Raw genomic sequence first — 144,179 nt, 5'->3', positions numbered from 1 at the left:
CATAGTATCCCAACTCTTGGTAAATTCCCTTTTGTTTTGGGAGAATTTTGGCATTGCCCAGGGGAATTCCAAAACTATTCTACACATGTATGTCTAGAATATTGTTGCAATTTAAACTTTTACTTTGTGTGTTTTTTTTTTTTTTTCTGATGCTCTGATTCTAAGGTGTGCAGCAAATATGATTTCTTCCTCCCACTTAAAACTTTCTATCATGAACCAACAAAGAATATTAGTAAAACAACCAAATTATCCATATTTTCCAATATTCTTTGGTATGGATGTCAAAAAGCTTTACAGTTAAGTTCAGTTGCTCAGTTGTGTCCGACTCTTTGCGAACCTATGAATCGCAGATTGCCAGGCCTCCCTGTCCATCACCAACTCCCGTCCATAGTGTCGGTGATCCATCCAGCCATCTCATCCTTTGTCATCCCCTTCTCCTCCTGCCCCCAATTCCTCCCAGCATCAGAGTCTTTTCCAATGAGTCAACTCTTCGCATGAGGTGGCCAAAGGACTGGAGTTTCAGCTTTAGCATCATTCCTTCCAAAGAAATCCCAGGGCTGATCTCCTTCAGAATGGACTGGTTGGATCTCCTTGCCGTCCAAGGGACTCTCAAGAGTCTTCTCCAACACCACAGTTCAAAACATCAGTTCTTCAGTGCTCAGCTTTCTTCACAGTCCAACTCTCACATCCATACATGACTACTGGAAAAACCATAGCCTTGACTAGATGAACCTTTGTTGGCAAAGTAATGTCTCTGCCTTTGAATATGCTATAGGTCACACCTAATTCACATAGGTTCGTCATAACTTTCCTTCCAGGAGTAAGCGTCTTTTAATTTCATGGCTGCATCACCATCTGCAGTGATTTTGGAGCCTAAAAAAATAGTCTGACACTATTTCCACTGTTTCACCATCTATTTCCCACGAAGTGATGGGACCAGATGCCATGATCTTGGTTTGTTGAATGTTGAGCTTTAAGCCAACTTTTTCACTCTCCACTTTCACCCCATCAAGAGGCTTTTTAGTTCCTCTTCACTTTCTGCCATAAGGGTGGTGTTATCTGCATATCTGAGGTTATTGATATTTCTCCCGGCAATCTGGATTCTAGCTTGTGCTTCTTCCAGCCCAGCTTTTCTCATGATGTACTCTGCATATAAGTTAAATAAGCAGGGTGACAATATACAGCCTTGATGTACTCCTTTTCCTATTTGGAACCAGTCTGTTGTTCCATGTCCAGTTCTAACTGTTGCTTCCTGACCTGAATACAGGTTTCTCAAGAGGCCAGTCAGGTGGTCCTGTATTCCCATCTCTTTCAGAATTTTCCATGATTTTTTGTGATCCACACAGTCAAAGGGTTTGGCATAGTCAATAAAGCAGAGATAGATGTTTTTCTGGAACTCTCTTGCTTTTTCCATGATCCAGCGGATGTTGACAATTTGATCTCTGGATCCTCTGCCTTTTCTAAAACCAGCTTGAACATCTGGAATTCACGGTTCACATATTACTGAAGCCTGGCTTGGAGAATTTTGAGCATTACTTTACTAGTGTGTGAGATGAGTGCAATTGTGTGGTAGTTTGAACATTCTTTGGCATTGACGTTCTTTGGGATTGGAATGCAAACTGACCTTTTCCAGTCCTGTGGCCACTGCTGAGTTTTCTAGATTTGGTAGCATATTGAGGCCAGCACTTTCCCAGCATCATCTTTTAGGATTTGAAATAGCTCAACTGGAATTCCATCACCTCCACTCGCTTTGTTCATAGTGACGCTTCCTAAAGCCCTCTTGACTTTCCATTCCAGAATGTCTGGAAATGTATTTTAGACTATATATATATATATATATATATATATTAGACTCCAATTTATAATCTAATACTGTTTTATCTATTTTGTTGTTAAAATGTGTCCATTTTTGGCCATTTCAGTCAGCTCCAGTGTCCCACTTACATACTTCAATCACTGTATTTTTGTTTTCTGAACACTTCCTCACATGTTTTCACTAAGGTGCTCTGGCCTCATTGTATATATTTCCTATCCCTTTCCTAGAATCTGTCATTTCTCTAACAGCCTGGTTTCTTTTACTGGAGAATAGCAAAAGAAACCAAAATCTGAGAGTTGGCATATTTACCACTAAAGTTTTGTTGCTTCTGGATCCTTTGTGAAAAGAACAAGTAAATATATGTGCAAACAGTAACCCATGCAATATAAACACATCTAGAATCATTTCTTTATGGTATTACCTGTATTTATTTTACTTTAAACATGAGTTCATAATGATATCTCTAATTCAAATCCATTACCACATAGATAATTCTAACTTCCCTCTCATGCTTCTCTGTAAATCCCCACTTCAACAATGAGAAACATGGCTCCACAGCACCTGTCATCTATGCAGTTAATTGTTCAGTTCCAGTATATATAGATAGCAGTATCAGAAATAACCAGTACCCCATGGAAAACAACTTTGTCAATTTAAGTACACAGCTTATGTGCAGGTGTTGTTATGCTTTTAGTTTTATAGACTCCACTCAATGTCTCTTTTTCTTTGGTTTTGCAATTTGAATATGATATGCCTATACCTTTGGACTTCTTTTGGTTTGTTGGGGTTTATTTTCCCACTACTGTTCCAGCTGTGTTATTACTCTAAGATTCATCGTGTTTCTTTTCCAGTGTTGAACACCATGAGGGTAACCCATGGGCTCAGCTTTGGGCTGGCTGAGTTGATACTGGGCCTACTGAGGAAAGACGACAGCTGGAGCCCTCCTAGTTAATTCCACTGCCTGCCTCAAGTGTTGAGTGAGAAGTATTAGAGGAACTGCTGCAAGGGTAGCAAGAGGACAGGTCTGTATGAGCTATGTATGGACCACAGAGAAAAGAAGAAACAGGCCCCCGTCTCAGCTGACCCTTCTTACCAGACAAAACCCCACCTTGTGGGATCCCGAAAGCCGGGGCTCCTCCTCAGACGACAGGCCACAGGTCCACGGCACCAGGGCCACATGGATATGGCTCTTCGGAGTTTTCCCATAGCCTCGTGTCCTCAGAGGAGCAGTGCTGGGTCCCACTAGCCCCAAGAGAAGGCCAAGCCTAAAAGGCACGGACTGGTAGGGGACCAGTTTGGCGCAGGTGAGCCACAGGCGCCACGCCATTTGCATGTTCCAGGGTGCTTTAACCGGTCCTGGTGTCTGGGCTGTGTAGATACCTACCAGTTCACTACCTGGGGTCGCGGGAATTTCAGCGCCTCGGTCAAATTCCCGCACAAAGGAACAGCATCTACTGAAGCCAGATCTCGCGAGATCTCATAACTTACCAGCCCTGGCACACGGCCTGGTCAGAAGCGAGAATCCTGGGAACCTTGATTGTCGAAGAGTCTCCCCAAGTTCCTTACAACAGGGAGGCCGTATGGGATCTGACTCACAATCTTTATACGTCCTGGGAAAAGTATTTTGTCCTGGGCTAATAAAGCTCTGTGTTGAAAGCTATGTTTTCTATATGTTAAAAAAATAACTTAAATGACATTCTGTTATAACATATCCATAGGTTGTTTTCTTCAATAGAAAACCAAACTATGACTTAGTGCTGAACTCATTTTTGATGCTATTCCTAAGGATATTTTTCTTGCTGGAGCATGTAACCGTTCTTGCTTTTGGCAATGCAGCACAAATGCACGGAAACTTTATGTAAAGTGTGAAATAGGCGGTAATGCCCGGAGAATCCCAGGGACAGCGGAGCCTGGAAGGCTGCCGTCTATGGGGTCGAACAGAGTCGGACACAACTGACGCAACTTAGCAGCGGCAGCAGCAGCCTTCACAATGGTTCATAAACCATCTGGAACCCCCAAAGAATTATTGCTCTAGATACTTCATTGAATAAAGTTTATGAAACCTGGTAAACTTGCCTGTCTCTAGAGCACTTTTATAAGATGCTTTAAAAATTATTTGATTGCATTTAAAGCTGTATTTGAAGAATTAAAAAAAAAAATGTAGGAAGAAAAGAAAATGAATCAAACTGCTTTGAAAGCAAGTTGAAAATAGGAGCAGTATAATAGGAACAAAACTTGAGCTGCTATTGACTGAAAGCATTAAAAGAACACTTGCAGGTCAGGAAATAAATTATTTTTTCATTGTGATGGTTTGAGGGCTTTTTAATGATTACTAATTGAATCAAAGACATAGCAATCAGCAAATTAGGCCACCTGCAATATACAAAGTTCCCATAACGCATTGGTGAAAGATTTATGTACACACGCTCACACTGGCACATACATACACACAATAGTTTAGAGATACAAAAAGAAAAATATCAGATTAGATCACTCTTTGGGGTGCATTAAGAAATACTATCAAATGTGTAAAAAAGAAAAATAAGCAAAACTTATTTGATTGAATTTTATCTTCAGCATAAAGCAGAGGTTTAAGTTGAATATTTTCTGCCCCCCCCCCCTTTTTTTTTCCTGTGACAAATGAGTGAGATAGCTCTTGAGGGAAATCCATTTCCAAAATGCATTTATTAGGGCTTTACTCAGGTGCAAGGAAAGAAGATAAAGTGACAAGTAAAATTTAGTATAATGTGGGTTTGAAAGGATTTTTTTTCCACCGTGAGTATGTATGAGACTAATCTACCAATGCTCAATCTATTACAAGGCCTAGAAATTTTCTGATTACATATTAAAACAAAAGAACACTATTTTTAGGAGCACAACACTTGAAGGCCTAATTTTGAATTGAGGAACTTGATATTCATGTTCAAAGTCAAAATCTGATATATATTGAGAGAGAAACAGAGAGAAAACACATTCACTCATAACTGTGTTTCCACAAAACAATCACTTCAAATTTTCGGTCTTCAACAAAAACTAACTAAATTGTATTTAGAAACTTGTTCAATCCTGTCAGCCTATTCTCACATATGTAAAATGGGATTATTATTGTTTAGCTGGTCCAGTTGATATGATGTGTAAATAAAGTAAGTGCAGAGACTTAGCATCTATCAAAAAAATAGATACTCATTAAATATCATTCCTTCCCCTACTCCTTTTAGGAATTTAAAGAGTTAATGACAAGATATGTTGTTGTTGTTATTTGATTCAATTACTCGCAAATAAGGCCATTAACCCATTATCAAACAAAATATCTCTACTATAATTCCCAAAGGCTGTAATATCCCTTTGTGAACACAAAATTCTGTCCTTTCTGTATGTTTTGTTGCCACTGATTGTGTTTTTTAATCATACTTTGAATAACAATATTAAACATCAATTAGTATCATGCACTGGGCAGGTGTTGGCAGAAATATAAGAAAATTAAAAGAAATCAGTGCCTTAATTATTTGAGATCAGAGTTCATTTAAACATAAGCAAATTAAATACTTTATAAAGAGAATATAATATAAAATATTGTTAATTTTAATTTCCCCACTTTTATACCCACAGATACAACTGGTAATACACACACTAATTTTCTAGAACCTCAAATCTTTCAGGTCCTTCCTTCCAAAACATCCATTCTTCAGTCTCATTGAACCATTTTGTATCCTCACCTCTCTTCATTTTTCTAGTCATGAAATTTGCCCCCTATTTGTGTATTCCTTACAGGCATTCATATTAGTGGTACTCTGATTAGAACATTCAATCCCTTCATCCTTCTGAATAAGACTTGAAGTTCAAAAAGGTAATATCTATGAATGCCATGGATAGATTTAATTTACTTCACAGGCATCGAATGGCCACTCAAAAATAAGTATTTACTTGACATTTACTATATGTAGAACTTACTACATATATTGGGGATGTGAAGTAAACAATGCAGGTTGTTGTACTGGCTACTCTGTACTTATCATTTAACCTGTCAACAGTTAAGTTTTGTCAATCTTAAAATGGAACTATTAATACTTACATTCCTTGGCTTCCATGCAGATTAAATCAGGGAATAGATGTAAAACACCTACATACAATCAGATGTGATATTTTTATTATTCTTGTTATTATTAATGCTAATCTAAGTATTTCAGTCATAGTGGCAGCGCAACCATCTTGAAATACACGTACTAAGGAGAAAGCAAAGTAAGGCCAAGATTACCCTTAAATTTAAATGTTTCCTGTATACCTGTTCATCCTCTTTTCTTATCTATCTGTAAATCACTACATATATTACCACATATGGTATAATTACCTAACATTTTAACATTATTGTACATTTTCCAGAAGAACAATTTCTAGGATGAGAATGTAAAGTTGCAGGAATACTAATGCTCTAGGGTTTTGGCAGTTCTCCCAGAAGTGCTACAGATAAATACCTGAACACTTTCTCCTTCAGAATCAGTACATTTAAGTAGAATTCTGTTTAGACTTCTGAATTGTGACATATGTTAAGCCCACTGTGAGTTTCTGCATAAAAACAATGTTAGCACAATTTTAACATGGTATTATCAGGATAACTTGCCACTTTACAGTAAATATGCTATAAATATACTGACTTTGGGGAGCTTACACCTATAAAAAAGAATTCAATAAACCATAGTTTGATGACCTGTGTGTGTGTGCATGTGTATGTGTGTACACATTCAGTCATGTCCAGTTCTTTGAGACCCCATGGATTGTAGCCCAACCAGGCTCCTCTGTCCAGGGAATTTTCCAACCAAGAATACTGGAGTGGGTTGCCATTTCCTTCTCTGGGGTACCTTCCCAATGCACGGATCCTTTGTGTCTCCTGCATTGGCAGGCAGATTCTTTATCAGTTGTGCCATCTGGGAAGCCCTTGATGACCTGAGACCAACAATTATTCATTGAAGGGTCAATAATACCCTTAATATATATTTAAGTAATACCCTTAATATTTTTATAATTCATCTTCAAAATATAACATTATATATTATTATACAATAAAATTTTATATTAAAATATTTTAATTTACTATAAGTTTTACTTGAAAATGGTGTCAAATAGAAAAATTAATTCACAAGTTAATGTGGTCTAAGATGTATTTGAAATTAACATTTCCACTAATGACCAGTAAGTAGATTAAAGTTTTCTATATCCCTATCAAGAACCAGAGATCAAATTGCCAACATCCACTGCATCATGGAAAAAACAAGAGAGTTCCAGAAAAACATCTATTTCTGCTTTATTGACAATGCCAAAGCCTAAGACTGTGTGGATCACAATAAACTGTGTAAAATTCTTCAAGAGATGGGAATACCAGACCACCTGATCTGCCTCTTGAGATATTTGTATACAGATGAGGAAGCAACAGTTAGAACTGGACATGGAACAACAGACTGGTTCCAAATAGGAAAAGGAGTACGTCAAGGCTGTATATTGTCACCCTGCTTATTTAACTTATATGCAGAGTACATCATGAGAAACGCTGGACTGAAAGAAACACAAGCTGGAATCAAGATTGCCAGGAGAAATATCAATTACCTCAGATATGCAGATGACACCACCCTTACGGCAGAAAGTGAAGAGGAACTCAAAAGCCTCTTGATGAAAGTGAAAGTGGAGAGTGAATAAGTTGGCTGAAAGCTCAACATTCAGAAAACGAAGATCATGGCATCCGGTCCCACCACTTCATGGGAAATAGATGGGGAAACAGTGGAAACAGTGTCAGACTTTATTTTTCTGGGCTCCAAAATCACTACAGATGGTGACTGCAGCCATGAAATTAAAAGACGCTTACTCCTTGGAAGGAAAGTTATGACCAACCTAGATAGCATGTTCAAAAGCAGAGACATTACTTTGTCAACAAAGGTTCATCTAGTCAAGGCTATGGTTTTTCCTGTGGTCATGTATGGATGTGAGAGTTGGACTGTGAAGAAAACTGAGCGCCGAAGAATTGATGCTTTTGAACTGTGGTGTTGGAGAAGACTCTTGAGAGTCCCTTGGACTGCAAGGAGATCCAACCAGTCCATTCTGAAGGAGATCAGCCCTGGGATTTCTTTGGAAGGAATGATGCTAAAGCTGAAACTCCAGTCCTTTGGCCACCTCATGCGAAGAGTTGACTCATTGGAAAAGACTCTGATGCTGGGAGGCATTGGGGGCAAGAGGAGAAGGGGACGACAGAGGATGAGATGGCTGGATGGCATCACTGACTCGATGGACGTGAGTCTGGGCGAACTCTGGGAGCTGGTGATGGACAGGGAGGCCTGGCGTGGTGCGATTCATGGGGTTGCAAAGAGTTGGACACGACTGAGCGACCTGATCTGATCTGATCTGATCAAGTTTTTGCAATTAATTTTTATATTTGTTAAATACATTTCAAATATAGAGAATGATATAGAGAATTTTTTTTCCAACAAAAGTTTGTTAGGATTTCACTATTTAATAGGCATACCGATACTTTAATGTACAGAAACAGAATCAACAAGAAAGTCTAAAAACTGTCCCTGTATCGATGTGTAGCAAAGAGATGGCTTAGGCTCAGTGCTTTAGTCTTCAAATCATGGTTCCCGTTTCATAAAAAAAAAAAAAAGGAGAGAAAAAGAAGTAGGGAGAGAAAAGCAAGAACAAAGAAAGGGAGTGAGAAATTGAAAGAAATAGAAATTGGAAGAAAGGGAAGGAAGACAAACATTGAGAAAAACCCTGGTCAGCTACTTGGAAAGCATTCCCTTTGCCTAGCCACAGTTTTAAACAAGGGAAGAGACATAATTTCAAACATTGGTCTATTGAAAATTAAAGATGACCAGTCATACTCAAGATGCTATGTTTGATACTACTGCTATTTTTCCTTCCTTAATAGGAAAGCCCCTGATTTAAGTCTTCATGAAGAATTGGCTATTGAGCGTATGTAGGTACCTCCTCCCTCTCTCACGGGCATCACAGAGTCATGCCACTGCATTATAGGAATAGTTTCAATCAGACCAATGGTGTTAGTTCAAATGATATCTTGAGATCCCTTCAATATTACTATTATAACTTCTCTAAAAATAAAAAATAGCAAAAACAAGTTTTATAACTTGTGTGGTTTCATGTTATCAAAAGTGTGAGGTATTAACATACACAGGAGAGAAATAAGGACGTATGTGTTCATTTAAATAACTATAAGTTTTAACAAGTTCCTCTTACTAAAGTGGAGTACCTTTCACAGGATATGGAGACAGGCATCACTACTGTTACCAATATGGAGTTCCAGTTCCAGTTCAGTTGCTCAGTCGTGTCTGACTCTTTGCGACCCCATGAATCGCAGCACGCCAGGCGTCCCTGTCTATCAACAACTCCCGGAGTTCACCCAGACTCACGTCCATCGAGTCAGTGATGCCATCCAGCCATCTCATCCTCTGTCGTCCCCTTCTCCTCTTGCCCCCAATCCCTCCCAGCATCAGAGTCTTTTCCAATGAGTCAACTCTTCGCATGAGGTGGCCAAAGGACTGGAGTTTCAGCTTTAGCATCATTCCTTCCAAAGAAATCCCAGGGCTGATCTCCTTCACAATGGACTGGTTGGATCTCCTTGCAGTCCAAGGGACTCTCAAGAGTCTTCTCCAACACCACAGTTCAAAAGCATCAATTCTTCGGCGCTCAGCCTTCTTCACAGTCCAACTCTCACATCCATACATGACCACAGGAAAAACCATAGCCTTGACTAGATGAACCTTTGTTGACAAAGTAATGTCTCTGCTTTTGAACATGCTATCTAGGTTGGTCATAACTTTCCTTCCAAGGAGTAAGCGTCTTTTAATTTCATGGCTGCAGTCACCATCTGTAGTGATTTTGGAGCCCAGAAAAATAAAGTCTGACACTGTTTCCACTGTTTCCCCATCTATTTCCCATGAAGTGGTGGGACTGGATGCCATGATCTTCGTTTTCTGAGTGTTGAGCTTTCAGCCAACTTTTTCACTCTCCACTTTCACTTTCATCAAGAGGCTTTTGAGTTCCTCTTCACTTTCTGCCGTAAGGGTGGTGTCATCTGCATATCTGAGGTAATTGACATTTCTCCTGGCAATCTTGATTTCAGCTTGTGTTTCTTACAGTCCAGCGTTTCTCATGATGTACTCTGCATATAAGTTAAATAAACAGGGTGACAATATACAGCTGGATCATGGAAAAAGCAAGAGAGTTCCAGAAAAACATCTATTTCTGCTTTATCGACTATGCCAAAGCCTTTGACTGTGTGGATCACAATAAACTGTGGAAAATTCTTCAAGAGATGGGAATACCAGACCACCTGATCTGCCTCTTGAGAAATCTGTATGCAGGTCAGGAAGCAACAGTTAGAACTGGACATGGAACAACAGACTGGATCTAAATAAGAAAAGGAGTTCATCAAGGCTGTATATTGCCACCCTGTTTATTTAACTTATATGCAGAGTACATCATGAGAAATGCTGGACTGGTGTGTGTGTGTGTATATATATATATATATATATAATTTCACTTAAAAACAAGGATACTGAAGCATAAAACTTTTAGAGAGTAATTTTATTCTAATGATTGTGTGAACACCATGCATAAAAAGGGCTTCCCAGGTGGTTCAGTGGTAAAGAATCTTCCTGCCAATGCAGGAGATGTGGGTTTGATCCCTTTTTCAGGAAGATCCCCTGGAGAAGGAAATGGCAACCCACTCCAATATTTTTGCCTGGGAAATCTCATGAACAGAGTAGTCTGGTGAGCTACAGTTCATGAGGTTGCAAGGAGTTGGCCCTGGCTGAACACACATGTGGGCATGCCAGCACTCAGGGATAAAGAATTCTTTTGAAACACATAACCAGAAAAAGAAAAACATCTGAAGTTTAATTGTATATTATGACGATGGTGATGACTTACAGATTCTTGCTCTGATATTTTTATAAGTAGGAGAAATAGACCCTCTAGATTATTTCCTTTATATACAAAAAAATAGCCCTTGTGACAAATACAGTGCAGATAAACTGTATCTATAAAGGCAATTTAACTTAAGTTGAAGGAAGTAGGGAAAACCACTAGATCATTCAAGTATGACCTAAATCAAATACCTTATGATTATACAGTGGAAGTGAAAAATAGATTTAAGGGCCTAGATTTGATAGACAGAGTGCTTGATGAGCTATGGAATGAAGTTCGTGACATTGTACAGGAGACAGGGATCAAGACCATCCTCATGGAAAACAAATGCAAAAAGGCAAAATGGCTGTCTGGGGAGGCCTTACAAATAGCTGTGAAAAGAAGAGAAGCGAAAAGCAAAGGAGAAAAGGAAAGATATAAGCATCTGAATGCAGAGTTCCAAAGAATAGCAAGAAGACATAAAAAAGCCTTCCTCAATGATCAATGCAAAGAAATAGAGGAAAACAACAGAATGGGAAAGACTAGAGATCTCTTCAAGAAAATTAGAGCTACCAAGGGAACATTTCATGCAAAGATGGGCTCGATAAAGGACAGATATGGTATGGACCTAACAGAAGCAGAAGATATTAAGAAGAGATGGCAAGAATACACAGAAGGACTGTACAAAAAAGATTTTCATGACGCAGATAATCACGATGGTGTGATCACTCACCTAGAGCCAGACATCCTGGAATGTGAAGTCAAGTGGGCCTTAGAAAGCATCACTATGAACAAAGTCAGTGGAGGTGATGGAATTCCAGTTGAGCTATTTCAAATACTGAAAGATGATGCTGTGAAAGTGCTGCACTCAATATGCCAGCAAATTTAGAAAACTCAGCAGTGGCCACAGGACTGGAAAAGGTCAGTTTTCATTCCAATCCCAAAGAAAGGCAATGTCAAAGAATGCTCAAACTACTGCACAATTGCACTCATCTCACATGCTAGTAAAGTAATGCTCAAAATTCTCTAAGCCAGGCTTCAGCAATACGTGAACCGTGAACTTCCTGATGTTCAACCTGGTTTTAGAAAAGGCAGAGGATCCAGAGATCAAATTGCCAACATCCGCTCAGTCATGGAAAAAACAAGAGAGTTCCAGAAAAACATCTATTTCTGCTTTATTGACAATGCCAAAGCCTTTGACTGTGTGGATCACAAGAAACTGTGTAAAATTCTTCAAGAGATGGGAATACCAGACCACCTGATGTGCCTCTTGAGAAATCTGTATGCAGGTCAGGAAGCAACAGATAGAACTGGACATGGAACAACAGACTGGTTCCAAATAGGAAAAGGAGTACGTCAAGGCTGTATATTGTCACCCTGCTTATTTAACTTATATGCAGAGCACATCATGAGAAACGCTCAACTGGAAGAAGCACAAGCTGGAATCAAGATTGCCAGGAGAAATATCAATAACCTCAGATATATAGATGACACCACCCTTATGGCAGAAAGTGAAGAGGAACTCAAAAGCCTCTTGATGAAAGTGAAAGTGGAGAGTGAAAAAGTTGGCTGAAAGCTCAACATTCAGAAAACGAAGATCATGGCATCTGGTCCCATCACTTCATGGGAAATAGATGGGGAAACAGGGGAAACAATGTCAGACTTTATTTTTGGGGGGCTCCAAAATCACTGCAGATGGTGACTGCAGCCATGAAACTAAAAGACGCTTACTCCTTGGAAGGAAAGTTATAACCAACCTAGATAACATTTTCAAAAGCAGAGACATTACTTTGCCAACAAAGGTTCATCTAGTCAAGGCTATGGTTTTTCCAGTGGTCATGTATGGATGTGAGAGTTGGACTGTGAAGAAGGCTGAGCGCCGAAGAATTGATGCTTTTGAACTGTGGTGTTGGAGAACACTCTTGAGAGTCCCTTGGACTGCAAGGAGATCCAACCAGTCCATTGTGAAGGAGATCAGCCCTGGGATTTCTTTGGAAGGAATGATGCTAAAGCTGAAACTCCAGTCCTTTGGCCACCTCATGCAAAGAGTTGACTCATTGGAAAAGACTCTGATGCTGGGAGGGATTGGGGACAAGAGGAGAAGGGGACGACAGAGGATGAGATGGCTGGATGGCATCACTGACTCAATGGACATGAGTCTGGGTGAACTCTGGGAGCTGGTGATGGACAGGGAGGCCTGGTGTGCTGCGATTCATGGGGTTGCAAAGAGTCAGACACGACTGAGCAACTGAACTGAACTGAACTGATAAGGGCAATTGAACTTGTTTACTGAAAATATCTTTTGACAAAATTGAATTTATTCACCTAAGTTGTAAAGTGAATTCACTGACTAATTGTAAAGAAGTTTTCTCTAAACCAGAGCCACAATACCAGGTAAAATATGTATATCAATCAATGTTTATGTGGATATATTCGTTTATATATATGTTCCAAATACCCCCACTCTACCCTAAATACCTCATTCCAAGTACCACTCTTTATTTCAGTTTCTAAGTAGTAAATTTATTGAGCTAAATCCTATCCTGCTCATTTAGGCAAGGATAAATATACTCCTGATAAAGTTTGCCCAACTTTTAACCTGGCAACCCTCTCCAGTATTCTTGCCCAGGAAATTCCATGGATAGAGGAGGCTGTCAGGCTACAATCCATGGGGTCACAAAAGAGCAGACACAACTCAGTGACTAAACAACAACAACAACCTGTGCACAGATGTCATTGGGACATCCAGAGATTTGTGTGTGTTCCCAGAAAAGTGAATCCTCCCTTTGCCTCAAGATGGACTCTTTCAGACTGAAAGAATGAACACGGGGAAGGTTACCACTGTGTACTGTGCAACCCCAAGCTCCCCATCCAACCACTTTAAAGTATTTATTAGTTTTGATGTAGAAATTCTGATGCATAACTAAATGAATAAAAAAAGAAAGAATATGAGTAGCAAAATAACAGAAAGGAAAATAAATAGCTTTAATTGTTCACACATGAAGAACATTTTTCTTACATTCATTTTAATTTTTTTCACTGATTATTCTCCTTAGCCTTTGTAATTTAGTTTCCTCTATCAGTATGCTACCCAAAATGTTGTACCAAAGGTCACCGAAGACCTTCTGAATATTAACCTTTCCCTAGATCTCTAGATCTTTCTGAGGCTTTTAACTTTACAACTATACCTCTGTAATTTTTCCTCTCTGGACATTTGTTGCATAGGATTATCCTGCTCCTAATGAATTGTCCTTTTCTTTCTCTATTCTTTCACTCAGAAACCTGACTTATTTTTATGAATTTTACCAATCTTTGTCTATACTAATTTATTCCATACCATTATCTCCAGACCTAGATTATCTCCAAAAGGTCAGTCACAAACTGCAAATTTCAACTGGCTTCTGGTGTCAATATGTAAATGTGTTAGCATCATTTCACCCTTAATAAATTAAAAAAAAGGCAAAAAATAATTCTGTGCATAATGTATGTGTGTATGTGTGTGTGTGTGTGTTGTATAAATAGCTGCTGAATTTAGGTAAAGGGTATGTTAAAGTTCTTTGTAATGTTCTTGCAATTTGTCTGTGAGTTTCAAATTATATCAATTTAAAATTTTACCAAAACAAAAAAAAAATCAGTTGAATTTGTGCTTCTTTCTCTCACACATCTTGTACTCATTGTAAGCCAGGCATCTAACATTAGATTGCTTGCTTCAAATCCTGGTTGTTGCATTTACAATATGACTTTTGTCTATGTACTAAACCTCCCTAAACTGTATCATTTCTGTAAAATAAAAGCGATACTGGTACTTGTTCTATAGGATTATTGTGAAGATTAAGGGTGATAACCCATATAAAATGGTTAGTTTATAATAAGAACATAAGCATCAGTTTATACAGTTATTAAGACTGTTCTTTTCCCCTGTACCTTCTAATCAGTTCATACATTTGTGAATCCTATGTCTGCAATACCATTATTCCTTTCTTCAGTCTATCCACATTGTATGGTTTTACTCTGTATTATTACAAAGATTTTTATTACTCCCTGCCTCCAAACCATAATATTTATAGCTTCTAGATTAATGAACTTATAGTACAATTCAAATTGTGTGTTTTCTTTTGCTGATGAGCTCCTATTATTTCCCCATTGCCTCCCAAATTGTTCAAGGGTCTCAGCTTGGCATTTGAAGCCTTCTAAAATACTGCCCCAATCTATTTTATACTATCATTATCTCCCCTAGTCAGAACACCTGATACTCTACACATATGTCTCACACTTATGCCCTGTTCTCATGATGTGTTAAGCCACTCTTTCATCTTGACTCCTCTTTCTACTTAGAAGTTTCTTCTGTCCAAATCATTCTCACAGGTATTAAATAAGGTGACATTAAAGCAACTATTGTACAAGATAAACCCCCAAATGTCAGTAATTTGATAGACAGTAATTTACTTCTTGTTCATGGAAAGCCCCCAGTAGATACCCCTGCTTGGAAGGTTGCTTTCTTATACAAGGTAATTCAGGAATCTAGTCTCCTTCAATCACATGCTTCTGCCATTTTTAATTCATTACTTCCAAGGTTACTGTGCTCATCTGTATCAGATCAGTGGAGAGAAAAGGAATGTGAATGGTTTTATGGGCCACACCTGGCCCATATCATTTTTAAACTCATTCCATTGTCAACAACTGAGTCATGTGGTTACACTTCAACCTGGTTGTGTGCCCAGAAAGAAGAAACAGATCTTAGTAAATACTGTCTGCCACACTACATTCTGGGTACATTTCAAATATTCTCTTTCCTGTGAACTTCTTATACCGTCCAGGAAGATGTCATGTACAATTCATGATACATACATAGGAGCACAGCAATGCATTTACATTTCTAAATTTAACTTTAGTTATTACAAGATGTTAGTAGTAAAAATCTTGTTAAAATTGTTATTAAAGTAAATTGTGAAATGAGTTAATGCATCCTCTTTACAGAATCTGTATGGAATAAAACATATATTCATCTGTATAGAATAATATTCATATTGAATGGCAAAAAGATGAGTTACTCTATCTTTTATGGTCTCTTTTGACCCTCTACTTCTAATGATTAGAGACTTCCCTGGCTGTTCAGTGGTTATGACTCTGTACTCCCGGTGCAGGGAGCACAGGTTCTATCTCTGGTGCGGGAACCAGGAACTAAGGTCCCATCTGTCACATGCTGCTGCTGCTGCTGCTGCTGCTAAGTCGCGTCAGTCGTGTCCGACTCTGTGCGACCCCATAGACGGCAGCCCATCAGGCTCCCCTGTCCCTGTCACATGGCACAGCCAAAACTAAAGACATAAATAAATGCTTTTTAAAAGGTATTAACAGGTGTCATTCTATTGTGACAATGTATACAACTTGTATCAGGTTTTTAAGCTTTCCAAATGACAGTGCAAATGGTATTTCCATACAGTAGATGTTTTTGACCAATGTCCACATTATTTAACTAAATTAAAGCTAACTAAAGAATACTGAAGAGTGTAGTCTCCCTATCTTATTATGGAGAAGTAAACCTTATTGCAATTTAATAATCCAAATTGCATTGCCCAAATTTTGAAAGTATGCTATGAAAGCCAACTGTATTGCAAACTGAATCAGACAATGTAGAATGTAGTGGGCCTAACCAGATAATACTGTACTTGGTGTTTTCACTAGCTGCACAGATAGCTTTTTCCAGATGTTTCCAGGAAACATCAGCTCATATAAAGAGATTTTTTTGGTTCATAAAATAAACTTCAGTGCTAATACAATGAAACTCAGATTTTTACCATATTACAGGTGGAATTACAAGTAAAATGACTTCAGTTATAATCCCAAAGAAAAGAATGCATAATTTTTTTAAATCATCATTTTCTAAATCAATGCATAATTTTTCTTAAAATTATGATGGTGACCTTAGTAAAGAAATATATAATCAAAATGTTAATCCTCACATTAATCATATGCATGTTGTCTATATCAAGGAACAAAATGGGAAACTTCAGGAAGAGATTTTCAAATTAAATAAATAATATATTATATGAATAGAAAATTGCAAACATGCTAAGTCACTTCAGTCATGTCTGATTCTTTGCAATCCTGACCCTATGAACTGTGGCCTGCCAGGCTCCTCTGTGGGATGTTCCAGGCAAGAATACTGGAATGGGTTGCCATGCCATCCTCCAGGAGATCTTCCCAATCTAGGGATAGAACCCTCATCTCATATATCTCTTGCATTAGCCAGCAGATTCTTTACTAGTGCCACCTGGGAAGCCTGAGTAGGAAGTTAATCAGACCCAAATTGATGTAGTGGCTTTTGTGAAGAATTATCAGACTTACAGTTAAAATTGGAGTGACTGATACTAAAGAACAGATGGCACATAGAATTTTGCATTTGGAAAGACTGCAGTCACCTGAACACTGTAATGAAATACAGCTTGAAATATAGAAAAAGGGTTTATGGCTTTTCAATATTTTTGGATGATGGTACCCATGAATACTTAACCAATATATTTGGAGAATATTCTTCAAAATATTATTAATGGATTAAGCATTTTAAAAACTTGATCTCTAGCAATACTAAAATATAAACACTTCCTATTCTCCCTCTCTTTTTTCTATTTGTGTATATATATATGTATGTATGCACTTTGTTTGCATTCAATTTGTTCATAAGAAAATTTGAGTAGTTCATTTCTGTTATAGGAAAATGTCAGACTGTGAATCATTTGCATTTGCAACTGTGTTGAATAGGATTGTAGATACTGAAAAACTTTAAAAAATATTTACCATGGCTAATGGTTACTGTGTATTTAGGTTTTAAGATTCCTGATATTTTTATGCACTTTACACACAATATAATTTAGATACTGGTTTATTCATATCCTGCTTTCCATCTTTTCATACACACATAATTTCAAATACTGCTATCTTTGCCCCATGTCCACCCATAAACATACCTCTAAATTATAATCAGTTCCTATTATCTAGCTCATCAGGGAACTGTTATGCTCTCATTTTTCCAATTTTTTCTGGTTCTAATCTAAAACACATATGGATTACTAATTTTCAAAGTATAGTACTATAAACATTATGGCTTCCCTCGTGGCTCAGATGATAAAGCGTCTGCCTGCAATGCGGGAGACCCAGGTTCAATCCCCAGGTGGGGAAGATCCCATGGAGGAGGAAATGGCAACCCACTCCAGTATTCTTGCCTGGAAAATTCCATGGACGGAGGAGCCTGGTAGGCTACAGTCCATGGGGTTGCAAAGAGTTGGACACGACTGAGCGACTTCCCTTTCTAACATAAAAAGGATACTAAGTAAATGTATTACTTTTCATATGTATAGAGTTTTACAGTTTTATTAATTTGACCATTTATTAAAAGCTTAGAATGTGCATGACAATAATTTAGTGTGCTAAAAGTTATTGCCTTTGAATTTTAGTTTTATGTTGTATAATTTAAAAGAGTAAAAATTTCAAAGACAAAAACTATACATGCCCTTTGTAGTAAAAGATCTATTCTCCAAAGAGATATATCACAACAACATTTCTTACATTTTTGCAAAATAAAATCATATATTGGTCCTTGATGTCCTGAAGGTTTCATAAGATTTTATAGTATTGTGTTCTAAAGTTTCTGAGTTTTTTCCCCCATCTATTCACATATGTCTGAAAACAATGAGAAGTTTCATTTTATTGAGGTCGGTGTTTTAATTTAACAAATTTTGAAATGTCAGTATAACTTCAGTGAAGAGCCTAACTGTAAAACTAATCACCTAGCATTTATATCTCTGTGCTGCATGGCTGTTTTAGTTTAATACTGTAATCCTTGTAATCCACAGTGTCACCTAGTGAAGTGTCTATTATCATCTTCATTTTATAGCTGAATAAATTGGGGGAACATATTGTGAAAATTATGAATATTTTGTGAATATTGAGTATATTTGAGACTTCCACTTTCAGAATGAAGGGGTAAATGGTATTTGACTAACTCTCTGCTGAGAACAGCTGAAAAGCTGGACAAAATTCAGAAGGAGAGAGAGAAACAGAGAGAGATACAGAGGCAGGAAAAACTTGAGAAGCCAAGATCCTGAAGAGACTATGTGTGCATTTTCTATTGTTGCTCTAACAAATTACTACCAGTGTAGTAGCTTAAAACAACAAAAATACATTGTTACAATTCTGGTAAAGAATCCTCCTGCAATGCAGGAGACCTGGGTTTGATTCCTGGGTTGGGAAGATCCCCTGGAGAAGGGAAAGGCTACCCACTCCAGTATTCTGGCCTGGAGAATTCCATGGGGTCACAAAGAGTCAGACATGACGGAGAGACATTCACTTCACAGTTGTGGAGGCAAGAAGACTAGAATGAGTCTTAGGAAGCTCAAATCAAGGGGTTGGCAGAGCTGGAAGGTTTTTACATAATGAGCACATGTAAGGAAAATTGAATTAACATTTACTTTGCCTAAATGCCAAGGACTCTAGTAGTGAAACAATTTGAAGGAAGAAAAATAAGAAAATAATATTTGTCTCTAGCTCTATCCTTCAAGGAAGAGACTCATTTTATGGAGAAAATGTACATTCTGTGTATTTCTAGTTTGTTTCCAGCCCCCCTCCTTAACAAAACAACAATAAAATAAAAAAGAGATTATTTGGCTAATTGACAAAAAGACAGAATCCCAGGTACAAGGTAGAAAATTTGATTTCTAAATATTAGTCAAAGGTACTAGTATTTAGTTCTTGGTAATAATGATTAATTTAGTTGACAATACTGTTTATAAGTTTACATTACTACATTGATTATCAGCTGTTAGTATTTAAAGTCTTAATGTGCATTAAAAATATAAAAAAGAGTTAAGAAATAGGAAGCGTAAAGTGAGAAAATCTAACATATTTAATTGGAAAAAGAGGGTAGGCCAAAGGCAATATTTGAAGAGATAATGGCAGGAAAATTTCCAGAACTAATGGAAAGAAAATAAGCTAGAGATTCATCAAGATAAAAAATTTTCCATGCAGGATATCTGAGATGAAATCCATAATAGATGTTTCCCATTCAAATTGAAACCTCCAAAACAAATAAAAGATTTTAAAATCTCCCAGGGCAGTCAGATTTTCTTTAAATAAGTGGCAATTAGACTGATAGATGACTTTACAAAAGCAACAGTAGAACAAAGAAGTAGAATGTACTAAAAGAAATACAAAGCAATATAAAATGCCATATGCAACAAAGACACATTCATGAAATGAAATTAAAACATTTCACAGAAGGATGACATGAGAAAGTTTGAAGTAGGCTGACTGTCCCTAAAGGTAATTCTAATATAAATAATATATATCAACAGAAGAAAGTTGATTTCAGATCAAAAGTTTGAAACATATGTAGAAACAAAGATAATAGTTAAAGTAAATGTGTGGTAATAACTAAACAAGAATAAAGCCAATAATAATTTTTATGAAATAAAGAAATATAATGTAACTAGAATTCAAGTGTTCTAAAGAATCTATGTTTTTAAATACACTTTGTTTTTAGATAAGTTTTAGGTTTACAGAAAAATTGCAAAGATAGTACAAAGAGTTCTCATGCAAGGCACACTTCGTTTTCCCAGTAACTAAAATCTTACACTACACTAATGTGGCTCACTTGTTATATTTTCAATGTCCTTTTTGTTATGGAAGGTAACATGTAGGTAACAATCAGGTTCCAAGGAATAAGATGTAGACACCACTGGGCAACCACTATTCTATATCCAATATTGTTTCTTGTGACCTTGCTATAATTACCTTATTAGTCATAAGACAGTTGTGAGGTTTTTTTGGTCAGTCCTATGGAATTTTGTACATAGACATCATGTCATCTATGCAAAAAGACAATCTTATTTTTTCCTTCCCAATTTGTATACCATTTTTTTCTTTGCCTGTCTTACTGTACTAGCTGGTAAATACAGTACAATATTGAATAAAAGTAATGAGAGAAAACATCCTTGATGTGTGATATTCATGGTAGGTTTCTTATAAACGTTCTTTGTCAGGTTAAAGAAGTTGCCTGTTGTTACAAATTTACTGAGGAGAAAAAACTATGTTCCCATGCTGGCTTTGAAGATGAAGAAAGTGGCTCTGAGCCAAGAAATATAGGCTACTTCTGGATGCTGGAAAAGGCAGAAACAGACTCTACCAGAGGGTTTTTTCAATTATGTTGATGTAGTGGTAAGTAAGGTACGCTGTGCTGTGCTGTGCTTAGTTGCTCAGTTGTGTCCAACTTTTTGTGACCCCATGGACTGTAGCCCTGCCAGGCACCTCTGTAGCCCACCAGATACCTCTATCCATGGGGATTCTCCAGGCAGGAATACTGGAGTTGGTTGCCATGCCCTCCTTCAGGGGATCTTCTCAACCCTGGGATCAAACCCAAGTCTCCTACATTGCACGCAGATTCTTTATCTTCTAAGCTGCCAGGGAAGCCCAAGAACACTGGAAAGGGTAGCCTATCCCTTTTCCAGGGGATCTTCTCGACTCAGGTAACAAGCCAGGGTCTCTTGCATTGCAGACAGATTCTTTACCAGCTGAGCCACTGGGGAGCCCTGGTAAGATATGGTAGAGCAGAAAATTCTATAGTCTTATATGATTATGATTTCAGTCTTAAGGTGGGTCTGAATTCCTGGGATTTAACTTTTACAAGTGTTTCTTACCCTTCACCACCCTTAAATAAGATGGGAAGGCTAGAGGGTATTGGATAGAATAGGAAGAGATTCAGGTATATATGGAATCTGATGTTTGATAGCTGTCAATAAATATAAGAAAAGGTGAAGTTTTCAATAATGATGTTGGTGTATTTGGTATCCATGGGTTTCCTATGGCTGTCATAACCAATTACCACAAATTTGGTGGCTTAAAATAAGAGAACTGTCTCTCACAGAAGTATTTGCAGAGCCATTCTCATCTGCATGCTCAAGGGAACATTTTTTCCTTTCTTCTGCCATCTCCTATTGGTTCCAGGTGTTCTTTGGCCATGAGGGCATAACTCCAACCTCTGTCTCTATTTCCCTTGGCATTCCCCTCTGTGTGTCCACTCTCTCTCTATCTTTTTTTTTTCTCTTATAAAGACACATAATTGAATTTAGGGATCAAAGAAATCCAGAATGATCTCAAGATCCTTAACTGTATGTGCAAAGAATCTTTCTCAAAAAAAGGTCAGATTCACGGGTTTCAGGGATTAGAATTTTCACATATACTTTTAAGAGGCCATAATTCAACTTACTATTCTACCTATATAAAAAAGAAAATTCCAGGCAAATTAATAGCTTAAAGGCAAAAAAAGTATAAACTTAAAAAGGGATATTACAAAAGATTGTATTTAAAACTTCAAGATAGGATTTCCTAAACAATATAAAAAAGTATAAATTATACATAAAATATTGATAAATATGAGATAAGTATGCTTAAATTAATAATCATATTCATTAAAGAACAGTATAAAAAAGTGAAAAAGTAGATCTCCGTATCCATAATATATTGAGAAATATAGCACATCCATTAGAAAAAATTAAGCTACTAAAACCATTGATACATACAATTTGTGAAAGGATTTCTGACAGAGGAGGATATACAAATAAACCATAAAAATATTAGATGTATTCAAATTTATTAGTTTGCAGCAAGCAAAGTAAAAGTAATACTGGCTCAGTCATGTCCAGCTATTTATGACTTCATGGACTGTAGCCTGCCAGGCTCCTCTTTCCATGGAATTCTCCAAGGAGGAAAAATGGAGTGGGTAGTCATTTCCTTCTCCAGGCAATCTTCCCAACTCAGTTATCAAAACTGCATCTCCCACATTGCAGACAGACTCTTTACTGCCTAAGCCACCAAGTAAGCCCAAGAATACTGGAGTGGGTAGCCTATCTCTTCTCCAATGGACCTTTACAACTGAGGAATCGAACTGTGGTCTCCTACATTGCAGGTGGATTCTTTACTAGCTGAGCTACCAGGGAAGCCCCAGTAACCAGCGAAGTACATATTAATTCCACAATATGGTACCACTGAACACACACAGATTTGCAAAACAAAAATTCTGAAAATGCTGAATGTTTTTAGAATAAGGAGAAGGTAAATTCTCATATATTTTTAGTGAGAGTAGAAATTATACAATCTCTTTGGAGAACAATTTGTCATCACCTAAAAATGTGATATGGTATCCTTACATCTATTTTTTTTTCTTTCTAATCTAGCAGTAGCAAAAATTGACATGTGGAAGAAGACATAGTTTAAGAAAAAAATACAAAATTGACAACCTGGTAGAAAAAATAGTCTAAAGACCCTGTTTCTGAACACTGAAGTGAAGAGGTAATTCAAAATCCAGAGACATCTCATTGTGGGAACAGTATTCACACACTAGCTGAACAAAACCTAAGTATGATATATGTAACATTTCAGAAGAGATTAGAGATATTACTTTGCCAAAAAAGGTCCGTCTAGTCAAGGCTATGGTTTTTCCTGTGGTCATGTATGGATGTGAGAGTTGGCCTATAAAGAAAGCTGAGCACTGAAGAATTGATGCTTTTGAACTGTGGTGTTGGAGAAGACTCTTGAGAGTCCCTTGGACTGCAAGGAGATCCAACCAGTCCATCCTAAAGGAGATCAGTTCTGGGTGTTCATTGGAAGGACAGATGTTGAAGCTGAAACTCCCAATACTTTGGCCACCTGATGCGAAGAGCTGAGTCATTTGAAAAGACCCTGATGCTGGGAAAGATTGAGGGCAGGAGGAGAAGGGGATGACAGAGGATGAGATGGTTAGATGGCATCACCGACACAATGGACATGGGTTTGGGTGAACTCCGGGAGTTGGTGATGGACAGGGAGGCCTAGCGTGTTTCAGTTCATGGGGTCGCAAAGAGTCGCACACGACTGAACTGAACTGACTGATTACGGAATTTTGATCCTTCCCCTCCTCTTGTTCTTCCTCTACTTCCATATCCACCATTAGCTCTGATTAGAAACAAAGTGAATAAAATGACTGCTTATAGCCCTTATGGCTAGGTTGAAGGGAAGAGGAAAAACTGAAATCTTACTCAGTGAAAATAAAATCAACTCCTACACATATTAGATAGATGTAATGTCAAGATGAAGCCATTGAGAATGAAAAAAATTCAAAGACCTGTTTATACAACTCTGAACACATACTAGATTAAATGCACACTCACAATTAGTATGCAAAAGACAAAGTTCAAAATCTGTAAATCTGTGTATCTTGGAATAATAGAAAATTTGTCATAATTTGTTCATGTTGCAGAATAAATTAATGAATATTAAATTCAATATAGCAAGAAGCATAAAAACTTAAAGGAGAAATTAAAGGCCAAATGATATAAACTGAAAAAGTCATTTGTGTGCATGCTAAGTCACTTCAGTCATGTCTGACTCTGAGATACTGTGGACTGTAGCCTGCCAGTCTCCTCTGTTCATGGCATTCTCCAGGCAAGAGTATTGAAGTGCGTTGCCATGCCGTCCTCCATCTTTTTGACCCAGGGATTGAACCTGTGTCTCTTATGTCTCCTATATCGGCAGGCAAGTGTGGGTAGCTATTCCCTTCTCCAGGGAATCTTCCCAACCGAGGGATCAAACCCAGGTATTCTTTGGCTATGACAGCATAACTTCAACCTCTGTCTCTATTTCTCTCATTCTCCTCTGTGTGTCTCCCACATTGCAGGCAGATTCTTTACAGAATCTGTAAATGGTAAAGGGAAGTCCCTTTACCATTAGTGCCACCATTAATTAAAAAATCAGGAACAAACAGAACAGGCACCACTAAAAATCAAGTTATTAAAAAAAAAAAAAAGACTTAAGTATTCCTAATCAAAATGCTAGGAAAAGATGAAAAGGTTAGAGCAATGAGAAAGGTACAAAAGATGTGAAATTAAAAGTCATGTAACATGAATATTTGATATCTCTACATTTTAGAATAAAGAGAAGTACTAGAATCCAGCAGATTGGAAATATACAAATTCACTGTTGCAATTCTAGAAGCTTTCCCTTGCTGGAAAAAATAAATACTTCAGGGAATTTTGATTTAGAAAATTCTGAAAGAGATATATTATTTCATTAATCTATTCAACTTTAAAGAAATAATTCTTCCGTAATAGTTGCAGGAAAAAATCAGTGTCTTAATAGGGAAAAGGTTGGGACAATAGGGAAAAAGTTAACTTAAAAATTATCTAAATCATTATTAATGCCAGAAGACAGTGGAGCAAATATTAAGGCAACATGCAGACACTCTAACTTGAGAAAGATGGTATAGAAAAAACCTTTTGACATAATGGAATGTTTTCAAGTATATATTTCAAAATCTATATATTATCTGATTACTTAAAATTAAAAAATGAGGAATGGAAGTTATGATAACAAGCCCAATAGTGACTATTAATTAATTTAAAATATGGTATGAATATTAACCATCTAAAAGAATTATAGAGGACAGAATGCAAATATCAAAAAAGTCTGGATAATGTATATAAATAATAACCTAACTAGCAAGAAAATAATTGAGGATAAGGTCATAGGAGAAAAAGAACTGACTTTAAGCACTCAGATTTCATAGCAGAGAGTTTTGATTCTCCCTCAAAATATTTACTCTATTTTAATATTCTCTATATGTTTTTTATTCATATTTTCATCTTTTCTCTCCATCCATGCATTCTATAATAGATGCATCTTATATGTGCAAATAAAGATTTCTGCTCACATGCTTACCCAATATTGATGATGCTCAAGTGTGAATGACAGGATTTGTATTGTTTCTTTTTATGCTTCTCTGCCTTGTTTGAAAACTTCATTACTTGTATGAATTTTTAAAAACAGAGTGTTATAAAAAATAAAGACTGAAGGCAAAGATATTAAAAAAAAATTGGTAATGACTAAGTCTGTCTGGAGGAGATGGATCATTATTTCCTTCTCTCATTTTCCTGAATTTGCTTCTCTATGAATAAAAATAATAAAATATTATAAGAGGAAAGCTGAACAATGTCACTGAACTGAGTAGTATGTTCTACCTTCTTTTAAAACTCTGCTTTTTGCAAATCTCAGGTAGGTACATTAAAATCATTTGTCAGTGTCCCATGTGTGACCCATACATTTTAACAGGAGATAGAAAATGATTTTTTTTTTTTTTTCAGTTGCAGTGAGACTGTCTAGGGAAGCAGTCGTTTGGGAGCAAGCATACCTTTTTAGAGCAGCCGTGGTGGCTCAGAAGTTTAAGAATCTGCCTACAATGCAGGAGACCCAGGATCAGTCCCTGGGTTGAGCAGATAGCCTGAAAAAGGGAATTGCAACCTGCTCCAGTATTCTTGCCTGTAGAATCCCATGGACAGAGGAGCCTGGCAGGCTAGAGTCCAGGGGTCAAAAAGAGTCAGACATGATTGAGTGACTAATACATACATATACCTTTTTGTAATCCTTAAGCCAGGCTTCCCTGATAGCACAGTTGGAAAGAATCTGCCTGCAATGCAGGAGACCTGGGTTCAGTTCCTGGATTGGGAAAGTCCCCTGCAGAAGGGATAGGCTACCCACTCCAGTATTCTTGGGCTTCCCTTGGGGCTCACCTGGTAAAGAATCCACCTGCAATGAGGGAGACCTGGGTTCCATCTCTGGGTTGGGAAGATCCCGTAGAGAAAGGGACTCCAGTATTCTGGCCTGGAGAATTCCATGGACTTTATAGTCCATGGAGTCAAAGAGTAGTCAAACCTCATTGGTGACTATTCAAACATAAAGATGAGTTTTATCTCTCAAGTCCTATATACAGCACCATTTTTTTAATATGAAGGAAACAATCTCCTATTATGCAAATATACAATACATATTTGATCCCTTTATAAATTTCCCAGGATTCAAATTTGTTTTCACTTTATATCTTAAAATGTTTAAATATTTGACTACAATATTTTCAATTATTATAATTACATCAATTTGAACAATTGAATTCAGAGTGAAGAGAAGAATTCTCATTAATATCCTTTCATTAATTATTTGTTGACTTTTTTTTTTTTCAAATAAAGGCACTATACAGGGATAAAAACCCAGGAATGGGATATTTCCATGCCAGACATGAAAAACATTGTGAATTAGAAATTTAGAAAGATTTAAAATGTATTTTTAAACAGTGAATGTTGATATTCTGAACTATTTCCATTCTTTTAAAATCCAGATTCTTAACAGCCTGTAGCAGCATTTCAGAAGCACTACAATTTCTGCCAATAACATTTCACCAAAAAATAATTTCAGTCATCATTATCAGTCAATGGAACCAAGAAAAACCAGAAATCCACTTGAAATGTCCTTCAAATAGCTAAAGATGAATTCAAGGGGATACAACATGTAAAACCAGAAGATGAGGCCTGACTTTGATATTTACTTGGTCTGATAGAGTAATTTTGTCTCTATATAGATCTCACTATATAAGAAAAAGGAGGGGGAAAGGAAGCTGTAATGTGTCACCTTATCTAAATGAGGTACCTGTCATTTCTGGAATTTTGTTTAAACTTTGATAGATGTTCTTATTTAACAAAAGAATCTCTTTTCTTCCTAGAAAACTGGTCTTTTAAAGAGAAAATAGTACAACTAAACCACATTTCCTTCTCAGAAATGCTATGAAAAATGGAAAACTTACACCTTGATTAAAGATAGCCTAGAATTTAGAGGAAAAAAGTACAAACCATCCACAAGTGACCAAGGAGGGTGTTTCCTTTAATGAGAGTATTGTATTGACTTATTACTTTTTTTTTTCTTACATATTGGTTTAGCTTTAATGTTTTTTATTACATTTTTTATACATTTTATCTATGTGCTATTATAATTTAAAATAAATATATTGTTATATTTCATCTTTGTCCACATTTGTGACACTGAGCTTCTAAAACCCTTGGAATTTCCTAAGTGATAAAAGCAATGAAGGTGTCTTTTGTTATGTTGAATGAGATGACTTTTGGGAAGCACTTGAGGACTGAGGTCCAGTTGACAGGATAACCAACTGTGTGATCAGAGGATTAGAACCTCCATTTCCATTGCCCTGAGCTCACGGAAGGGAAGAGAGGCCTGAGACTGAGTTCAATCACTAATGACCAGTGATTTAATCAATTGCACCTGTGTAATGAAGCCTAATAAAAACTGAAAAGTGTAGGGTTTGGGGAGCTCCCAAGTGGGTAAACATGTGGAGGTACTGGGAAAGTGGCAGGCTCAGAGAGGGCATGGAAGTTCTTCTCCCTTTCCATATATCTTGTCCCATGCATCTCTTCCATCCTGCTTTTTATCCTTTTATAATAAACCAGTGATCCAGTAAGTAAAATGTTTCCTGAATTCTGTGAGCTGCTCTAGCAAATTAATCAAATATCAAGGAAGGCGGTGTGGTGGGGGAGGTGGTTGGGGGAACTTCTGATTTAGAGCCAGTTGGTTAGAAGTATAGGTAACAACTTGGAATTGTGACTGGTGTCTAAAGTGGAGCATTGGGGGCCAGGTGGCAGTCTTGTAGGACTGAACTATTAACCTATGAAATTTGATGCTAATTTCAACAGAGTGTTAGATTGAGTTGAATTCTGAGATAACCTGCTGATGTCTTATGGGAAGATCTACACATACACAATGAGTTGGAATTGGGTCTAGGAACCCAAAAAAAATATACTTCTTTTGTCTTCATGGAATTTGGAGGGTTTATTTTTTTACAGAAAAATATGCCAAGCAAGTTATACAATATAATTTTTCACCTGGCTAGAGCTGGAAAGAAATGCAGGAATTTTTGTTAAACAGCAGGTGAATAAAATGGGGAGATCTGCTTTATTCATTTTATTTCTTCTCCATCTACTATTCTTATTTTTGGAAACAGCATCCTATCCAAAGAGTGAGTTGATTAGGGATTCATTTCCCCAAACACATTTGTTTGTAGTGAAAATCAACGTATAGACCAGTGACCAACAATTTACAATCTTAGTTCACTGTCTTTCCTCTGTCATGGTTGAAGGTTTATGTACAAGTTACTGTGCTCAGTCACTTGGTCGTGTCTGACTCTTTGTAAATCCATGGACTGTAGCCCTCCAGGCTCCTCTGTCTGTGGGATGTTCCAGGTAAAAATACTAAAGTGGCTTGCCATTTCCTTCTTCAGGGGATCTTCCCAAACCAGGAATCCAGCCTGTGGCTCCTGCCCCATTTCCTGCATTGCAGGTGAGTTCTTTACTGCTGAGCCACTGGAAAAGCAAAATGAAAGTGTTAGTCACTCAGTCATGTTCAACTTTTTGGGACCCCCAGGCTTCTCTGTCCATGGAATTCTCCAGGCAAGAATACTGGAGTGGGTATACATTCCCTTCTCCAGATCTTGCGCAACCAGGGATTGAACCCAGATCTCCCAGCTTGCAGGCAGACTCTTCACTTTCTGAGCCATCAGAGAAGCACTAAGGTTCCCTTCAATGAAAGAGACCCAGGTTCAATCCTGCTTTGGGAAGATCCCCTGGAGAAGGGAATGGCAGCCCATGCCAGTATGCTTGCCTGAAAAGTCTGTGGGGCCGCAAAGAGTCAACCCAACTGAGCGACTAACACACACACATATCAAAAGTAAATAATTAATCTAAAATCTAGCCAGACTAATCACTTAAAAAGAAAGCAGACACAAACTATCAATATCAAGAATGAGGGAACGAGGAATTTAATACCGCTGCAGATTCTAAGCTAAAGAGGATGAAAGTGGAATATAATGAAAACTTTTGTCAATTGATTCTTCGATTTAGATGGAAAGCACAAACTACCAAAGCTCACTCAGGAAATAGCTTACCTAAATAGCTCAAATTGAATGCATAATTATTTAAATTAAAAAGTTCTTTCAACAAAGAAAACTCAGTGGTGAATTTTACAAAATATTTAAGGGTGAAATGACACCAGCGCTACACAAGTTATTTTAGGAAATTGAAGGCTAGTGACTACTTCCAAATTCATTCTATGAGGCCAGCATTAACATGATACTAACAGCAGACAAAGATACTATAAAATAAGAAAACTACACTCCAGTTTTGGCTCAGACGGTAAAGCGTCTGCCTGCAATGCGGGAGACCTGGGTTCAATTTCTGGGTCCGGAAGATCCCGTGGAGAAGGAAATGGCAATCCAGTCTAGCACTCTTGCCTGGAAAATCACATGGATGGAGGAGCCTGATAGGCTACAGTCCATGGGGTCGCAAAGAGTTGGACACGACTGAGCGACTTCACTTTCACTTTCACACTCCAGTTTTATTCATGAACAAAACCCCACTCTGCTACAAATATTTCAGAAAATGTAACTTTTTCATGCTGTTTGAATTTTCCAAATAAATAGAATTCAACAATCTAGATTCTGTTCATAAGCACACTTATAATTCAATAGGAGTTTCAGCACAATTTAAAGTTTGATCATTGGAAAAACTTAGTATCTTCTAATTTTGAGACACATTTAATTTTTTCTTCAGAGTGTGCTTTACTTTAAGGGGCACTCCATTAGTTTTCTTAGAACTTAAATTAAATAATTACCTTTAAAAAAACTTTCTAAGATGTTAATGAATTTTTGTTAGTTTTTATAATTGTCCCTTGGACTGCAAGGAGATCCAACTAGTCCATCCTCAAGGAAATCAGTCCTGAGTGTTCATTGGAAGGACTGATGTTGAAGCTGAAACTCCAATACTTTGGACACCTGATGAGAAGAGCTGACTCATTTGAAAAGACCCTGATGCTGGAAAAGAGTGAAAGCAGGAGGAGAAGACGACAACAGAGGATGAGATGGTTGGATGGCATCACCGACTCAATGGACATGAATTTGAGTAAACTCTGGGAGTTGGTGATGGACAGGGAGGCCTGTTACACTGCAATCCATGGGGTCATAAAGAGTCAGACACGACTGAGTGACTGAACTGAACTGATAATTGAACAAATGATCCCTTTTCTTCAACACATTAAATTCTAATATTTCACAATCTAACTTATTGGGAATGAAACATATTGAAAATGAATAGCCATAGCATATTCTTATATCACCAAGTTGAGATGTTGTGAAGTGAAATCATATTTTTAAAAGAATTGAAGAGATGATGTGTTGTTGTAAAGCTGTCTATAATGACATTGTTCAGTAGAAATTTAATGCAAGTAATATAATTTTTAAAAGTTAATTAAAATTAAAAGAAATGTGTGAAATTTAATTTAATAATGTATTTTATTACCCTAATATTTCTAAAGGAGTTTCATTTCAACATGTCATCAGTGCAAAAATAAAGATTTTTTTTTTGTGCATGGGGCCATGATATTAAACAGAATAAAGATTAATTTGTAAATATGAGTTCATGAATATGCTTCTAGTAGAAATAATTGTAAATAAAATACATATAATTATTTGTCATTTTGACATGTTGAGAAGCAGTACAGCTTGTTTGTTCTAATGGTTAAGGGCCTGATATCTAAAGCTAAATTACCTGGATTCAAATCTCACCTTCCAAGTTTACTAGCTGATGCCCCTAGGCCTCAGATTTCTTTCTTTAAAATCAAGATTAATAATAGTATGTAACTCTTAGGTCATTGTATGATATATGGATTAAACAAGTCAAGTTAATATATATATATATATTTATATATGTATATATATATATGCCATAGATTCATTCTTGACTCATAGTTTATGCCAGTATTAGTTATTATTATATTTATTATAAATACAAAATACTTTTCCACCGCGGACTCATAATGCAAACATTAATAACCAAAAAACCCTCAAAAACTAATTAAAAAACAACAAAACTGTCACTTCTTAAAATGTGACATATGAAGAAAATAAAATTGAAATACCTAGTACATAATGGAAGTGTTAGTCGCTCAGTCATGTCTGACTCCTGGAACCCCATGGACTATAGTCCACCAAGCTCCTCTGTGCATGGAATTCTCCAGGCAAGAATACTGGGTGTGTTGCCATTCCCTTGTCTAGGGGATTGTCTCGAACCAGGGATGGAACCTGAGTCTTCTGCATTGTAGGCAGATTCTTTACCACTTGAGCCACCAGGGAAGCCCCAGGGGTGTTATACATTTCTTTTATACATTTTTAGATTTTTCTAATCTTTCAAACAATTCCAAAGCATAATTTACCTATATGTTTTTAATATTTCTCTTTCTCCTCTTGGTTCTTCTTTCCTAAGACCACTAAAAATGTTACTTAAACAGTTTGTTTTTTTTCTGCCTTACTAAGTACAGAAAATTCTAACAAAACAGATCCTTGAAAATGCAAAGAATAATTAGTCATATCTTGTCTGGTCATTTTGGTTCTGGAAAAGAATGACATCAGTCTTATGGAAGATTTGTTCAGCCACTTTCTGTGCTAGACTAAAACATAACTATTATTTGTATTGTGTGAGATAGTTTGCTTTATTTCAAAGCCCAGGTGCCTTACCTTTTAAAATATATTCAAAGTCTTCTTATACTAACAAATAGAAGAGATAGATAAAAGTGAGGAAAATTTTCCTTACCTCTTTTCTTGACATTTTGAGTATTCTGAATTAGTGGCTTTTAGAATATGATGTTTTGATGTTCACTTAGCTATTTGAGGAGGCTTCGTTAGTGGTAAAGAATCTGCCCACAGTGCAGAAGACTGGGCTTGATCCCCGGGTTGAGAGGATCCCCTAGAGAAGGGAATGGCTACCTATTCCAGGTGGACATGAGTTTGGGTAAACTCTGGGAGTTGGTGATGGACAGGGAGGCCTGGTCTGCTACAGTTCATGGGGTCACAAAGAGTGAGACACGACTGAGTGACTGAACTGACTGACCCACTCCAGTATTCTCGGCTGGAGAATCCCATGGACCAGAGGAGCCGGTGGGCTACAGTTTGTAGTGTTGCAAAGAGTAAGACACAACTAAGTGATTAACACTTTCACTTTAGTTATTTAAAATGGCAATTAGGACATTAAAAGTTGTAGTAAATTATGTTATTTAACTTTACTAATAATACTCAGGCTCAACTGTTAACTAATTGGACTGAAATATTCCTTAAAATATAAAGAGGGAAATACATGTTATTCTGCTTTTCATATTCCCAACTTAGTCTTTGGGAGGTGGAATTATTTGTAAAAGAGTCAACTGAGTTAGGGACAGAAAAAAGCACTAGGAAAATTAAACTTTGAAAATATGATGATAACTAAGATGAGCAGAGCTAGAAGAATCATTTCATTTATTTCTTGCAAAGTAATTGTGTAAGTAAATCATTGCCTGTCAACAGAAAGATTAATTTTGTACTTAGTTATAATTCAGATTTATTCTCAAATATAAGGGTAATTGCCACCAATCAGGACTAAAATCAGAGATAAAAATGCTCAGAGTGGTGTTACTAGTTACTCCAGAAATACTTTTTAAAAGTAATGGGTTCTGCAAAAAATGAAAAGAAGAGCAAAATTTACTCTGCTAAAATTTTGCTGGACTCTCTCCAACATCCTTTTCTCTGGCACTAAGGTCTAATCTAATCCATAGAATTTTAGGACATATTTAAGAAACTGATAACCAACTTTTTAAGCAATAATGAATCTTGGATCATAAAAGGCGTTTTGAAAGATTGCTGCTGAACCATGAAAAGACGCCGGGATTCTTGGCCTCCAGAGGAGAAGAATTCAATCTGGGGCCAGAGACGAGGCTTGGTCACTCAGAGCTTTTGTGTAATAAAGTTTTATTGAAGTATAAAGGAGATAGAGAAAGCTTCTGACATAGGCATCAGAAGGGAGCAGAAAGAGTACCCCCTTGCTAGTCTTCAGCTGGATGTTACATAGTCACTAGCAGTCTGTTAAAGAAAGGAATGTCTTAAAACTCAAATGGCACCAGACCCCTCATCCATAAGATGTATTTTGGGATACTCTTTGGCACCAGATGATTCATCCCGGGCCATAAAATGATTGACTTGAATCTTGAAGGGCAGATTACCATACAAATAGTTTCGTTTACATAGATTAGGGGGACAATGTCTGAGTGTAACATAATGGTTTGTCAAGTAGGTTCTGAGCCATTAAGCTTTTTGAGAATCTTGTAATGCCTGTTGAGTAAAATTAGTCAAAGCAACCACTCATAGCATAACATCTGTAGTTCCCAAAGAGGGAACAACACTTGCAGCCTGTTTCCTCCATTTGGAGACCCCTGGCCTTCCTGCCTGTTACCCTCTCAATATCATCGCTGGAAAATAAATCTGCTTAATAATGAATAAAATCTGATTATATTCATTTAGTTACTCTCTAGAGAAAAGAAGAGATAATAAATGCAGATTATTTTTAATCATATTTTTAAAAATAGTTTGTTAATAGCTCTTAGTATATGGGATACTATTTACTCTTTGTTATAAAAGTGATAGTATCTATCAATATAAAAGAAAAGTCAATAGAAAGAAAATCTACCAATTAAATAAATGAGAAGCCAAATAAATTGGAACTATTCCCATGAAATTTTTATATACAGAGTCATTCTAATTCCTTTAAAAATTATGGCCCACTTTTGATTCTCTCCCCAGAAAAACTCACTTGGGCTTATGAATTCAAATTCTTGCATAAAATTTCAAGGGATTAACAATCCATCCATGAACTCTAGGGTGAAAATATTTGTTCTGTTAAAATGAGGTGAAGGTGTGTTTGCACATTTAAAGGGGAAGGTGAATGAGCCCCAATCTCTTCAGAGAGAGAATGTTGTGACTACATAAAGTTAAATTCACAGAAATCTGCAGTTTGTTATTTTCAGTTAAAATATAATACAGCAGTTAATATGTCAAGCTTCTAAGACCTTTTTGTGAGGGAGAAAATATTTAGACTCATCATAGAACTGCAGTGGTTAACAGTTGCTATAATTTGCCACAGGTTAGTGGGTATCTAGAAAAAACATCTTTATGACGGATTTTTAGGAGACCAATTCCTTTCAGACTGATATATATATATATATATATATATATATATATATATATAAAGTTTTTTACTTTAATTCATGTATATAATGCTATCTAGCATATCATTCAAAGGCAATGCTATTGCTACTATAAGGTTAGCTGCCTAGAAATTATATAAATAGAACTAAATGTGTGCTAATAGTAATACATTTGCTAGGTCTGCAGTCCATGGGGTTGCAAAGAGTCAGATATGACTGGGCAACTGGACAAGTTTTTCTATAGTCATCAGAAATTTTATTGTGTCATAATAATAAAAAAAAACTGAAGATTAAAATCAATTATGATAATTTTGCATGCAGTCTAGTCAGATAGTTTAATGTCTGATATACACTTTCTCCTCTGGGCTCAGGGTTCCAGCCATATAATACTCTTTATTATGTGTCCTGACAAGTTAATAGAGATTATACCTGTGACACAAAGTTGGGCCAGAGATAAATGGTATAATTTTTAATGTTTGTCCTCAAAATCCTCATAATCTTTTGCATCTTTTGTAACACCTTGTTCTCTGTTTCTCAATTCCTTCCTCATCCCTCTTGCTACTCCCTTTCTATGCAGTAGACAAGGAGCCCACTTATCAAACGCTGTCAATTTCTACCTGGATGAGTGTGGATATATTACTTCAACTCTGATATTCATCCTGTTCTATTGCAAAAAGGGTGAAATAATGCCAAGTTGTTATTAAGATAGAATGAGACATTTGGAAGAGAGTGCCTTGCCCATGTTGAGTTAGGACTATGTTTCTGTTGGAAGAAATTATCAGTTAATAAAACATGTGAGTTAAACCTCATATTGGGTTATTAATTTCTGTGAGTTTTCTTGTTTTTCTTAAAAAAAAATTGTAACACTGAATATTTATTAAGTACTTATTTTAATTTTTTTTTTTTTTTTGGCCACACTGTGCAGGCATGCAGGTTCTTAAGTTTCTGGATCAGTGGGCCACCAGGGAAGTCCCTGGGTAATTAACGTTTGAACAGAAGGCTTTTAAGACCAAAAGGATGAGGTTTCAGAAAGATATAGCTAAACTGCAGTCTACAAGGTTTGCTGAAAGGGACTTTTTCAGTGTATCTCAGGCTATATCTGTGTGATTCACTTTTCTAAAGGCCTTTTCCAGAGAAGAGTCTGACTAAATAATACATGAAATATTCATTAAAAATAGCTTAATAAAATATATTAAATTCTGAAAATTTTCTTAGGTTCAAATTATTTTTTTTGCCTATTTGTTGACAACATTCAAAATTTTATCCTTTGAGAAATTGAGGGAAATCATATTTTGCCAGAAACTCAACTTATAATCATCACAAGAATGGAATTCCCTGGTGGTCCAATGGTTAGGATTCAGCACTTTCTCTGCCAGAGAAAGGGGCAGAGAACCTGAGTCCAGGTTCAATCCCTGGACTAAGAGTGAGCTAAGATTCCACAAGCCACATGGCACAGCCAAAAATAAAAAACAAAAAACAAAACAAACACCAGAAAATGGAACATATATAACATACTGCATTAGGCTTGCAAAACAAAGTTTTCAAAGAAGAAAGAGAGAGGTAGCTTAATAGAAAGTAGTAAAAGTATATTATCATTGACAAAGTTCAGCTACTGCAACAATGGTCAACAACTATGTTCACTGGCCATAGCTGGATAAACTTTGCTTTTCAAAATGTAAGTTCTTACTTGTTTTATCTCAACAAAAATACCGATTGTTCTAAGTAGCTCTAAGAGATATATATGTTCATGTAATATATGGGAAAATGCATGTGAAGTTAGTTATCATCATAAATAAGCGATTAAGGGATCTCAGCAAGCCATGAAAATGTCCATGAATTTTTGGTGGAATATTAAACATAAAACTTCAACTAAGTGCCTGAGTATTTTAAATCTGTCATGGTATCAAAACCTGCAATACTATGTCATAGATGGTATTTATTTCAGGGTTTACTATAATGAGGATGATGTAAAGACATTAAAGAATGGAACATTGAAACAGAAAAATTATATAATACATATATATTTACTTGTGAAATCTCATTTCTAACACCTTTTCAGTAACTCTGACTGTGAAATAGAAAAGGCAACAGCTCATGAGGCATATTTTCCATCATCTTGAAATGCCCTTTACCCTAGTAATTTACTTTCTAGCTCTGCATGCATTTTAAATGACTACTTTGCTAAAATGTGAAAGATGTTAAAAAGTAAAATGAACATATCATGCAACGAAGAAGAATGTGGAGAGAAATTGAGGTCATTCAAATTATTGGTAAGAGGCTTATAACTCATAATGATGATCATGAAGATGAAAAGGTGGCATGGAAACTGGCAAGCAACTATGAGTAAGTTGATTGTATAAGAATGATGTCATTTCCTTCATTGGGCAGCACAGACACTGTGGAAGCACTTGTCACTGACCTAAATGACATTTCCCAATGTCAAGTCAGAACACAAACCAATCATAAATCCTCATAACAAGTGGCCAACAATGGCAAATTGAGCAATATTAATAACGTTTTTATTGTTCCAAGATTTTGATCTTTTTTGGCTTCATATTTACTCTCAAGTCACATTTTCAGTGTATTCTAATTGCTTAAATATGTTTTCTTGTACCTATTCAGATAAATTTATTATCTCTGTTCTAAATTATACTGAAATGACTACTTTCTCCCTCCTAAGTTCTGCTAATTCTACCTTTTCCCCAGTAGACTGACATGGTTTAATATTTATCACAGTGGTATTTGAGCTTAAAAGTTCCCTCTGCTCTTATTGTGGAAAATATATAATAAAAAGTATTGCATGGCACATTGCAAATAAGGATATTTTATTAACTGGGGTTAAAACAATTCTCACTGGAATTCAAGTTACAGCATCAAAGAACTACCCCAAAACATCTGTCTGAGATAAAATAACTCCAATAACTGTCATTGTATAGGCCAGTAAAATGAGGCTGAGAATGTTAACTAGTTTTCTTAAGGTGTTAGAATAAAGCACCAATATAAAATCAGAAACAGAAATGTAGGAAAGGCACAAGGAACTTTCTGAATTTTCTGACTTCATCATTATTTTATATATCTCTTCTGATGAATAGACTTGCTTCATCTAAGTACAAAGTTTATAACCTGGCATTTCTGAAATATTGTTTTAGATAACAAATCTCAGAGGTAAATTTAATGCTTAATCACAACAATTATATGTATCTTGCTTTGATATTGTATTTATAATTTATCTGGTTTTAATTTATATGAGTGCTCTAACATTTGATCACAAATCTTTTAGGAAGCAAACTGTGAAAATAAATACAGACAACAGCACCATCTACATAACTTATTTTCTGATTTAATCAAAATAATAAGCAATTGTTATTACCATCACTAGCCACTCCAAGTTATAATTTTAAATATATGATCTTTCTGTTCCAGTTTTTGGAACATATATAGTTTAACAGATTTTCTTTTTTTGTCATATATTATTTGGAATATAGAGAAAATTGCTTAATTTTTTATACAATATAATCTGGGTTGAAGTTTTCAAAGAATTCTCAATACTGAAATAAATAAGAAAATCCTTAAAAAACTATTCCTGTGCCTTTCATGGGTTTGAAGACTGTTTTCCTATTTTCATCCACTTACCTTTAGCCAAGATCTCTACACTTATATCCTTTAATCCTACTTCATAACTGAGTACCTCACTTCTTTAATCATATAATATTTAAGAAAATTTTCTAACTCCCTCCAAATTTGCCTGTTCCTAAATCTGTTTGAAATCAACATTAAAATCAAGCAGAAAAATTTCTCATACCAAAAATCCAGGTCAACTTTTCCATTTGTTGGACTGGTTTTCCATTGCTTTTGAAGAGTCTAATACACTGTTCACTGTGTTTTCCTGTCTTTTTTGGTATTTTTACTTATCAGTTATTTCCATTTACTACCTATCTGTATTTCCAAAAATGTGATTTTATTTCTGCCCTAAGTCTAATCATTTTAACTTCACTTTATCATGCTATCTGCCTATTTCTTAGTTCAGTAGTGTTGCAGATTTTTTACCCTGATTATTTGCTCTCATCTCTCTGCTCTTACAGTGGAAAGCAATTTTGAAAATCCTATACATGCTACTTTTTCAGTCAATTGGAAAATATTTTTTCTCAAAGCATATTGCCATTTTTTCCTAGGATTCTTTAAGTAATATTGCTGAGAAATATGATTTAAATTTGTCCAGGCATGGCTATGAGTGAAGGGACTACTGAAGGCAAGTCAAAATACTGAACGACTTTCAGAGAACTACATTGGTCCTCTGATTGTTACTGAATTCAATTCAATACCAAGGAAGTAAAGAAAAATAAAAGACTTCATCTGTATCATTTAGCTTTTGTTGCATAGAAAGTAATCCCAAAGCTAGTGGCTGAAAACAATAAACATTTATTAGATCATCATTCAGCAGACAGGAAATCTGATCTGGGCTCAACTGGGCATTCTTCAGAACAGGATTTGCTAAATAATATACAGAAGGTATAAAATATTGATAAATATGAGATATAAGTATGTTTAAATTAATAATTATATGTATTAAAGAACAGTATAAAAAAGTGAAAAAGGTGATCTCTATATCCATAATATTACAGTACTATATGATCAGTGGTTGGTTGAGTCTACAGATGGGGAGGAACTAAAGTTACAGGGAGCCAACTATAAATTTTAAAAAATTTGTTTAGCAAATTAACACCCCTCCTGTTCAATGGTCAACTGTGAACCATAGTCTATTAAACTTTCTTTGCTCCTAGCTTTCTCTTTTTCCCCTCTTATTTGTCCCCATCCATTTACGGGATGCCTTTCATTAGTGATTTAATGGAATTCTTTCTGAGATTTCTCCCTAAACATATAATATTTTCTAAATTTACAAGAAGTTAAGAGCATTCCTTAATTAAGTGTATATCAATTAAGAAATTCTTTGCATACACCAAAATTGCTCTACATCCAAAGATCATTTGTAACTGTGGCCCTGAAAGTGTTCTAAATATTTAATTTATAGTATCCCAATAAGATCACCAAGTTAGGGTACTGCTTTCTATTTTATTCACAAAGAGACTAAAATTAAAAATGCTTTTATTATTTAAATTTAATATTGACTCACAATTCTGGTATTATTCTTATATGTCTGATTAACTAGAGCTGACCTGAATTGTGAGATTAAAATCCAAAGGGAAGAAAAAGGAATAGTTTTCCTTTTCCTTTTTCTTTCCTAGATCTTGGAAGTTTCTATCAAATGTTTAAATTATATACTGGTACATTATCTGAGGGTCTGGTGTTAAGGTGTGTGGCACAGAAGCAAAAAGTCTGGAGAAAACCAGGCATCCAGTTTAGTGAGGCTCAAATAAATAATGTGGTTTTCAAGCTAAACTAAAATGTAATTTCTTCTTAAAGAAGTAACATGTAGAATAATTTTATCATGTTTTTAAAAACTTGTTTAGGAAATCCCCTGGCAGTCCAGTTTGCTGTATAGCAGAAACTAAAACAATGTTATAAAACAACTGTACTCCAATAAAAAACAACAAATAAATAAATGTTGAAAGCATTGTTATTAGTCTGTAAGACTTTTATTTTCTAATGAAAATCATGTCATTGACTTGTAATAATATGCAACAGGTATTCTAAAGTATGTAAATATATACATACAAAATAGGCTCTATGCAATAAATAGATAATAACAATAGCTATTGAGATAATCATTTGAAAAATTTTCACATGCTTTTATTGTCCCCAGTTAAATTATCTGTCATTTACTATTACCTCAGGAAGCAGAGAAAGAATATATTTACATCTTGGCATTATTTACCTCATGTGCTAGTCAGGGTTCTGTGGAGAAACAGAACCAATATGATATACATGTAAGAAGAAATTTATTGTAAGAAAAAGACTTACACAATTATGGAAACTGAGAAGCCCCATAATCTCCACTCTGTAAACTGGAGCCCCAGGAAAGCTGATTGGTGTACAATAGAGTCTGAAGGCCTGAGAACCATAGGAGGTGATGGTGTAGATTACAGTCTGAATCAGAAATCCTGAGAACCAGGAACTTGGAGAACAGTCAAAGATTAAAGTCCCTACTCAGGCAATCAGACAGGAAGAGTCAAATTCTTCCTTCCTTTGTCTCTTTGTTCCTTTTCAGGCCCTTTGTGAATTGGACTGTGTCCATTCACATTGGGGAGGGTAAACTGCTCTACTGAATTTGTGGATTAAAATGTGAATTTCATCTGAAAACATCCTCACAGACACTCTCAGAAATAATGTTTTGTCAAATATCTGGACACCCTGAGAGCCAATCAAATTGACCCCTAAAATTAACCATCCCACCTCACTTTACCAAAGTTCTCTTGGCAAGAATTCAAAGAGTGAGGGCAGATGTATTGTACAATTATTCATCTGTCAACATGCTTTTCAGTTCTATGCCTGTCTGACTTCCAGAAGACTGTTTCTCAGATTGCATAATACTTTTTTCAAAATAATTAATATCATGACAACACAAAAATAGGGTACAGGTAGTATTGTATTTCCTTATTCCCCCTGTGATATAAAATTATTTACATTATGATAGATGTGAATTATTTATGTAAAAATTTTGTAAAGTAACTTTAAAGTCATGTTTATCTCCATAATTTAGTGAATGTATGATTCTATTACTTAATGAAAAATACAATCAAATATACCCATTTTCAGGATGTTTAAATGACATATATTTCCTGATCTAAATAATTTTACAGTCCAGAGTGGTGACAGGATTATTGAAATAATCACTAATATACTTAGTTGCTGGACAAAGTACAAAATATTTTTTTCTTAATATTTATCAGTAGATACACTCTTATTCAATAAAATTGTATAAAAAGACATATTAAGTATAGAAAGAAAACTCTCACATATAACTCATAAATTAAAATGTGTGGATACATAATTATAAAAAGATTAAAATGAATATCAATAGTAAACCATGAAACATAATGAGTTTCATGCATTATTCTTGGACTACCACAAGCTCCTACTTTAGAAAGCCCTAGACAATAGTGGAAGTATGACTTTCCCATCAGAAGTGAAAACGATTACATTTGATGTGATGCATACTTTAGCAGGGATTCAAAATGATGTTTACCAAGATGTCTTTATATCCTTAAGTACTTTCATCCTTCTATGCTGTTCATTAAAAATGTATTTTGTATGACCAGAAACAATATTAAATAACCTCATAAGACTAAGTTTGTGTGGTTCAGTGGAATAATTTTAATTGCCTTAATTCAGAGATAAGTCCTATTTCCCAGGAGGGTACTTGTTTCTATTACTTGATAAAAATGATAAATCTATCAATTTGTATCATTGCAAACAGCAGTTTTATCAGATAGTATATCAACGTATTATATGTGGTGCAACAAAATCCTGGAGGCAAAACAAAGTGAAAACATTTATTTAGTAGATTTTGTTCTTGCCCTGACTTTTACATTAACATGCAACCTAAATAATCTTTTTCATCATCAAAACCCTTTGGCAAAACAGTAACTAATACTAGATACCTTCACAAAGATGGTTTTATCCATCATTTTAAAGAAAACAAGAATGAAGTCAGAGTAATATATTTGAAATATGGAACACTTGGCAGTGAAAGGAGATGCTTAGGAATGTAAGACTTTGGTATTGTTAAAAGCTATATTTGAAATCAGAGAGCATTGGGAAGATACATCTAAATATTCTATTTGAATCTTGTCTTTATAATTAAAATGTAAGTTCACATAAAAAGGAAAGAATGTAAATAAACCTAGAAAAATTTATACTTGGTCTAAGAAGAAAAAAAAAACTGGAATATGGAAAAATTCAAATATAAAATATTCTATTATCTTTTTAAACCCTGGGTGACATCTTATGACTTTCTGAAGTGAAAGCTATACCTTGAATACCAAGAAACCAGAGAAAAGGGTTGAATGAATGAATCCAGTCAGACATAAGATGGAACTTGGCAGCTGACTCAGAATCAGCACAACAAGGATTCGTGGGGAAAATAAAAAACTGGAAAAACACCCCCTCCCTTACTAAATGATAGGCATTCTTACATTGTAAAAACCTATGCCTGGGTTTTTTCCTACAAGGCAGTCAACAACAGGTAAAAAATTGCAATTCCTTGCAAACATCAGTAAGCAATACACTATTATCTGTGGTCATGATAGGGCATCACTTCAGTTCAGTTCAGTTTAGTCACTCAGTTGTGTCCAACTCTTTGTGACCCCATGAATCGCAGCACGCCACGCCTCCCTGTCCATCACCAACTCCCAGAGTTCACTCAAACTCATGTCCATCAAATCGGTGATGCCATCCAGCCATCTCATCCTCTGTCGTCCCCTTCTCCTCCTGCCCCCAGCCCTCCCAGCATCAGGGTCTTTTCCAATGAGTCAACTCTTCGAATGAGGTGGCCAAAGTATTGGAGTTTCAGCTTCAGCATCAATGCTTCCAATGAACACCCAGGACTGATCTTCTTTAGGATGGACTGGTTGGATCTCCTTGTAGTCCAAGAGACTCTCAAAGAGTCTTCTCCAACACCACAGTTCAAAAGCACCAATCCTTCGGGGCTCAGCATTCTTCACAGTCCAACTCTCACATGCACACATGATCAGCAAATTGCCAACATCCGCTGGATCATCAAAAAAGCAAGAAAGTTCCAGAAAAATATCTATTTCTGCTTTATTGACTATGCCAAAGCCTTTGACTGTGTGGATCACAAGAAACCGTGGAAAATTCTGAAAGAGATGGGAATACCAGACCACCTGACATGTCTCTTGAGAAACCTATATGCAGATCAGGAAGCAACAGTTAGAAATGGACATGGAACAACAGACTGATTCCAAACAGGAAAAGGAGTAAGTCAAGGCTGTATATTGTCACCCTGCTTATTTAACTTCTATGCAGAGTACATCCTGAGAAACACTGGGCTGGAAGAAGCACATGCTGGAATCAAGATTGCCAGGAGAAATATCAATAACCTCAGATATGCAGATGACATCACACTAATGGCAGAAAGTGAAGAGGAACTAAAAAGCCTCCTGATGAAGGTGAAACAGGAGAGTGAAAAAGTTGGCTTAAAGCTCAACATTCAGAAAACGAAGTTCATGGCATCTGGTCCCATCACTTCATGGGAAATAGATGGGGAAACAGTGGAAACAGTGTCAGACTTTATTTTTTGGGGCTCCAAAATCACTGCAGATGGTGACTGCAGCCATGAAATTAAAAACGCTTACTCTTTGGAAGAAAAGTTATGACCAACCTAGATAGCATATTGAAAAGCAGAGACATTACTTTGCCAACAAAGGTCCATCTAGTCAAGGCTATGGTTTTTCCAGTGGTCATATATGGATGTGAGAGTTGGACTGTGAAGAAGGCTGAGCACCGAAGAATTGATGCTTTTGAACTGTGGTGTTGGAGAACACTCTTGAGAGTCCCTTGGACTGCAAGGAGATCCAACCAGTCCATTCTGAAGGAGATCAGCCCTGGGATTTCTTTGGAAAGGAAGATGCTAGAGCTGAAACTTCAGTACTTGGCCACCTCATGTGAAGAGTTGACTCATTGGAAAAGACTCTGATGCTGGGAGGGATTGGGGGCAGGAGGAGAAGGGGACAACAGAGCATGAGATGGCTGCATGGCATCACCGACTCGATGGACGTGAGTCTGAGTGAACTCTGGGAGTTGGTGATGGAGAGGGAGGCGTGGCTGGCTGCGATTCATGGGGTCACAAAGAGTCGGACAAGACTGAGCAACTGAACTGACTGACTGACTGACTAGACGAACCTTTGTTGACAAAGTAATGTCTCTGTTTTCAATATGCTGTCTAAGTTGGTCGAAACTTTCCTTCCAAGGAGTAAGCGTCTTTTAATTTCATGGCTGAAATCACCATCTGCCATGGTTCTGGAGCCCCCAAAAATAAAGTCAGCCACTGTTTCCACTCTTTCCCCATCTATTTGCCATGAAATGATGGGACAAATTGCCATGATCTTTGTTTTCTGAATGTTGAGCTTTAAGCCAACTTTTTCACTCTCCTCTTTCACTTTCATCTAGAGGCTCTGTAGTTCTTCACTTTCTGCCATTAGCGTGATGTCATCTGCATATCTGAGGTTATTGATATTTCTCCTGGCAATCTTGTTTCCAGCTTGTACTTCTTCCCGTCCAGCATTTCTCAGGATGTACTCTGCATATAAGTTAAATAAGCAGGGTGACAATATACACGCATAATTGTGCTTAAAACAAGAAACTAGGCACAAGCTGATGATGCTTTTAGTTTCTTGGAATTAATACTCTAGAAAAGCTTGTCTGTAAACAACAATATACAATTTCCTAAACAAGAGGGCATTGTGTTTTTTTTTTGTCTATGAAACTCATATATATTTGTATTCCCACTCTCTTATTATTCAGGGGTTTGCTATATGTAAAGCCCATATTCAACTGAACATATTTGCACAAAGTGTAAGTGTGTGTTGTAGATGATATTCACTGAAACTGAAACTCCATCTCAGAAGAGATCTTTTTTTGTAAAGCTTTAGTTCCTGTGTCCTGACAGACTTACAAAGTCTTCTTACAGACACCCTGTAATGACACCTCAGTGTTGCTTCTTAATGAAAATAAAATTGATATTTATAGTGGATCCTTAATAGCACTGACTAATGAGATTGCACTACTGTATTTAACAGGATTTGAAGAAACACTTTTTAACATTTGTGTTACCCTTACCAGGGGATAGAAAGCTCCTGCCAACATATTATGTTTTGTTCATGCTTTATTCTATCAGTGACTACCCAGAACAGTGGCTGCAAGGTTGTGGTGTTCAGATGCGTGCAGAATGAACAGAGGAATGAACTCAAGGGAAGGAATAAGACAGCAGAGTACAGGGTATACCAATGCTCAATATTTTTAAATCATTTCAGATACCCCTGTCCTTTATCAGACTACCAGGTGTTATAGCCTGATGCTGTTTAGAGATTCTGCAGGAAGATATCATGATACAGCACAAAATGCTCTGAATGTAGTTCGGGTTTTGTCTGTCATAACAGTTCACATTTCCCTTGAAGAGGCACTTTGGTTTGTTCTTTTTTGTTGTTTTTTGTTTGTTTTGTTTTGTCATCAGCCAGGGAAACTCAGAAATTGAGTTATAGTTGGAAGGCCCATAATAGGAAGATAACTACATGAGTAAGGAACTATATGCCCATAGGTGAGACAGACTGAAACTCCCTAACTCCCTAACTCTCCTCTAGGTGCTAGGTCATGGCCACCTGAGTATTTGGGGGAAACAAAAGAAAAAAATTAAACAGGAGTGACAACAATAAAAATAAGACAAAAAATATATAAGAAGCTAACAATATATTGCAAACATGAATATTATATGTCAACTAAAAGCTCCATACCATTTTCAAGCATATTTAGTGGGAAAAATTATGTTTGTCATTAGTTACAAAAGTGATATTTGGAGATAAACCTATCTTTGACATAAATTAGGAAAGAAGAATTACAGAGGAACAATTTTCTACCAAAGACTAGTTAAACAATTTCAACCAAACCTTTGCTCCTGTGATTTTTATACCAACAGATCTGTCCTTGGAAAGGCCCGAGTGTGCATTCATGCTCTCTCATTTCAGTCATGTTTGACTCTTTGAACCCCTGTGAACTGGAGCTCTCTAGGCTCCTCTGGTCCATGCGATTCTCCAGGGAATAATACTGGAGAGGGTTGGCATGCTCTACTCCAGGGGATCTTCCCTACCCATGGATTGAACCTGCCTCTCCTGCATTGCAGGTGGATTCTTTACTGCTGAGCCCCTGGGGAAGTCCCTGGAAGGCCCTAGTCCCACTAATTTCACTCATTTAACTAATAACTCTAAATGTTAGAATGGTGGTTTAAAGAACTTTGTTTACCCAATTATCAAAATCCTTTCCTTTAAATTGGGGCTTTATTCTTACAAAAGTTCTCATAAATTGGGATGATTTTTTATTATTTTTGTAAGTTTTTTTCCTTTTCAGTAACTTCCATTCTAGACCTCCTTTCCTAAAGCCTTACAAGGCTATAGACTCATTGTTAGTTCCTAATTATAGCTGCCACAATTTATTCTCATGTATTGAGAAACCTGGAACAAGATGACATTTTGCTGTATTTATGGACCTGGTCACCAGACTGTGAGTCAACTGGAAAGAACTGCATGTAGAAAAGTGCTTCTGATGATACCTCCACATCCTTGTCACAATATCATGTAATAGCTGCATGGTGTGAATGGAATCACAACAGAGAAAACTGTATCTTTATATGTCCTAAAGTAGGATAAAAGCTTTTTTTTAACTTAAAAATCAATAACGCTACAGAGATTTATGGTGAATACAACAGAGGCAAGTCCTACATTCTTTCTGGCACCCTCTATGAATAGTAACAAAACCAGTTATCAAGTGAATTGTAGGTATCTGGAGATACCTAGGTATCAGGACCTAGAATAACATAGTTATTCTAATTTTTAAAATCACCAAAACTCCAGCTTTTTCCTTTCAAGCATTATCCTGAAGAAGCTAGGCACCTCAGTAAAGTACTTGTTTAAGCATTTGGGCTTAAATGGTGTTACTTGAAAAAGATTTTATCCTGCCTATAGAATTTCCTGTAGCCAACCTCAATGATAATGTACATGGGTCACATATTTATGTCATATCCTTTGAATTCTTAAACAAAGTGTCATTTGCCATGTACATTCTTAATGTTTAGATATTTCCATAAATAATACAGAATTGTATTTGTGTTTCAAGATCAAGTAAGGTAGAAGAAATGGCAACCCCACTCCAGGACTCTTGCCTGGAAAATTCCATGAACGGAGGAGCCTGGTAGGCTACAGTCCATGGGGTCGCAAAGAGTTGGACACGACTGAACTTCCACTTTCACTTTCACTTTCAAGACCAAACCATAATGGCTTCATTTTGAATTATTTGCCTTCTAGTTTCTATCCAAAGAAATAATGACAAATTAACAGTTAGAGAAAATTTTGTTGATTAATCACTCAATAGGTTTTCCAACACCCACCCTTAACCTGTTAACCTTGAATTGAAAAGAGATCATCTGAAAGCTACGTAAATTATATACCAGTCCATTACACTTAGAACTCTCTTCATGAAATAAAATGTGTATTTTGTCTTTGTCTTTATGAAGGGGTACCTTAAAAATAGCCATGTAAATTTTATCCCTGATCTTTTCTAAATGAACAGTTGAAGTTACCTTCTGATAAATTGTTTAATACCCCATATATAAAGATTCATCAAAGAAATGTCTTATGACTTGTTTTGGAAAACATTGCATTGTATTTCCCTGATCTACTTTCACAAATTAATAATGAGGTGACACAGCCTATCACAGTCCCTCATGTGCTTTAGGTTTAATTTATATTCAGACCAGTAGCTAATCTTGTTCTATTTTCTAATTCATTACCTGGCTCTTGCTCTTTTTTCTTGTTTCAATGATATGTAATGCATTTGTGACTCTTGGCATAACCTACTTTCAATTGTTAGGGGAAGAAAGCAACTGATAACTCTAATGTGCCCTAAAATGCACATGATTTCAAGATAAATATGAACACTGTACATGGGTGTGCCAATAGAAGGTAAAACTACATTCCAAAATATTTTAAGACTGAGTTTTCTTGAGTTATTCAGAATTTAAATGTAGTTAAATTCATCAGTCATTTACTGAATATTTATTTTGTGGAAATTACCATGTAAGACAGCTTCATAGGAGTCCCGAAATAGAAGTCAGGAAAAGTAGCTTCTGTTCTGGCCAGATCAGACTTTCTGGCTTTAGTGGAACAAATCCTCTGAGCTTTGGGTTAATTGGCTATAGAAGGCAGAGCCCTAAGCTCCCTGTCAGTTCAAAAAATTTACTGTTGACTTGGAAACATACTTTTCATTTCTGTAAGCTTATGATCTGATTGAGACACATGTGCTAATCACTTTTACATGAAGCAAAATATAAGTTTTAATTCTGACAATAAAAATTTCAAGTAAAAGTGATTTTAGCAGACAAAACACCTTACCTATTAATTTTGACTCAGGAGTACATGGAGTAAGGGGCTTATCTACATTTTCAAAGATGTCCATGGGGTCGCAAAGAGTGAGATACAGCTGAGCTATGGAACTGAACTGAATTCAAAGACGTTTAGAATCTCAATGAAAGAATACGAAGTGGAGGGCCTTAAATGAAGAATAAACAATATGAAAATCACAAGGGAGCAAAAGCCACTTGATAGATTTGCAGGACTCAAAAAGGAAATTCACTTTTTTTAGCATTGAACACATTAAATTTCATCCCACTTCTATTAAAAATAAAATATTAAGATTAAAAAATCTAAATATATCCAGAAAGTTTTGATATTACACCTGATGTTTCTTTTCAAGTATATAATTATAATCTTCTTATAATAGCATATAAACAAATGCTTAGTTTGAATATTTGATAATTCAGAACTGCATATTTGTGACATAATAATCAGCAGTGCGTGAACCATGAACTTCCAGATGTTCAAGCTGGTTTTAGAAAAGACAGAGGAACCAGAGATCAAATTGCCAACATCCGCTGGATCACGGAAAAAGCAAGAGAGTTCCAGAAAAACATCTATTTTTTATTTATTGACTATGCCAAAGCCTTTGACTGTGTGGATCATAAGAAACTGTGGAAAATTCTTCATGAAATGGGAATACCAGACCACCTGACCTGCCTCTTGAGAAACCTATATGCAGGTCAGGAAGCAACAGTTTGAACTGGACACAGAACAACAGACTAGTTCCAAATAGGAAAAGGAGTACGTCAAGGCTGTATATTTTCACCCTGCTTATTTAACTTCTATGCAGAGTACATCCTGAGAAACGCTGGGCTGGAAGAAGCACAAGCTGGAATCAAGATTGCCAGGAGAAATATCAATAACCTCAGATATGCAGATGACACCACCCTTATGGCAGAAAGTGAAGAGGAACTCAAAAGCCTCTTGATGAAAGTGAAAGTGGAGAGTGAAAAAGTTGGCTTAAAGCTCAACATTCAGAAAATGAAGATCATGGCATCTGGTCCCATCACTTCATGGGAAATAGATGGGGAAACAGTGTCAGACTTTAATTTTATGGGCTCCAAAATCACTGCAGATGGTGATTGCAGCCATGAAATTAAAAGACGCTTACTCTTTGGAAGGAAAGTTATGACCAACCTAGATAGCATATTGAAAAGCAAAGACATTATTTTGCCAACAAAAGTCTGTCTAGTCAAGGCTATGGTTTTTCCCATAGTCATGTATGGAGTTGTACTGTGAAGAAAGCTGAGTGCCGAAGAATTGATGCTTTTGAAAAGTGGTGTTGGAGAAGACTCTTGAGAGTCCCTTGGACTGCAAGGAGATCCAACCAGTCCATTCTAAAGGAGATCAGCCCTGGGATTTCTTTGGAAGGAATGATGCTAAAGCTGAAACTCCAATACTTTGGCCACCTCATGCAAAGAGTTGACTCATTGGAAAAGACTGTAATGCTGGGAGGGATTGGGGGCAGGAGGAGAAGGGGACGACAGAGGATGAGATGGCTGGATGGCTTCACTGACTCGATGGATGTGAGTTTGAGTGAACTCCGGGAGTTGGTGATGGACAGGGAGGCCTGGCGTGCTGTGATTCATGGGGTCGCAGATTCGGACACGACTGAGCGACTAAACTGAACTGAATCATATATGTGAAGTTTCTGGATAAGGATTATAAATACATATTATGGATTTTCTGTAGATAAGATTGTGTTTATTATTTCATGAATGTGGAGCAAAAGCTTCAGGGAAAGAAATGGATAAACAGAGTTAGCAACTGATGTTCAAAGCATCTATTACATCAGATGCATTCAACTAGCAGAAGCTATTAATTTATTTTTCAAAGTTCTGGTGGTTTAAAAGTGTCACTGTCTCTGAATTCACCCATTAAACCATTTCACATTTGAGTGTGTAAATGTACAATCTGAGTGAAAGGGAAAACTGGAAGAAATATGTACATTTAATTCAATAACTCATCCTTAATTTAATTTTATAACCAATCATTCTTTTATTAAAATGGTACTAATGTAAGACCCTAATAATGGCAAATGCATTATGTCACTAAAACAGAAATCCTGACTAAAAAGCTTCTGTCCAGCAGAAAAAAAACATCAACAAAATGAATAGGCAACCTGCATAATGGGAGAAAATATTTGTAAATCATATATCTGATAAGGGGTTGATATCCAAAATACATAAAGAACTCATACAATTCAAAAGCAAAAAGCAAACAAACAATCCAATTTAAGAAATGAGCAGAGTATTTGAATATACTTTTTTCCATGGGAGGTGTACAGATGGCCACAGGTACAAGAAAACATGCTCAACATCACTTATCATCAGGGACATGCAAATCAAAACTGCTATGAAAATTATCTCACACTGTTAGAACGGTTGTTATTAAAAAAGCAGAAATAGAAAATGTTAGCAAGTATGTGGAGAAAAGGGAACCCTTGTGCACTGTTGGTGGGACAGAATGGAAGTTCTTCAAAAAGTTAAAACTATCATGTGATCCAGCAATTCTACTTCTGGGTATTTTATCTGAAGAAAATAAAAAAACTAACTCAAAAAGATATATGCACCCATTGCAGCATTATTTACAATAGGCAAGATATGGAAACAATGTAAGTATACATGGATGAAGAAAATATGACATATACATATGAAATATTGTATATTCAGGTGTAAAAAATGAAATCTTGTCATTTGCAATTACATAGATAGACCTTAAGGGCATTATGCCAAGTGAAATGAGACAGAGAAAGATGAGTAATATATAATCTCACTTATGTATGAAATATAAAAAACAAGTAAAATCAAGCTGAAGATATAGAGAATAGATAGTTGCCAGAGACAAGGGCTGGGAGTGGGAAAAACGGGTGAAGGGTATAAAAAGGAACAATTTTCCAGTTATAAAATAAATAAATCATGGAGATTCATTTATCTATAGCAATGCAACTGTAGTTATTAATACTGTGTTGCATATTTCAAAGTTGTTAACAAAGATCTAAAAAGTTCTCATAACTGGAAAAAGCATTCTGTAACCATAAATGATGACAGATGTTAACAAGACTTATTCTGGTGATCATGTCATACTATCAAATCATTATGCTGCACACCAGAAATTAATATAATGTTGTATGTCAATGTAATTCATGTTTAGCTACAGTTGATTATTAATGCTACTGCAGCTGGCTTACACACTTAAGGGCTACCATCCTTCAATTCAATAAGAATTTCCTTGCTCCCTTTGAAAACAATAATGGCTCAAGAACTTCCTATTTTCCAGAAGTCCTCATGTGGTACCTTATTTCAAAGATAGATTCATGATGGGAATTAAAACATAGGATGACTCCCAAAAAAACCCACAATGCTTTATTACATTGAAAGCTGCATTTATTTGTTGACAGTTTTGATGAGCACTTCTTCAATGTTAATACCATTTACTTGAGCTATAAGATGAAAAAGGCAGAAACTGTGTCCACTCAAAGTTGATGATCAGTTGAGACAAAAGTGAAATTTTCATAAGATTTCATTCAGTATTTATTTAATATATCTCTGCTATTAGTACATAGTACTATGAGATTCAGTTAAAATTTGTTGAGTGAATACATAAATGACTGAATAATAATTTTTTGAGTAGATATTATGACCATGACATTGTGCTAAGCTTTGATGATATAAATGTGATTTAGCTGAGCCCTTCCTTTGAGATGTTTGCAGACTATTGAAGAGGGCAGAATCATAAGCAACAATTTGATGAATATTATAAATAAGTTAATATAGAGGCCCTGGGCCTTCCTAGCTCAGCTTAGAAGATTGAGCAGGGAGGACATATTGGAAAAGCAGAAAAATACCATTAAGTTGAATCTTGAAAAGTAACTGGAATAATAGAGAAGTAAAGGAAACGTGATCCTAAGAGAGGAAAAGGCAGGAACAAACTCAGGTAAGCAATTCACATTATTGGAAAGCACCAGCCATCTTAGTAATATGGGAGCTTAAGGAAGGTGGCTCTCATCTCACACGCTAGTAAAGTGATGCTTAAAATTCTCCAAGCCAGGCTTCAGCAATACGTGAACTGTGAACTTCCAGATGTTCAAGCTGGATTTAGAAAAGGCAGAGGAACCAAATATTGGGATCAAATTGCCAATATCCTCTGGACTATCAAAAAGCAAGAGAGTTCCAGAAAAGCATCTATTTCTGCTTTATTGACTATGACAAAGCCTTTGACTGTGTGAATCACAAGAAACTATGGAAAATTCTGAAAGAGATGGGAATATCAGAACACCTGACCTGCCTCTTGAGAAATCTGTATGCAAGTCAGGAAACAACAGTTAGAACTGGACATGGAACAACAGACTGGTTCCAAACAGGAAAAGGAGTAAGTCAAGGCTGTATATTGTCACCCTGCTTATTTAACTTCTATGCAGAGTACATCGTGAGAAACGCTGGGTTGGAGGAAACACAAGCTGGAATCAAGAATGCCAGGAGAAATATCAATAACCTCAGATATTGAGATGACACCACCCTTATGGCAGAAAGTGAAGAACTAAAGAGCTTCTTGTTGAAAGTGAAAGTGGAGAGTCAAAAAGTTGGCTTAAAACTCAACATTCAGAAAATGAAGATCGTGGCATCTAGTCCCATCTCTTCATGTCAAATTGATGGATAAACAGTGGAAACAGTGGCTGACTTTATTTTTCTGGGCTCCAAAATCACTGCAGATGGTGATTGCAGCCATGAAATTAAAAGACACTTACTCCTTGGAAGGAAAGTTATGACCAACCTAGATAGCATATTGAAAAGCAGAGACATTACTTTGTCAACAAAGGTCCATCTAGTCAAGGCTATGGTTTTTCCAGTGGTCATGTATGTATGTGAGAGTTGGACTTTAAAGAAAGCTGAGCATCGAAGAACTTATGTTTTTGTACTGTGGTGTTGGAGAAGACTCTTGAGAGTCTCTTGGACTGCAAGGAGATCCACCCAGTCCATCCTAATGGAGATCAGTGCTGGGTGTTCATTGGAAGGACTGATGCTGAAGCTGAAACTCCAATACTTTGGCCACCTGATGTGAAGAGCTGACTCGTTTGAAAAGACCCTGATGCTGGGAAAGATTGATGGAGGGAGGGGAAGAGGATGACAGAGGATGAGATGATTGGATGGCATCGCCGACTCAATGGACATGGTTTTGGGTGGACTCCTGTAGTTGGTGATGGACAGGGAGGCCTGACATGCTGTAGTTGATGGGATCGCAAAGAGTCGGACATGACTGAGGGACTGAACTGAACTGAAGGAAGGTGGATAAACTTTGGGGAGAATATAATGAGTCAGGTTTACCCAACTCTCCTGACTACAGTAAGGGACACCTTCTATTTTTGGTGATTTTAAGGAACTTATAAAATATTAGGAACATAGATAAAGCTGGTTTTAATTCCATAATCATAACGTGATAAAATAATATTTATTTAATTTTAGCATATTCAGTGCCTTATAATGTACATCTCTGTATTATATGAATGTATGTATAAAAGTACAGATGCCTATTTTTAACCTATTTTGAAACATACTATACATAATTTGGTGGCTTCCCTGGTAGCTCAGAGGTTAAAGCATCTGCCTGCAATGCAGGAGATCTGGGTTTGATTCCTGGGCCGAGAAGATTCCTGGAGAAGGAAGTGGCAACCCACTCCAGTACTCTTGCCTGGATAACCCCATGGACAGAGGAGCCTGGTGGGCTACAGTCCTTGGGGTCACAAAGAGTCGGACACGACTGAGCCACCTCACTCACTTCTATGTAATTTGGGCATCCCTGGTGGCTCAGATGGTAAAGAATGTACCTGCAATGGAGGAGACCTGGGCTTGATCCCTGGGTAAGGAAGATCCCCTGGAGGAGGAAATGGCAGTCCACTCCAGTATACTTGCCTGGAGAATCTCATGGATAGAAGAACCTGGCAGGCTATAGTCCACAGGGTCGCAAAGAGTCAGACACAACTGATCAACTAAGCACAGCATAGCATACATTATTTAATAGCTTCTTAGCTTACAACATGAAATCTCATTTCATTTTATTAAATATTATTAAAAATAAAGTTTTAATAGCTTTCTATTATATGTGAATATACAGATTTTGATAAATTTATTTTAAAAAAATAAAATTGTTTTATAGTTCAAAATATTGAAATAATAATATCTTACAGCAGTATGTGAACAGTCAACATTAAAACTTTCTGACTTTTTATCTAGAGTCTTCTTTAAGGTCTTCAGCATGAACCATCGAGCATAAAGTTAAGGTCACAGGGCTGTTATCATAATGATCCAGTGTGAGGTAAGGGAAGCCTGTGCTCCCACCTTTAATGGCACCGTTTATTTCAGAGAATATTGAGCATTCTCCAGAGCCAGAAATTGATTAAAAAAATTATACTTTGGCTTCTGGATCTGCTGAAATGATCTCACCTGTTATTTCTAAGCCTTCTGGTATGATCTGGAGATTTAATTTTTAAAATGTGTATCCTTGTCCATGAAAGATTATGCTAAGGCATCAGGGAAGAATGCTGTGTGTATCAGAGAGCAGAATTTAATATTAGTTTTGTTTTGTATATGTTGGTTCTCCTAGCTATTGGTTGTCATAGCTATTGGCTGAAATATTTTAAAGTTGTATGGTAAGAAGAAATGTTTTCTAAAACCCAGTTTATTTGTTGACTAATTTCTTACTATCATTCTCCAGTTTAATATATAAATAAGGAGATATCCCATTCTATTTAATTTTACTGAAGTCTGAAGTAAGTATAAGATATGTGGAATATTTTTTTCTGCTAGCTTTTTGAGAATGGAAGAATCGGATTCTTACTATTAATATAATTTCTAACTGTGAAAGCCTTACTTTAATATTGTGACCAGTTAAGCAAAACCACTTCAAAGAAAAGGAAGATGGTAGGCCCCATCCACTCTCTCTAAACTTTTGTCAGTTAACATTTGTTGTTTTAAAAATTACTCCAAAAACATAATGATTTAAATGACCAACTGCATCACTAGCTCCTGATGCTATGCGTCAACTGGGCAGTTCTTTTCTGGTACAGTTTTTCTTACTCTTGTATGTGCTGTTACTCTGAAGGAGGGAAAAGATTTGATGATCTTGGCTGAGCTCTATCTCATCTCTGGAGCCTCCACCAGGCAAATGTGATGACTCTACTTTCAACATAGTTTCTCAACCGACAACAATCTAACATGGGCTGAGAATAGACGATTCACAAGCCCAGACAAACTTTGAGGGATAGGAAATAGACTCTGCCTCTTCATGGGAGGAACTGCAAAGTAACATTGGAATAAGTATTGATAACTGGGTATCATTTTTGCTTTCTGCCAGTAGCAATGAATCATGTTTATATTTTATCTTAGTATCCTAATTAATTCTTATACCATTCCTGGGTGTTTAGTGGTGTCCGACTCTTTACCACTCTTTGGACTTTAGCCCCCCAGGCTCCTCAGCCCATGGGGTTTTCCAGCCAAGAATAATAGGGCAGGTTCCCGTTTCCTTTCCAGGGGATCTTCCCAACCCAGGGATTGAACCAATGTCTCCTGTGTCTCCTATGCTGTAGGTGGATTCTTTATCCCCTGAGCCATAGGGGAAGGATAAAAATTTTTTTTAACATTTCTCTTTTTTCCAATTACCATGATCAGTGGATATGCATACAGTGGGCATTCTTCTTAATGAAAACAATTTGATAAATTTTTACAGTTAATATATTTCCCTTTTTAAAAGATATTTTCGTAAACCATTTTTAGAGTCTTTATTGAATTTGTTACAACATTGTTTCTGTTTTATGTTTTTGGCCACAAGGCAAGTGTAATCTAAGCCCCCCGAAAAGAAATTGAACCTGCACCTCCTGTACTGCGAGGCAAAGTCTTGACAACTGGACTGCCATCAAGTAACCTCTGCCATCTTCCTTTTTTAAATGATTTTTTAAATGCAGATAATTTTTAGTCTTTATTGAGTTTGTTACAATATTTATTTCCCTTTCAAAAGAAAGAGTGGCAACCATTTGGACCATTATTTCCTAACCAGCAGCGTATATTGTATATCTTCTTTATGTAATGTACTAGGGATGATCACACATGTAACTGACCCATTGTTTCTACCTCTCAGGATAGAGACAATGACAGAAATATTATCCATAAGGAAGATAAGCAAGTTCCATACAACTAGAGGCCAGACTCGCACTCATTAAGCTTCTACCAATGATAATACTTTTACAAATGTGTCTGAAGATATTTTATTAATAGCTTTCCCCATTTCCTCTGTTCTAATTCTTGCTGTAGGTAAATCTATTTTTTCTCTGTAATATCATTTTATATCTTTTTTTTAATGCTATCTTTCCTATAGGGTTTCCCTGGTGGCTCAGATGGTAAAGAATCTGTCTGCAATACAGGAGACCCAGATTCAATCCCTGAGTCAGGAAGATCCCTTGGAGAAGAGAATGACAACCCACTCCAGTATTCTTTCCAGGAGAATTCCATGGACAGAGGAGCCTGGTGAGCTACAGTCCATGGAGTCACAAAGAGTCAGACACAATTGAGCAACTAACTCTTCCTATGTCCCCTTAATTTATTTCCTTTATTTTTACTTATTTTTTGTATTTTCATGGCTAATTATTTTTCAAATAAAAAATAAAACATGTTTAAGAAGTAAAACAAAGAGTTATGTCTGGAAATTAAACCATGCACACTGAAAACAAGTGACATAAACTCTAAAGCTTTTGAAATATCTGTATTCAGAAGCTCCAGAAAGTATCCAGTTAACTCTCCATTCTCAAGGATGAAGCCTGCTTTCTTCACAAAGAAAATCATTTGAACTGAATTAACATTTACTCTTCAATTTATCTTAAATGACTACAAGTGTTGTAGCATATTTTCCCATTTTTCATAGAAATAAATATAAATTTTTGGAAAGATTGGAAATATTCATAATATTCTTTCTAAAAGATTGTGTTCACATTTCCAATAATGATATCTACAGCTGAACATTTAATCCACAATTGGGTTTTTCATTCAGTGGCTTATGATAGCAAATACATCTATCGTTCTAAGTATTATTACGTTTTCCTTGGTATCACAGTCTATTTCATTCAAAGGTTAAATAATCACTGGCAAAAGGACATTGGACAAATGAGATGGTGAAAATCATTTTCCTTGACATTTAGACGTAACAAGCAAAATTCAGTTTCAGTAATCATGATCCATTTAATACCATATTTAGAAGACTGATACGTAATGATTTGTCAACTGGCATTTACGAGCAGAATAAAAGTTTTCTTTCCCTTTTTTAAGGTTCAGGTTGAAGAAATAAAATTTAATTGAGATTAAAAAATAATGCAAAACAGAAAAATAATTTACTGATAATTGAGAAAAATATGTTTCCAAGGGATAATTTGGATTTTTTCCTAGGCAGCTAAGTTTTATAATAAATAAATCAACTGAATTTATTACTGTTCTTAGATACAACATATAAGTTGTTATAATTATACAGAAATTCTTGAAATTTTTACAAACAAATATTATGGTAGTTTGCTTGGAATAGAATTTATTGTTGCTTTTGTTGTGATTCAATTCTACTGAACAGAACAAGATAATAGAAGAATAGTGACAATTAAGTACTACTTCTAACAGTGACATTAAATAGCCATGATTTTAGAGAAATTCTTATCACATCAAAATGTTCCAAGTTATGTGTGAAAATATCTATTACATATGATGAATTGTCAAAATATGTTGGAAATGATTTTAGGTTAGGTTCACAGTGTTCATCATCAATTACTTTTTCCCTTTCATTGAGTTTAGGGCAACTTTTTAAGTCTGGTCAATTGTCTCACATATGTGTCATTGGAGATTACAGGGAAAACACAAGAAATGATAGATTTATAGAAGACTGTCAATACCACAGGAGAAATACAAAGGGGGAAATATGAAAGGATTTGTGGTTGACAAACTGATACTACAGTTACTACATTAAAAAAATTTTCCCATATAATGCTTATATTTACAATCACAAATTCCAGCAGTATATCACTCCTGGATTTATATAATTAAATCCTTCTGCTCACATATGCATTTTTAGACAACTTCCACATTTTAAGGCAATATTATCATGGACATTATTATCTCTTAGTCATAATTTTTTTCTGTAAAATTTCTACAAAATGATCAGAATACCACAGTATTACTGCTATTACTTACCAGTATTTCATAGTTGTTTCCTATTTCTTTACTTGTGTAATTCTTACTCTGACAAAGACTTACAGGATCATCAACTAATACAAAGAAATTAAAATTCTCAGAAGCAAAATTTTGATTTTTGGTGGAATTTAACTGGAGATGTAGATTTGAAAAGACAAATGTATTATTAATTTTTAGGCATTGATTTGGAAACTTGAAAGTACACAATAATTTTGCTGCTACTCTAAAAACCTCCCATCACTTTAAGGAAGCCTGATTCAAGAGCAGTGATAAGAAAGTAAGAAAAAAAATGAAAGTCACATTTGAATTGGATAGATGGATAGTGTTATTCCAGACAGAAAGTCGTGTAAACAAAGGCACAGAGGCGTGAGCTTCTATGACATATCCAGAGAACAGGAATCATCAGGATGACTATAGTGCTGCATATAATTGACAGAAGAAAAACTATTCTAAATAGGTGTTTGGAATATAAGGCAGTATTTTAAAAGTGTACTTAAACATCAAAGTTTGGAGTTTGAGCTTATTTTATATTTAATGGAAAGCACAAAAATCTTGTAAACATGGGATTCAGTTCAGTTAAGTAGCTCAGTCATGTCTGACTCTTTCCAACCCCATGGACTACAGCATGCCAGGCTTCCCTGTCCATCACCAACTTCCAGAGCTTACTCAAACTCATGTCCATCCAGTTGGTGATGACATCCAACCATCTCATCCTCAGTGGGGTTAGACAAACATAATTCAGTTTAGAAAAAAATTTTAAGGGTTACCCTTATACAATACAGAAAAAATAAATTTTAAAGAGATGTAAGAGGTAAGAATGTCATTCAGGCATTTGAAATAGTCAAAATGGAATATTATTAGAATAGAGTCATCAATAGGTCTAATCCAGAACAATGGTACTTAAATCAGTGTGCTCATCAAATATCCTAAAAAGCTTTTTAAAATATGTCTAGTTCCTACTACAAACAGACTAAGTCAATGATAAGACTCCACAGTCTGCAGTGGTAAAAGCTGCCCTTATGGTTCTAATGCAACCAACCAGACACCAGTCTTTATCCCAGCAACTGAGAACCAGTCAACTAGTAACAAAGTAATCAAACAGCAATTTTGGTCTAGGCTGATAAATTGAGAAAGATTGTGAGGCTAAATCTGGGCTTTGTTGGATAAAGAGAGTCAATCAGTGTCACCAGCTGTAAACTCAAGACCATGCACTCTCCTTCTTTTGACCTAGATTAGGACAGCAACTGTGGGAATGGAGAGAGGTTGAATCTGAGAATTTTGAGATAAAATCAGCAAGTCTTAATCAGTAATCAGAAATGGAACCTCTGAAAAAGAGAAGTCAAGGGTGACTGACTCCTTGTTTCTTGTTTACTGGCTTAGACAACTAGTTGGATGATGATAACTAAAAAACAGAATGCATGGGGCATGTCTTGAGAATATCTGCAAGCAAAAACAGAGAGTGGTGTATAAATTAAGTTTGTAGATAGAAGAAGGTGGAGGTAGGCTGCTGTGAGAAAGGATTGATGGAGGAAAGTATTGGAGGAGCTGGAAAGAAATGGGATTAAGAGACCAGTGGAAGGGTTAGCCTTGAAAAGCACACAAATATGTCATCTGACACCAAAAGGAGTGTCAGATACAAAACAATATTATGTATATACATTCAGAGATAAACAGAAAGGAAACTGGGAGATTTCTTCAGAGATTTTGGTACTGAGGTAAACAATTGCTTTACTTAGGGAGATGGTTCTCAAACTTGAGTGTGCTCCAGAATCTCTAGGAGGACTTTTAAAACACATATACCGCCAGACCCCACCCACAGAAATTTTGTTTCAGTATGTCTGGAGCAGAGTATGGGAATTTTCATTTCTAAAATGTTCCTAGGTGAGCCTATTCTCTGCCACACTTGGAACCACTGGATTAGACTATGGGTCAATCAAAGCTTATGCTACTCCCCTCATATCTTTAGATCTTTCAAGTAGGACAAACATTTCAAAATTCACCCAAAAGATGTTCACAGACCTCCACTCTGAAGATACTGATTGCTAAAAATAATTGTTATGATAGTGATTTTGAGGAACACTAAAACAAAGGAGGATGCTAATTTTTTTTTCTCTAAAAGGCAGATAGCAAATATTTTTAACTTTATGGTCTGTGTTGCAACACTCACTTTGCCCTCAGGGAAAGTCCTAGAACGAAAGCTAACCAAGTAGGCATGGTTAGATCCATTAAATGTTTATTTACAAAACCAAGAAAGAAGCTAGTCTGACTTGTGGGATGTTGTTTTATATCCTTATGCTAGGGAATAAAAGGTTAAAAGATCTTTTAGATTCAGTTCAGTTCAGTCGCTCAGTCCTGTCCGACTTTTTGTGACCCCATGGACTGCAGCACGCCAGGCTTCCCTGTCCATCACCAACTCCCGGGGTTTACTCAAACTCATGTTCATTGAGTTGGTGATGCCATCCAACCATCTCATCCTCTGTCATCCCCTTCTCCTGCCTTCAATCTTTCCCAGAATCAGAGTCTTTTCAAATGAGTCAGTTCTTTGCATCAGGTTCCCAAAGTATTGGAGTTTCAGCTTCAGCATCAGTCCTTCTAATAAATATTCAGGACTGATCTCCTTTAGGATGGACTGGTTGGATCTCCTTGCAGTCCAAGGGACTTTCAAGAGTCTTCTCCAACATCACAGTTCAAAAGCATCAATTCTTCAGTGCTCAGCTTTCTTTATAGTCCAACTCTCACATCCACACATGACCAATGGAAAAACCATACCCTTCACTAGATGGATCTTTGTTGACAAGGTAATATCTCTGCTTTTTAATATGCTATCTAGGTTGGTCATAACTTTTCTTCCAAGGAGCAAGTATCTTTTAATTTCATGGATGCAGTCACCATCTGTAGTGATTTTGGAGCCCCCCAAAATAAAGTCTGACACTGTTTCCACTGTTTCCCCATCTATTTCCCATGAAGTGATGGGACCAGATGCCATGATCTTCGTTTTCTGAATGTTGAGCTTTAAGCCAACTTTTTCACTCTCCTCTTTCACTTTCATCAAGAGGCCTTTAGTTCTTCTTCACTTTCTGCCATAAGGCTGGTGCCATCTGCATATCTGAGGTTATTGATATTTCTCCTGGCAATCTTGATTCCAGCTTGTGCTTCATCTACCCCAGCGTTTCTCAGGATGTACTCTGCATATAAGTTAAATAAGCAGGGTGACAATATACAGCCTTGACGTACTCCTTTCCCTATTTGGAATCAGTCTGTTGTTCCACGTCCAGTTCTAACTATTGCTTCCTGACCTGCATACAGTTTTCTCAAGAGGCAGGCCAGGTGATCTGGTATTCCCAACTCTTTAAGAATTTTCCAGAGTTTGTTGTGGTCCACACAGTCAAAGGTTTTGGCATAATCAATAAAGCAGAAGTAGGTGTTTTTCTTGAACCCTCTTGCTTTTTCAATGATACAGCAGATGTTGGCAATTTGATTTCTGGTTCCTTTGCCTTTTTTAAATCCATCTTGAACATCTGGAAGTTCATGGACAATTGAAGCCTGCCTATTCTCCAGGCCAGAATACTGAAGTGGGTAGCCTTTCTGTTCTTCAGGGGATCTTCCCAACTCAGGGATCAAACCCAGGTCTCCCATATTGCAGGCAGATTCTTTACCAGCTGAGACACAAGGGAAGCTTTTTTGGTTAGTATGTTAGGTAAATTCTCAGTATGACATTCAAGTGGACATACTACTCTAACTTATGGAAGGTGGAGATCAGATGCTAAAGTAAGCCATGAGTACAGGTTAATACAAAATGAGAATGGAAATATAATCACAATTATATTTATCAGTTTCAACAGAAAAGAAACTTAAAAGTAACAAAGTAGAACCAAAAGAATGCCAATTCTGGCAAAACATTACCCAGGAGTAGATGAGGTGTAAAAGAAAATGTGTTATTTTAGGCAAGTTTTTGAGAATCAAGGTAAGAATATTTAGGAATCATTCTCCTTATGTAATTCATTGTGAGTTCTCATAACATAAGGAATGAGTTTAGAATGGAGATTAGCAAACATGGACAAAGGACCAGTGAGAAACAAATGTGCCTTGGATTGAAATGAGAAAGATGAGAGAGTGAAAAGCATAGCTGAAAACAAGGCTGCTTCTTTGGTGAGAGATTAATAATTCTGGAGTTTGTGGAATAGAGATTGAGAAACAGGCAGGATAGAGGATATTGAGAAACAACTTCGAATAGAACTCTATGAATAGAATTTGAGACACAAGCCTCAAATAATATGTTCATTGTTAGCTCTCTTTAAGGAATTTATTAACATTAGATATACTTAATTTTGTGAGCATTGGGTAACTAATCTGAGCAAGATTATGGAAAGTGTAATCTACTACATTTTGGTAGAGAAAGTATAACATCTCTAAATGAGAGACTAATCCAGGCAGAGAAAATCCAAACTTAATTTAGAAATTGAATATATCTAAAGTAGTTCAATTAAAGGGGTATTAATATTTTTGAGGAGCTGACACTGAGCATCTTTAATTTACTAACTAGATGTGACTATAGGATACCAACTAAAAAGCATCTAGATGCTTATTAAGGGAGTATGCCTAAAATAAAATGGTTTATTATACATTTAAAAATTTTATTTTGACTATAATAGCATTTACTCCACATTATATAGCTTTGTAATTATGAACATGCCAGTTTTATTGTATAAGCATAACTTCAAAAATTATTATTTTAGAGATTTTGCTTCCCAGACTAGACAATTCATTGGCTGCTAATTGACTACAATGTCAGGAAGATTCCCTGGAGAAGGAAATGGCTACCTTCTCCAATATTCTTGCCTGAAGAATTCCATGGACAGAGAAGCCTGGTGGGCTACAGTCCATTGGGTCACAAAGAGCTGGATACTACTGAGTGACCTAACACTTTCACTTCTCTTTTCCTTTCTTTTTCCAGTCACCTGAAAAATAGCAAAACGAAATAATAAAGTTATTAGTCTTTTCTGAGAGAATTTAATTATCAAGTTAAGAACTACCTTAAACCTTCAAGTTGTGATAGATAACAAAACTCTATTATACCAGCTAACTTTTCTGCATACTTTACTGTCAGAATATCTATTGCTATAGAACAAATGTTATACCTAAAAGACTTTTTATCCATGTATTGTTATTTTGTTTGAATAATAAAGTACACTTGAGTTGGCTGGTTAATTATTACAATTGAGATGTATCTAAGGATAATAAATATAATAATATCAAATAAATTGCATTCAGGGTTATGTGTGAGATTTTGTTTATATATACTCATAATTTGTTAGTTTGATTTTATTCATTTTAACCAAAAAGAAATCAATAGAGCTGTTGTTTTATTTTTGCCTTAGCTTTATGGACCAGTAATGATCAATTACATTTAATACATTCTTTGTAATACAGATTACATTGTTTGAAATGAACAAAAATCACTCAATTCCATAATATCCTATTGGCAATCTATTACAGATAAGTTTAGGAATGAAAATAATACTATGAAAGACATATCTTTGCTTACATGTCACCATCTGGTTTCCTTCATTTTGTCTGTTTTTATTCCTCTCTTCTTTCATTGTGCCATTTTTCTTGATTTTCCTCCTTATTTTTGGTATGCTTCTGCTACTGCTAAGTCACTTCAGTTGTGTCTGACTCTGTGTGACACCACAGACAGCAGCCCACCAGGCTCCCCCATTCCTGGGATTCTCCAGGCAAGAACACTGGTTTGGATTATAATAATCAGTAATAAAACCCTGAAGTGGTGTGGCATTGTTATAATATTTTTATGGAAATCAATTATGAACTCAGACACACAGAAGTAACACAGAAAGTAAGTTTGACTGCTCTTTTGTTTGTCAGGGTAGCTGAGTTAAGTTAAAGCAACCTTAGCTTGTTTGCTAAAAATTATCATTGCTCTCAGTGGAGCTAGAAATACAATTAATTTAAGATATGGAAAGCTGTGTTTCCAGAGACTATATAAGCTCTCCTAATACCCTGAATATTGAAAACATACACATTCATCCATATCAGAAGATTTCTCCCTCTCTGTTTATTAGTATACTAATAAGATACTATGATATTGAGAATTTTACAGTAGCTTTGCAAAGGTCATGTATGTACAATGAGTATACCTCAAATTGCTATCATATCCTTTAGTCATCTAAGCAGACAGATACAACTTCTGTTCATTTTTCTAATCTTTCTTTTAACTATTCAAAATTTACTTTTGCATTAGCATTCTGGCACTTGAGGGAAGGAGAAGAGAATACAAATAATGGTTCACTAGCATTTCACAGAGAAGCCTAAATATTTAGAGACAAAAAAACATTTCTTCAAGAGTAATTCATGATTTTATAAGAAAAAGATGCAGCTCCATTGTCAACGTTTTTATCTTCTTTTTAGAACAGTAATAAATATTTAAGCAATATATTTAAATATTTTATGTTGTGTTATTGGTATATTGTGTCAAGTATTATATAACCAACAGCATATACAGCCAAGACTCCTGAATGGCATAAGAAAGGAACCTACCAATTGTTTCACTGCCTGGTTGAAATAACATAGAACAAGAGGCATGCACAAAGCAGAGGTGTGTGTGGGGGGTGGATCTTGACAATATAAAATGAGGAATAATATATTTGCTCCATGCTTTCCTCACGACTTCTCTCCTCCTTCCTTGTGGTCCTTCTTCTTCCCTCTAAATGATTAAGTCCATGTCTTTGGTGATGGAAATAGAGGGCACAGTTAAGTATATCAGGTTAAGCTGAGTTGGAAAACATCCAAGACAGCCAGAGATAACAGATCAGGAGCATAAATCCTAGACAGTCAGAAGACACAGCATAGCGAGGTATGACAGAACCAGCATCAGTAACAATGCTCCATGCCAGTTGAAGCTTAAGGAAGTCTTCTAGCTTTTTCCAATAACTCCCTTTCATCCTCAGTCTTCCCAGACCAGAGACTGACTCAGGTGAAATTTGACCATCCCCTGAGGACTCTTCTTCCTGAGGTTCCTTTGTGGCTCAGATGGTAAAGAGTCTGCCCACAATGGAGGAAACCTGGTTTCCATCCCTGGGTTGGGAAGATCACCTGGAGAAGGAAATGGCAACCCACTCCAATACACTTGCCTGGAAAATCCCATGGATGGAGAAGCCTGGCTGGCTACAATCCATGGGGTTACAAAAAGTCAGACACGACTGAGCGATTTCACTTTCACTCTGAGGACACTAGGTTTCTGGTTCAGTCTTTTCCAAGAGAAAGATTCTCAAATACTCATGATGTATCAAGATTGGGCAGTAAGTTGATAATAGTCCCTGTACACTAATCAATGTAACTTACATTCCAAAATTACACCTCTCTTATTTTTATACATAAGATGAAAAACTAATTTTATTTTGAGGCTTATGGAGTCTGACTCCATTACCCTCTCCTATTCCATTTCTATTGATCTATTCTTGATGATTACCAAACTTTTAGACAGATCCCTCATATATTAATAACTTTAGAAAATGGATTTTGTTTTTCCACTCCTGTGAATCTATTGTGTCATTCACATTATGCCTACCATCCCCACACACGATCCATCCCTCTCCATGAGTAAGAAGTTGCTTCAGTTTATTTTCAATTACTTTTCTTAAATGTACTACTCTAGAGCCAAACCTAGAATTTGTTACTAGTGAAAACTATACCACCTATGAAATTATAGTTTTAAAACCCACCTGACTATGACTAACTTTTCTAGTTCATTGACTCAGTTAGTTCCACTGATGAATTTCTTCTCCCATTCATGTCCCTGACCTTACCACTTTTATATACCACCCATTAGTCTCTCCTTGGATTTACTTTCCTCTTAAAATAGCCTTGATTTTGTGTTATATCATACCTACTTTTGCAAATTCTTTTAATTCCTTGACTCTCTCTCCTTCCATTTTAACTGTACTAAACATATATCATTGTATACTTCTATACTCACATAAACATAATTGAACTTCCCTGAAGAAAATTATAGAATAACTATGTCTAATTTTATTTTTCTAAGTCACATTTGCTGAGCTGACTTAGATTTATATAAAATATATAATTACATAAAGTAAAATTCAGGAGTATTATTCTATGATTTTAACAAGCACATATGTATGTGGGCAACTACCCCAGAATCGAGATATGGAAAATTCCCTGTTGTTCCTTTGTTGTCAATCATCTTCTTTCACTACCATCTCTTGGCAAGCAACTGAGAGAGAGAGTATACCAACTGGCAATAGTCTGTGTGTATATATATATATATATACACACACACACACACATATATATCTGACCCATGAACTGCAGAAAACAGCCCAGGAAGCCAAACCCTTGTGGCTGCAAGTCCAGAACAGCCAAGACTCATCAATAATTACTAGACTCCCCAATTTTTGCCTTTTCATTCAATTTAGGGCTGAGCAGAGAAAGTCACACTTGTTCCTGTAATGAATCACATAGAATTCCAACTAGTAGTTAGCCTTCCTCTGGCTCCTGAATGCCAAAACCTCCAATCAAGGCATACCTGAATCCACCTCTTCCCACTGCACATATGTCCAACTTCTCCTCCTGCAATGCGGGAGACCGGAGTTCCATCCCTGGATTGGGAAGATCCCCTGGAGGAGAAAATGGCAACCAACTCCAGCATTCTTCCCTAGAGAATTCCATGGACAGAGGAGCCTGGCGGGCTATGGTCCATGGGACCATAGAGTTGGACACGATTGAGTGGCTAACACGCACATGCATATGTCCTCAGTTTGTCTGACTTTTTGTGACCCCATGGACTGTAGCCCACCAGGGTACTTACCCTAGAGAAATAGAAAATTAGTTCCCATAAAATTTTGAACACATATGTTCATGTCAGTTTAATTCACAGTGGCTGAAAAAGGAAAACAAGCTAAATGTCATTTATCTGTGATAACTCTGTATGATGTATTCAGCTCAGTTCAGTTACTCAGTCATGTCCGACTCTTTGCCACCCCATGAATCACAGCACGCCAACCTCCCTGTCCATCACCAACACCCGGAGTTCACTCAAACTCATGTCCATCGAGTCGGTGATGCCATCCAGCCATCTCATCCTCTGTCTTCCCCTTCTCCTCCTGCCCCCAATCCCTCCCAGCATCAGAGTCTTTTCCAATGAGTCAACTCTTCACATGAGGTGGCCAAAGTATTGGAGTTTCAGCTTCAGCATCAGTCCTTCCAATGAACACCCAGGACTGATCTCCTTTAGGATGGACTTGTTGGATCTCCCTGCAGTCCAACTTATGATGTATTACTACTCAGCAATAAAAGAAACAACAATTAGTACAGCTATTGATGTGATATCTTGTATAAATCTCAAAGACATCATATTGGATTAAGGGGAATGAGAGGAGAGGCCAATCTTGATGAGTTACATACAATATGGTTCCACTTTGTAATAATTCAAAGGTATCTGCTGTGAAAGATTAGTAGTAAACTAGTGATATCTGAATAAGTCAGTATATCATAGTATTGTACTACTGTCAATCTCCTGGTTTTGATTATAAGTGATGATTTTGTATATTTTCATTAATGGAGGCTAGATGGTTAGAATTTTCCGTACTTTCTATGTCTTCAACTCATTACTTATGTCTTCAATTATATAAAAATCAAAAGTTTTTTAAAAATATTATTGTATTGTTTAGATATTTATCATTCTCAATTTGTCCCCTATTTATAGTGTCAGGCAGTTCAGTCACTCAGTCATGTCTGACTCTTTGGGACCCCATGGATGCAGCATGCCAGGCCTCCCTGTCCATCACTAACTCTCGGAGTTTACTCAAATTCATGTCCATTGAGTCGGTGATGCCATCCAACCATCTCATCCTCTTCCATCACCTTCTCCTCCCACCTTCAATCATTTCTAGCATCAACGTTTTTAAAATGAGTCAGCTTTTCACATCAGGTGGCCAGAGTACTAGAGTTTCAGGTTCAGCATCAGTCCTTCCAATGAATATTCAAAGCTGATTTCCTTTATGATGGACTGGTTGGATATCCTTGCAGTCCAAGGGACTCTCAAGAGTCTTCTCCACCACCACAGTTCAAAAGCATCAATTCTTCGGTGCTCAGCTTTCTTTATAGTCCAACTTGCACATCCATAAATGACCACTGGAAAAACCATAGCCTTGATGACATGGACCTTTGTTGGCAAAGTAATCTCTCTGCTTTTTAATATGCTGTCTAGGTTGGTCATGACTTTTCTTCCAAGAAGAAAGCGTCTTTTAGTTTCATGGATGCAGTCACCATCTGCAGTGATTTTGGATACCCAAAAAATAAAGTCTCTCACTGTTTCCACTGTTTCCCTATCTATTTGCCATGAAGTGGTGAGACCAGTGCCACAATTTTAGTTTTCTGCAATTTGAGCTTTAAGCCAACTTTTTCACTCTCCTCTTTCACTTTCATCAAGAGGCCTTTAGTTCTTCTTTGCTTTCTGCCATAAGGGTGGTGTCATCTGCATATCTGAGGTTATTGATATTTCTCCCATCAATCTTGATTCCAGAATGTGATTCATCCATCCCAGTGTTTCTCTTTATGTACTCTGCATATAAGTTAAATAAGCAGGGTGACAATATACAGCCTTGACATAATCCTTTCCCTATTTGGAATCAATCTGTTGTCCCATGTCCAGTTCTAACTATTGCTTCCTGACATGCATACAAATTCTGAAGAAGCAGGTTAGGTGGTCTGATATTCCCATCTCTTTCACAATTTTCCACAGTTTGTTGTGATCCACACAGTCAAATAATTTGAAAAAGTCAATAAAGCAAAAATAGATGTTTCTCTGGAACTCTCTTGCTTTTTTGATAATCCAGCGGATGTTGGCAATTTTACTCTGGTTCCTCTGCCTTTTCTGAATCCAGTTTAAACATCTGGAAGTTCATGATTCATGTATTGTTGAAGGCTGGCTTGGAGAATTTTGAGCATTACTTTACTAGCATGTGAGATGGGTGCAATTGTGTGGTAGTTTGAGCATTCTTTGGCATTGCCTTTCTTTTGGATTGGAATGCAAATTGAACCTTTTCCAGTCCTGTGGCCACTGTTGAGTTTTCCAAATTTGCTGGCATATTGAGAGCAGCACTTTCACAGCACCACCTTTTAGGATTTGAAATAACTCAACTGGAATTCCATCACCTCCACTAGCTTTGTTCGCAGTGATGCTTCCTAAGGCCCACTTGACTTCACATTCCAGGATGTCTGGCTCTAGGTTAGTGATCACACCATCGTGATTATCCGGGTTGTGAAGATGTTTTTCGTACAGTTCTTCTGTGAGGTCTTGCCACCTCTTCTTAATATCTTCTACTTCTGTTAAGTCCATACCATTTCTGTCCTTTATTGAGCCCATCTTTGCATGAAAGATTCCCTTGGTATCTTTAATTTCCTTGAAGAGATCACTAGTCTTTCCCATTCTATTGCCTTTCTCTATTTTTTGCACTAATCATTGAGGAAGGCTTTCTTATCTCTCCTTGCTATTCTTTGGAACTCTGCATTCAAATGGATATATTTTTCTTTTTCTCCTTTGCCTCTTGCTTCTTTTCTTTTCTCAGCTATTTGTAAGGCCTCCCCAGACAGCCATTTTGCTTTTTTGCATTTCTTTTTCTTCAGGATGGTCTTGATCCCTGTCTCCTGTACATGTCATGAACCTCTGTCCATAGTTCATCAGGCACATTGTCTATCAGATCTAGTCCCTTAAATCTATTTCTCACTTCCACTGTATAATCAGAAAGGATTTGATTTATGTCATACCTGAATGGACTTAGTGCGGGCGGCTGCAACTGGTGCACTTAGAGTGACCGAGAGGAGCTACCCCACGTCCGAGGTCAGGGGCAGAAGCCAGGAGGACCCCATGCCTGAGGGGTGGTGGCCAAGAGGAGTTAACCCACGTCCGAGATCAGGGGCAGCAGCTGAGAGTGCCAGGCTGTGACGGCACAGGAACGGCAGAGAGGAGCTACCCCAGTCCGAGGTCAGAGGCGGCAGCTGAGAGGATCTACCCCGCGTCCAAGGTCAGGGGTGGAGATAGGGAGGAGCTACCCCACGCCCAAGGCCAGGGGTGGCGACCGGAAGGAGCTACACCACGCCCGAGGCCATGGATGGAGGCCAGGAGGAGCTATCCCAGGGCCGAGGCCAGGAGCAGCTGCAGAGAGGAGCAACCTCAAGTCCTAGGAGTGGGGCTGTATGGGCACCGGAGGGCCTAGAGGAGCTATTCCACATTCAAGGTCAGGACGGGCGGTGGTGAGGAGATATCCCTCGTCCAAGGTAAGGAGTAGTAGCTGCGCTTTGCTGGAGCAGCTGTGAAGAGATACCCCATGTGCAAGGTAAGAGAAACCCAAATAAGAAGGTGGGTGTTGCAAGAGGGCATCAGAGGGCAGACACACTGAAACCATACTCACAGAAAACTAGTCAAGCTAATCACACTAGGACCACAGGCTTGTCTAACTCAATGAAACTAAGTCATGCCCATGTGGCCACCCAAGACAGGTGGGTCATGGTGGAGAGGTCTGACAGAATGTGGTCAACTGCAGAAGGGAATGGCAAACCACTTTAGTATTCTTGCCTTGAGAATCCCATGAATAGTATGAAAAGGCAAAATGATAGGATACTGAAAGAGGAACTACCCAGGTCAGTAAGTGCCCAATATGCTACTGGAGATCAGTGGAGAAATAACTCCAGAAAGAATGAAGGGATAGAGCCAAAACAAAAACAATACCCAGCTGTGGATTTGACTGGTGATAGACACAAGGTCCGATGCTGTAAAGAGCAATATTGAATAGGAACCTGGAATGTCAGGTCCGTGAATCAAAGCAAATTGGAAGTGGTCAAATAGGAGATGGCAAGAGTGAACGTCAACATTCTAGGAATCAGCGAACTAAATTGGACTGAAATGCGTGAATTTAACTCAGATGACCATTATATCTACTACGGCGGACAGGAATCCCTCAGGAGAAATGGAGTAGCCATCATGGTCAACAAAAGAGTCCATAATGCAGTATTTGGATGCAATCTCAAAAATGAAAGAATGATCTCTGTTCATTTCCAAGGCAAACCATTCAATATCACAGTAATCCAAGTCTATGCCCCAACCAGTAACACTGAAGAAGCTGAAGTTGAACGGTTCTATGAAGACCTACAATACCTTTTAGAACTAACACCCAAAAAAGATGTCCTTTTCATTATAGGGGACTGGAATGCAAAACTAGGAAGTCAAGAAACACCTAGAGTAGCAGGCAAATTTGGCCTTGGAATATGGAATGAAGCAGGGCAAAAACTAATAGAGTTTTGCCAAGAAAACGCACTGGTCATAGCAAACACTCTCTTCCAACAATACAAGAGAAGACTCTACAAATGGAGATCACCAGATGGTCAACACCAAAATCAGATTGATTATATTCTTTGCAGCCAAAGATGGAGAAGCTCTATACAGTCAACAAAAACAAGACCAGGAGCTGACTGTGGCTCAGACAATGAACTCCTTATTGGCAAATTCAGACTGAAATTGAAGAAAGTAGGGAAAACCAGTAAACCATTCAGGTATCACCTAAATCAAATCCCTTATGATTAAACAGCGGAAGTGAGAAATAGATTTAAGGACCTAGATCTGATAGATAGAGTGCCTGATGAACTATGGACGGAGGTTTGTGACATTGTACAGGAGACAGGGATCAAGACCATCCACATGGAAAAGGAAGGCAAAAAAGCAAAATGGCTGTCTGGGGAGGCCTTACAAATAGCTGTGAAAAGAAGAGAAGCGAAAAGCAAAGGATAAAAGGAAAGATATAAGCATCTGAATGCAGAGTTCCAAAGAATAGCAAGAAGAGATAAGAAAGCCTTCCTCAGTGATCAATGCAAAGAAATAGAGGAAAACAACAGAATGGGAAAGCCTAGAGAATTCTTCAAGAAAATTAGAGCTACCAAGGGAACATTTCATGCAAAGATGAGCTCAATAAAGGACACATGGTATGGACCTAACAGAAGCAGAAGATATTAAGAAGAGATGGCAAGAATACACAGAAGAACTGTACAAAAAAGACCTTCACGACCCAGATAATCAAGATGGTGTGATTACTCTCCTAGAGCCCAACATCTTGGAATGTGAAGTCAAGTGGGCCTTAGAAAGCATCACTACGAACAAAGCTAGTGGAGGTGATGGAATTCCAGGTGAGCTATTTCAAATCCTGAAAGATGATGCTGTGAAAGTGCTGTATTCAATATGCCAACAAATTTGGAAAACTCAGCAGTGGCCACAGGACTGGAAAAGGTCAGTTTTCATTCCTATCCCAAAGAAAGGCAATGCCAAAGAATGCTCAAACTACTGCACAATTGCACTCATCTCACACGCGAGTAAGGTAATGCTCAAAATTCTCCAAGCCAGGCTTCAGCAATACGTGAACTGTGAACTTCAGGATGTTCAAGATGGTTTTAGGAAAGGCAGAGGAACCAGAGATCAAATTGCCAACATCCATTAGATCATGGAAAAAGCAAAAGAGTTCCAGAAAAACTTCTATTTCTGCTTTATTGACTATGCCAAAGCCTTTGACTGTGTGGTTCACAATAAACTGTGGAAAATTCTGAAAGAGATGGAATACCAGACCACCTGACCTGCCTCTTGAGAAATCTGTATGCAGGTCAGGAAGCAACAGTTAGAACTGGACATGGAACAACAGAATGGTTCCAAATAGGAAAAGGAGTACGTCAAGGCTGTATATTGTCACCCTGCTTATTTAACTTATATGCAGAGCACATCATGAGAAACGCTGGGCTGGAAGAAACACAAGCTGGAATCCAGATTGCCGGGAGAAATATCAATAACCTCAGATATGCAGATGACATCACGCTAATGGCAGAAAGTGAAGAGGAACTAAAAAGCCTCTTGATGAAAGTGAAAGTGGAGAGTGAAAAAGTTGGCCTAAAGCTCAACATTCAGAAAACGAAGATCATGGCACCTGGTCCCATCACTTCATGGGAAATAGATGGGGAAACAGTGGAAACAGTGTCAGACTTTATTTTGGGGGGCTCCAAAATCAATGCAGATGGTGACTGCAGCCATGAAATTAATAGAAGCTTACTCCTTGGAAGAAAAGTTGTAACCAACCTAGATAGCATATTGAAAGGCAGAGACATTACTTTGCCAACTAAGGTCCATCTAGTCAAGGCTATGGTTTTTCCTGTGGTCATGTATGGATGTGAGAGTTGGACTGTGAAGAAGGCTGAGCACCGAAGAATTGATGCTTTTGAACTGTGGTGTTGGAGAAGACTCTTGAGAGTTCCTTGGATTGCAAGGAGATCCAACCAGTCCATTGTGAAGGAGATCGGCCCTAGGATTTCTTTGGAGGGAATGATGCTAAAGCTGAAACTCCAGTACTTGGCCACCTCATGCAAAGAGTTGACTCATTGGAAAAGACTCTGATGCTGGGAGGGATTGGGGATAGGAGGAGAAGGGGACGACAGAGGATGAGATGGATGGATGGCATCACGGACTCGATGGACATGAGTCTGAGTGTACTCCGGGAGTTGGTGATGGACAGGGAGGCCTGGCGTGCTGCGATTCATGGGGTCACAAAGAGTCGGACATGTGAGTGACTGAACTGAACCTAATGGTCTAGTGGTTTCCCCTACTTTCATCAATTTCAGTCTGAATTTGGCATTACGGAGTTCATGATTTGAGCCATAGTTAGCTCTTGGTCTTGTTTTTGCTGACTGTATAGAGCTTCTCCATCTTTGGCTGCAAAGAATATAATCAATCTGATTTTGGTGTTGACCATCTGGTGATGTCTATGTGTAGTGTCTTCTCTTGCATTGTTGGAAGAAGGTGTTTGCTATGCCCAATATTTTCTCTTGGCAGAAGTCTATTAGCCTTTGCCCTGCTTCATTCTGTACTCCAAGGCCAAATTTGCTTGTTACTCCAGGTATCTCTTGACTTCCTCCTTTTGCATTCCAGTCCCCTATGATGAAAAAGACTTTTATTTTGGATGTTCATTGTAGACGGTCTTGTAGGTCCTCATAGAACTGTTCAAGTTAGTTCATCTCTTCAGCATTACTGATTGGGGCATACACTTATATTACAGTGATATTGAACAGTTTGCTTTGGAAACAGAGATCTTTCTGCAATTTTTGTGATTGCACCCAAGTACTGCATTCCAGAGTCTTTTGTTGACTATAATGTCTACTCCATTTCTTCTATGGAATCTTGCCCACAGTAGTGGATATAATGGTCATCTGATTTAAATTCACTGATTCCAGTTCATTTTAGTTCAATTATTCCTAAAATGTTGACGTTTACTCTTGCCGTCTCCTGTTTGACCACTTCCAATTTGCCTTGATTCATGGACCTCACATTCCAGGTTCCTATGCAATATTGCTCTTTACAGCATAGGACCTTACTTCCATCACCATCACATCACCAACTGGATGTTGCTTTTGCTTTGGCCCCATCTCTTCATTCTTTCTGGAGTTATTTCTCCACTGATCTCCAGTAGCATGTTAGGCACCTACCGACCTGGAGAGTTCATCTTTCAGTGTCCTATCTTTTTTCCTTTTCATGCTGTGCATGTGTTCTCAGGGCAAGAATACTGAAGTGGTTTGCCATTCCCTTCTCCAGTGGTGAGCGGCGGCTCTGCAGCTCTGGAGCTGCCAAGAAGAAATACCCCATGTGCAAGGTCAGGATCAGTGGCTGTGCTTTGCTGGAGCAGCCAATAAGAGATATCCTACATCCAAGGTCAGAGAAACCCCAGTAAGACCCCATTCCCAACAGAGATGCTCAGAGGGCTCAAACAAAGCTTTTATGCACCAGGACCCAAGGACCCCACAGAGACTGAGACAGAACTATGTTTGAGCATCTCCTGTGGAGGTATAGGTCAGCAGTGGGTTACCACAGGGAAAGAGGCTCTGGATGCAGAAGGCTTGGGTATGGCATAAGCCCCCACTGTAGAGCTGTCGGAACTTACACAGGACTGGGAAATAGACTCTTGGAGGGCACAAACAGAACCTTGTGCACCAGGACCCAGGTGAAAGGAGCAGTGACCCCACAAGAGACTGACCCAGACTTGCCCTTGAGTGTCCAGGAGTCTCCAGTGGAGGTGTGGGACGGTGGTGGCCTGCTGCAGGGTTGGGGGCACTGAGTGTAGCAGTATGTGCATGGGATCTTTTGAAGGAGGTCACCATTATCTTCATTACCTCCACCATAGTTTGGCCTCAGGTAAATAGCAGGGAGGGAATACAGCTCCACCCATCAACAGAAAATTGGGTTAAAGATTTACTGAGCATGGCCCCATCCATCAGAACAAGACCCATTTTCCCCCTCAGTCAGTCTCTCCCATCAGGAAGCTTCCATAAGCCTCTTATCCTTCTCCATCAGAGGGCCAACTGACTGAAAACCATAACCACAGAAAACTAACCAATCTAATCACATGGACCACAGCATTGTCTAATTCAATGAAACTGTGAGCCATGCCGTGTAGGGCCACCCAAGACGGGTCACGGTGGAGAGTTCTGACCCGGCCGTCTTGGGTGGCCCCACATGGCATGGCTCATAGTTTCATTGAGTTAGACAAGTTATCTAAGAAAGGATTCATAAATGTTTGCTTTCTTAAGTTTCTCCATGCTTGAAAAGGTCTTTCACCTTACTTTATATCAGATAGCAAATTTGGCTAAGCATAATATTTTGTTCTTGTTTAGTCACCAAGTCATGTCTTACTCTTTTGTAGTTCACCAGTCTCCTCTGTCCATAGGACTTCCCAGGCAAGAATCCTGGAGGGGATTGTCATTTCCTTCTCCAGGGGATCTTCCTAACACAAGGATTGAACCCTTGTCAGGGTTGGCAGGCAGATTCTTTATCACTGAGCCACCAGGGAAGCCCTAGGTCATAGTATATTTGCCATAGAGAACAATTAATATTTAGTTGTCTTCTATTATTGAGCATGGCCTCGGAAAGATCTGAGAATGAGATGGGATGGATTTTCCCCCTTAGAACCATTTATTTTTCTTCACCAAGATTTTAAAAATTAATGTTATTAAATGTAGTACTGCTTCTTTTATTTTGTATTCTAACTGTCAGAATACCAAATTTCCTTTTACTTTATTGCCTGTATCTTTAAGGTTTCTCCAATTATTTTAGTTTCTCTGGTATCTTTGTTTATCAAAAATCCATTTTCTGTAATAATTGCTTCTATTCTGTAACTCGTTGTTTTTAATTTATTTATTAATTCCAAAATGGAATGATTTCGGTCCTCAATATGTTTCAACATGTTTGAAAGCTCTCATGGAGTTTCATTTTGAGTGCCTCCTTAACTGGATTCTTGTTGTTTTAATTTAGTGTGAAAGAACTCAGTGAAATGTGTTTTTGTGTGTTTAGTTATATTTCCAACTTGTGTGGAATCGTTCTTGGTTTCATTTTAGTCAGTGATCTTTTCATAGAACTAAGACATCTATTGCTGTCTTTGGTAGACAAGGTCCAGGCCTTTCTCTAAGCTGCTGCTCAGCTGTGGGAGCACTGTTACCAGAGAGTTTCCACTTGTCAGTGGCTTCAGGATCTGACTCAGCTACAGAGAGCTGTCTCATTAGAGAACACACTCTCTGCATGGAGGCCACCATCAATAGCTGAGAGGAGTAGGAGAGTAAATGGATGGCTATTTGTGTACCATATAGGGGACAGGTCTAATGGACAAAATGTACTTCAGATATCCACACTGAAGGGATTATTTGCGAGATGCACCAGGGTTCAATTTCTCTGTTTTCCCGGTCCTAATTCCTCTTCCTTCCTTTCATATCTTACACCTCAAAAACCATCTTGGCATTTGCTTCCATGTACTCAACTTGTGACAGTAATTTTGGTTCATTTTTTAAATTTATCTCCACTAGTTTACTAACATAATTATATAATTTTATTAATTCAATATTTATTGCTTACATAATATCAGTCATGAAAATAAACATTAAGCTATGTAAGATGGTAAATTCATCTTTTTTTTTAGCTGCATCAGGTGTGTGTTATCTTCATTTTACCTGCTTAGTTTCCTATGTGCTAACCACTAATTCAGTCCAGACACTAAAGTATAATTATCCATTTCCATTTTAAACATGTTCAAATAAAAGAAATAATTATGATTTTTCTAAAATATGATCTATACTTATGTCTGGGTAATAATTTGAGTATAAAATGTTAGGTTGGAAACTGCATATTTCAGAACTTAGAAAGAATTTCTTCTTTTCTTCTAACCCCTGGAGGGACAGCTGATAAATGAATTCCATTCAGATCTATAATCCTGTACATATTCCAATTTGTTTTTTCTTTCAGGAAGATTTAAGCATCTTTCTATTTTTTGAAGAAATTTCACAATAATGTACTTTTGTATGAATGGGCCTTTTTAACTTATTATGTAGAGCATGCAGTAGATGCTTTCACTTTTTAAACAATTAGCTCATTAATGCTTTCCTTCTTCTAGTATTCCTTTTGTAAACTCCTTTTATTTATCTCCATGACCCATCTTTAATTCCTTTGTTTCTTCTACTTTTAGACGTTTTATAACCTTGTGTTTTCTGAGAATTTTTCCCAAATTTACTGTTTGATCTGTTAAAGTACTTTTTATTTCTACTGTCATGTTTTAGATTTCCAAGAGTATTGTTATATCTGAGTGTTATTTTTATAGTACTATAAATCTATGATACATTGCCTTCTATCTCCTAAGAGATATTGATTATAGTTGCTTTGAGGTTTTTCTCCTGATCTTGGCCTTATTTTTATTGTCTCTGAAATAATTTTTATTTCATTGTTATAATTTCTATATTTCATAAATGCTTTCCTTAATTGTGTTTTGATCCTATTTTTTTCAATTGAAATAGAGTGAACATACAATATTACATAAGTTTCAGTGCACAACATAGTGGTTTGACATTTAAATACATTACAAAATCATCACCCCAATAGGTCTAGTAACCATCTGTACCAATACAAAGTCATTACCATATTACAGACATATTTCTTATGCTATATATTTTATCTCTGTGATTTATTTATTTTATAGCTGGAATTTTAAACCTCTCAATACACTTCATTCCAGTGAAGGATCCCCAGGCCGGGGAGCCCAATGTGAGGCTTGGACTTCTAGCTTCTTGGGGAAGGACCTCTGCAATTGTTGTCCTTTCCAGGTGGTGCTAGTGGTAAAGCACCTGCTTGCCAATGCAGGAGGTATAAGAGATGTGGGTTTGACCTCTGGGTCAGGAAGATCCCCTGGAGGAGGGCATGACAACCCACTGCAGTATTCTTGCCTGGTAAATCGCATGGACAGAGGAGCCTGGGAGGTTACAGTCCATAGGGTCACAAAGAGTTGGACTCAACTAAGACAATCTAGCATGCATGCACACAGCCTATCTGCAATTGTGGTATCCCTTCAGTTTTTAGGTTGTCACCTTGAGGATGTGGGTCCTTACGAGACTGCCTCTCTGCTTTTCTGCCTATCTTGTATGGTTCCTTCTTTATATATTTAGTTATGGAAAATCTTTCCTGCTAGTCTTCAGGTTGCTCTCATGGACAGTTGGTCTGTAAGTACTTGTAATTTTGATGTGCTTTTGGAAGGAGGAGCATTCAGGGTCTTCCAACCCTGCCATCTTGACCCTGCTCCTTGATTACTGTATTTTTATCTCAATCTCATTTTTGCATTTGTAATTAAGAAGAAGGAACTAAGAAGCTATTTGAAATTTTTCAGTTCTTGGATGGAGTTTACTGAGGGCTAGGCTTCAAAGCAAATTGATAAGATGGTGAACCATAATTTTCACTGAGTAATGACTAATTTCCCACACAGAGAAACTATAAACACTTGCATAGTGAGAGGGATGAGGATGTATCTCCATGCCAGCCTTATGGGATCTATCAAGATGCAGGGTAGTCTTACTGGTGAATATGTAAACTTTAGTATCCTGAACCTGTGCTTATAATGGCATCTCAAGCATTCTCAGGGATACAAACCTCTTCTAGTTTCTATTAGGGGGTCAGTAGTCTTCTGTTGTGAGATTTGGGATGAAATTTATTCACTTAATACTTTAAAAAAATTCTGATTATATGTCAAACATTTTTATAGGGAACTGAGAAATAATAATGAGAATAACAGACAAGACACCCACCCTAAAGGTGCTTACATTCTAGAGATTAAGAGTTTCAAAATTTTTCAATCAATTTTGAGCTATTCTTCATATTTTGGGCCCTACTGTAAACCCCCACCTCTGGATATTTCTTTCCAAGTCATGAGTCTTTTTGGAGATTCCACACTGTAAATCCATTTGCTTTTCATCAGCTTCTCTTCCTGCAGGCTTAAATATCAGCATTCTCTTATCAGCTAAGACAGGCATCATTCTTCATTTAATGTCATCTTCATGATTCTGCTGAAAATCTTGCTGAAAATACATGCTTCTGTTGTTTGATTTTTAAATTAAAATGTCTTAAAATATTATTTGAACTAGCAATGTATATACAGTCATGATTTTGACATATATATTGGATTGTTCAAAAGGTTCATTCAGATTTTTCCATACTATCTTACAAAAAAACTAGAATGAAACTTTTGGCCAACCCAATATCTAGTGAATGCTTATTTTAGTATAATTTAAACAACATATGTAGTTTCAGTGTTTACATGGATGACATATTTTTCTGCAATTGAGTGATGATTTTTCCAAAGGGCTGATTATAAATTTTCTAGGTCTTCAATGTTGATAATTTTAAAAAGCAAGTTTTAACTTCATTTTATGATTGTATTAGTAGAATTTCTCAGTAGAGAGATAAATACTAAGCAGGAAAAATTAGAATTAGTTTTCAAAAGAAGAGGGTGGAGGCAATCTTACACTGTGATCTCATTTAGAATACAATTACAGAATTCATTCTTAGATTGATGATACCAGTTGCAACATTAATAACTTCACAATCAGCTAATGTAGATTTTTCTGTACATGATTTTATTTTTCTAAAATGCATTTTCACTGTAATGTATTATTCAGAGTGGACAATTTTAACTTCATGAAAAGAACAGTGACATCTGCCCTCTCAGAACTACAGTAAACCATCTTAGCTAAAGGAAAATATTTTTTTACTACTATCAGCAGATGCTTAAATTAGTAACATAGCAAATGGATAGTTATTATCATAATGGATTCTTTTCTTTTGGCATTAATTTATAAACAATAATTTTTAAATACAACTATATTATGATCAATTTCTAAGATTAACTAAATTATAAAGAAAAATCTTATGCTATAAGTATTATATTAGGCAATTGTTCAAACATTTCTTCCCTTCCCCCTCATTTCTAGAGAATGCAACAGTATCCCACACTGCAATATTAATATTTCCACCTTTAACTATTTACTAGACAGGAAGCACAAGTAACAATAGCAATATGAAAGGAGAAGGTAGAAGCAAACATGTATCGACATGTAGAAATGAGTGAACAGATTTGTAATTCATCAAGATGTATTTACTATCTCCTTTTGTACAAGATGGGCTTCCCTGGTGGTTGAGATGGTATAGAATCCACCTGCAATGTAGGAGATCTGGGTTCAATCCCTGGGTTGGGGATCCCCTGGAGGAGGACATGGCAACACACTCTAGTATTCCTGCCTGGAGAATCCCCATGGACAGAGGTGTCTGGCAGGCTACAGTCCATGGGGTTGCAAAGAGTTGGATATGACTGAGCGACTGACTAAGTACTTGTCCAAGATATTCCCAGACTACCTATCTAAACTGCAAGTTAACAACTTTCCATGAGTAGAATTTTATAGTACTTTTATAATACTGACATAATACTTTTATAATATCCATTGGTATAGTATATAATATATACTTTTATAATATATAATATTTATATAATGCTTTATAATACTTATAAAACTTTCCATGAGTTTTATACATGCTGTATAACATTTTTCTAGCTCTTTCATACAAATGAATTGGAAATCTAAGAGCTTTTTCCTAGGTTAAGTGGCAGACTTTTTTGGTAAATTTGTTAATTGAAAGGATTTTGCTAAATTCCAACAAACTAAGAAAGAAGATACATTACAGACATCAAGGAATTCACAGCTGATGTTAGAAACAGACATGAAAATAAATACAAGAAATATATTTAGGTGCTAGTATAAAAATAAGACACAAGGAAGAAATGCATTCTAACAGAGCTAGAAATTTTTTTAATAATAAGATGTTGAGGGTTAGGTCAAGTTTCTTAAAAGAAGCACAAATCCAACTTCCAGGACTAGTCATCATGTTCAAAATCTTGAATTTCTCTGAGTGCTTAGAGTTAATTCCTGAACTATTTCTTTTCACACATGTTCTATGTATCTCCACTTCAAGTTAGGTACCAAAGAACCTAATAAACCCAACATACTTGAAGATTTTGAGTTTATATTCAGTTTCTGAAACTCAAGGGAGAGAGAACAGCCTCTATTCAGTCAGGATTCAAATCATCATTCCCTAAATTCAATTACTCTTCGCTACATCTCCCATAAACAAAGTTAAATGATTTAATAATATGAGATGTATATAGCATAAAAATGATCATATCAAATTGTTTTACATATCTATTTTGAAATCTCAATAGAATGTTCAGGAGACTATAATTTATTTTATAAACATTAAGAAGATTTAGTTTTTAATTATTCCAAACTGTTTTTCAGTTTATATGGAATGCTTCAATAGATGATAAAATTGAAAGAAATATTCTTAGGGGATATAGCTAAACTATAATATTAAACCTTATTTTCTCACCTTCAGTTCAGTTCAGTCGTTCAGTTGTGTCCGACTCTTTGCGACCCCATGAATTGCAGCAAGCCAGGCCTCCCTGTCCATCACCAACTCCCGGAGTACACTCAGACTCACGTCCATCGAGTCAGTGATGCCATCCAGCCATCTCATCCTCTGTCATCCCCTTCTCCTCCTGCCCCCAATCCCTCCCAGCATCAGAGTCTTTTCCAATGAGTCAACTCGTCTCATGAGGTGGCCAAAGTACTGGAGTTTCAGCTTCAGCATCATTCCTTCCAAAGAAATCCCAGGGCTGATCTCCTTCACAATGGACTGGTTGGATCTCCTTGCAGTCCAAGGGACTCTCAAGAGTCTTCTCCAATACCACAGTTCAAAAGTATCAATTCTTCAGCATTCAGCTTTCTTAACTGTCCAACTCTCACATCCGTACATGACCACAGGAAAAACCATAGCCTTGACCAGGTGGACCTTTGTTGGCAAATAATGTCTCTGCTTTTCAATATGCTATCTAGGTTGGTCATAACTTTCCTTCCGAGAGTAAGCGTCTTTTAATTTCATGGCTGCAGTCACCATCTGTAGTGATTTTGGAGCCCAAAAAAATAAAGTCTGACACTGTTTCCACTGTTTCCCCATCTATTTCCCATGAAGTGATGGGACCAGATGCCATGATCTTCGTTTTCTGAATACTGAGCTTTAAGCCAACTTTTTCACTCTCCTCTTTGACTTTCATCAAGAGGCTTTTTAGTTCCTCTTCACTTTCTGCCATAGGGTGGTGTCATCTTAATATCTGAGGCTATTGATATTTCTCCCGGCAATCTGGATTCCAGCTTGTGTTTCCTCCAGCCCAGCGTTTCTCATGATGTACTCTGCATATAAGTTAAATAAGTAGGGTGACAATATACAGCCTTGACATACTCCTTTTCCTATTTGGAACCAGTCTGTTGTTCCATGTCCAGTTCTAACTGTTGCTTCCTGACCTGCATACAGATTTCTCAAGAGGCAGGTCAGGTGGTCTGGTACTCCCATCTCTTTCAAAATTATCCACAGTTTATTGTGATCCAAACAACTTGGAAATATTGTTTGTACTATTTCTTCATGCAAAATTTATGAAATTATTGGATTCATATAAGTGAAAAATATATTTTTTAAATATACATAATTTTAAGTATACTTAATAACATGACAGAATTATCAAGTATGATGTTTTAAAGTATAAAATGTATTCTCCTTTACTTTAAGTGAAGTCATAGAAAATATGAAGTGCAGATAGAGCCAAAGTTTATTTCATATTGAAATAACTAATGAACCAAAAATAATTTTAAATATTATTGTGAGGGGGGGAAATGAAAGCACATTTAAGAGAAGTGAGAGCTAAAGATGAGGATGGCAAAACTAAGGTGATATCTTCTATTAAATAGAGTAAAACCAAAAAATATGTCTTTTTGCAAGTGTATCTATAGTTTATATACATCATTTACACTAGGAGTTAGCTCTCTGGCTTATTCATGTATAAAATAGATCCTAAGTGATTAAATCAACTGGGCACACGGACAAATGGATTAGAAAAATGCAGGTAATATTTTATAGTTTCAGTTGGAAATCTCAAGAAGCAATTATTTTTTCCCAGTAAGTAAATTTGAACATATAGGAAGAAGCCCAGAGCTAGAGACATGTGCTATGTAGTTTAAATAACATCTTTAAGATAATAAATTATTTGCCCCTCACATGAAATCTTCTAGGAATAGTTCAAAGGCTAAGATGAAGCTATGTAGTTGGAAGTTAAAATATTGCTTGTTTCAATTTTTCACCTCTAACCTAAAAAAATAAGTTTTACATGACAATTAGTGTTTCCCACAAGTATATTAGAAGAGAAAGCCACTTATATTTTTCCAAACTGACAAAAAGATGCAAATCTTCAGATTCATAAAACTTAACAAAACCATTCATAACTAGATATATTACAGTTGTCCCCCCTTATCATCTGGGGATATGTTCTCAAAGTCTGACTGGATGCCTAAGATAATGTTTTTCCTATACATATATATCTATGATGAATTTTAATTTAAAAATTAGGCGTAGTACTATAAGGAAAGCTGAGCACCGAAGAATTGATGTTTTTGAACTATGATGTTGGAGAAGACTCTTGAGAGTTTTTGGACTGCAAGGAGATCCAATCAGTCCATCCTAAAGGAAATCAGTCCTGAATATTCATTGGAAGGACTGTTGCTGAAGCTGAAACTCCAATACTTTGGCCACCTGATAAGAAGAACTGACTCATTTGAAAAGACCCTGATGCTAGGAGAGATTGAAAACAGGAGGAGAAGGGAATGACAGAGGATCAGATGGTTGGATGGCATCACCAACTAGATGAACATGAGTTTAAGTAAGCCCTGGGAGTTGGTGATGGACAGGGAAGCCTGGCGTGAAGCAGTCCATGGGGTCGCAAAGAGTCAGACATGACTGAACTGAACTGAACTGAAGAGATTAATAGCAGCAATAATAAAATATAACAATGATAACAATATATTTTGATAAAAGTTATGTGAATGTGGTCTCTCTCAAAATAACTTGCACAAATTTAATGCCTTTTCCATATTGACTAAGAACTTACCATGCATAGTGGCCATAACTTTATAATCTGAGATTTGATAGCAAAAGTAGATTAGTTTTTTTAATCTTTTTTATAATTTCATGGATAGAAGATCTGTTTTTTACTGTAGACCTTAGCAACCTCAGCCTACAATTGTTTTCTTTCCTTATTAAGTTGAGAACTTTCACATTTTCACTTAAAGGAAGCACTTTACAGCTTGTCTTTGGGGTATCCAAATTGCCAGAATTACTACTCTTGTGCTTTGGGGCAAAATTATTAAGCAAATTAAGTCTTACCTGAGTACAAGCTCTGTAATGAGACAGTTCACTTGATAATCTCCATGGCTACTTTGTGACTAATGGGTGGGGTAGATAACAGATGACTTACATCCTAGGTGGAATGGAGCAGAATGGTGGCGAAATTTTATCATGCTATTCAGAACACCACACAATGTAAAATTATAAATTGTTTATTTCTAGAATATCTTATTTAATATTTTCAGATGGAGGTTGGCCACAGATAACTGAAAATCCTGATAAAGGAGGACTGTGTGGTTCATGTGTGTGTACCAAGTTGCTTCAGTTGCATCTGACTCTTTGTAAAGCTATGGGCTATTCCCTGCCAAGTTCCTCTGTCCATGGAATTCTCCAGGCATGAATACGGGAGTGGGTTGCCAGGCCCTCCTCCAGGGAATCTTCCCGACCCCAAGGATCAAACCAGCACCTCTTGGGTCTCCTGCATTGGCAGGTGAGTTCTTTACCACTAGCAGCCAGCAACCAGAAAAATTTTAAAAAGGTGTGTTTTTAACTAGAGCCAAAGAGGGCTTCCCTATTGGCTCAGAGGGTAAAAAATCTGCCTGCAGTGCAGGGGGCACAACAGATCTGGGTTCAATTCCTGGGTTGGGAAGATCTCCTGGAAAAGTGAATGGCTACCCACTCCAGTATTCTTGCCTAGAGAATTCCATGGACAGAGGAGCCTGGTTCATGAGGTTGCCAAGAGTTGGACATGAATGAGCAACTGAGCATGCATGCATGCCTCCATGATGTCTACAGTTTATTTTGAAATGGCCCCATCAAAACAATAAGAGTATGTATATGCATAGATGATATACACACAGACACACATATAGCAAATTTGACAAATGTTAATAATAGTTGAATCTAGGTGGTGGATAGATAGTGCTTATTTTCCTATTTCTTCAACTTTTTTGAATTCTAGAAATTTTCAATAACAAAAAATTTGGGGAACACCCTGCATGAAATGTAACTCACCTTTTGAATCCTTTTGTGGAACAGCTGAGGATGCATTACTTTTTCCCCCTCTTCTTTTCATCTTTCACAAGAAAGATTTTACTACATATTGGGTATAGCTTATTACATAAAACATTTGCTAGATAATTATTTTCTGTGACATCAAAGTGTCATGATAAATAATGACTACCAAGTAGTTTTCAATCTCCAGATAAGTTTTGTAGAATTAATTCTTCAAAGTCAAACTGCTTTACTAAGTTTAAAGTTTTCTTAGTATTTTAAATTTCAGTTCTAAGAAGTTTCAGGCATCTTTTCCCATCTTCTTCCTTTACAGTACACTTGAAAGACTTATCAACTATTGATTTTCATTCTCTTTCAAATATAGCCATCAGGCTTCTGAAGTTGAATATATACATATTTTACCCAACTTCAGGATTTAGATGCAACAATAGTGCCTTTGCTCAATTATATATTATAAGATTTATTCATACACAGTTTAACTTTATAAATGATACAATACAAAAAAAGACTTTTAGCACTGATGATTTGTGATAATGGATTATCATTTTCATTTCTCTTTCTCATAAATTTTATATTGAAAATATTTATTTGCAGATTACATATATCAATTTCAATGACTCCTAATAAAAATGTTCTTATAAAATTGTTTTTATGGAATTCTTCATCCTTCTAGATGAGAGATAGATAAAAATTTATTCAAACATAAATTTCCATCTGATTGGATCTATCATGCATCAATTCATCAAACTCAAAATTATGTTTTCAATATGAAATGAATGCTTTTTACTGAATATGCCCCATGTTATCAAGATTCCTTTTATTTTATAACTTTACAGATGACATGATTAGGTTCAAATAAAGTTATTTGGATTTCAGCTCTCAATTTAAAAAAGTAAAACTCTCCAGCAAAAGGGTGAGTTGCTTCATGAAATAAATGAAAGTTCCTACACCAAAAGTATTCAGAGGCCAAATAAGCTTATGCAGTAGGTTTTGTAAAAAAAAAAAAAAAAAAAATCTTCATTGAATATGTGGCACCTTTCAGAGTACGTATCATGACATATATATTCTTCCCTACTGCTATCTGTACCCCCTACCCGCTACTCCTCTTCACCGCCACCACTTTGGCAAAAACCCACAATAACTTTCTATTACATAATACAACAAATTAGTTCAGTAAGTGAACAAAACTAGTATTTGGTTGGAAGCCAGGAGTTCTGTTTCTAGTACTGACTCACTGTATGCTTTTTATAAAGTTGATCACTATTAATTGAGAAAAGAAAGAATCCCAAAGGTCACTTATATCTTATTGTCTAACAATGTCTTGAAAGCCTGATCTCTTCCAATACTGGGCTCAGCCCAATATAAAAAGCTTTGAACAAAACAGATATGTCCTTTACCCTCACTAGGATTAAAATACATTGGGAAAAAGGAAATTAATCAGATGAAGCATGCAAAAATGTATGTGATTTAAACTTCAAACTGAAATAAAGCATATGGAGTAGAATTAAAAGATATATAGAAATAATTTTTATCATGTGTACAGTGACTGTTTCTGAAGAAGTGAATTTTAAGATGTAAGAATGAGAAGAAATCAATCAAGCTAAGATGAGATGGATGATGCCAAGCAGAGAAAACTGCATGTTTAAAGGAGCTGAGATAAAAATCAACCTGATTTTTCCAAATAACAGAAAGAAGTGTGAGAAGACTAGTAACATTGGTAATATCAGAGACAATGGCAGGACAAAGTTACTCAGGACATTATAGACCTCAGTAAGGATTAAGGATTTTATTCTAAGAGGATGAGAGCCCACTGAAGGCCTTACATTAATAATGTAAGGATTGATATGTTTATATACATATATATACACATATGTATACGTATATATTTTATTTCTCCTGCTCTGCATAGAGAATGGATAGGAGAATTGGCAAGATATAAAATGGGGAGATTAATTGGGAGGTTAAGGTAGTGACCACAGAAGAAATTATTCTGCCTTGGACTGAAGTCTTAGCAGTAGCAAAGGAGAGAAATGGAAAGATATAGTTTAGAAGTTTCATTAAAAGGATTATTAGAATAAGTATTTTGTTGGTGTGAAGGCAAGGTATGTTTCAAGAATGACTTCCAAGTCTCTGAGCCAGGATTCTTCCTACTAACTGGGGAAAAGATTGAAAAGTTCAGTTTTAGGGAAGTTAAATTTGAAATATCTGCATATCTCGCCAAGATCTGTAATTAAAGTTTAACACCTCAGTTTAAATTAAAAGATGCTTGCCCCTTGGAAGAAAAGTAGTGACTAACCTAGCGAAGTTGCTCAGTCGTGTCTGACTCTTTGTGACCCCTTGAACTGTAGCCTACCAGGCTCCTCCATCTATGAAATTTTCCAGGCAAGAGTACTGGAGTGGGTTGCCATTTCCTTCTCCAGAGGATCTTCTCAACCCAAGGATCGAACCCGGGTCTCCCAAATTGCAGGCAGATGCTTTACCATCTGAGCCACCAGGGAAGCCAGAAGTGACAAACCTAGACAGCATATTAAAAAGCAGAGATGTTACTTTGCCTACAAAGGTCTGCCTAGTCAAAGCTATGGTTTTTCCAGTAGTCATGTATGGATGTAAGAGTTGAACAATAAAAGGCTGAGTGCTAAAGAATTGATGCTTTTGAACTGTGGTGTTGGAGAAGACTCTTGAGAATCCCTTGGACTGCAAGGAGATCAAACCAGTCAATCCTAAAGGAAGTGATTCATGAATATTCATTGGAAGGACCAATGCTGAGGCTGAAACTCCAGTACTTTGGTCACCTGATGTGAAGAGCCGATGCATTTAAAAAGACCCTGATGCTGGGAAAGATTGAAGGCAGGAGGAGAAGGAGGAGAGGATGAGATGGTTGGATGGCCTCATCAACTCAAGGGACATGAGTTTGAAGCAACTCTAAGAGATGGTGAGAGACAGGGAAGCCTGGTGTGCTGCAGTCCATGGGTTGCAAACAGTTGGACATGACAGAGTGACTGAACAACAACTTCTTCTTAGCTTTCAATAATCATATCTTACTTCACATATATAAGCTTACTTCCTTTTAGTCTTCATACATACTCTCAAATCATTCTTTTAACTGTTCTTCATAAATGTCAGGCATATATACTCCTCTTAGTGTTTTTACTTCTCTGTCATATTGATTGGAAATACTCCATATACTCCTCTTCCTCATCCAGTTCCTCACATGAATATTTGATAAGGTGTTAAACATTGTGAACTGTGTGCTCAGTTTTGTCTGACACTTTTGCAACTCCATGGACTGTAGCCTGCCAGGCTCCACACGACCTTGGATATCTTCAGGCAAGAATACTGGAGTGAATCACCATTTCCTTCTCCAGGGGATCTTCCTGACCCAGGGATCAAACCCACATCTCCTGCATCTCCTACATTGCAGGCAGATTCTTTACCACTGAGCCACCAGGGAAGCTCATGTTAAACATTCCTTGACTCAAAAAGATGTATGTTTTCAGACTGCTGCACATTGAGGGTTCAACTTTACTAATGCTTTCCAGCAATCAAATACTGCTTTGTATATTTTGAGATAGCTACCTCTTACGTTACTAGGGTGATACTTGTGTACTTCCGGTTGGCACTTCACTAGAGAGCAGATGACTTGTGGTGAGCATTGTTTTAATGGCCACTCTCCAGACTTTCCTAATTGGTTTCTATTTGATTGTCAGCATAGCTCAGAGGTGACACTAATTCACAGATAGCCTACTTCTAGCTAGAAGCCGCTTTCCTGTGGAATCATTTTGTGCAATAATTTGCCAAGGGTTAAACACCCGAAGACACTTCACAAATGCTTTTGATGATAAATGGACCTAAATTTTGTTTCAGGCAATGCCAAATGTGTGGCCATTTTCACAGTAAGCTTTTCATTCAGCATTAGAAATAATGTTCAAATGGGAATTTTCTCATTTTACAGTAGTTTTCAAAAGGCCACGTTTAAGCTCCTGGGAATAAACCTCTGTTGATAAGATTGTATATATTTATCATAATTTTTCAAGCAATGCAATGAAGACTGGACAAACTTTACAATTACAGCCCTATAATGAAGTTGGTTTGAGTTATTCTACACATATACTAAAGGGAAGGAGAAATTTTTCTAATGAATACCTATGAATTACATCATTTGCTTAGTATCTGATATTCATTAGAAGAAATTACTTGAAATTTTCTTTTCAGGTACTTTCCACATTGACCTCTATAAAAGACAGCATCTGTTTATTGAGAAATGAATATCAGTAAATCTTTCTGTTATTATGGTAATGTCAGCTCAAGTTAATTCCCTGCTGAGATGGAAAAATATGATTCAGACAATGAAAAACATATGTTTTGGAGAGACAGTTTGCCATCAAGCTACATCAACAATTTAAATGATTAAAATGTTTCTATAAACATCCTTTTCCTTGTCAGTATAGATGAAACATGCTTGCTCCTCATTGTTTTATTTTCTTATGAAAAGCTGTTAATGGTATGAAGAAAACTTATTTTTACAGTGTTATAATTAAAACCATATATTGTTACCTATTGTCTTATATACAGGAGACAGGGATCAAGACCATCCCCATGGAAAAGGAAGGCAAAAAGGAAAATAGCTGTCTGAGGAGGCCTTTACAAATAGCCGTAAAAAGAAGAGAAGCGAAAAGCAAAGGAGAAAAGGAAAGATATAAGCATCAGAATGCAGAGTTCCAAAGAATAGCAAGAAGAGATAAGAAAGCCTTCCTCGGTGATCAATGCAAAGAAATAGAGGAAAACAACAAAATGGGAAAGACTAGAGATCTCTTCAAGAAAATTAGGGATACCAAGGGAACATTTCATGCAAAGATGGGCTCGATAAAGGGCAGAAATGATATGGACCTAACAGAAGCAGAAGATATTTAGAAGAGGTGGCAAGAATACACAGAACTGTACAAAAAAGATCTTCACAACCAAGATAATCACAATGGTATGATCACTCACCTAGAGCCAGACACCCTGGAATATGAAGTCAAGTGGGCCTTAGAAAGCATCACTATGAACAAAGCTAGTGGACGTGATGGAATCCCAGTGGAGCTATTTCAAATTCTGAAAGATGATGCTGTGAAAGTGCTGTATTCAATATGCCAGCAAATTTTGAAAACTAAGCAGTGGCCACAGGACTGGAAAAGGTCAGTTTTCATTCCAATCCCAAAGAAAGGCAATGCTATAGAATGTTCAAACTACTGCACAATTGCACTCATCTCACACGCTAGTAAAGTAATGCTCAAAATTCTCCAAGCAAGGCTTCAGCAATACGTGAACCGTGAACTTCCAGATGTTCAAGCTGGTTTTAGAAAAGGCAGAGGAACCAGAAATCAAATTGCTAGTATCCGCTGTATCATGGAAAAAGCAAGAGAGTTCCAGAAAAACATCTATTTCTGCTTTATTGACTATGCCAAAGCCTTTGACTGTGTGAATCACAAGAAACTGTGGAAAATTCTGAAAGAGATGGGAGTACCAGACCACCTGACCTGCCTCTTGAAAAATCTGTATGCAGGTCAGGAAGCAACAGTTAGAACTGGACGTGGAACAACAGAGTGGTTCCAAATAGGAGTACATCAAGAAAAGGAGTATGTCAAGGCTGTATATTGTCACCCTGCTTATTTAACTTATATGCAGAGTACATCATGAGAAACGCTCAACTGGAAGAAGCACAAGCTGGAATCCAGATTGCCAGGAGAAATATCAATAACCTCAGATATGCAGATGACACCACCCTTATGGCAGAAAGTGAAGAGGAACTAAAAAGCCTCTTAAGTGAAAGTGGAGAGTGAAAAATTTGGCTTAAAGCTCAACATTCAGAAAATGAAGATCATGGAATCTGGTCCCATCACTTCATGGGAAATAGATGGGGAAACAGTGGAAACAGTGTCAGATTTTATTTTGGGGGGCTCCAAAATCACTGCAGATGGTGACTGCAGCCATGAAATTAAAAGACGCTTACTCCTTGAAAGAAAAGTTATGACCAACCTAGATAGCATATTGAAAAGCAGAGACATTACTTTGCCAACAAAGGTTCGTCTATTCAAGGCTTATGGTTTTTCCAGTGGTCATGTATGTATGTGAGAGTTGGACTGTGAAGAAAGCTGAGCGCCGAAGAATTGATGCTTTTGAAATGTGGTGTTGGAGAAGACTCTTGAGAGTCCCTTGGACTGCAAGGAGATCCAACCAGTCCATTCTGAAGGAGATCAGCCCTGGGATTTGTTTGGAAGGAATGATGCTAAAGCTGAAACTCCAGTACTTTGGCCACCTCATGCGAAGAGTTGACTCATTGGAAAAGACTCTGATGCTGGGAGGGATTGGGGGCAGGAGGAGAAGGGGACGACAGAGGATGAGATGGCTGGATGGCATCACTGACTCCATGGACGTGGGTCTGAGTGAATTCCGGGAGTTTGTGATGGACAGGGAGGCCTGGCGTGCTGTGATTCATGCGGTCACAAAGAGTTGGGCACGACTGAGCGACTGAACTGAACTGATTGTCATATATATTGAAGGAAACTCAAAATTATTTTCATAACTAAGCTTGTGAATGAAATTCTCTCTTAGTAGATCAGATGATAGGCCACTGTTCAGATATTTGCATACTTACTTATTTTGACTAAATAGTCTAAGAAAATCTTAATTTTAATCCTGATGTAATTTAAAAGAATTTCAGAATCCTTTCCTTCTTGCAAGTGCATTATAAAAATTAAAATATAAGGAGCCAGTCAGGTCCTATCTGGTTACCCTGCTTAATGATTTTGCTCATATAAATTCTTCTTAAAGCAGAAAAAAAGTTAGTTGTGTGTAATGCCTCTCTGATTTCATATCTCCATCAATAGCTTTATTGTGGTGTTCCCTTTGAATTGTTCTTACAAAATGAATTATTGATGGTCTAAATGTTACATTTACATTTATTGTTCTCTAATATAACATGGAAAACTGCTGAAGTTTAAAGTGTAGTTTTTGAAACTAGTCTTTGGAAAGGAATTTTGAACTGTGAAAGGAGTTTCCTTGAAATCTAGAAAAGAGGTAAAATAGGTAAGATTCATCTGTTGCAGGTTATGTATTCCATGATTTTGAAGATACCATAAAGTTCTTTTAAACTATATTTTCCCATGTTGAGCATAGTCTATTTCTTAGTTAAAAGGAATAAAAGAATATGCTATACTTCATTCCAATGAGAAAATACCGTGCATCCAGAAAAAAATGTCTTTGGTAGTCATTTTTTCTGAGTTCTCCAGTCTTCTCTTTCCTCTGTTTCTCAGTCTCTGGGAATACCAAAGATATCCTAACAATTTTTTTTTTTACTTGATAGAGAACAGAATTTTCCTATTTAAAATGTCTACATTTTTGTGACACCTCCATTTCCCAAGATTTTGGTGCATTTGTGTGCATTAATTCAGGGAAACTCAGATTCAGTTTCAGCAGTCTTGTTATGAGGACTTATTCACAAGGACTAAATTAAAATCAATGAAAAAAATCATAAGTTAGAGCAAGGTCAATCCTGATATATGACATTTGCATTGCAAGAAAATGGATTTAATCAAAGAAATAAGTACAATAAACTCAACATAAAATACCTTCAGAGATTAATATTGAACTTATAGTCATGAAAAATGCAGTAGTTTCTGATGTTGGGTAACCAAAGAAAATGTCCCATTTGTTCTGCTTCTTTATTGTTCCATTTATAATGAAATAGATTTGATCTTTATTATGATCCATCAATGATAGAGAAAGCTGAGTGTTTATTAGTAGATTAATATTTCCCATCATATCAAGAACACTCTGAATTGCATAGTTTCCAAAATTATAGTATGAAGTCAAATATTGTTGCTTAGAAAATCATGTGCTTTGTGTCTTGCTGCTGCTAAAACTTTTGTAAAACCTGATTCCTAAAAATCCAGAAAATCAATATTTCTCTAAAGAAACAATGGTACCTAGCAGAGAAATACAGATATGCCCATATGCTATGTGCATGACATTGACTAAAGAGTTTACTTTATTCAGTTTTGGTTTCTCATTCACAAAATGAGAATAACAGGACAGATATATCAGTTTTGTTTGGAGGCTAGGTGTTTTAGTGAATGTAAATTCCCTAAAATACTTCATGACAAAATTAACATTTATAAATGATAGATATTTTTGTATCAGGCTGAACAGATTGCAAGGAGATCCAACCAGTCCATCCTAAAGATCAGTCCTGAGTGTTCATTGGAAGGACTGATGCTGAAGCTGAAACTCCAATACTTGGCCACATGATGTGAAAAGCTGACTCATTTGTAAAGACCCTGATGCTGGGAAAGATTGAAGGTGGGAGGAGAATGGGACAACAGAGGATGAGATGGTAGGATGGCATCACCGACTCAATGAACGTGAATTTGAGTGAACTCTGGGAGTTGATGATGGACAGGGAAGCCTAGCGTACTGCAGTTCATGGGGTCACAAGGAGTCGGAGATGAATGAGTGACTGAACTGAACTGAACTGAACTGAAATCTTAAATAAATCACATAAAATTCAATAGAGTCACTTGCTTCATCTGAAGAATAATTTTCAGTGTGAGTCAGTAAATAAGAATTTAACACATACTATGAACGCAGCTTTCCAGGTGGTGCCAGTGGCTAAGAATCTTCCTGCCAATGCAGGAGACATAAGAGATGCAGTTTCAATATATGGGGTGGGAAGATCTCCTGGAGTAGGAAATGGCAACCCATACCAGTATTCTTGCCTGGGAAATCCCGTGGACAGAGGAGCCTGGCAGGCTGCAGTCCATGGCGTAGCAAAGAGTCAGACATAACTGAGAGCACATGTACACACACAGAAAGGAATGCAGCAATTTTAACGTATTGTGTCTGTGATTTAGAGAATTAGTAAAATGTGATTCACATCTGTATAAAATTTACAGAGTATGGTAAATTATGTGATTGCCTACTCAGAATCCCTTTCACTTGAGAAAGATAAAGGCAGCTGCATGCACTACCATGAAAGTGAAAAAAGTGAAAGTTAGTCACTCAGTCGTGTCTGACTCTTTGTGACCCCATGGACTGTAGCCTACTAGGCTCCTTTGTCCATGGAATTCTCCACCCAAGAATTATGGAGTGGATCGCCATTTCCTTCTCCAATGGTTCTTCCCAACCCAGAGATCAAACCCAGGTCACCCACATGGCAGGCAGACTCTTTACCGATTGAGTCACTAGGGAAGCACTACCATGACTAGATATCAAATTTGAAGATGCCAGTTACTGAAATGTTCCAGTTTTATGACAATTTTCAATCCAGAATTGTCTACTTCATCAAATTCACTAAACACAAGCCCATCTCCTATAACTTTAGCCTCCCAATACTCTGTTTACCAAGATATCTCAAAGTCTTCATGGTAAGCAATTTTTGTTGTTGCAGCAAAAAATGCACATAACTTTGACTACTGTCCCCCAAGGTTAAGTCTGGTGGGTATCAATACACCTCTAGTTATTTATATAGCATCTGTAGAGATGGAACTTTACCATATTCAGATGAAGAAGATTCTAAGACAGGTCAAGCATTGACAGATTAAAAGTTGAGCAAGAGGGACACAAAACCCAATTTTTAGTCACTCAGTGCATCACATTTACCTAGCCATGGAGACTTGTTACAAGATGAGTGTATGACTAGACAGACTAATCAGACTACAGAACAATACACTGATATAATCTTAGTGAAAACTTAAATCCTCTCACCTGGGTATTGTGGTTTGTGTCCAATTGACATTGGAATTGCTATAGCCATTTGCCTTCTATGGGAGTAGCCACCCTAAATAAAAACAAAGAACAAAATCAAAACCAAGCAAAAACAATATAGAACCTGCAATAGAAAAAAGGAATAACCAAGAGAATCATAGAGATGGAGCAGAAACCTAGATCAAACTACCCTGGTATTTTCTCTACTTTTGGAACCTGGAAATACATATATCAATAAATCATCCTTACTGAATTTTAAGCCAGATTGGGCAGCTTTTCTATTATTTGAAGTTGATTATTCTGACTGAAACACATAACTTAAAATCCATAGACTGTTGACAGGCACTATTGGGATAGGATCTATTGGCCTTAGCCATTACTTTGGAGTGATAGCAATGAGTCAGCAGTAAATGATGATTATGACCCCAAGATCTTATGCCTGAACAATTAAGAGGTTTGTGATTCCTTTATTTAAAACAGAAGGCAAACTTTCTATATTAGTATAGAAATAAAGAGAAGAAAACATGGATGATTAAGAGATGCCAAAATATTAACGCTGCATCTTTAACTCAGAAGTGTGAGAAAGGCTATGAACATTTGTAAAAATACAAAGTGCCCATACCTACACCAAGATAATCTGTTTTAATATCTTGTGAATAAATCTCATATATCAAAATTTATTTAAAAGAAAAAAATAGAAAAGTTAGAAACAAAGAACCTGAAAAACAATTGCAATGTGGATAAAAACCTGTCAGAATACTGAAAAGATGGGCAGTTCAAAGATAACATTTACTTAGCAATTTTTATTTTCAAGGACTAGTCTAAAGGCCTCTGGAATGTGTTATTTTAATACATCACATTCTAATGTAATTAGGAGTAGCCCCATTTTTCAGATGGACATAAAAGTGCCTGCCTTTTACATATCCTAATTTGTTCTAAACAAATAATCAGACATATTCATTGATGATATTAGTATGTATATGTATATATACATTATAATGTTCAAATAAACTTATTTCTTATGAGTCATTTTCAGATTAAGGGCCATATTAAGACTGGAGAAGTAAAAGAATAACAAATTTGCATCAGAATGAAGTTGCTGAAGTACATTGCCAATGATCAGGTCTTACTGTGGAAGGGGAGTTTCTCAAGCTTCACCACATCTGATAACAAAAGTGGATATAATCCAGAAACATGCTTGCCTCAGTACCTTAAAGACTTGTATGCTCTCTTTCATTTTTTACCTCACAGCTTTGAGCTGTCCCTGGATGAAATCTCTTGTTGATCTGTATATTCTTCCAGATGTAGCCCCTTGACAGGGCTACATAAGCTGCAATGGCAATCCCAGTCCCAGATGTAAGAAGATTTTTTCATCCTTTAAGAGTAAAGCGGGGAAGGTTGATGCGTGTGGACATAACATCTGCCAGCTGTTCCCCTTTCCTGCCTCCTGGTACTTAGTGTTACTGGGCTGGAAGCCCAATCCTCATGTTGGCCTGGCAACATTTTGTGATTGCCAGCAGTTTCTGCATGAATCCCCCCCTGGGCAGGCACCAGACACTGTGAGGAGTTGTCTGTGGATTACTTGACTGCTCTATTTAGGGATTTTTTAAATTCAGACCATAAGGAATGCTGTGTCCCTAAGCAGGTGTGACACCATGAATGAGGCTTCAGTTTGCTCCAGTCAGAATCTCCTCCCATTATTCAACTCATCAGTCTATTGGCCAAGTCAGGTGTTGGAACCCTCAGGTTTCCAAAGATAATTACAGGATTTTTTTTTTTTTTTTGCTTGTTTTATCTACCAATACCTTGTCTCATTCTGTTGGACAGAGTATATACTTATTAATTTGTACCCAGCAAGATATTTTAATCTGTTTTCTAATTCTATAAGTCTACCCTGGGATGGTTTACTATATGTAGTTCATGGTAGAAACTCAATAATAATTAGTATTATTACTATTATGAAAGAGTGCAAGTGGGAGAAGAGTGTAGGCCATACTCAAGGCAGAATAATAATGTCCCCTCAGTCGTTTTTTCAAGATGTGTTCATCATCTCAATTGCTATCTCTTTCTAGACACAAATGTACATAGCCTGTAGTCAAACTCTTAAGCTGATCCTTAGAATATAAAGACTCAAATTATGAATATGTCTTGCAATATGAGATACAACTTTAAGTCTGCTGTCTGAGTATGCATTCAAAATGGTATTTATATAAAATAAATTGCATTTTCTGATTCATATTTTCACGTGTGGTGAACATAGAAGCACACTGTTCACCTCAAGCCAGTTCCCCAAATGCAGTAGCCTTCTTCCTAAAGTAGATAGATACCATGATCTTAGTACATTCAGTGGACTCTTGGGCTCCTACTATGACTTCACATTGTCAAGGTCCTCCTGGGCTTCCATGTGTTATGAGACATATCCTGGGGCCCTTGTCCTTAATCAAACATTTCTTGTGTGCTCAGTCATGTCCTACTCTTTGTGACCACATGGACTATGGCCCACCAGGGTTCCCTGTCCATGGAATTTTCTAGGCAAGAACACTGGAGTGGGTTGCCATTCCCTCATCCAGGGGATCTTCCTGACCCAGGGATTGAACCCACATTTTCTGTCTCCTGCATTGCAGGTAGATTCTTGACCCTCTGAGCCAGCAGGGAAGCCCCAGACATTTCTTATCCATCCTCTAATCTCTAACAGTTAACTAACTTCCATTGCCAAACCTAATAACCCTACAGATATTACATGTTGGACTGTCAGTGAAAGAACCAAGTCTTTTTGTTTTGCTTTATTTTGTTTTAAGTCAGTGTGTCTGAGAAGTTAGAAATTCCAAAGGATAGTATAAAGAAGAGAAGGTAGAAACTGCATGAACATTGTGGCAATTGTCACAAAGAGATTTGAAGAGGAAAATTAAGAATGAATTAGTGACCTTAAAGAAAATACCACCAAAGAAGTGAGAGATATAAAACAGTGTCAAAAAGAATGAAACACTTTCTTTCACACCTTCTCTCGTCTTAAATATTCTATCTAAATATTATTTTGTATTTTCACATCAGCACTGTCCTTCAGATGCCTAATTTAGCTATTCCAAGTAGTTTATACAAATTCTCAAATATCTGTAGATTATCAAAATAAATGATTATTTTTTATCTACACCCTTCTGTGGGCTTATGTGCAAGCCCAGAATCCTTCTATCTTGTAGCTTCATGTTCTTTCAGATCTTTGAAGCCACCTTCTATTCAGCTTGGAGGAGGTCAAGAGGTCTGACTTGGAGCATGGGAGATACACAAGGCCAATCCTGGTAGTAGAATGTATACATTACTGTTATACTTCTTTCATTAGAATTTAGCACAAGGTCATTTTCTGATTACAAGGAATGCCAGAACCTGTAGCCTAGTTGTACAACCAGGAAAGAGAATCAATAAGATATATGTGAAAGAGAATAAATCAGATATATGGGCTTCCCTGGTGGCCCAGACAGAAACTGCCTACAGTGCAGGAGACCTGGGTTCAATCCCTAGGTCAGGAAGATCCCCTGGAGGAGGCAATGGCAACCCACTCCAATATTCTTGCCTGGAGAATTCCATGGACAGAGAAGCCTGGTGGGCTACACTCCATGGAGTTGCAAAGAGTTGGATACAACTGAGCGACTAACACTTTCACTTTCACCAGTAGTCTTTAACACAAATCTATTATAATGTCTCTCTTTATGGCTATTCTATTTTATCTATCTTTCTGAAATATTCAGGAATTGGGGGTTAAATTCAGTGGTAGAGTTTACACAGACACTTTTAAGAATGGCTTGCTTTCCATTTTTTAGTTATTAGTGTTGTAGCCAGCAAAGGAGTTACTTGCCAATTGAGATGGAAAGTTGTGTGTATATGAACATGTATGCACATGTTTGGCTCAAATGTATGACTGTACTTGTATACAAAAGTTCTAAGATGGTAAGAGAATTTCAGGATATGATTATTTAAAATAATTTTCTCCTTATTTAAAAAATATTTTTGTAACTTACAGTGGCCAAAATCTATGTGATAAAGAGAGAAAAGTACTAGGATTGAAATAAAAAGTGCAGAATAGCAATAATCTCACACACCTCTAATCTCACCTTAGCTAGTTATTCACTTTCTCTGATCTCCAGGTTCCAAATCTGAAAAATAAGAATAACATTCCTACAGGATGAGTGGCCCTGATTTTTCACTCTATCAATACTTCATAAAATTTCTCTTCACCAACTCAAATTCTCTGTTTCCCCCCTGTCTTAACCTAACTGGATTCCTCAGTTTTCACTGCAAAGAAATAGAGGAAAGCAATAGAAAGGGAAAGACGAGAGATTTCTTGAAAAAAATTAGAAATACCAAGGTAACATTTCATGTAAAGATCGGCACAGTAAAAGACAGAAAAAAGATGGACCTAACAGAAGCAGAAGATATTAGGAAGAGGTGGCAAGAATACACAGAAGAACTATACAAAAAAACATCTTCATGACGCAGGTAACCACGATGGTGTGATCACTCACCTAGAGCCAGACATCCTGGAATGCAGTCAAGTGGGCTTTACGAAGCACCACTATGAACAAAGCTAGTGGGTGTGATGGAATTCCACTTGAGCTATTTCAAATCCTAAAAGATGATGCTGTGAAAGTTCTATACTCAGTATGCCGGTAAATATGGAAAACACAGCAGTGGACATAAGACTGGAAAATGTTGGTTTTTGTTGCAATCCGAAAGAAAGGCAAAGCCAAAGAATGCTCAAACTACCATGCAATTACACTCATCTCACACGCTAGCAAAGTAATGCTCAAAATCCTCCAAGCCAGGCATTAACAGTACTTGAATCATTAACTTCCAGATGTTCAAGCAGGATTTAGAAAAGGCAGAGAACCAGAAATCAAATTGCCAACATCAACTGGATCATCGAAAAAGCAAGAGAGGTCCAGAAAAACATCTGCTTTATTGACTACACCTAAGCCTTTGACTGTGTGGATCACAACAAACTGTGGAAAATTCTTCAAGTGAAGGGAATACCAGACCACCTGGTCTCCCTCCTGAGAAATCTGTATGCAGGTCAAGAAGTAACAGTTAGAACTGGACATGGAACAACAGACTGGTTCCAAATAGGAAAAGGAGTATGTCAAGCCTGTATATTGTCACCCTGCTTATTTAACTTATATACAGAGTACATAATGAGAAATGCTGGGCTGGAAGAAGCACAAGCTGGAATCAAGATTGCCAGGAGAAATATTAATAACCTCAAATACAGAGAAGACACCACCATTATGGCAGAAAGTGAAGAAGAACTAAAGAGTCTCTTGATGAAAGTGAAAGAGGAGAATGAAAGCGTAGGCTTAAAACTCAACATTCGAAAACTAAGATCATGACATCTGATCCCATCACTTCATAGTAAATAGATGGGGAAACAATGAAAGAATTTATTTGGGGGGCTTCAAAATTACTGCAGATGATGACTGCAGCCCCGAAATTAAAAGATGCTTGCTCCTTGGAAGGAAAACTATGACCAACCTAGATAGCATATTAAAAAGCAGAGAGAGACATTACTTTACAAACAAAGGTCCATCTAGTGAAAGCTATGTTTTTTCCCGTAGTTATGTATGAATGTGAGAGTCAGACTATAAAGAAAGCTGAGAGCCGAAGAATTGACACTTTTGAACTGTCGTGTTGGAGAAGACTCTTGAGAGTCCCTTGGACTGCAAGGAGATCCAACCAGTCAATCCTAAAGGAAATCCAACCAGTCCTGAATACTCATTGGAAGGATGATGCTGAAGCTGAAATTCCAAATCTTTGGCCACATGATTCAAAGAACTGACTCTTTGGAAAAGACCCTGATGCTGGGAAAGATTGAAGGTGGGAGGAGAAGAGGATGACAGAGGATGAAATAAACTCTGTTCATCTGACTCGATGAATACAAGTTTGAGCAAGCTCCAGTAGTTGGTGATGGATAGGGAAGCCTGGTGTGCTGCAGTCTATGGGGTCACAAAGAGTTGGACATGACTGAGTGACTGAACTGAACTGAACTAACCCAACTGCAAGAAATTTCACCAGTCACCAGTGCATATCTTATGACTGCAAAGCAAAAGACTGAGTACAGAGCAAGTGGACAAGAGACAAAGATTAAATGAAGCAAACTTTCACAATAAGGCATAGGAAATAAAAGCAGAGGCTCCAGAAGTGGGAAAGGAATGACAGATAAGACAGAAGCAATATTTTTATTAAGTTATATCATGGCTATGAAGTTAAATTTCTAAGTTTTTAGAGATAAAATAAAACTTTTAAAACAGCTTTACATTACTTTCAGTTCTGCACTGTGATCATTACATATGATTCTGTGTAGAGTTGACCATAGGAGTTCCCAGGTTTTTAACTTGGTTTAAGTCTCTTCAAGAGTTATCACATAAGAATTAAACGCTGTTTTAAGTTATAAAGATCTTATGCAATTCCTATTATATCCAATAGCTCAGCTATATGCAGTCTTAGATTAAGAAAATAAAGTGAAATGAAATTTGCTTTGACTACTATGCATAGGTGCTAAGTTGAAAGAGCCGTGTCCAACTCTTTGCGACCCTGTGGGTTATATAACCCACTAATCTCCTCTGTGCATTGGATTCTCCAAGTATACTGAGGTGGATTCCCATGCCCTTCTCCAAGGGATCTTCCCTACCGAGGGATCACCCACTCCAGTACTCTTGCCTGGAAAATCCCATGGATGGAGGAACCTGGTAGGCTACAGTCTATGGGGTCACAAAGAGTCGGACACGACTGAGCAACTTCACTTTCTTTCTTTCTCCAAGGGATCTTCCCTAGCGAGGGATCGAAACCATGTCTCTTACATTTCCTGCATTGGCAGATGGTTTCTTCACCACTAGCACCATCTGGGAAGCCATTGGATAACCATAGTAGCAGTTAAAGTCCATAATATTTAGGAAATATTGGTTTGAAGATCACAATAAATAATATTTAAATAAATATCAATGAAATGTACATAGAAGAAATGCACAGTTACATAAACACATGTATATTCACTCTAACCTAGGAAAGCAACAAGCGTGGGCGGCTGCAACAGCGCACAAGCGCAGGCCAGAGGAGCTACCCCACATCTGAGGTCAGGGGCAACAGCCAAGAGTGCCAGGCTGCGACAGTGCAAGAGCAGCTGAGAGGAGCTACCCCGCGACCGAGGTCAGGGGCAGCGGCAGAGAGAAACTACCCACCCCAACCCCCGGCCAACAGGGGCGGCGGCCGAAAGAAGCAACCCCACGTCCAAGGAGCAGTGGCTGTGCGGACTCAGGAGGGCCTAGAGGAGCTACTCCACGTTCAAGGTCAGGAGGGGCGGCGGTGAGGAGACACCCCTCATCCAAGGTAAGGAGCTGCAGCTTCACTTTGCTGGAGCAGCCGTGAAGAGATACCCCATGTCCAAGGTAAGAGAAACCCAAGTAAGACAGTAAGTGTTGTGAGAGAGCATCAGAGGGCAGACACACTGAAACAATAATCACAAAAAACTAATCAATCTATTCACACCAGGACCACAGCCTTGTCTAACCCAATGAAACTAAGCCATGCCCTGTGGGCCACCCAAGACAGGTGGGTCATGGTGGAGAGGTCTGACAGAATATGGTCCACTGAGAAGGGAATGGCAAACCACTTCAGTATTCTTGCCTTGAGAACCCCATGAACCGTATGAAAAGGCAAAATGATAGGATACTGAAAGAGGAACTCCCCAGGTCAGTAGGTACCCAATATGCTACTGGAGATCAGTGGAGAAATAACTCCAGAAAGAATGAAGGGATGGAGCGAAAGCAAAAACAATACCCAGTTGTGGATGTGACTGGTGATAGAAGCAAGGTCTGATGTTGTAAAGAACAATATTGTGTAGGAACCTGGAATGTTAGGTCCATGAATCAAAGCAAATTGAAAGTGGTCAAACAAGAAATGGCAAGAGTGAATGACATTCTAGGAACTGGCGAACTAAAATGGATTGGAATGGGTGATTTTAACTCCAATGACCATTATATCTACTACTGCGGGCAGGAATCTGTTAGAAGAAATGGAGTAGCCATCATGGTCAACAAAAGAGTCCATAATGCAGTACTTGGATGCAATCTCAAAAATGACAGAATGATCTCTGTTCGTTTCCAAAGAAAACCACAATATCACAGTAATCCAAGTCTATGCCCCAACCAGTAATGCTGAAGAAGCTGAAGTTGAACGGTTCTATGAAGACCTACAAGACCTTTTAGGACTAACACCAAAAAAAAGATGTCCTTTTCATTAGAGGGGACTGGAATGCAAAAGCAGGAAGTTAAGAAACACCTGGAGTAACAGGCAAATTTGGCCTTGGAATATGGAATGAAGCAGGGCAAAAACTAACAGAATTTTGCCAAGAGAACGCACTGGTCATAGCAAACACCCTCTTCCAACAAAACAAACGAAGACTATACACATGGACATCACCAGATGGTCAACACCAAAATCAGACTGATTATATTCTTTGCAGCCAAAGATGGAGAAGCTCTATACAGTCAGCAAAAACAAGACTGGGAGCTGACTGTGGCTCAGACCATGAGTTCCTTATTGCCAAATTCAGACCTAAATTGAAGAAAATAGGAAAACCACTAGACCATTCAGGTATGACCTATATCAAATCCCTTATGATTATACAGTGGAAGGTAAATATAGATTTAAGGGCCTAGATCTGATTGATAGAGTATCTGATGAACTATGGACGTAGGTTCGTGACATTGTACAGGAGACAAGGATCAAGACCATCCCCATGGAAAAGAAATGCAAAAAAGCAAAATGGCTGTCTGGGGAGGCCTTACAAATAGCTGTGAAAAGAAGAGAAGTGAAAAGCAAAGGAGGAAAGGAAAGATATAAGCATCTGAATGCAGAGTTCCAAAGAATAGCAAGAAGACATAAGAAAGCCTTCCTCAGTGATCAATGCAAAGAAATAGAGGAAAACAACAAAATGGGAAAGACTAGAGATCTATTCAAGAAAATTAGAGCTACCAAGGGAACATTTCATGCAAAGATGGGCTCGATAAAGGACAGAAATGATATGGACCTAACAGAAGCAGAAGATATTAAGAAGAGGTGGCAAGAATACACAGAAGAACTGTACAAAAAAGATCTTCACACCAAGATAATCACGATGGTATAATTACTCACCTAGAGCCAGACATCCTGGAATGTGAAGTCAAGTGGGCCTTAGAAAGCATCACTACAAACAGTAGAGGTGATGGAATTCCAGTTAACTATTTCAAATCCTGAAAGATGATGCTGTGAAAGTGCTGCACTCAATATGCCAACAAATTTGGAAAACTCAGCAGTGGCCACAGGACTGGAAAAGGTCAGTTTTCATTCCAATCCCAAAGAAAGGCAATATCAAAGAATGCTCAAACTACCGCACAATTGCACTCATCTCACACTCTAGTAAAGTAATGCTCAAAATTCTCCAAGCCAGGCTTAAGCAATATGTGAACCGTGAACTTCCAGATGTTCAAGCTGGTTTTAGAAAAGGCAGAGGAACCAGAGATTAAATTGCCAACATCCGCTGGATCATGGAAAAATCAAGAGAGTTTCAGAAAAACATGTTTCCTACTTATTAACTATGCCAAAGCCTTTGACTGTGTGGACCACAATAAACTGTGGGAAATTCTGAAAGAGATGGGAATACCAGACCACCTGACCTGCCTCTTGAGAAACCTGTATGCAGGTCAGGAAGCAACAGTTAGAACTGGACATGGAACAATAGACTGGTTCCAGACAGGAAAAGGAGTTCATCAAGGCTGTATATTGTCACCCTGCTTATTTAACTTCTATGCAAAGTACATCATGAGACACGCTAGGCTGGAAGAAGCACAAGTTGGAATCAAGATTGCCGGGAGAAATATCAATAACCTCAGATACTCAGATGACTCCACCCTTACGCAGAAATTGAAGAGGAACTAAAAAGCCTCTTGACGAAAGTGAAAGAGAAGAGTGAAAAAGTTGGCTTAAAGCTCAACATTCAGAAAACGAAGATCGTGGCATCTGGTCCCATCACTCATGGGAAATAGATGGGGAAACAGTGGAAACAGTGTCAGACTTTATTTTTTGGGCCTCCAAAATCACTGCAGATGGTGACTGCAGCCATGAAATTAAAAGACGCTTACTCCTTGGAAGGAAAGTTATGACCAACCAGACAGCATATACAAAAGCAGAGACATTACTTTGTCAACAAAGGTCTGTCTAGTTAAGGCTATATTTTTTCCAGTAGTCATGTATGGATGCGAGAGTTGGACTGTGAAGAAGGCTGAGTGCCAAAGAATGGATGCTTTTGAACTGTGGTGTTGGAGAAGACTCCTGAGAGTCCCTTGGACTGCAAGGAGATCCAGCCAGTCCATTCTAAAGGAGATCGGCCCTGGGATTTCTTTGGAAGAAATGATGTTAAAGCTGAAACTCCAGTACTTTGGCCACCTCATGCGAAGAGTTGACTCATTGGAAAAGATTCTGATGCTGGGAGGAATTGGGGGCAGGACGAGAAGGGGACGACAGGATGAGATGTCTGGATGGCATCACAGACTCAATGAATGTAAGTTTGAGTGAACTCTGGGAGATGGTGATGGACAGGGAGGCCTGTAGTGGTGTGATTCATGGGGTCGCAAAGAGTCGGACACGACTGAGTGACTGAACTGAACTGAGATCTCTCTCTCTTTTTTTAAAATTATTCACTAGTATCAGTACTAGAAAGAAGTACAGTAATATGTTAGAATTTTACTAGTATCATAATTGCCAAGTATAAATTACTTAGCAAAGGTCCATGTTAGGAAATATTTTCTCAGTGCATTCTGCAAGACTGAAGTTTTTTTTTTTAATAACTCCTTGATTGTTGAAATAGAATCTCAAACAGTATCTTAATTAATACATTGATGAATACTCTTTCCCATAGATCTAAATTTGGCATCTAAATCTAAATATGGCCTTAGTTATGATGAATTACATTTTTATTAGGTCTTTTAAAAACCATTCACAGACCCAGAGACTACCTAATTAAAGAGACACTAAAGAAGTTATAAAGATCTGTGAATGGATTTTTGACCTTCATTGTTCTTGTTCAGTTGCTCAGCCATGTCCCACTCTTTGCAATCCCATGAACTGCAGCATGCCAGGCTTCCCCATCATTCACCATCTACAGGAGTTTGCTCAAATTCATGTCCACTGAGACAGTGATGACATCAAACCATCTCATCCTCTGTTGTCCCCTTCTCTCACTTCCAATCCTTCTGAGCATCACGGTCTTTTCCAATGAGTCAGCTCTTTGCATCAGGTGGCCAAAGTACTGGAGCTTCACCTTCAGCATCGGTCCTCCCAATGAATATTCAGGACTGATTTCCTTTAGGGATGACTGGTTGGATCTAGTTTCAGCCCAAGGGACTCTCAAGCGTCTTCAACACCACAGTTTAAAAGCATCAATTCTTTGGTGCTCAGCTTTCTGTATAATTCAACTCTCACATCTGTACATGACTACTGGAAAAACCATAGTTTTGACTAGATGAAACTTTGTTGGCAAATGATGTCTCTGCTTTTTAGTAGGGTGTCTAGGTTGGTCTTAGCTTTTCTTCCAAGGAGCAAGCGTTTTTTAATTTCATGGCTGCAGTCACCATCTACAGTGATTTTGGAGCCCAAACAAATAAAGTCTCTCACTGTTTCCATTGTTTCCCCTGTATTTGCCATGAAATGATGGGACCAGATGCCATGAACTCTGTTTTTGAATGTTGAGTTTAAGTCAGTTTTTTTCACTTTCCTCTTTCACTTTCATCAAGAGGCTTTTTAACTCTTCTTTGCTTTCTGCCATGAGGGTGGTGTCATCTGCATATCTGAGGTTATTGATATTTCTCCCAGCAAGATTTCAGCTTGTGCTTCATCCAGCCTGACATTTTGCATGATGTACTCTGCATATAAGTTAAATAAACAAGATGACAATATTACAGCCTTGATGTACCCCTTTCCTGATATGGAACCAGTTCATTGTTCCATGTAGGTTCTAACTGTTACTTGACCTGCATACAGGTTTCATAGGAGGCAGGTAAGATGGTCTGGTATTCCCATCTCTTGAATTTTCCACAGTTTGTTGTGATCCACACAGTGAAAGGTTTTAGAGTGGTCAATGAAGCAGAAGTTGATGCTTCTCTGGAACTCTCTTGCTTTTTTCGTGATAACAAATGTTGGCAATATGATCTCTTGTTCCTCTGCCTTTTCTAAATCTAGCTTGTACATATGGAAATTCTCAGTTCACGTACTATTAAAGCCTAGCTTGGAGGACTTTGAGCATTACTTTCCTAGCATGTGAAATGAGTGAAATTGTGCAATAGCTTGAACATTCTTTGGCATTGCCCTTCTTTGGGATTGGCATACAAATGGACCTTTTCTAGTCCTATGGCCACTGCTGAGTTTTCCATATTTGCTGGCATATTGAGTGTAGCACTTTAACAGCATCATCTTTTAGGATTTGAAATAGCTCAAGTGGAATTCCATCACCTCCAGTAGTTTTGTTTGTAGTGATGTTTCCTAGATCCATGTAACTTCACACTCCAAAATGTCTGTGTCTAGGTGAGTTATCACATGGTTGTGGTTATCCAGGTCATTAAGAATTTTTTCATGTAGTTCTTCTGTGTATTCTTGCCACCTCTTCTTAATATCTTCTGCTTCTGTTAAGTCTATACTGTTCTGTTCTTTATTCTTCCCATCTTTGCATGACTTTTGACCTTTAAAATATATATTAATATACATGATTTTCAAAAATCACTGGTTCTGCAAAACTTGGTGTATTAATCTCATCTCCCTTCATCTAGTCTCTTAAATTTCACTCCCATTTTATTTAACTTTTTAAAAATAAATTGCTACATGTGCCAAAATGATTGCACTGATTCAGGAGAATTGAAGTAGAGAAGATTTTATAATAAATAGCTTATCAATAAATGCAATAAATTGGTTTTCTATTTAATAATTCTTCTCAGTTGGGAGATGCTTTCGTATACTTTAATATGCAGAGTCATTAAGGGACACTGTGGTTATTATACACACCATTGTAAATAGGGTCTGTTCTCCTAAAGAAGTAATTCTCCCATTTTCTAATAATTGCAGATTTTTAAAAATTTCTAATAATTATATAATTTTAAAGAATTGCATTGCTTAAGAAAAATAATTACTGAAAACCAGATCTAAACAATTAAAAAACACAAATGTTTTCCCTAGTATAGAGAAAAAAAATTGTAAAAATGGGGAGAGTTTCAAAAAATTTTAAATATATAATTTATAAATTCTTATATATATTCTTAAATATATAAATATCTAGGGGTGTTTAACTCATTATTCAGAAATTTTATATATATATATATAATTATATATATATATATATATATATATCAGATTTAGGGATATGTACAGATGTCAAAGAAACAGTGGTTTTGTTTCCTTAGGCAACAAATGGCAAAGGAGGAACTGCCTCCTACCTCATTCTCACACTCACAGTTTTCTTCATTTGTCTCTTGGCACACCAACTTTGACTACCTTCTCCAATATCCAGTCTACTGAATTCCTTCTAGATGTACTTCCCTATTTACCAAGACTTACCTCAAATGTATATTTTAAGTACATTCTCACTGACTCCCCCAAATTTATCTTCCCTTAAAATTTTAATACAATCACTGAAAATTCTCCAACCCTAAAAACACCATCTTCAAGCATTTTAGCCATCTTTACAATAAATTAGTGTTGAAGGAAAAATTGCCTTCAGAATTGCATGGTCACCCTTTCATGAGCCAGTGGGGAAGACCTCATTGCAGCTGTTCATACTGTAGACCTTCCATTGACACTCATCCCACTCCATCCTTCTCACTCTCTGATGATAACCTGAAATAATAATGTCAAGGCTTCGTGATGAGGTAGAGGGCATCCTTTACACAGTTTATCCTTACTCTTCAATGATAATTGTATCACTATTTCACTCATTCTCATCTTTTGTCCTTTTCTTTAAAAGGAAGAAAACACTAATGCTGGGCGCAATCATGTTTCATTGTCTTCTGTTTATTGCTAAGGATGAAGGAGGGATTCTCATTCTAGAGTTATGGGATTCCCTGAACACAGGACACCCAGCATGGGACAGATTAGATTAACAACAGCAGTTTTTTAGTCACATAAACTCACATGCCAGGGAAGGAGGACATCTCATGCCATACAGAACCACATGGAGTTTGCACTGGGAAACAGAGTGAAAAGCCAGAGAATATGTAAAATCAAAAGTGTGGATTGTTCTCAGTTCCTGTGGGAGATTGTGATTGGCTTGTTTGCATAATTCTGCTGGTTGTCTGTTGGTTGTTTTGGCTGTCTCAAGTCAGATTTGGAGAAGGAAAATGGTAACCAACTCCAGTATTCTTGCCTGGAGAATCCCATGGACAGAGGAGCCTGGCAGGCCATGGTCCACAGGGTCACAGAGAGTCGGACACGACTGAAGTGACTGAGCAAGCTGGTTGTCAGGGAACTGAAATTTGCTTCTCATAGATAGTAAGATCAACTGGGAACTGCACTTGATCCATTTGATAGCGAGTGGGGTAATTTGGGTAGAGATTGTTTCCATGGGAGCAGAGTGGAGAGGAGAACTTGAAGTTCAGCTATTTGAGGCCCTGCCAATACCACCTTGTGCGTGCTCAGTTGCTCAGTCATGTCTGACTCTTTGCTATCCCATGGACTGTAGCCTGCCAGGCTCCTCTGTTGATGGAATTTTCCAGGCAAGAATCCTGGAGTGGGTTGCCATTTCCTACATCAGGCAATATCACCTTATGTCAAGGTAACACATAAAACTGGAATGAGTTTATAAGTATCCACTTCAAAATTCTCATTTTAAATTTCTCCGTCTGTCTCTGTATCTGTCTCATCTCTCTCTCTCTTTTATATATATGACAATTTAAATACTTATAAAAAGAAATTATGTTGAGGGAATAAAGTTGAAGCTGCTTTTAATTAGCAATTTAAGTGAAACTCTAGGTTAGGTATCTTGAGAAGAAAAGATGCGTGTGTTGTTGAGAGGAGGAAAACAAGAGTTAATGAGCCATTTATAGTCAAACAAACAGAGATTTCATGAAAGGTAGCACACCTTGAGGTCTGCTATGAGGGTGATATGGCAGGAATCACTAGAGAAATCCCATGCTGCTACTGCAACATGAATATTCCCTACTTTAGAAATATTGCTTTGAAAATTTTCTTATTTTTGGCAAACTACTCTTTATCTCTCATTATCTCTAAGCTTATATGTTAAAACCCAACTTGCAAAAAAAGACCCTGATTTTAAATCAATATGCACTATTTAGTTATTCTGTTCAAAATTCCGAAGTAGTGATTTCTGAAGCTAAGAACAGCTTGTATGAGTTCCTAACAGCTTAACTTACATTGTTTAATTTATAATAGTAGGATTTTATATTTGTTTCCATTTCCAATTCAAAACATAATTATACTGATGTATATTATATTAGAATGTAATATGTTTATTCCTGTGTGTTTAACCAAGGTGCCATGCTGATTATGTTTGCTTTCTAACACATTTTATACAATTCATTAATTCAGTCAGTTCAGTTCAGTTCAGTCGCTCAGTCGTGTCCGACTCTTCGCGACCCCATGAATTGCAGCAGGCCAGGCCTCCCTCCCGGTCGATCACAACTCCCGGAGTTCACTCAGACTCACATCCATCAAGTCAGTGATGCCATCCAGCCATCTCATCCTCTGTCGTCCCCTTCTCCTCTTGCCCCCAATCCCTCCCAGAATCAGAGTCTTCTCCAATGAGTCAAGTCTTCACATGAGGTGGCCAAAGTACTGGAGTTTCAGCTTTAGCATCATTCCTTCCAAAGAAATCCCAGGGCTGATCTCCTGTAGAATGGACTGGTTGGATCTCCTTGCAGTCCAAGGGACTCTCAAGAGTCTTCTCCAACACCACAGTTCAAAAGCATCAATTCTTCGGCGCTCAGCCTTCTTCACAGTCCAACTCTCACATCCATACATGACCACAGGAAAAACCATAGCCTTGCTAGACAGACCTTTGTTGGCAAAGTAATGTCTCTGCTTTTGAATATGCTATCTAGGTTGGTTATAACTTTCCTTCCAAGGAGTAAGCGTCTTTTAATTTCATGGCTGCAGTCACCATCTGCACTGATTTTGGAGTCCCCAAAAATAAAGTCTGACACTGTTTCCACTGTTTCCCCATCTATTTCCCATGAAGTGATGGGACCGAATGCCATGAACTTTATTTTCTGAATGTTGAGCTTTACGCCAATATTTAAAATAAGTTATGTATCACTTGTTCTTTTAAAATGTGAAGTATATCATTTTCATGTTAGTGTCAATATATAGTTGATGCAAAACTATTTAATATTATGAGAATGCAATCCAATAAAAAAACTCTAGTTCAGTAATTCCTGCTTTCTGAGTGCTTTTCTTTTCTTGCTTTCCTTTTGCTTGTCTTGTTATTCTTTATCACTACTGTATTTCTAGTACCTAGAAGAATGCCAAACATATAGTAAGAATTCAAGGAACATTTTTTTTGAGTGAACAAACAGATGTTAACCATTGAAATCTTTATTAACAAGATAACCTAAAATAACTCAAAGAGCTATGTAAATTTAAGATACTGTGCTACCAACAATTGTAACAGTAGTCACGCTCAACATATTATCAGTATTAAATACTTTCAGGAATAATAAACCTATTGCTTACATTGATTGGCCCATAACTACACATATTTATGCATCAGACAATGTGTTTACAAATCTTTAGTTATGTATGCCTAGTAGTTAAATTCTAGTAATTTGTGTGTAAAAAAGAAAAGAGAACAAAAGAACTTTCGAGAAAAGTTATTTATAGCATTTTGCCTCAGTTGATTCTACCAACACATTTAATTAACATGGGCAAAGATAAAAGCATATTTATGGTGTCCCTTAACATTAAGGTGATACGTTTCTCCTGCTTTCTCGTGTACTTTCTTCACACCTACCACAATCAGGACAACAATAATTAAGCAGTAAGTGAGAATTTTTTTCCAAGAGATTTCAATTAAATGAAGGGCTTATTGACTAAAGACCTTGTGTGTAAAAAAGCAAAGTCAAGGGAAGAATAGCAGTAATACACCCCTCATACTAGGACTTAAGTAATTTTTATAATTAATTATTTAAATATTGTCTGTGTTGATACAAATATTGGGTTATATTTGTAATTCTTCACTTTTTTCAAGTAATTTATAACCCTAAAGTTAAATCCCAGTTTATTTAAACATGTCCTATTAGTGTATTTAATTTTGAAAGTAGTTATCTCTCCATGCTGTGAACTGAAATGTACAAAATTACTCCCTTGACTAAAGTTATTGCTTTATGAAACCTATAAGATGTCTGGAATATTCACCAAAGCTCTTCATTTCTGGTTAGATAGGACAAGCCTCTACTAAAAAAAAAAAAAATGTTTTCTGAGAAAGTTGATACACCACTGTTACTATTCATGGATAACAACAAAAAAATAATTTTTCAAAAGCCTTCCCCATGTGGCTGAGCTGGTAAAGAATCTGTCTGCAATGCGGGAGACCTGGGTTCGATCCCTGGGTTGGGAAGATCCCCTGGAGAAGGCAGAGGCTAGTCACTCCAGTATTCTGGCCTGAAGAATCCCATGGACTGTATAGTCCATGGGGTCGCAGAGAGTTGGACACGACTGAGCAACTTTCACTACATGAAAACCACAGAAGCAAGTGTTACCCTAAAACAGAGCCAGTCTTTATACACAGCAATATTTATTTGGTGAGAAAATATATAAAATTTCATGATGTCCAAATGTGAAAAGGGAAGAATATTAGGAATTTAAGTTTCAAACTGAAACACTGATATTAAAATAGGGACTTCTTTTATTTCTGCTCCAGAAGTTTCATGTTCTACCTATGATTTGTAAAAGAAGAGTAGAGAGATTAAGGGCTTCTTATTTTATATTAGCACCATAAATGTTAGTGTCTGGAAATAGGTCTTCAAATAGATCTATGTGGGAATGTAACTAAGGATGTTCTAAGAGTGGCAGTGCAACCTGCCTTGGCTGTGCCAAGACTCTGTGTCAAGAAAAAGTTCATTTCTACTTAGAGAACAGCTTAAGAGTTTCATGGGTTGGACTTAGATGTTATGATGAGAGTAAACCAGAAAAGGGAATGAAAAGAGAAGTAAAAACCACATTGAATTTCACTCACCAGGAAGACTTGGGGCCAACCTTCAATTAGATGAGCCAAACTATTCATTCAGGTTTTCCATAAGATGTTACTGGAAAACCTGAACTAACCTTTTTGCCAACCGATAGAATTATATCCAGTTTTCTAAAGAAATAACACCAATTTCATATTCCATTTTGAAGGGTGGCCCAAAGATTAATTTGCATCTAACATTTACTCTAATCAGCTAAATTGCAATAAGGTTAATTTGTGTGAAAGCTAGACAAAGAATCCTAAAACTTTCAGGCTGAATCAACTAAGTATGTATACTTTGGTTCTTGACTTGAGTCATTTGGGAGAAGAGAGAGAGAAAAAACACATTTTGAAGAATCCTATATATCTGATAATTGACAGTCACAAACTTAAAGATTAACTAGACAAAACTTTTCTAAAATGACCTTATAGTTTTCATAGTCTACATTTTTAATGAAGATCTTTACTTGTATAAATAATCCTGTTTGAGTTATTAATACTCTATGAATAAAATGTATGCTTAGTAAACATGAATATTGTACTTCACAAATGCATATTATCCAACTTAAATCCCACAAGCAAATTCATAACTATTGTCAAAAACTTATGCAAGCTGATTTTATGGTGTTAGATGACATTTTAAACTCCAAAATTAGAACAATCCTCCCACTCAACTTCAAAACCCACCCATTTCTATTGTATTCTTAAGAAATCATCTGGGTTCCTTTGTTGAGAAAGAAGATAGAAAGACGGGAGAAGGGAGAATGAACAGGGCTAAAGAAGACCTAAATGTGTAATTGGCTGAAGCAATATGGGAACTTTACATCCTGGGGATGTTTCTGCCTGAGGGAAAGAGCAAAGACCTACAGCTTGTTGGAGTGGAGAAGTGGAAGCAATTACAGTAGAGCAAACCTCAGAGACAAACACAGACAAGCAATGAGCCAAAGGTCATAGAAGGGAACTTTCATAGAGGAGAGTTTTAAGTAATTAGACTAAAGAAAGCATAAATCTAGAAGCCAACAAAGATAACTATCTTATTAAAAGAAAATTGCTGAACTGTGTTGTTTAACAACACACTAAAATTTATTCAACGATCACAGTTCTTTGAGCAGGAAATTTAAAGAGCCTATTCGATTTTATCTCTTCAAAATTATCAACAAGTAATTTTCAGAATCTAACATACACAGCATATAAAGAAGCTGCCATGTAAAGCAACCTAAGTAGACAATCTTGGCCTCCAGGATTTTACATTTTAACAAACAATAAATTAATGAAGAAGCATAGTGTAAAAATCACTAAGCATATGCATCTATAAGGTGGATCCCACTTCAACGGCAGAAAGCAAAGAGGAACTAAAAAGCCTCTTGAAGAGTGTGAAAGAGGAGAGTGAAAAAGCTGGCTTGAAACACAACATTCAAAAAACTCAGATCATGGCATCTGGTCTCATTCAGTTCAGTTCAGTCATTCAGTTGTGTCCGACTCTTTGTGTTACTTCATGACAAATAGATGAGAGAAAAATGGAAACAGCGTCGGATTTTATTTTGGGGGGCTCCAAAATCACTGTGGATGGTGACTGCAATCACAAAATTAAAAGATGCTTGCTCCTTAGAAGAAAAGTTATGACAAACCTAGATAGCATATTAAAAAGCTGGGATACCACTTTGCTGATAAAGGTCCATATAGTCAAATATATGGTTTTTCCAGTAGCCATGTACAGATGTGAGAGTTGGACCGTAAAGAAGGCAGTTCTTGTTTGTTGTTCTGTTGCTAAGTCATGTACAACTTTTTGTGACCCCATGGGCTACAGCACACCATGCTTCCCTGTCCTTCACTACCTCCTGAGGTTTGCTCAAACTCACGTCCATTGAGTCGATGATGCTATCTAACCATCTCATCCTCTGTGGCCCCCTTCTCCTGCGCTCAATTTTTCCTAACATCAGGGTCTTTTTCAATGCACATCAGATGGCCAAAGAAGGCTGAGCACCAAAGAATTGATGCTTTTGAATTATGGTGCTGGAGAAGACTCTTCAGAGTCCTTTGGACAGCAAAGAGATCAAAGCAGTCCATCCTAAAAGGAATCAACCCTGAATACTTATTGGAAAAACTGATGCTGAAGCTTAAACTCCAATAATTTGGCCACCTGATGTGAAGTCATTGGAAAATATTCTGATGCTAGTAAAGATTGAGGGCAAGAGGAGAAGGGGGTGACAGAGAATGAGATGGTTGAATGGCATCACTGACTCAATGGACATGACTTTGAGCAAACTCTGGGAGATAGTGAAGGACAGGAAAGCTTGGCATGTTGTAGTCCGTGGGGTCCATGTAGTCCATAGAATCAGACATGACTTAGTGACTGAAAAACAACAAGGTGGATCCAAGTCCCATGTTGGCTGGAACCAAAACATGGGATTCAGGAGAGGCTGAAATAAGTCCATATCATTCCAGTTACCTCTAAAAAGAAAGCAAGGGTGAAAAAATTGTCATGTGTGGCTAGCCAAGTGGTTGACCAAGGCAGCCTATGTTGTAAATTCTTATGAAGAATGCATTCCAATAATTGTGATATCCCTAATGGAAGTAAGTTATTAGTTAGCTTGAAGCATTGTGGGTTTTTTTTTTTTTTTTTTCTCCGTTTTGATTTTTAAACAGATCTTCTCCTCAAGAGATTCTGCACATCTGGTCTGTGATATAGTTCAGCTGGTTGAAGCTAAGGTCATCAGACATCTTTTGCTTTAATAAGATCTCAAACTTCAAAAGAATACTCTCATGAGAGGAACATTCTCAAATATATTCTCAGATAATATTAGATAACCAGAGTGTATTCAGGTGGAGGGAATGTCCCAGAAGGGAAAAAGCAGGTTTAAGTTAATTGTCACTTTGTCGCAAAGCATTTTCCTTTGGCTGGAAAGAGGATTGAGGGAGCCTATAGAGATTTCTCTCTCTTTCTCTTTTAGTTTCTCAGTTACTATGGATTGCCAGCATTGACTAAAGCTTCAAAGATTAACAATGCACACTCTGTTTGACCCCACCCAACAGTAAAAAAGGATAAGCTGTGATACCAAGACAAAATTTAACTTATGTAGGAAGGAAGCTTATTGCTCCAAATGAAAAGACACAGGCATTTTATTTGCTAGAAGGAAATTGCAGTAATCTGAAAGACATAAATACAATTTGTTTAAACAACAGAAAGAGTTAAATTAATTAGTTTGGAAACAGGAAATTTTGATGATTCTAATAAAATGTACTCTTTCCTGTTCTCCAGTGCATAATTCAGCCTGGAGTGCTTTCCCTTATTACTCGTATCAGCTGCAATCCCTTTATGCAGCTGACCCTCATTAATTAATAATTGTATGTCATGAGTAAGATGAGTCTTTAAGTCAGCCTCTTTGTCAGGCAGATTTAAGATCCATTAAGGTATATTTAACCCTGAGTGGAGAAGAGAAATAATTAGGATCGATGAGCTGGAAATCAAGCACCTTGGAACAGTCAGGTTGCAGGTGTCTGGGAGAGTAAGCCGGGTTGCATTTGATATGTGCAGGCATTCTTGTTATAAGGGGAAAAAGTTAACCTTTATATATACCAGAGGCATCAATTTTTAACTCTGATTTATGTTCAGTATTTTCACTGTATCTTGCATGTAACTGTATCAGTCTTTTGGGGAAAAAGCAGTTTGGTAGATAAAACTACATATTCAATTATGTATAACTCAGTTTCTTTTGTATTTGCTCTTGTAAGCCCACTTGTTACTAAATGATATATTTTTAATTAGCTTTGTCTGCTTGGTACTGAGAAGGTTGACTTGGGCTTTCTCCAGAGTCCTATTAGCCAAATGACCTATTTCAGGTTATGGGCCTTCTCCTCCCCTAGGCAGGACAAATGACAGGCATTTTTATTCACACACTGGTCTTCAAGGATCCACATCAATATAATTTATTGCCCCCACTCCCAACTCCTCCTAGTCAGATCCTTTGCCATTGATCTACCTGCTTTTCTGCTACTTCAGACTAATTTGCTTGTTCGTTTCTATGCTCAATATGCCCTTTGTTTTGGCTAGATTTCCTACCAAGCTGCCTCAGGACTCTCAAATATTGTTTTCAGTCCTGTAATCAAAATCTTCTCACATTTAAGAGACTGTAGGGAGCAGAAATACTCTGACTAGGCCTTTATGTTTCTACTTATACGTATGTATAATCAATACACAACCAATTAGTGTGCAGTACATATTTCTAAAACATGATCTAGAAATTTTCTTAATGATTAAATAGAACTTTCGGTCAGCATTCGACTCCATATATGTTAATTGACTCACCAATTCCCTAGTGTAGTACCACAAAACCAGGTCATGTGCAGTATGTTCAAGATTCCCTGTATACACCAGTGTTTTCGAGAAATCAGATCATACCAAAGGTATTGATCTGTTAGGGGAAATAGATTGTAGCCAACACTCTGAGAATCTGGAAGAACTTGACTAAAGTGAAAGTGAAATCGCTCAGTTGGGTCCAACTCTGTGACCCCATGGACTGTAGCCTACCAGGTTCACCTGTCCTTGGAATTCTCCAGGACAGAATTCTGGATTGGCTAGCCTATCCCTTCTCCAGGGGATCTTCCCAACCTAGGGATTGAACCCAGGACTCCCACCTTGCAGGTGGATTCTTTACCAGCTGAGCTATCAGATAAGCCCTGAAGAACTTGATATTTTTACTAAAATCATGTAATAATTGAGCTAATGTTACTGTTCAGACTCACCCATTTGAAAATGTGTAACAGTGACTTAAGATAACTAAGTGGCAACTGAATTGTGATTAATGGAAAGCCAAGTATAAGTGAGAAAAGAATTAAGAAATGTTCTAAGCATTTCTAATGTTTATAGGTTTGTATAGTTTTGTCCCTAAGGTAAAGGGTGATTTTGCTCAGGTTTAGGGACTTCATCCTTCTCTTCACAGCACATAGACTAGGAAGATTAGTGATAGTAAATTATTGGATAAATGAATAAATGAACAGCCTACAGCAGAACACTATAAAGGAAAACTGTAAAGTCCCATGGGATTCGGTATACCCTAATTACTAGTTCTATGAGGATAAAATAAAGAACAGACAATTTTCCCTCTGGCTTTCTTTGTATTCCCACCATTAGAGACATTCATCTATTTATCATCTGAAGCAGTGCACGGCCTGCTGAATGTCGCTTTTTGAAATGTGAACCCAAGTGGAAGGATCCCAAATCAAAATGCTTTCCCTTCAGTATCTTTTATTAGCAAATTAGTATGGATTTGTTCATCAAGTTAACCAATTTTTATCTTAAAAGGCCTTAAGTTTCCTTTGGGAAGAGGAAGAAGGAAAGCCCTTTGATTCTGAAATGGCATGGTGGAACACTGGCCTACTGATCCACTTGTCAAGCCTTGGAAAAGTACCAACTTGAAAACGTGACATTGACGGTGAAAGTGGCATTTGGGGAATACACCAGCAGTTGAAATAAAAGTCCATTGGCTAAGATATGCAGAACAACTTTCTTATTACCGTGTGTGTGCTGTGTGCTAAGGTACTTCAGTTGTGTTTGACTCTTTGTGACCCCATGGATTGTAGCCTACCAGGCTCCTCTGTCCATGGGATTCTCCAGGCAAGAATACTGGAGTGGGTTGCCGTGTCCTTCTTCAGGTCATCTTCCCAACCCAGGGACTGAACCTACGTCTCTTACATTTCCTGTACTGGCAGGCAGCTGCTTTCCCCCTAGTGCCACATGGGAAGCCTCCTCTTCTCTCTTAGATTATGTTTCTATTATTGCTATAATATCAAATTTTTCTTTTAGAAATCGTATTAATATATGTACAACAGAACATTAAAAGGTGGCAACATAATGCTACTCAATAAATGGAGTATAAATAAGATAATATAATTTCTTCAATTTTTATCAAATTTTTGATACAGTAGACAAATAATTTCAGGAAGAAACAGATTATTAAAGTAAGCCCATATGTATATGAGAGAATAGTAGGTAGTAGGTAACTTATGAGAAATTTCATTTATTAAAAACTGTCCTTTACAAACAGTGTATTTTTAAAATAGTATCTTTGTAGGTATCTATTAAATCATACATGTAAAAGTATTTATCAAATACCCATACAGTAGAACACACCCAGTTGTTGAGAAGAAAACAAACAGATATTGGCCTTGGGGAAAGTTAGTGGAAAGGTGACAGGAAATATCCAATTACATGTGGGTGGGGGCATCTTGCAGTTCATAGAAAGGAGCTTGATTTGAATCCTAAATTTAATAATATATTGAGAACTTTTACACAGTTTATATACAGTTTTTACATCAGCAAGTGTCATGATTCCTACCCCATCTTTATTTGCCATAAAAACCAGAACAATAAACTCAGAACAATATACAATATTGCTATAGTGATTTATCAGAAGTTTGAATTAGGTAGCTTTGTCCTTTCTTCTTGAGTTTCTAGTTCTGTGCATTTTGTTTTGTTTTCTGAGTAAAGTGCATTGGTGAGACATTTGGAGCAAGAGACTTTTTTGGTGAAGCAGAAAAGTTGGAAATAAATTATTGGCATTGGGATAAAGGTTCTGATTTGGATTTCTTCCCTGACTTTTTATTTTCAATGGGAAAAAGGAAGAGTGTGAGCTCATCTGTAGAAAGGACAAGTTTGATTCATTTTTCCTGTAAATTTCACATAACTGCAATCAGTACTTAAGTCATTCTTATATAGTTTTCTCTGTGCATATCTGCATAGAGGGAGAGAAGGAATTTGGGGATAAAAGGCAAATTTTAGAGGGAAAAAGAAAAATAGGTAATGAGAACGAGTGTAAGAAAGGAGAGAATTTAAGAATAAACAGTAGATGGCAAACATGTTTTTAGTCTTATTTAGGATTTTGCATGCCAGTAATAACCAGTTCAATAATAATAAATATTTAGTGTAATAAAAGAACCTGCAGACTGGGAGTGACTAGAAAATGTGTTTGCAATTTTGGTGTAATACTAATCTTGTTTTTCTCAAAAAAAAAAAAAAAAGATTTAAAAATAGAAAGTGTGAGAAAAAGAGTAAAGAATGTAGCAAAAGTGAAAAGTATGAGGCAATTAAAGCAGATAAATTACCAAAGGTTTGTAATACTCATTATGGTGTTTTTTTTTTTTTAACTTCTTGTTTATTTTTTATTTTTGTGAATATATTGCTAGAGAGTGATTCTGAATATAGAACTCTGGCAAGAGCACTGTAAGAATGGTGTGATATAGATCTCTTAGAAATAAGTCTCCTGAACCCTCAAAAAGCATGCCTATGCAACAGTTTGAACTAATCTAGTCTTGAGCTTTCAGAATCATAAATATTTTAGTGTAAAATTAGAGATTTGATTTGGGTAGTTTATCATATAAGCTTAAGGTTATCAATAATGATTCTGTGATAGTTATTACTTTATAAGGAGTGCTTTAGTTCCTGATGTGCTTGCTGTGCTATGCTCAGTCGTGTCTGACTCTTTGCGACCCCATGGACTGAAGCCTGCCAGGCTTTCAGTACATGGGATTTCCCAGACAAAAATACTGAAGTGGGTTGCCATTTCCTACACCAGGGGATCTTCCTAAACTAAGGATTGAACCTGTGTCTTCTGCATATCTTGCATTGGCAGGCAGTCTCTTTACCACGAGTGCCACCTTGGAAGCCCCGAAGATTCTGCAAATTATTGCAGAGATAGAAAAAGCAACTAAATGTGTTGTGTGTCAGAAAAACATGCAGTGTGTTAGATGTTTAGTTAAGCCTTCCAAGCTTATTTTGAAAAGATTGAACTCAAAAGGAGAAGGGAGAAACAAAGGATGATATGGTTAGATAGCATCACCAACTCAATGGGCATGAATGTGAGCAAACTCTGGGACATAGTAAAGGACAGGGGAGCCTGGCATGATGCAGTCCATGACGTCTCAAAGAGTTGTACATGACTTAGCAGCTGAACAACAACATGACCAATGCCAATTTAGAGATAATAAAAGGAACTCAGGAATATGGAACAATTTTCCTAGTTTCACAGGCAGAAGTAATATTCAAACACTAGTCTTCATAGCTTGTTTACTACCTAGAACTTTAGAATTATATGGGATTTTGAAGGTTATGCAGTCCAACTTTCCATCCAGTGCTGGATTGCCTTTCATGATATCCATCACTAATGTTCATGCAGATTTATCAAACCCTTAACCCCAATTAAATGAAATAAAGTCTTCTCCCAACCTTGATTTTGAAATATCCCTGTTCTGAATATCCACATAAACAAAAAATCTTCATTGATTAAAAAACATATTATGGTTTGCCATTAATTTCATGTAATGGTTTGCCACCATTAATTTCATGTAATTCATCTCCATCATTATAATTATAGTGAAATTATGATAAAAATTTGGACAAGTTTTTTTTTCACATATCTTGACTAACTGTCCAATTTTATAGTGCAAGAGAAAGAGCTTGAGTAGTCATGAAAAAGTATATATATAGAAAAATCACTAATAGAACTAAGAACTGAGAAAATAATTACCAAATATAAAGAGTCTATTAGCAGAATACTAAAGATATTTATAATAATTTAGTTTTGACAACCAATAAAATAAAAATAAGGCTTCCTTGGTAGCTCAGTGGTAAAGAACCAGCCTGCCAATGAAGGAGATGCAGGTCCGATCCTTGGGTCAGGAAGACTCCCTGGGGAAGGAAAGGTCAACCCACTCTAGTATTCTTGTCTAGGAAATCCCATGGACAGAGGAGCCTGTCGAGCTACAGTCCATAGGATCATAAAAGAGTTGGACACCACTTACCTACTAAACAACAATAAAAGAAAATAAGGAACCCAGAAATAGTTCACAGAAGAAATGTAGATTAATCAATGAAGAGTCTGGGAAAATTAGTTGTCTACCTGAGAAAAAATGAAGTTAGACCCCTCTATCACATTATACACAAAAATAACTTTCATAGATTTTAATTACTATGAGTAAAAGTAAAATAATAAAACTGCAAATTTTATGAGAGAATATAGGCAAATATCTATTTTATAGAATAAGAAAAAATTAGTTCTAAAAAAACATAAAGGTGAAACCCATAGAGAAAAATAATATCAGATTTGTCTAAAATGAAAACATGTAAGCCTTGAAACGGAGAAGGCAATGGCACCCCACTCCAGTACTCTTGCCTGGAAAATCCCATGGATGGAGGAGCCTAGTGGGCTACAGTCCACGGGGTCGCTAAGAGTTGGACACCTGAGCGACTTCACTTTCACTCTTCCCTTTCATGCATTGGAGAAGGAAATGGCAACCCACTCCAGTGTTCTTGCCTGGAGAATCCCAGGGACAGGGGAGCCTAGTGTGCTGCCGTCTATGGAGTCGCACAGAGTTGGACACGACTGAAGCGACTTAGCAGCAGCAGCAGCAGCAGCAAGCCTTGAAAAAAACAAAACAATTTGAAAAAGATATATAAAAATCTGTGCTTCAAGAGGCATGCTTCAAGAGACTAAAGTGAAAGCTGAAAAAACATGTGACCTACCCTCAGAATAGAACCAACCTGTATTTACATATGCTTCTGGGTCTGTGTGTGTGTGTGTGTGTGTGTGTACACGAGTGCACACACATGTGCTAAGTTTCGTCAGTCCTGTTTGACTCTTGGCAGCCCTATGGACTGTAGACCTCAGGCTTCTCTGCCCATAGGATTCTCCAGGCAAGAGGACTGGAGTGGGTTGCCATGCCCCTCTCCAGGGGATCTTCTCAACCCAGGAACCAAACCCATGTCTCCTGCAGCTATTGAATTGCAGGCAGATTCTTTACCAACTGAGCCATCAGGGAATCCCATACATATATATACATATATATATATACATATATACATATATATTTTTTTTTTCAATTTTAAAAGGCCAGAGCCTGATTTAATAAAAGAGCAAAGAATATGGACAGAAAACCTGGGGAAAAAAAAACTGAACGGCCAGTGAATATTAGGATACTTTGCTATCTCTACTAACTAAAACATAAGATATTTGAAATTCGAAGAGTGTGTATAGTTTAACAACATTTTTAAAAATGGTAGTCTAAATTATAAGGTTGCCGGGAGCCGGTGAGGCATTCCACTCGTGACAAAGGTCATGAGGAAGGAGGCTCGGCATACGCAAAGGCGGGATCGAGCCTCAGGAGTCCCCCCGGATATTCTCGAGCATCTACCCCCCAAAAACCAGAGTCTGCCTACTTTATTGCTTTGTGCTCTCACCTCTGACTTTACTGGGGGCTGTCCCCTACCACCATCTCGCTCTCTCTGTCAAAGAGTTAACTTACAGCTCCAATTAATAAAGTTCCTGGGCAATTAGGAGTGTTTAAATCCAAACCCCTCAGATGGTTCTCTAATTCGCCTGACAAGTTTACCCGGACTCCTACAGCTATGCATACAATTGTTTACAGTCTCCCAGCCTCGAGAGGCATGGGAAGCTTAAGATATTCAAATAGCTTAGAGCCTCTCAGAGAGTTAGAAACAGTCAGAATAAAACCAGTAAAAGATTTCATTGATGAGCCAATGCTTGCTGCCAAGTTTTCACATCCCCTGAATTGTATCCTTGAATATGTATTAATTAATAGTTGGTATATAGAAAAAATAAGTAGTGGCCTTGGTGTTAGTAACTTTAGACCCTTAAGGTAATAAATTCTTTCCTTTGTTGTAAACCCATTACACATCCGCCCTATAGGAATGCAATTTTATCTTCGGAAGATGGCACCAAACCTTAAAATAATTACTCTCAGAGAAAATAAGTCTTTGTTGATAAGTCCTTGTCAAGAATCATAAAATGTTAATAGGCCTTCTGGCCAGATGATGTAAATCACCTAAACCATTTGTATACGATAAATTTGCAGGAAAGAAACCCTGGTTTTTGATAAGGGTCAAAGACTGCTGACTTTGCATCCCCTATTATCCTCTATGTGTAACTTAGGGTATATAAGCCCCTGTTGAAAATAAAGCTACGGGCCTTGCTCACCAACGCTTGGTCTCCCCATGTCATTCTTCCCTTTAACTTCTGGCTGAAGTCTCCATCTGGAGCACGGATATCCTCTGTGACCATTTATTTGCCTGGGCTTCTAAGACCCACTCGAGAAGGTGTCTAAGGTGGGGCACCTTCTGCTATTTGAGAGGGCGCCTGCGGCCTCCGTGGTCAGAGCTAACCTGGTGTCACAGGTTATATTGATTTTCCGCGTAAACCAAGCTACTCAGCCTCTTTTCTCCACTGAATTTTCCTACTGAGCTATCCTCATTCTATTACTCTTATATCTCTAATTAGCATATAAATAGTCGCCTAGGCCGTCTCTCCTTCAAATACCCTGGATCAGCCGGGGCTGGACCCCGGCATAAGGTAACTTTAAAAAAACAATTCAGCAATACGAAGGAATTTGAAACTCCCATCTAGATCCTTGGCGAAGCAGTTCCACCCCTCTGTGTCCACCTTGAAGAAACTCTGACACTGGGTATAAAGAAATATGTACAGCGTATATGAAAACATTGCTTTTAGTAGTGAAAAAAATGACAACTTTTCTAATAGGGAAATTGACAAAAATAATGATATCTTATTAAGATCATGTAAATAGCAGTTAAAACGAGCAAGCTACATATATATATATATATATATATATATATATAAACATTAAGGAATGTTTGAAAAACAGTATTTACTAAAACAAGGTAGTTGATAATGGTTTAGTAAATTGTTAGCACATTATTTAAACTTGCAAACACAAAATAATGCTGTATAGTTGAAGAATCAAACATATATCAAAAAAAGTTCAAAAATTATGAAAATATTGCAAACTAATCTAGACTGCCTCCAAGAAGATTAAAAAAAAAAAAAAAAAAAAAAGGACAAGGAAAAGTCTCAAACCAGAAGTAAGGAAGGAAGAAAGGGAGTGTGGATAGGAGGAAAAGAAAGAGGAAAATTGCACTGTAAAGAATGCTTCATGATGTTCTCAGTCGCTCAAGCTTGTCTGACTATTTGAGACGGTGTAAACTGTAGACCTCTAGGCTCCTCTGTCCACGGAATTTTCCAGGCAAAACTGCTGGAGTGGGTTGCCATTTCCTGCTCTAGGGGATCTTCATGACCCAGAGATCAAACTCACTTATCCCTCATCTCCTGCCTTGGCAGGTGGATTCTTTATCACTGAGCCAGCTGAGAAGCTTCAAAGAATGCTTCAGTTCAGTTCAGTTCAGTCACTCAGTCGTGTCCGACTCTTTGCGACCCCATGAACTGCAGCACGCCAGGCCTCCCTGTCCATCACCAACTCCCGGAGTCCACTCAAACCCATGTCCATTGAGTCAGTGATGCCATCCAACCGTCTCGTCCTCTGTCGTCCCCTTCTCCTCCTCCCTCAATTTTTCCCAGCATCAGGGTCTTTTCAAATGAGTCAGCTCTTCACATCAGGTGGCCAAAGTATTGGAGTTTCAGCTTCAACATCAGACCTTCCAATGAACACCCAACACTGATGTCCTTTAGGATGGACTGGTTCTATATCCTTGCAGTCCAAGGGACTCTCAAGAGTCTTAAACACCACAGTTCAAAAGCATCAATTCTTCAGCACTCAGCTTTCTTTATAGTCCAACTCTCACATACATGACCACTGGAAAAACCATAGCCTTGATTAGATGGACCTTTGTTGGCAAAATAATGTCTCTGCTTTTTAATATGCTGTCTAGTTTGGTCATAATTTTCCTTCCAAGGAATAAGCCTCTTTTAATTTCATGGCTGCTGTCACCATCTGCAGTGATTTTGGAGCCCAGAAAAATAAAGTCAGCCACTGTTTCCACTGTTTCCCCATCTATTTCCCATGAAGTGATGGGACCGAATGCCATGATCTTAGTTTTCTGAATGTTGAGCTTTATACACATATCCAAAGGGCATTCTTGTTTATTCTAGCCTAGCCAGTGAAAGTTGGAGAAGCCTATCACCTCTGACCCAGCTGCAAACTGTTTCTAAAGCTGAGGTTATAATACTTCTTCTACTAGCAGAGAAGAGGCTATATTACCACTTTTATACTAGAAGACTAGAGTCACAAAATCAAAATAAACACAAGTGAAAAACTTTGATCTTTTCTAAGAGGTGGTCTGGTCCCTGGCTACCAGGTGGATCATAGCTCAGTCATACTACTGGTGGACACTTGATGATCAAACTTCTGTGACTCTGTGCATCTCTTTTTTGCTACCACCATCACTACTGGGACTGATGCCTTAATGGAGATATAGAAGCTCTTCCTGAACAAGGAATGGCACTTCTCTCCATGACTTATTTATAAAACTGATGTCAGTGTTACAACACAATTATTACCCAAAGGCCTACTTCTGCAAGGTCAGAAAGCTTGAGTCATGAAGAGTTTGAGTCTCAAGGGTACTGAAGACCAAGAACTCCAGTTCCACTCTGACCCACATTTTTGTGGAAAAGGCATTCCCCTCCTGTTCTCTTGAATTCTGTTTCAGCAGTTTCTTGACCTTTTCTCAGCCCCTGGCTCTGTTAGAGGCTATTCCAGCCATCTGACATGCTTTAATAAATAACTTTGAAACTCTTAACTGGCCAAAATTTTCATTGATTCCCCCTATGAGAACCTTTGCTTATGTGTGTAAATGTACATTAATTCTCCTTCCTAGTAATATGTCGATCTTCATAACAATTTAACATGCATATATTAGGCAAATGGAGAGGTGATTCTTTATAGGCCCTGATTTAAAGTGTCTGATTTTATAAACAAAAAGTACAATTAAGAACAAATATATTCATAAACTCAAGTATAAGCCAAATAAAAAGACAATACTTAAGTGTCTTTAACACTGTAAGTTCTTAAAAGTACTGTTGTGTGTGTGTGTGTCTGTGAGAGAGAGAGGACTTAGTTAAAATTCCATGTTTTACATAGAAAATTATTGTTTGATTATACTAACTTATTGGGTGTGAAAATATAAAATTTCAAATAATCCAATGACAAAAGCAAACCAGAAAGGACACAGAAATATCAGAAATTTGGAACTATATATTAAAAAAGAAGTCAGGGGTAGTTGAAAATGACTCATCACAATAAATTTTCAGAAAAATAAGAAAACGTGGAAAAAAGCTTGTCATACAGTTATAGACTCATAAAAGGAAAATCCTTTTTAAGAAAATGCGATAGAAAAGTAAGTCAATACATGTGGTGAAAATAGTAATTGGAAGGGAATTAATATTTGGCATTGATTTTTAAAATTAATAGTTTCTGAAATAGATAAAAATAATAATAAATGATATATCTTCTCTTTTTTAAATTTTAGTAATCATTTTCAAAATAGTGCAGTGTATGTTTAGGGTTATTGAGAAACCTGAAATAAGTTACAAAATATGCTAAAAAAGATTTTTATATTTATTAGTTAATATTACTTTTGCTAAGTTATTATGTGAGCAGGCTCAAGAATCTGAGTTTTATTAAATATATTTCAAAGAGACTATTTCAACTGAACACACTTTGCTGAAATTAGGTTATTTTCAAGCTCACCCAGCAAATTTGTGTGTAATCGATTTGCACACTTGAGGTCTTTTAGCTAAGCCTAACTCTATTAGGTCCATTCATGGGGTGAGGTGTGTAGGCTGCCATACTTCCCTGTAAGTGACTTTGTTTTTTACAGAACTGATAAGCCCTTTGCCACTCTGCCAGGTCTGGCTGAAATTAGCCTCTGGGATCAAAAGTTATTAGTGGAAAAGGATAGGGCAGACTGACATAGCAATTTTATAATTCTATTGTCCTAGGAAAGTAGGGTAATGAGGGTTGACTGGTGCAAATAAAAATGATCATGAAATGCTCCAGGCACCACACCTCTATAAATAGTGAAGAGAAACAGCCTATAAAACTGCTGCCACTGACTCTGGGTTGATAAGGTGAAGCCAGCCCAGTTAGAAAAGAGAATGAGATAATCCTTACCCCCTGTTTTCTGTCCTCTTAATACCTTTGTCACTGAGATGATCTTCACTACTTATTTCCAAACAAAGGATAGTGACATATGCCTAAATTATATTCTTTCTCTGTTGTTCTCTTGAATAATTCAATAAATTCACCTCATTTATATATGAACATAAGTGACTAAAAAAAAAAAAAAAAAAAAACTCATCAATGAAGTTCCTTGAGTGACTCTTATGTAATGGAGACAATGTTTTTAAGGTGCCAAGAGTGAACACAGTATCCTCTGACAACATGTAATTTTAAATTTATGTGAATGATACCATGCTTAGGAGTTTCTAAGACCCAATTAGACAAATTGAGAATTTATAGCATGTAACTACTCAAAGGTGTTTTTGTTCAAGTGTCCTGAATTTTTATTAGCAAATTAAGTATATTTTTCAGGAACATATTTGGAGCATACTGATTAATCCTGAAGAAGACAAAGATACAGAATTTCACTGGAAGAAACCAGAACATTCATTTTTCATTTTTGAAAACAGAAAGAAAAGAAAAATCTTATTTTTGAAAAGAAAATAAAAAGTTCATTTCCATGGCCTTACAGGAGTTTCAAATATACTAGAGGGGGTAACACAAGTCAATGGAAAATCATGGGTGGTATTGTGAAGATGGGTTTACTATTTAGAGAAAAATGAAAGTTGATTCCTATTTAATATTTGATTTTACATGGATTACAGACAATATATTACATAAGATATCCATTTATTTACATATGTAACTATAAAGTTACAATACAAAATGCATAAAAGACAAAAATTTTATATATAACATAAAAATTATAGGAAAGTATCTTAAAATTAGTCACAAGTATAAACTTATTCAAATTAATTATACTCAAAATTAAGGACTTATGATCACTAGCTTTTCTTGGCAGCAGGGGTCATTTGGACTCCTCTGTCTACCTGACATATTTTAGTAGCTTTGGGTCTAACACAACTGGTCAGCTTCTCTGTTGAATTCCCACTAGAAAGACACATTGTCCGTATATCAGATCAGATCAGATCAGATCAGTCCCTCAGTCGTGTCCGACTCTTTGCGACCCCATGAATCACAGCACGCCAGGCCTCCCTGTCCATCATCAACTCCTGGAGTTCACTCAGACTCTGTCCATTGAGTCAGTGATGCCATCCAGCCATCTCATCCTCTGTCATCCCCTTCTCCTCTTGCCCCCAATCCCTCCCAGCATCAGAGTCTTTTCCAATGAGTCAACTCTTCGCATGAGGTGGCCAAAGTACTGGAGTTTCAGCTTTAGCATCATTCCTTCCAAAGAACACCCAGGGCTAATCTTCTTCAGAATGAACTGGTTGAATCTCCTTGCAGTCCAAAGGACTCTCAAGAGTCTTCTCCAACACCACAGTTCGAAAGCATCAATTCTTCGGCGCTCAGCCTTCTTCACAGTCCAACTCTCACATCCATACATGACCACTGGAAAAACCATAGCCTTGACTAGAGGAACCTTTGTTGGCAAAGTAATGTCTCTGCTTTTGAATATGCTATCTAGGTTGGTCATAACCTTCCTTCCAAGAAGTAAGCGTCTTTTAATTTCATGGCTGCAGTCACCATCTGCAGTGATTTTGGAGCCCAGAAAAATAAAGTCTGACACTATTTCCACTGTTTCCCCATCTATTTCCCATGAAGTGGTGGGACCGGATGCCATGATCTTTGTTTTCTGAATGTTGAAATGAGTTTCAACATTCAGAAAACTTTTTCACTCTCCACTTTCACCTTCATCAAGAGGCTTTTGAGTTCCTCTTCATTTTCTGCCATAAGGGTGGTGTCATCTGCATATCTGAGGTTATTGATATTTCTCCCAGCAATCTTGATTCCAGCTTGTGTTTCTTCCAGTCCAGCGTTTCTCATGATGAACTCTGCATGTAAGTTAAATAAACAGGGTGACAATGTACAGCCTTGACGTACTCCTTCTCCTATTTGGAACCAATCTGTTGTTCCATGTCCAGTTCTAACTGTTGCTTCCTGACCTGCATACAGATTTCTCAAGAGGCAGATCAGGTGGTCTGGTATTCCCATCTCTTTCATAATTTTCCACAGTTGATTGTGATCCACACAGTCAAAGGCTTTGGCATAGTCAATAAAGCAGAAATAGATGTTTTTCTGGAACTCTCTTGCTTTTTCCATGATCCAGCGGATGTTGGCAATTGATCTCTGGTTCATATCTAAACTATCCCAATTTCTTTCTAAAAAAGGTAGCCATCATATATGAATTGATATATTAGGGGATTAAGTACATAATGACCAAATTTTAAAAAATAATTTATTAGGAACGATATTTGAAATATCTAAAACCAGCAAAAGAATAGTGATTAGTGAAGACATAGTGTTTGCAAAATCAATAAGATTTTTTTAAGTTGCAAAAGCTAATTTTTAGCTAAAAATTAAAATTAGTTAATTTAGCTAGTTTTTAGCTAAAAATTAGTTAATTTAGCTAATTTTTTAAAGCTAAATTTTTAAAAATAAAATTTAAAAGGCAAACAAGCACACAAATACTGAAATTTGTTCAGAAAATGCAAATGAAGATAAGGATAAGGACAGATTAAGCCTTCTAGATTGGCTATAATTTGAAAGCTGGATAATGTCAAATGTGGCTGGAAACATGGGTTGAAGTATCTTCACACCCTGTTGGTGGGATTGGTATACCCTAAGTAAAGAGACAAAGACCCCATCAGGCAGCAATTCTGCTCTGGTTTAATGTCCCAAAGAAATCACCGCACAGTCTATAAGGGACAAGTTTATATTCATTGCAATGTTGTACATGATGATCCAGAGACAGAGACAATTGGGTGTCCATCCCTGGAAAGATGGCTGGACAATAAGTGGCAGAGGCACGCCATGCCACAGACAAAGGAAGATAGGCCTGATAAACACATAACTATATATAGATCAAAAAATACAGTTTTTCATAAAACAATAATAATGATGAATGTTACTAAATAGAATGATGTCTAGGATAATACCACTGAAGTATACTAACTATATATTCAAACAAAGGAATACACATTTTCACAAGATCACAAACTAACATTAGATATCAATATTTATATTGGTATGATCACCTATGAGGTGAGAAGGAAAAGGGAATAAAGAGAAACAAAATCCAGTATCAGTATGTTAAATATTTGGTACAAGATCTTTGTCTGAAAAGATGAAAATAGCAAACCACGATATGAACAATATGTTTAACTAAGCCAGGTGCTTCCAGTCTCAACAACAAAGCCAAAGAAATATGGCCTCCATTATTATGACCTTCTTCATGAATCTTACTTCACAGTTCTTCACAGAATTGGTGAAGAAGCAGGTTCCTGTTTGGACAAATGTAAGGAATAATATTGTGATATTGCTATCCATTTCAACTGTGAGATGATCAGGTTTAATTTGGTGTTCTAATTATTGTTTATTCCTTTATGAAGCTCATTCCCCCCCCAACACTATTTCTTATCCCCCTGTAGACAGTGCCATGCCTCTGTCTCTCTCTGTCTCCCTTCTTCCTTCCTTCTCCCTTCTTCCCTCCTTCTCCCTTCCATCTTCCTTCTAATCTTGGTCTCAACCACTGTAAACAGAAGAGAAGTGATGAGCAAGTTATGTTCTGTGGGCACAAGATTCTTTGTAATTAGTGCAGGCAAATGCTGAATCTGTTAGGTATAGCCTGAGTGCCAGGGCATGCTGGTAAGAGCAGCCACAATGCACTCAACAAGCCTTTTGGCCAACTGCTTACAGTATAGTAAGTACTACTAAATGTTCTTTATAGTGGAAAGACTTGGCACTAACAAATCATTAAGCAGGCACATGTGTTAATTCTTGCAGAGAATGAGAAATCATCTCTGGAAATCTGCCCCAGATTTCACTTTAACCTTGGTTGGATTAGGAATCAAAAAACTCAAGTCCTATTCCCCATTCAAAATTTACTAGCTATGCAAGCTTGAAGGACATTCAAGCATTTCCATACATTTTTTGTTTGTTTGTTTCATTTAAACATGAGTTTCATAATACTCTGCCTGAAAAATAGGATTTGAGCACGTGATACCTTGAATCTCGAATTAAACTAAATGGACTGAAATGATTATATGGACTACTTTCAGTTGTCTTCTGGTGATGGAATGTCATTATACAGTTACAGTCTTATAAAAAAAAAAACACATCAGAACTGCTACTAAAGGATGTACTTAAAAAAATCACCAGGTCCAAATTTCTCAGTAGATTAGAAATGAGAAGAGAGAACATCAGAGAAGTTGAGTGTCTTTCCAAGATCTGACAGGTGCATAATACTGGAACTGCGACTACAAGCCAAGCCTTTTGACTCCCAGATGAGCGTTTCACTTCTAAAATCAATTCTAATTATGTAGTTGGTCAATTACGCTTTGTGATCTTAGAAAATAAAAATATTTCTTCCTCACACAGAAAAATCCCAACATAGAGTAATTAATTATTTAGTAGAAGGGAAAAAAAGAAGGGGGGCTTCCTTTTTGGCTCAGTTGGTGGAGAATCTGCCTGCAATGCAGGAGATCTGCCTTAGTGAAGGAGACCTGGATTCAATCCCTGGGTCAGGAAGATCCCCTGGAGAAGGAAACAGCAACCCACTCCAGTATTCTTGCCTGGGAAACTCCGTGGACAGAGAAGTCCAGTGGGTAACAGTCCATGGGGTCACAAGAGTCAGGCACGACTTAGTGACTAAACCACGAGAAGAAAAATATTGTTTATACTATAAGCAACTGTTAAAATACATATTATTATGATGGGCATATTTTGCTGAGCATTCTCCAGGTAAGAATACTGGGTGGGTTGCCATTTCTTTCTTCAGAGGATCTTCCTGACCCAAGGATTGAACCTGCATCTCTTATGTCTTCTGCATTGGCAGGCAGGTTCTTTACCTCTAGCACCATCTGGGAAGCCCTTATGGGCACCAATATGGATTCATATTTCAGATTAGCAAAGGGATATCTTGGGTCTTAGATGAATGGTCATGAAGACACCTATATGTGCTGATCAGCACGGCATTAGCAGGCCTAGTTGAGAAGATTTAGAGGGCTGAAGTAAAGTGAAGTGGAAGTCGCTCAGTCATGTCCAACTCTTTGCGACTGTGGATTATACAGTCCATGGAATTCTCCAAGCCAGAATACTGGAGTGGGTAGCCATTCCCTACTCCAGGGGATCTTCCCAACCCAGGAATCGAACCCAGGTCTCCCACATTGCAGGCAGATTCTTTACCAGCTGAGCCACCAGGAAAGCCCAAGAATACTGGAATGATCAGCCTATCCCTTCTCCAGCGGATCTTCCCGACCCAGGAATCGAACTGGGGTCTCCTGAATTATATGTGGATTCTTTACCAGCTGAGCTACCAGGAAAGCCCAAGAATGGTATAATTTTGTTAAAAAGGCCTGAGATGATGAATCAACTGGCCATGAGGGCTGGCTTAGGGGTAGAAGAAGGAAGAAAGGACAGAAACGGAAACAGATGAATGTCAAGGTGAAAACAAGGTTCACCTGCATTTGCAAATTTTGCCAACAGTCAGTCACGTGTTGGTTTCCCTTGCTGCAGGTCACCTGTATAAGGCCAGCCCAATAATTAGGTTAAATAATACTCTTCTGCAACACAAATAATGCCTAACATATGACATCTATGTAGCAAAGCATTCTTGGTCATAAGAAAGCATATTCAGAAATAAAAATGAAAGCTGGTCCTACTGAATCTGCTTACTTTAACTGACTGTAGGCTCCAAGAGAGAAAAACATTAAAATATGTCCCCCAACCCACCTCTAATTCTAAATGTGCACATAAACCATGTTTTTAATTAGTCAAAGAACAAGCACATGTGTGCACATACACACACACACACACGTTTGTGAAATTCATAATATTTTTCTGTTTCAGTTTCCCTTACATTGTCGAAAAACAACATATTTTCATTTTGTTGTAAGGCTTTAAATTTATTTTTGGGCAACAGAAATAATTATTAGAGCTTATAATATTTTATGTGTTACTGATATTGCTACCATAGCATAGATTTCAATTTTCCACATCAGCTTAATATTCCTATAATGCTGATCCAGTAAACAAAGAGGCAGCTACTGTAACCAAGCAGGTAACCAAGCAGCATGCTATGGGACATGCTGGAGACAGGCTTTCCCCCAGATCCTCTGCTTTAGCTCCTTTCTGAAGAACCTAGATAATAATCACTGATGCAATTTTCTTGAGTTGTTTTGCAGATGTGAAAAACCCCCATCAAATGGAAGAACTATTTGATGACCTTGAGCGCATAGCCCCAGGCCTCCTGGAGCCTAAGGACTGATGATGTTAACCTCTGTGACACCCCCTTGCTACCTCACCATCAGCCAATCAGACAATCACACACATGCTGATCACATACACCATGACACCCCCTCCTCGCCTGCCCTTTGAAAATGTTTTGCCAAGACTCTTTGGTGACCTTGAGGCTTTTCAGGGCATGAGTCACCTTGGCTCCTTACAGGACCTTGCAATAAACCTTTTTTTGCTCCAAGCTCTGAAGTTTCTGTTTGTTTGGCCTCATTGCCCACTGTGCACACAAGCTTGCGTTAACACCACCTCATTTTTGATACATTAGATTAAATGTCAGGACTGTCATGTGCAATGTAAACTAGAAAAGTGCAACTGTGTACACAGCACTCCACATAATTTTTGACTGAAATTAAAACTTGAAAAAAAAAACTTGATTACTTAATGATTTATTAGTGTACAAATAATAAAATAATACTGAAAGCAGGATTTAAAGAAACACAAATCCTTTAGAAAGTTAAAAATCTGTGCCATGTTAAATTTAAATAGCCTAATTGAATTTAAACATTACTGAAAACAATCTGGCACTAAAGGAGCATAAGCTCATCTTGAGTTTTTTCTGAGTCAAGTCTTCAGAGGGAATATTCATTAAACTGGATCTATTTTCCAGGATGTCAGAATTGCTCCTGAGAGCATAGCTCTAAGCTTTAAACAGGGACACTGGTAGACTTCACACAAATTAAAGAAAAAAATATCCATTGCCTTAGGGGGACATATTCATTCACCAGGATTCATGATTTAGCAAACACAACATGGAATGGATTTTAGTTGCCACCCCTCCCTTGCCTGGAAACCCCTGTAGAGGGCAAGACTAGAACAACCAGAAGTGAAAGATCTGCTTTAAAATACTTACTGACAGTAACATAGTCAAAAGCTGTTCTTTTGCTACCTTGCCACTCTGAATCAGCCAAAAAGTTATAATTGTGCAATTCCTCTCCACTTGATGCTTTTGTTAGCAAATTTTTCATTTTCACATTCATAATATGTGTTGCTTTCTTATTCAAAATCTGAAACAAAAGATGAAGAATGATTGGGAAAAGTCATTTGCACATAATCATGGACTACCTCTTCCATGAATGTGCAAATGACGGTGCATGCCCATTTAAAAGAAAATGTTTTCAAAACACTCAACTTTCTGTAAGCTACTGGATTGGTAGCTCCCTTCAGATAACATTCATTACTGAAGAAGAGTATTCACAAATTTAGCCATCTAAGAAACCTCTCAGTTTTTTCTAAACCCAAGTAAGGGTTGATTTGTCTTCTGTTTCCTTCTTTCAAAACACAAAACACATTTTTAAAAGTTATTTTAAAAGAATACCAGGGACTTCATGTTGAGGTTTGTGAACCAAAAGGGACTCTCATATGTATAAGGTATCAACGAATTACAATCTCAGTGTCCCCTCTTTCATTCTTTGCTGTTTCCTCTCCTTTTTCATGAGGTGAAAAACATAAGCTTGGAAGTTTTGATGCATTTGCTGTTAAAAAGTCTGACACTTTAGCAGCAGCGAACTAGTGGCAATTATTTTTGAATAATATGCCTAGTAACTAAAATGTGGGTTCACAGTATGAGCAAATTAATTCCATCTTTTAAAAATTATTTTCCCATTTCAAAAAGGTCCACAATAAAGTTTTATGTGTGTTTGAAGCAATACTGTAATTAAAGGTCTTTATTTGTGCTTCTCAGGAGATGATGTACTCAGTTACTCTCAGAATACATCTAAATGTAGAAAGCAATCCTGTTTTCTAAGTATTAGTTGAGCTGGTTTCTGTCAGAGTAATCAAATAAAGGATATTTGTGTCAGTATACAGTGATACTGAGTACACTTAGCCACCTGGCTTTTGTTCTGATATCCACGAGCTCCATAAACTGATGGATTAGTAAATCGTTCTCTTCCAGCAAGTGCTAAATCATTTACTGATTCTCTTTTTACCTGCCTTACCAGCTCTTCTGCACAAACACATGACATTCTAATAGAGACTAGAGACAAGAGCCTTTCCACACATGTGCACTTATATCACAATAATCCATACCACACCAGTCCATGCCCATCTTTTCTAAACTTGAAAATAATTTGTTGTTAACTGACCAACCTCCTTCCAGAGTTGTCCAAGAGAACTTTTTATCCATAGTGTAGCTAGAGTAATGGTGGAAAAGGAGCAAAGTAGATTATTTGAAGAGATGTTTGGAAAGTAGAATATATGGGACATGGAAATTGAATATGAGGCTGTCTTTGGAAATATTGCTCACTGAAAAAAATTTTAAATTGTATGAAGAAAGCAAAAATGATATAATGTGGTATGGATTGTCATAACATAAATGCATATACCTTGCCAAATCCTGGATACAATGTCCATTAGGATCTGATGTATTTGAACAGGAGGACCTGTAAACAAAAGACTTGAAAATAGATTTGATATGAAGTAGAAAGAATAGAGAAAAAAAAAAAAGCATCAAAAGGGCTTCCTGGATGACTCAGTGGGTGAAGAATCCACCTGCAATTCAAGAGACTTAAGAGACATGGATCCCACATCTGGGTTGTAGAGATCCCTGAAATAGGAAATAACAACCCACTCCAATAATCTTGCCTGGAAAATAACATGGACAGAGGAACTTGGCGGGCTACAGTCCATGAAGTCGCAGAGTCAGACACGACTGACCACCTGAGCACAAACAAACACACTGGAAGAATAGAGAATGGAAAGAAGATGCTGAAAAAGACCCTAAAGTCCCTGACTACATGTATTAATGAATCAATAGATGATGCTTCTGATATAGGGAGCAGTGGAAGAACTAGGAACAGAGTTGATCCAAATATGAGGTGTTAAAAGTATTTGTTTAAAAAAGGTAAAATCTTCACTCATACAAGTATGAAATGGACATGTGTAAGTTATTTAAGTCATTATTAATGAGTGAACCACTAAGATATGACAGCCAGTCCAAAGGGGAATCCAAAAGTGAAGACACATATAGATGCACTGAGGACTACTGAAATGAACTTCTTAGTAGATGGCAAAGCCTGCATCTTTTACAGAGAAGATAAATCAGTTAAACTTGATGAGAAAAATCATTTGCATGTCTAGGGACAAGAATAATTTGCAGTTCTATCAGTTTTTCCACATTTTACGTAGCAATAAAGCTCAGAGACAGTGAAAGGTGTAGATACAAAAGAATCAGAAAAATGCTTCACACAATACCTAATTTTCCATTGAGGATACACAATAGTCTCTTAAATTTATTTTAAAGGATCCCATATCTTCCCATACAAAACCCAAAAAGATGTCCTTTTCATTATAGGGGACAGGAATGCAAAAGTAGGAAGTCAAGAAACACCTGGAGTAACAGGCAAATTTGGCCTTGGAATACGGAATGAAGCAGGGCAAAGACTAATAGAGTTTTGCCAAGAAAATGCACTGGTCATAACAAACACCTTCTTCCAACAACACAAGAAAAGACTCTATACATGGACATCACCAGATGGTCAACAACAAAATCAGACTGATTATATTCTTTGCAACCGAAGATGGAGAAGCTCTATACAGTCAGCAAAAACAAGATCAGGAGCTGACTGCGGCTCAGATCATGAACTCCTTATGGCCAAATTCAGACTTAAATTGAAGAAAGTAGGGAAAACCACTAGACCATTCAGGTATGATCTAAATCAAATCCCTTATGATTATACAGTGGAAGTGAGAAATAGATTTAAGGGCCTAGATCTGATAGATAGAGTGCCTGATGAACTATGGAATGAGGTTCATGACATTGTACAGGAGACAGCAATCAAGACCATTCCCATAGAAAAGAAATGCAAAAAAGCAAAATGGCTGTCTGGGAAGGCCTTACAAATAGCTGTGAAAAGAAGAGAAGCAAAAAGTAAAGGAGAAAAGAAAAGACATAAACATCTGAATGCAGAGTTCCAAAGAATAGCAAGAAGAGAAAAGAAAGCCTTCTTCAGCGATCAATACAAAGAAATAGAGGAAAAAAACAGAATGGGAAAGACTAGGGATCTCTTCAAGAAAATCAGAGATACCAAAGGAACATTTCGTGTAAAGATGAGTTCAATAAAGGACAGAAATGGTATGGATCTAACAGAAGCAGAAGATATTAAGAAGAGATGGCAAGAATACACAGAAGAACTCTACAAAAAAGATCTTCATGACCCAGATAACCACGATGGTGTGGTCACTGACCTAGAGCCAGACATCCTGGAATGTGAAGTCAAGTGGGCCTTAGAAAACATCACTACGACAAAGCTAGTGAAGGTGATGGAATTCCAGTTGAGCTATTCCAAATCCTGAAAGATGATGCTGTGAAAGTGCTGCACTCAATATGCCAGCAAATGTGGAAAACTCAGCAATGGCCACAGGACTGGAAAAGGTCAGTTTTCATTCCAATCCCAAATAAAGGCAATGCCAAAGAATGCTCAAACTATTGCACAATTGCACTCATCTCACACGTTAGTAAAGTAATGCTCAAAATTCTCTAAGCCAGGCTTCAGCAATATGTGAACTGTGAACTTCCTGATGTTCAAGCTGGTTTTAGAAAAGGCAGAGGAACCAGAGATCAAATTGTCAACATCCATTGGATCATGGAAAAAGCAAGAGAGTTCCAGAAAAACATCTATTTCTGCTTTATTGACTATGCCAAAGCCTTTGACTGTGTGGATCACAATAAACTGGAAAATTCTTCAGGAGATGGGAATACCAGACCACCTGACCTGCCTCTTGAGAAATTTGTATGCAGGTCAGGAAGCAACAGTTAGAACTGGACATGGAACAACAGACTGGTTCCAAATAGGAAAAGGAGTACATCAAGGCTGTATTTTGTCACCCTGTTTATTTAACTTATATGCAGAGTACATCATGAGAAACACTGGACTGGAAGAAACACAAGCTGGAATCCAGATTGCCGGGAGAAATTATCAATAACCTCAGATATGCAGATGACACCACCCTTACGGCAGACAGTGAAGAGGAACTAAAAAGGCTCTTGATGAAAGTAAAAGTGGAGAGTGAAAAAGTTGGCTTAAAACTCAACATTCAGAAAACGAAGATCATGGCATCCAGTCCCACCACTTCATGGGAAATAGATGGGGAAACAGTGGAAATAGTGCCAGACTTTATTTTTCTGGGCTCCAAAATCACTGCAGATGGTGCTTGCAGCCATGAAATTAAAAGACACTTACTCCTTGGAAGGAAAGTTACGATCAACCTAGATAGCATATTGAAAGGCAGAGACATTACTTTGCCAACTAAGGTCCATCTAGTCAAGGCTATGGTTTTTCCTGTGGTCATGTATGGATGTGAGAGTTGGACTGTGAAGAAGGCTGAGCACCGAAGAATTGATGCTTTTGAAGTGTTGCTTTGGAGAAGACTCTTGAGAGTCCTTTGACTGCAAGGAGATCCAACCAGTCCATTCTGAAGGAGATCGGCCCTGGGATTTCTTTGGAAGGAATGATGCTAAAGCTGAAACTCCAGTACTTTGGCCACCTCATGCGAAGAGTTGACTCATTGGAGAAGACTGTGATGCTGGGAGGGATTGGGGGCAGGAGGAGAAGGGGACGACAGAGGATGAGATGGCTGGATGACATCATTGACTCGATGGACGCAAAAGAGTCGGACATGACTGAGCTACTGATCTGATTTGATCTGATCTGATGTGGAGATATCAAGTAAGCACCTAAATACACATTCATTTCCTTCATATCCAGTATCTCCTGATAGGAAGGACTGACTCAAATTTGCTTTAAAGAAATATAAACTGGGGACTCATCTTTTATTGTAACTTAAACAACTGGTGAACTACTTCTACCCTACATTTTCACAAAAAGGGGACAGCTTTTATGATCTTCCTCTTTTTCAAAATAAAAAATAGATTATTCTTGATAAAAACAATTGAACAGGAAAATATTACACCAGCCTACACATTCTTTTTGCCTTTCCAGATCCAACTGAAACTTGTATCTGATCCAAATATCTTTTTAAAAGATGGAGAATGCATCTTTCTGAATAGTCACTCTCAATAGAAACAAAGTAAAAAAGTTCTGGTAAGATATATCCATCAATTATCAAGAAATTGAATTTCTGTAAAGAATAACACTGGATGGAAAAATTTGAGGGAGGGATGGTTTTTAGTATTTGCCTTGTGTTAGAGGCAATTATTTAGATTGCCTCAGATACTAAACAGATTAAATTTTTCTTATTTTAAAAGCTATCATCTGTTTTTTTTTTTTTTTTCTCTCTCTCTCTATTGTGGTCATAAGGAAATTTATCAAGTAGGTTAACTTTGGGGTAGGGATGCTTACTTCCCATTACAAAGGTTTTCTTGGAATAGAAGCAATATTGGAAAGCACTCAGAGGGGTCACTATCATGTCCAAACACATGACACTCAAACATCCTGATAACTACCAATCATCTATTCTAAAGGGAAAAAATTGAACATAGCACTGGCAGCAGAAATGAGGAAGCATTCTGTTCAAGTGTTTGGAACTGGAGAGAGTTTCTGAAATACTCAAGAGGACTGTCTTCACCTTCCCATTTTCAAGTAGTCTTACTAATAATTGTAACATGCCTGATATATGTAACAATAGTTATAAATAACCTTAATATAGTCCATAGGTTTAGTCAAGAGTATATTAAATTAGATTTTATTCAATTTAGTGGTAGTCAGTTTTAAAATATAATAATCAAATATAATACGAAAACATATTTCTAACAAATCATCTAAGAGAACATATTGGTAAAGCCAGGAGAAAACTGGCCTCAGAAAAATGCATTTCCCTAACTTTGAATATTCACACAATTTAATTGTGATTTTTAAACTTGAATCTAGCAGATGACATTTAGAGTTTCATTTTCACTTTAGTACTATAAAAAAGTAGGCATTCCAAGACTTAAATTTTTTTTGCTCCAGATTTTTCTATTCTCTCCCTTCTTATAGCACCAATAAGTGAAGTAGGTCAATTGTGTCTGACTCTGTGACCCCATGGACTGTAGCCTACGAATCTCTTCTATCCACAGGATTTTTCAGCCAAGAGTACTGGAGTGTGCTGCCATTTCCTTTTCCAATATACTCAGAGAAAAAATTCCTACCTCAGACTAACACATATGTTATCACTTGAAGTGTATCATCAGTCTTACGGTATTGTGATGGACTATGACTGAATGAATTAAAAACAGGTTGGGTACACAAGCTTGCATTGATCAGTTGATTTATGGCAGCTCTCGTTTCATTTCCTTTACTTCTTTTCCCTTTTGTTCCATTTTCATGTGTATGTGTATGTGTGTGTGTCTTTTCTTGTGTCCTCAATTGTGTCTGACTCTTTTTGACCCCATGGGCTATAACCCACCCATGTCCATGTCCATGTCCATGGAATTTTCCAGGCAAGAATACTGGAGTGGCTTGCCATATCTTCCTCCAGGTTATCTTCCTGATCCAGGGATCAAGGCTTCTCTTGCCTCTCCCGCATTGGTAGGCAGATTCTTTACCACTGTGCCAGCTGGGAAGCCCAATGTGTGTGTGTACGCATACATATATACCAGACTTAATCTTAGGAGACTGCACTTGAGCTTTGGAACTATTTTGATTTCTCAAGAAATAACAGGATTTTATTTCATTGTTCTGAGGCTACAGATTTCCAAGTCTTGGTCTAAGTTGAGAGTTCTTGACAACAACCTGGAAGGACTTCCTAATGACTGTGACTGCAACATTCTCCAGTTCAAATAGCAAGCTATTCTGTTGTACATCTCATGTCTCTAAACTGATCCTTAATATTCAATTTTTCCATACTGAGTTCCAAAAAGATTTATTTTACTTTTCTTTTTTATTGATTGTTTTTGAAATGCAGATATCCTACTAAATTACCATTTTGCATAAATCTGGATGTAAAGGGCAATGTATATACAATGTATTCTCCTACTCATCTGAGGAAAGCTTAATGGCAACCCCACTCCAGTATTCTGGGAAATGCTATGAACAGAGGAGCCTTGTGGGCTACAGTCCATGGGGTAACAAAACAGTCAGACACAATTTAGCAACTAAACAATGACAACCTGTCTTGCTAATCATACTTGAATTCATACGTGGATATCTCCACGAGTTCTAGTCACGAAGGACCTACCTATAAGTTTACAGTAGTTGTAAGGAATAGGTTTTGTGTGTGGGGGGGGCGGTTATCTTTATCTGGTAGACATAAAACCAATTAAAGGTGTATTTTCTTAATATCCTAATTTAAACTGCTGTCTTATGGGGGCTATAAAACATAATATGCTATGCTATGC

Source organism: Bos indicus x Bos taurus, chromosome 2 (assembly GCF_003369695.1).
Source record: "Bos indicus x Bos taurus breed Angus x Brahman F1 hybrid chromosome 2, Bos_hybrid_MaternalHap_v2.0, whole genome shotgun sequence".
Lineage (NCBI taxonomy): Eukaryota > Metazoa > Chordata > Mammalia > Artiodactyla > Bovidae > Bos > Bos indicus x Bos taurus.
The sequence above is the reverse complement of the archived record's forward strand: the minus strand, read 5'-3'. Positions refer to the sequence as shown.